The sequence below is a fragment of the Glycine soja genome, chromosome 17 (assembly GCF_004193775.1).
Source record: "Glycine soja cultivar W05 chromosome 17, ASM419377v2, whole genome shotgun sequence".
In the NCBI taxonomy this organism is placed as follows: domain Eukaryota; kingdom Viridiplantae; phylum Streptophyta; class Magnoliopsida; order Fabales; family Fabaceae; genus Glycine; species Glycine soja.
This window is the reverse complement of record NC_041018.1, coordinates 2,950,718-3,059,160: the sequence shown is the minus strand read 5'-3', so window position 1 is coordinate 3,059,160 and position 108,443 is coordinate 2,950,718. Positions and strand designations below refer to the sequence as shown.

The following is a 108,443-nucleotide window of genomic DNA, read 5'->3' as shown; positions in this document are numbered from 1 at the left end:
TAGCCGCATTAGTTGCTTTGATTTGTATAGTGTTGAAATTAAGATTATTATTTTATTAAAAAAAAGTAAATGATTCATCATCAGTCGAATACCTCTGACCATAAAGTTTTTTCATCATTTTCTTTTGTTGTGAATCACTGTCAAGATTATTATTTTTCATCAATTTTCTTTTGTTGTGAATCACAGTCGAATACTTTCACTGATTCCAAAGTCATTTTAACTTCTTTTTTAATAAGTTGAAAAATTAGTTTGACTATTTGGTAAATAATTTTTTTTAATATTTCATAGTATTTTTTTTAAAACACTACTTGAATTAATTTTTTTTATAATGCTTCTTTCTAGTTTTTAACTTTTTATATTTTCTTCTAATTTCAACCTCAATATATTTATTTGTTTTTTTATTACTCTCCTTTTAAATAAATCATGATTTTTTTATCATTTTATACTTTTAAAATACTTTAATAATTAATTTTACCAAACACATATAATTTTTCAGTTTTCAGTTAATTTTATCATTTTTTTTTCTTTTCGCATATATTCTTTTTCATTCTATCTCTTTCTTTCCTAAATTAAAATTAAAATTACAAAAATAAAGAAAATATCAAATGTGTTTCTAACTTTTTCCACTTTGTTCTATTTTCTCAACTAAAATATTTTTTTCCCTCTAATTCAAACATATTAAAAATTGGTTTATTTTTTAATTAATTTGGTCAATTGAGATAGAGAATATTCTCTTAATTCTTCCGTTATATTAGGTTTTATTTATGTTATTTGGAAAGTGTAATTGTCCAGAAACATACACATTACTTCCTCAATTCATTATAATTATTGTAGAAAAAATTTGGCAGAAAATAATTATTATTTTAACCTTTTAATATAATATTAATTATCTTTTTTAGTTGATAGACAATAAAATTTATAAATAAATTAAGATCTTGCTTTCATTTTAATACATTAAATTTAAAATATCTTATTTTCATTCTTTATCTTTTCAAAATGTTTCAACTTAGTCTTCTTTTCCAATTTTATATTAAAAACATTAATATATTATTAACTTTAAAATAATTAATTTAAAATAATAGTGATTAAAAACTGTTATTATCTTTATTAATTAAAAAATTATAAACCACTTAAATTCAACACAGCTGGTCACTTTGCTTCCGATGATAAATAAAAAATAAAAAAATACCATTTCTTTCCATTCAGGAGCCAGGGGAAGGAACACAACAACGTCTCCTTCACCATCAAATCAATTACAACATTAGAAAATTTATGAGATTGATAGTAACAGAGCAACACCAGAAGAAGAAATAGAGAAAGCAACATGAACACAGGGGTACAAACAGCAAAACCAAAAAGGAGGATTACCAGGCCCGCGTATCTCAGAGATTATGCTTGAGGAAGGAATTACAAATGACGAGGAGCTGAGCTGGCAGCACAGGATTTGCTAGATCACAATGTCTTTTGTTAGGAAGCATCGAGAATCAAATTCCGTTATGCAGATATTCCTGCAAATCTGATAATTACATGTAGCAATTGGCATTATAAATATATGTAAATAACTAGCAAATGAATAAGAACAATTACGCTCCTTCTTCCTCATTCTCGTGATTCTTTCTCTGTCCTTTTCTTCTTTTCTGGGAGGCCCCTGGCCCTCGAAGCCAGCACTTGAGCACGAGTCACGTACCAATTTGGTGCTCTCGTTGCTCTTCACTATGGTTGACCCTGAATCCACGTCACTCTCGCCGGACAAGTTGGAAGATGTCCTCAGTCGCCTCACTAAACAGCAGCTATATCTTGGAGAGTCCGTTAACGCCATGACTCTCAAGATTGATGAACTCATTCAACGAATCTCCCCGGTGTTCTCCACCACCCCACCTACTCCACCACCATTACCACCACCTGTACCTACACCCATCCACAGGTTGAAATTAGATGTGCCACGGTTTGATGGGTCAGACCCACTTGGCTGGATTTACAAAATAACTCAATTTTTTGAGTACCATGGTACCCCAGATTCAGACAAACTCACCATTGCTTCCTTTTATATGGAAGGTCGCGCGCTCGCCTGGTTTCAGTGGATGAACACCTCTGAGCAATTTCCGTCATGGCCTGCCTTCTTACATGCCCTGCGCACCCGCTTTGCTTCTTCCCAATTCGAGGACCCTTCAGGAGCTCTGAGTAAGCTTACCCAAACTGGGACAGTGACGCAGTACCTTTCGGATTTTGAGGACCTCGCCAACCGCACGACAGGGTTGCCTTCCACCTTCCACCTTCCTCCTCAGTTGCTTTATCTCCGGCCTCATCCCGGAGATACGGCGGGAGGTTCAAGCCCACCAGCCGGCCACCTTGGTTCAAGCCGCGGGCCTCGCGCGCTTGCAGGAGGAGAAGTTCTCCGACATACGTTCACAGCCTCGTCCTCGCCCTTCCCCTTTGCCCCCATTCCAGTGCCCACCTTCAGGGTTTCCTTCCTTCCCTCAAATCAACCCTAATTCCCCAGTATCCTTCCCACCTCTTTCCCCTATCCTCAAGACACCCTCTCCGCCGCCCCCTTCGGCCTTACCCCCTCTATTACCACCCCCGCCCCCGCGACCACCGCCCCAAACCTGGAAACGGTTGTCCCCGGAGGAGATTGCCTCTCGAAGGGAACGTGGCCTCTGTTTCAACTGTGAGGAGAAATTCCATCGAGGGCACCGCTGCTCCTCTAGGTTTTTTCTCCTCATATCAGATGAGGACGACCCGCCCCTTTCTCATATACCTAATTTTGACCCGCCCATCACATTAACTAATGACCCGATACCTACCCAACCCACCGATCCACCCGAAAGCCCACCTTCATACTCAGCCCAAATATCACTTAATTCCCTTGCTGGCCACGTTGCTCCGGAGACCATACGCTTCATCGGTGCCATCTCCGACCACCCTTTGCTACTACTGGTTGATGGGGGCAGTACCCACAACTTTGTTCAGCAACAATTAGTGACCCAATTAGGCTTATCCTGCCGAACCACTTCTCCTCTGCGTGTAATGGTGGGTAATGGCCAATATTTGGAGTGCCATTCCATATGTGAAGCCATTTCCGTCCAAATTCAGAATCACAACTTCACGGTCGACCTCCATGTCCTCCCAATCTCGGGTGCCAACGTGGTCCTCGGGGTTCAATGGCTTAAAACACTAGGCCCTGTGTTGACTGATTACTCCACCTTAAGTATGCAATTCATTCACAATGATCAATTAATCACCTTGCAGGGGGATCCCGAGGCTAGCCTGAGTTCCATGTCTTCGTCCCAATTCCGCCGTCTCTGTCGGACCCAGCCCCAGGGACTTTATTTTCAGATCACGATTCTAGCTAATGACACTCCACCTTCTTCCCCAGACACCTTACCCCCTTCCCTTCAAGCTCTGCTCACCAAGTATGCCGTCCTCTTCCAACCATCTCCGACACTTCCCCCACCACGTCCCACTGACCACCACATTCATTTATTACCCTCATCAACTCCGGTCAACGTCAGACCGTATCGTTACCCCCATTTTCAAAAGCAGGAAATAGAATTGCAAGTTGAATCAATGCTTCAGAAGGGTTTAATCCAACCCAGTACTAGCCCCTTTTCATCCCCGGTCTTATTAGTGAAGAAGCATGATGGGTCCTGGAGATTTTGCGTCGATTACCGGGCACTGAATTCCCTCACCGTCAAGGACAGATTTCCGATACCCACTATAGACGAATTACTGGATGAATTGGGGGGTGCTCAATGCTTTTCGAAGCTCGATCTTCTCCAAGGTTATCATCAAATCCGCATGCATTCAGAGGATATCCCTAAAACAACATTTCGAACTCATCACGGACATTATGAGTTCAGAGTGATGCCCTTTGGCCTCTGCAATGCTCCATCTTCTTTTCAGGCCACAATGAACTTCATTTTCAGGCCTTTTCTTCGTCGCTTCGTCATCGTTTTCTTTGATGACATACTTATCTACAGCAGCTCTTTTGAAGATCACCTGCGTCATCTGGACTTAACCTTCCAGGTTCTCCTTGACAACCATTTTGTTCTTAAGAAATCTAAATGTTCTTTTGGTCAATCGCAGGTTGAATATTTGGGACATTTAGTTTCCCAGCGTGGTGTCGAACCCATGTCCGATAAGGTTGCTGCCATTGTTAATTGGCCTCAACCTCATTCCACCAGAGCTGTTCGAAGCTTCTTAGGGCTCGCCGGTTTTTACCGGAGATTCATTCGAGGCTATGCTATGATTGCTGAACCGCTGGTCAAGGCCACGTCAGACCCTTTCCGATGGACCCCACAAGCTCAACAAGCCTTTGAAGCTCTTAAATCGGCCTTGTCCACCGCTCCTGTTCTTTCACTTCCAGACTTTCAGGAGCCTTTCACAGTTGAGACGGACGCCTCCGGCAATGGCATGGGTGCCATACTATCACAGAGAGGACACCCTATTGCCTATTTCAGCAAGCCATTCCCTAAGAAACTCCTCCGGGCCTCGACTTATGTTCGTGAATTATTCGCGATTACTTCGGCCTTGAAGAAGTGGCGCCAATATCTTTTGGGCCACTCATTCACCATTGTCACAGATCATCGGAGCTTGAAAGAGTTGCTCACTCAGGTTATTCAGACACCCGAACAGCATATGTACTTAGCAAGACTAATGGGATTTGATTATCAAATCCAGTATCGCTCCGGGAAGCATAATCAAGCAGCTGATGCCCTGTCACGGTCGCCGGACTTCCATCCTTCACTCTCGCTGCTCTTATCCATTCCTTGTTTGACCTTTCTTGAGGAATTACGCCAGCAGTTAGCCAACAATCCTCAATATTGTCAGCGCCAACAAGACTTCATCAATTCTCCGGCCTCCTACCCTGATTTCACTCTTAGTCAAAATTTCCTCCTCTACAAAGGAAAAATTTGGTTACCCCGCGAGCTTCCTCTTATTCAGACACTCATGCAGGAATATCACGCGACTCCGATGGGTGGCCACATGGGCGTCGCCAAGACGACGGCTAGGTTATCGGAAAATTTCATGTGGCCGGGACTCCGTTCCGATGTTGCTACCTTTGTGGCTAATTGCACAGAATGTCAATTTACCAAATATGAGACGAAACGCACGGCCGGTCTGCTATGTCCCTTACCTGTTCCCTTTCGGCCATGGGAGGATCTCTCCCTGGATTTCATCACGGGGCTCCCCTCATATCAAGGCAAAACGGTGCTACTTGTTGTTGTGGACCGCTTTTCTAAGGGCATTCATTTGGGTATCTTACCCACTGCGCACACGGCACACATGGTCGCCTCTCTCTTCATTGACATCGTGGTCAAACTTCATGGTCAACCCCGGAGCTTAGTTTCCGATCGCGACCCTCTTTTCATGAGTACCTTTTGGCAAGAGCTTTTTAAATTAAGTGGTACACGACTTCGAATGAGTTCAGCCTACCATCCACAGAGTGATGGTCAGACTGAAGTCATGAACAGAGTCATCGAGCAATATTTGCGGGCTTTCGTGCATCGCCGGCCGGGAACCTGGGGCCGCTTCCTTCCTTGGATTGAATTATCTCATAATACCTCCTGGAACGTCGGCACGGGCTCTACACCATATGAAATAACGTTTGGGCGCAAACCTTTCTCTTTTCCAGACTATATTACGGGGTCTTCTAAATTAGATGCGGTGGACGACATTCTGAAGCACCGCGAGGAAGTCTTTCTTTGCATCCGTCAGAAGCTTTTAAAGGCCCAGGCTGCCATGAAGCAAACTGCTGATGCCAAGCGGCGTGAAGTTGAGTATGAGGTGGGTGCTTGGGTGCTCTTAAAACTCCGCCCATATCGGCAGCGTTCCGCCAAGGAAGCTCCGGCCAACTCCGGCAAGTTAGCTAAACGCTTCTACGGTCCCTTTCTGATTCTCGAAAAGATTGGTAAGGTTGCTTATCGATTGAAACTACCCGAGGGCGCGCGAATTCACCCCGTCTTCCACTGTTCACTTTTAAAACCTTTTCATGGTGCCTCCGTCACCAGTGATACACCTTCCCTGCCGGACCAATTCCTCAATAACCAGCCCATTATCTCTCCTTTAGCTATTTTAGATACACGCCGTGCTGCGACACCCGAGGGGTCATGGGAAGTCTTAGTTCAATGGAAGGGATTACTACCTGACGACACTTCTTGGGAAGATTGGGAACAGCTGAAGCAGACCCATCACCTTGAGGACAAGGTGATTCTCCAAGGGCCACGGGAAGATGATAGTAACAGAGCAACACCAGAAGAAGAAATAGAGAAAGCAGCAGACATGAACACAGGGGTACAAACAGCAAAACCAAAAAGGAGGATTACCAGGCCCGCGTATCTCAGAGATTATGCTTGAGGAAGGAATTACAAATGACGAGGAGCTGAGCTGGCAGCACAGGATTTGCTAGATCACAATGTCTTTTGTTAGGAAGCATCGAGAATCAAATTCCGTTATGCAGATATTCCTGCAAATCTGATAATTACATGTAGCAATTGGCATTATAAATATATGTAAATAACTAGCAAATGAATAAGAACAATTACGCTCCTTCTTCCTCATTCTCGTGATTCTTTCTCTGTCCTTTTCTTCTTTTCTGGGAGGCCCCTGGCCCTCGAAGCCAGCACTTGAGCACGAGTCACGTACCAGAGATTCTAGGAACTTTGTTTTTTCATAGGCCAAATAGGATATATTAATAAAGTTGGTGGTTTCGTAAGCTATGTTAAGGCCCCAAAAATCCTACGATTAGTTGTTTAAATCGTAAAAAATAATGATAGGCTGATTCTGCACCCAAACCACGGTTATATCATATGCAGCTTCTACTACATTAATATTGTCTTTGTTGTCTTCATCTATTGGCGCTTACCAGTCAGTTAAGGATTTCAATATTTGTCTGAATGTTTCAATCTTCAACAACTACATTCACGAAACCCATTGATTGAGGAATAATCAGTTCTCGACAGAGGGGAATTTGGTACGATATAAAGAGGGTTTGATATTTGCACATCAATTTTTTTAACATCAAGCTCATAGCTTCGTGACTTCTACATAGTAAATTAGTAACCAATTCTTTAGACAGATCTTTATGTAAAAGTGATAAATGAGAATGACATACAAGAATCCATTTCCTGAATCAATAAGAGAAGAAACAAAATAAACACTTTCTTACAATACTTTCAAGGAACAAAAAAAACATTATATAGTACACTTAAATAAAGCTATCTGAGTGACATTTAAATTTGATTCATCATTGAGAAGGACAAGAATCCTGAGAAAGTAAATTTTGCTCAGATACAATCAGCAGGAGACTAAGATGTAGAAGCACTTGTATGCAATGCTACTAAGGAAGCATAATCACCTCCCTTGTCAAGTAATGCTTCATGCTTTCCCTTCTCTGCTATGACCCCATTTTTAACTACTGCAATTAAATCTGCACCCTTAATAGTGGATAACCTATGAGCCACTACTATTGTGGTTCGGTCCACCATGACACGGTCTAGTGCATCCTGAACCACTTTTTCAGACTCAGCATCCAGTGCACTTGTGGCTTCATCTAGCAGTAATATTTTTGGGTTCTTCACTATAGCTCGTGCAATTGCCACACGCTGCTTCTGTCCCCCAGATAATTGAACTCCTCGTTCCCCTACTAACGTGTCATAACCCTGCATATTGTTTTCAACTTTTCAGACCTATATTCATATAATGTCTAAATAACATGTACTAATTCAGAATTTGAGAATACTATAGATGGAGTAGAGATTGAGTTAATAGAATACTGCAATTTACCTTCTGCAAACTACTAATGAACCTATGAGCGTTTGCCAATTCTGCCGCAGCTATAATTTCTGCCTCGGTTGCATCTCCTTTTCCATATGCAATATTGGCTCGGATGGTGTCATTAAACAACACAGGCTCTTGACTTACCAGACCCATCTGTTGTCTTAGCCATCTAACTTGCAAACTTTGGATTTCTTTTCCATCCAGTATAATGTGACCTGAGTCTGGGTCATAAAATCTTTGTAACAATGAGATCACTGTCGATTTTCCACATCCACTTTCTCCAACCAGTGCTACTGTCTGTTCATTATATCAGTATACTCAGTCTATAAGTTTAGGATGAACAATTTAGAGTAGTGAAGAAGAGACAAGATGTGCAAACTAAAAGGTTACCTTGCCGGTATGAATGGTCAAGCTAAGATCTCTGAATATTTGAACATCAGGTCTGGTAGGATACTTGAAACTGACATGCCTAAGTTCAATCTCTCCTTTGACTTCTTCCAGTGTCATTCCAGAGTCATCACTTGGGTCTATTTCTGACTTTCGGTCAAGAATTGCAAATATGGAAGCAGCAGCACCTTTTGCTTTAGTTGAATCAGGGACCAAAGAGCCAGACTGAGAGATTCCCAAAGCTGCCATACTGAGAGCAAAAAAGACCTGCAAATTGGCAGATGAAATCATCGATGCTAAAAACATGGTGGAAGCCTAGTGCACATCACCATCCTATCTTGGTGATTAATGGTGACTTGGCAATAATTGTGCCAACGAGAAGAGAAAAGTGATAAGATATTTTACATGGTGAACAAGTTAGGAGAGTAACTTACCCGGAAAACATCTGAGAATGAAGATTTGCCATCCTCCACCAGTCGAGCTCCAGCATAAAAACTGGTTGCATAAACTGCATACAGCATAAAGAATGATACTCCAAAACTAATTCCACTGATTATCCCTTGCCTTTTGCCTGTCTTAATTGGTCCTTCACATTTTTCCTGGTACAATTCCATCACCTTCTCTTCAGCACAGAAAGAAGCAACTGTTCTTATACTCCCCACAGCATCATTTGCCACTTGACTCGCTTCCTCATACAATTTCTGTGGGCATACAGAATATCAGTATTCATATCATATAGCTAAGTCAAAAATGCATTCTGAGCATATGCTAGTAACATTTTTCATCCATGCTCATTAACATAAGTAAATTTTCCTCTCCTATTAGTATGATGCCAAAAATGTTAAGAAATGGATTAATTACTTATATTCAAAATTATCACTTCACCTCCCCTCAAGTTGAGAACACATTTTCGTATTATTCATTCACAATGTTATTTGATGACTTAGTAGAAGTCAGGAACAGACCTTTGTATCTGCACTGAATCCTTTCAAGAACTTTAATTGCACATATCCATTTAGTCCTAGTAGCGGCACCAAAGCAAGGATTATAAGAGCAAGCTGCCAGCTCGATTCGAAGGCAATTATCAATGCAGCTATTGCTGTGGCAATATTTTGAACCAGCAAACCAAGTGCATCCCCAACCAAAGCTCGGATAGAAGCTGCATCAGTAGAAAGCCTTGATCCAATTGCTCCACTTGAATGCTCAGCTTCGTCAAACCAACTTACTTCCATGTGAACTACTTTCTCAAAACACATTTTCCGAATTCTTTGGATCAATTTACTCCCAGCAACACCAAAAAAGTAGAATCTACCTGGATAAACAAGTAATGATACCGCACCAAGTCCAACAAACACTATTGCCCAAACTTTTGAATCTTTACGGAGTTCATGATGTGGCTCATAGAAAATACTTATCATTTTGGTAAGCAAGATACTAAAAACTGGTAATATCACTCCAGTTAGCACAGCAGCTACAGTCCCCATCAGTAAAACTGGAATCTCTGGCTTGTTTAGGGAAGCCAGGCGATAAAGAGGCACTTCTGGTGGTGAAGGAGCTGTTGGTGGAGGATCTTGAGGCCCTTCGCCTGTAGCAGCTTCTATGAAGCCAACAGATGTGGGCACCCTAAATGATGCTGAGAATGAATGGCGACCACTGTTTCCTACTCCCAGTGACTCTTGGCTTATAGATCGTAAGAAAGAAGACCTTTTACTTGAATGTCTTCCAGAATGCCCAATACTTCCAGATTTGTCCCTGTTGTCTACATTCTTTTCAGATCTTTTAATTTCTTGTAGTCTGATAAGCTGGCTATAGGCTCCATCAGGATCCTTGGTGAGCTCCGCATGTGAACCTGATGCAATGAGGTATATAGACATTTAGTTTTCGCGAACCTTCTAAAAATGGAGTCATAGAAAAGATAGATTTCTATTACTATATAATATGTTTACCGCTTTCAACTATTTTTCCCTGATGGATAACAGCAATGGTATCAGCATTTCGTATAGTACTTAAGCGGTGGGCTACAATGACAGTTGTTCTGTTTATCATTATTCTGTCCAATGCCTCTTGCACAATTCTCTCAGATTCAGCATCAAGGGCACTTGTAGCTTCATCCAGAAGTAGGATTCTTGGATCTTTCAAAATTGCTCTTGCTATTGCCACTCTTTGCTTTTGACCCCCAGAGAGCTGAGTACCATGCTCGCCAACCATTGTGTCTAGTCCCTAAGTATATAATTCATAAAAAATTATTGAGGTGAAAGGACCCCTTTAATGACAAAGATAGAAGTAAGAAAAAAAATTCTTGTCTTATACACTATGAGGAATTGGAATCAGTTTCTACATTTAAATGGGGTTTAAGAGCTCACCTGAGGAAGTTTATCTATAAATTTGGCAGCGTTAGCTAGTTCTGCTGCAGCTCTGATTTCTTCATCAGTTGCACCATCCTTGCCGTAGGCAATATTCTCTTTTATGCTACAAGTAAAGAGAACTGGTTCCTGGCTGACTAGGCCTATTTTCTGTCTGATCCATTTCAGTTGAAATTCTCTGAGGTTGATACCATCAATAAGTACTGCACCAGACTGTGGATCGTAAAATCTCTCTATCAAACTAACAACTGTGGATTTCCCACTCCCACTTTGTCCCACCAAAGCTGCGGTAGTGCCACTTGGTATTGAAAGCGAAAATCCATTGAATACCAGTTCATCAGGTCTTGTAGGATAACTAAAGCAAACTTCCTTGAGCTCTATATCGCCACGAATGTCATTAATCTTCAGACCAGTTGTGCCGTAAGCATCAATTTCTGGCTTCCTTTTAATTGTTTCAAACATCTTAAAGGCTGCAGCTTGGCCAGCAGCAAAAGCACTCAAGCTTGGAGATGCCTGCCCAATAGAGCTGGGATTGGAATTGTAGTTAGTTAGGATAATATAATATCTAATTATCTATTCATATGTTCTGAGTTTGCAAGTGGGAGGAGGGAGTTAGCTAAGTCAAGTTTAGAAAATGTAGGTTGATTTTAAGAAAGAAAAAGAAACAAACAACTTACAAGGAGCCAGTCAATACAGCAAATATTATGGTCACGACCTCGCCTCCTGTATATCCTTTCTCTATTACCATTTTTGCACCAAACCATACAGCCAGACCATAACTGCACATTAAAACAAAGTAGAGCACGCCAAATCCCAAACCAGAAGCTAGTGCCTCTTGCACTCCAGTCTTGTATGCCTTGGTTAAGGACTGATTGTATTTAGCTATAGCTGGCCTCTCCCCAGTGAATGATGCAACCTGCATTGGAGGGATAAAGTCATTTATATACTGATTATACTCTGCAATAAAATAAAATAAAAAAGAGTTTGTTGTTTCTGGTGTGCGTACAGTTCGGATAGAACCAATTGTCTGCTCTACTACAATTGCTGCTGTAGAATAAGCAGCTTGTCCTTCAGATGATGCTTTTGAAATAATCACAGTTATCATAGCCCCGGACAAGGCAAGAAGTGGAATACAAGATAACATGACAACAGTTAGAAGCCATCCCTTGATGAATGCTACAACAAAACCTCCAAAGAAAGTTGCCACTAACTGTATGAACTGTCCCACCTGGTACGAAAAAGGAGATAAACAATATAAAAAAAAGAATATGCAAATGTTTGCCTTGAACTCTTGCTTTTATGGTGGTTCACTTATACCTTTTCACCCATGGCATCTTGAATAAGAACAGTATCACCTGACATCCTTCCAACAACCTCTCCAGTACTAGTCTCTTTATCAAAGAAACTGACATCCTGCCTCAAAATTGTTTTAAGGTATAATCCTCTAATTCTTGCAGCTTGTCTATTCCCAGTGATCATCCAGCATGTCAACTCTGGTACATAGCAAAGCAAACAAGGTTTCCTTTTTAGTCAGAATGAGCCAAACTAAATAGTTAGCTAGATTGTAAGAACGAACAGATAATCTGATGTACTTACGCAAAAATGCCGCAAAAAAGGTACCCACAGCCAAGTATACAAATTTCAGGGACACCTGAACACAGTAATTCATTGCAAAATGTTAAGTTCTAACTTCTAATGATACTGTTTCACAAATATAAACTAGTTACAGCAAAAGGGGTTGTTGAGGAAATACCTTGGAAACTTCATCCACGACCTCGTCAGTGTTACTGGATTCTCCAAATGCATTGATCAGACTTCCAAATATCAGAGTCATTAAGGGCATGGAGATTCCATTCCCAATGGCACCAACAGTCCCCACAAACATCAACAAGAGATCCAAAGGATCAGCAAATGAGAAAAGCTTGTATAAGGGTACTGTTTTGGCGGGTTCATCTTTGTCATCCCTCTTCTTTGAGTCATGATTGTTGTTAATGTTAGGATCTCCATTCACACTGATATCCCCTTCCATTTCAATGGAGGAAGAGTCCTTTTGCTCACAAGCCCCTCTACCAATGACTTTAAACCTAAAAAAACTACATGAAATGCATCAATTAAGATAGTAACACAGAACAACAAAGTCCTCTTCAAACAGTAACTTCATCATGAAATCTCATTATTTCTTTTTCTTTATCTTTTTTTCGTTTCCTGGTTAATTGTGTGTGCACTGAGTTTGTCAAGTTTGAAAAGATTTCAGCATATATATAAAGATAATGGTAACAAGTTAACTCTATCAAAAACTACAGCAAACAGTGGAGAGATTGGAGTGCATGCAAAACAGAAGAAGAAATGAACCTTTTACAACAAGAAGCTGAAGCAATATTTGCCTTCAGAGAAGTTGGAAAACTAGCCGTAGAAAGCAACAAGAGAGGAATGAATTAAAAAATAAATTGTCGCTTGGGAAGTTGAACCCGGATGCCAACTTCTATATAGTACAATGGGTTGAATACCATATAGCATTAGTCAAATTAATTACAAGTATGGACTTTTACCTTTCTTAGCCAGCAAGCTAATTCAGTAATTCTACTCCATTTTTTCTTCTGACTATCGAAGTCCCATATTAATTCATTTGTGTGCTTTTTGAAATTATGAGTATTTAATTTAAAAAGTTTGTGACTATAATCATCCCAACGTGATTTATTTTCTTTTATCAACTTCTTAACGTGAATACATTACATATCAGTGTTACGTTCAAATTAGGACATTTTTCATAAATGTTTTAAAAGTTAAATAGGATTTTTTTACCCCTGAAAATCGAAAACAGCATCAAAAAATTTATAATAATTTATTCATCATATTCAATCAATTAACCTAAAATTTCTTAAAGTCAAATAGGATATATGGGATAAAAAAAAGACCATTTCTCAAAATGCATCATTACTTAATGAATCTTAATTGATAATAGATTATAAGACAAATATATTTAAGCCTTATTTATTTTACAAGGTCACAAAGTAAGCAGGTTGGTTGCTTCCTTAGCACAGGGTCGTGATGAAATTGCCACCCAACACGAGTGAAGAGAGATTAGTCGTCCGTACTTTTCAAAAAATAAAATAAGATCCAAAGATGCGTTACGTGATGCCCAAATAAGTTAACACTTTTCCGTATTCCCTACTTTTCCACCTTTGAAGATGAGCATTGAGGACATCAGAAAAAGGAATAAAAGTATTCGGGTAAATAATGATTTTTTGTCTCTGTAATTTTCTGTTAAATGAGTTCTTAAAAGATACAAAAATATAAAATTTAATTTTTAAAAATATAAAAAATGCGATAAATATATAAAATAATCTATGTTTCACGGAAGAATAAATTTCTCAATGATTACCAATGTGGGTTGTCAACATAAGGGCATAATTATAATTATGACAAATTCGTTCATATAATTCATCTTTGAGGGGCGCATTAGTAGAGTGAAAAAATGAAAAGTCGAACAAATATTATAACAAATATGTTTGACAATTCACTTAAGTGACAAATTTGTCTCTATGTTACGTATAACGTTGACGAACAGAAGTTAATAATTTACAAGGACTAAATTTTATATTTTCATCTGAGAGATACATTTATCAACGGATTACACATTCAGGAACAAAAGTGTTATTTACTCAAAGTAATTAAAACAATTTACCATGTCAAAAAAATAGAAATTATTTAATCTTCATCTAAATAGTTAAAAAGGTCAATAAAAAATATTAACTACCATTTTAGTCATATCTTTAATTTAATATACAAATGTTGAATTTTTTGTATTTTATTAGGCAACAAAATAGAAAATCTTATATTTCTAGAAAACGAGGAAGCGCGCAACATTGACCACCTGGTCTTCCTGTTTGAGCTTTCAACGTTGCCCAATTTCTTGGCAATTATTTGGAAGCATCGTTGAGACACTGTGACACATACAGATACAGTGAAACAATGGGGAGCAAAAAAAGAAGTTCATATTTATTGCTAATCTCTTTCGTAAAATGTTCTTCCATGATCACAATTTGTTACCTGAAAAGTCAACACTGTTTCCACGATTCTTTGGTATAATTTTCATCCACCCGTGTCGTCCATTTTATTTTACTTTTCTTCTTCGTTATGTGACGAAATAACCTACCCACGACCCAGATGCTAATTTAATTTACATTACCTACAATTAAATGGAGAAAATAAATGTAGATGTACTGAAAATAAAGCAGCGGAACATCCTCTCTCTCTCTCTCTCTCTCAAGTCTCAGTGTAGAAATTAAAAAAGTTATCGTATTTTAAATGAAAGCGTATGTAAGGGATATTTTTAACGAAAGTGTTTTTTTGATATAAAAAAATCTTTAACAGAGTGTTTTAAGGAATTTTTTTATCAGATTTAAGAATGTTTTTAATCTCTAATATCTTTAAATTTATTTTTTATCTTCATTTCTAAATTAAATTTAATATTTTTCAGAAAAATGGTCAATAATTAAATATTTTCGAATCACAATATAAATTATTATAAATTTCAATGATTATATATTTTATATATTTAAAAGTATTTATTTTTTAGGTTAAAATATATTTTTTATTCTCATAAATATAAAAATATTTAAAATTCGTTCATATAATTAAAATGTGTCATTTTTATGTCTAGAGTAATATTTCGGATATCCAAACTCATGTGTATTATTTTTTTGCATCGATACATGCATAATTGATGTAAAAAAATTACATTTGCATTGATTATATGCATAATTATAATATATATATATATATATATATATATATATAATTTATCTAAACTTACTTAAAATTATTTTACACGTCATTCAATTATAAATTATTATTCAAATTAGTTTAAAATAATTATTTTAAAAACTAATAAATTTGTCATATATAATAAATTATAATTGAAGAATATTTTTCAGTATATATTCATTTTTTCTCTTTTTAAAAAAGTGTTTTTCAATAAGCAAATATAATTTACTTCTGAAAATAAGTATTTTTTTAAGTAAAAATTAGTTTAAAAAAACACATTAAAAAAACATAAAACTGCTTATTTTATTTAAAAAATAGTTCAAACATTTTTTTAACAAAACTGTTTTTTTTTTAACAAACATACCCAACAAACCATAGATATACACATTAAAAGTGCTTATACAAATTTAAAGTTTTTAGATACATCATTACATAAACAAGACATTGTCATACTCTAAAAATAAAAATGAAAAATGAGAAATAAACCATGATTAAAAAAATTAAAATATGAACAAGTAATATGAAAAATGGTCACCCTTCATTTTTTTTAGTTTTTTAAATAACAAAAAAAAGAATCAAGTCACCATTTAAAAATTAAAAGAAAAAACAATGTGCACACACATTATAAAACCGTGATTACAAATGAAAATTAAAAAAAAAAAAAACACCATTCGCTTTATTATAATTTCAAAATAAAAAAATAAAAATAATCAAGTCATGATTTTTTTTTAGAGGATAATCAAGTCATAATTAAAAATTAAGATTCATATGTGCCCCGAAGTTTAATTTTATCAACTTTCGTCTTGTCTTTTTTAAACTAGCTCAAGGTGTTTTCTGATTACCAATAAAAACACGAGTTTTGTCAAAATAAACAATCCCAGAAAAACCAATGGTTCATAAATCGCACAAAAACAAACCTAAGGAGCATGAACAATTCCAAAATAGAGAGAGAGATGATTGAAGCAGAGAGGGTCCAACATTTTAGTGTGTATTTGTATTATTAGGGTGTTAGCACTTTTTCAAAGCAAGTTCAACAAAAATTATGACCATACAAACACAATGTTTTGGGGAGGGTGTGCTTCCACATGATATCCGAATAACCCGTTTAATGACCTCCCCACAACTATTTCTTTAAGCTAGCTTACTCTCAATAACTTATTTAAATAAAATAAAAATATTAAAAATACATTTTTAACATATAATAATTATTATTGATTATAAATTATTAAAAATCACAAATTTTTGTGTGTTTTAATGAATCCTATCTTTAGTTTCATAAATTTTAATCAGTTTTAACTAATAAAATATATATTAAAAAAGTGTATTAGACAATCCTTTAACCTGAGTTTAACACATTTTTAATAACACAATGCTTATTTATAAATTAATGCTCTATTAAATATAATTGTAAAAAAAAAAATCAATAACTGTCATAAAGTTGAAAATTTGAGCAACAGTCAAAGTTTATTCAGGTGAAGTTTACTATATAATTTTTAATAATCAAAATTATATATGAAATAACATTAATGTGAATAATTTAATGCTTTACTAAATATAATTGTTAAAAAAATATTACTAAAAAAATATCAATAATCATTATAAACTTAAAAATTCAATACGCAGTCAAGATTTGTTCAAGTTTACTATATAAAAAATAGATAATCAAAATTGTATATTGAATAGCATTAATGTGAACAATTAATGTTTTATTAAATACAATTAATGGGAACAGTTTAATTTTATTTAATATACATTAATGTTAAAAATTTTGATTTATCTATTTAAAATTATATATTTGAAGATAAAATGTCTCAATTAAAAAATTAAAAAAATAAAATTACAAATTTAAAAAAATACGAAGATAGAAATTATATTTTAACAAAAAATAATCGGTGACTATTATAAAATAAAAAATTAGGCCAACAGTCAGTGTTCAAATAAAATTTACTATATTCTTTCAATTTTATTTTACTATATAACGTAGATATATTTAATCATTATCTTACCTTTTTCTATCCGCATGTAATCAACATCTTACCACACACAATTGTCAATCTAAAATAGATTCGAGGCACGAAATATAATTAAATACAAACAATTAAGTAATTCACTATAAATATAATCTTGATTGTAACAAAAAAAAATGATCAGCTATATTCAATAAAAAATAATTAACAAAAATGATAACAAAAGGAGAAAATCTTAGGGTGTTTGATTTGTCTATCTTATGTTTTCATTTTCACCGAAAACAAAAAAATAGTGATAAAAATGTGTTTAATTGAATTTTTGAAAATATTTTCAGCGAAAATGAAAACAATAAAATTTCGTTTTAAGCAAATTTAAAAATAAAAAAAGACAAAAAGTGAATACATCTTAAATTTTTAGTGTTTTTATTTCCTAAAAACAGAAAACAAAAAGTCAAACAAAATATATTTTCAGAATTCTAATCTTTTGAAAATAAAAACAGTTTTCAAAGAATAAAAATAGAAAATAAAAATACAAATCAAACACACCCTTAGATAGACACAAATCCAACACATCATTCTTAGACACCATCAATAAAAATTTTATAACTAATAAAATAAATAAAAAAATCAAAATGTCAAGTAAAATTATATTTGATAATCTTTCTTTTTTATTTTATAATCTTCTTCCTAATTTTGTTTGCTAAATTGCATTAAAATTGAAATATATATAAAGTATTTTAATTCGAATTTAGAAAATATAATTTAAATTTAAAAATAATATATTTTGGTGGTGTAAAATTGTAGAGTCTTTTATTTTAAATAATAACTTATTAATGCAAATAAAAAAAAAAAGTTGATTTTGGTGGCCCGGGTTGGATGGCAGTGAGGAGAAGAATTTTTTAAATAATTTAAATAATAAAAAATAATATACCATTAATTATACTTAATTATCACATCACCACTTAACAAATGATACCAATAACAAATATTACTATAAAACATAACAAAAATTTTAAATAATTAATTAATAAAAAATGAATTTTAAGTAAAAATATAAAAATAATCTATTTTTTAGTATCAAAATATATTTAAACCAATAGAATAAAGTCTCACTCCACTTTTTTGAACTTGTTTTAATACATATTTTTCACTTTTTTAAACCTGTTTTAATACATATTTTTTTATCCGTTTTTGCATCTCATACACTTCATAAATCAAATTTCTATGAAAAGTTTTCGATTTACCTTCAACATTAATAGAAAACATGAATATTATACATTAACAAAATTATTTTAAAGAAATTTTTATTTCAATTTATTGTCATTATAATTAATTTATTTAAATTAGGTGTTTAATTGTTTCTATAATTTAAATTATGTATTTTTTTATAATTTATCTGTACTTGATTAAACTTTTTCTGATCATAAAAAATATTACTAATATAGTTTTTAAGATATTTTTGGCATATTTTTATATTGGTAAAAATTTATTATACAGAACAAAATTTTGTTATTTAAAAAATTTGGTCCATAATCTGTATTTTTAATTTAACAAAAAATCAGGAAGAAAATTTGAAAAAAAAGAGAATGAGTATCAAATTTAATTTTTAGTTGATATTCTGATTTTATTTTATTTTATTAGTTATAAAATTATTAGTTATACCTAAGAAAGATGTGCTAGGTTTGTATTAACAGATTTTCTTAAAGCTACCATGAATATCACTAACGCAATTTAAATAAAGAAAAAAAATCTAATATTTTATTTCCTTGGAGCTTAACCTAACAATCCCAATCTGAATATCTGACCAAATCCAAATTCCAAATTCCAAAAAAAGAAAAAAGATTCTCTCTGTTCAGTGTGTTGTGTCACTTTGCAATAAGTTGTATCCACAACACAACACAAGTGTTCACTCTTCACTTCCAGTGTTTCCCAACAACACATTCTTCTTCTTCTTCTTCTTTTCACTCTTCTCTGACTTCGATCACCATCCATTCATGTACGCGGCAGAGGTTTTCCGCGTCTTCGCCGTGCGCGGCGGCAACGCTTCTCCGGCGGTGGCTCCCACCACCAACTGCTTAAAAATCGCAGCTTTCAGCACACCCACTTTCCGTAACAGCGTGAATGCGAGGTGGGCGAAGGCTTTGACGCTCTGTCGCTGCAGTGTTGACTCAAAGTCCTCCGTCGGCGACGAAGTTTTCTCGGTGACTCAGTCGAACAAGTCCGACGTGGACTACCTCGGAGAGAGCACCAAAGGTGATTTGAACGTCAAGTTGGAGCATCTTGAGGCTTTTGGTAAAACTTGAAACTTCTTTTTTCTTCAAAATTCCCGTTTTTTCACATCCAAGGTTTCAATTTCGAGTTTTTATTGTATTTTGGGGTGCGTTTTTTTTATCGATCAAGTGGTGTTTCTGAATGTGAATGTTTCTTTGTATCATAGAATAGGACATTGGACCATATATATATAGTCGTTTGTTCCTTAATGTACTGGGGAAAAAAAATCAGCTTTTACCGATTTTATTAGCTTCTAGTGCATGTCTTTTATTACCGCCAACTAGTTTTCAATGTTTACTATTTATACTCTCAATCAACCAGAATTTATATTAGGTATCTGACTTTTAAGGTAGCTAACTAGTTATTATAAATGTCAACAAATTTATTACAATTGTGATTGGATGATACTATAGAAGCATCGACTATTTGTTTACTCTTACTAGATTGAATATGGTTTTGTAATTTTATGCTAAACAAGGCAAATGTTGGTCCCCTCTCTTGTAGGAATTGATGGTCATGCTTCATTAGATGGTCCAATTGAGGAAGTGGCTAGATCAGAGGCAAGAAAAGCTGAGGATTTGCTACAAGACTTGGGCATTCCGGTGCAGTAGACCTGCTCCTTTTTGTGTTCTTGTGTAGAGCCATTCTTGGCTGGGAAGTTGATTCATGTTCTATAAGTAAATATCACTTTGTTTGTGTTTTTGTGTAGAGCCCTTCTTCATCGAGAAATTCGCCTCGTGGAATATTCTGCAGCCGTACATTGAATTTGCGGTCCATTAGTGCCATTGGATATGACATGGACTATACCTTGATCCATTATAATGTGATGGTACACTTCTGTTCCATGTACCATATAGTCTGTATGAACTATAATAACTCTAATCACTTAGCACACAACTATAACTTCCTTTGTTCAATTTTCAATTGTGTTGTATGTGACATTTATAAACAAAAATTTCTGCAGTACACCACCTTTGTAATTTTAGCGTAAGGTAATACTGACTCTACTGAATCATTAAACGAGTCAATGCTCAAAACTATTTTATAATACTACTTCATTCTATTAGTTGTTGTGTTTTACCACATTGGTAAAAATACAAAGTATTTTCCCCTTACTCTGTGCTTGATGTTTTTATCCTTGTATGTTAAAATCATTAGCATGGTGCTTCAAATTATAGAAGTGCGAATTAGGTTATTTATTGTGTGGTTTTTACTTTTTCTTGGAACTGTAGGTTTATTTCTATTCTGGTAAATGGACTTTTATGATGTTGACTTGTGCTCTTTCAGGCTTGGGAAGGGAGGGCTTATGACTACTGTATGGAAAACCTTAAGAATATGGGTTTCCCTGTTGATGGACTTGCCTTTGATCCTGACCTGGTAGTTCTTTCTTGCAAGCTGAAGGCATTTGGCAATCCATATTATCTCTTTTTGGTTGAACTGATCTTTGCATTCCTTTATAAATTGTTCAGGTAATTAGAGGCCTTGTCATAGACAAAGAGAAAGGCAATTTGGTTAAAGCTGATCGATTTGGTTACATAAAAAGAGCTATGCATGGTACCAAAATGTTATCTACTCGAGCTGTTAGGTAAGTGTCAGTCTTCTTGCTCACCTGTTATATCAACATAAGTTGCAGTAACTTATCAAAACATACATCACTTTAGGCTGACACAAATCCATCTTCTAAAATAACTCTCATTTATGCATTAAAAGTTTGTGCATGAATCATCTACTATTCATTGATTGACTGTTGCAGCACAGCCTTCAAATTGATATATGATATGTATACACTATTAACACTCATGCATGCATGCTCACACACATTAATAGCTTAGTAGATGTCATTTGTCAAAAACTGGAGTAATAGTTTCTGTAGTGCCTTTTAATTTTGTATGCAATGGAAGTGAGATGTATGGGAGAGAACTGGTGGACCTGCGAAAGGAGAGTCGATGGGAGTTTCTCAATACACTGTTTTCTGTGTCTGAAGCTGTGGCCTACATGCAGGTATGTTGCAGTTGCTGTTGAAAACCACTAAACTTTCAGTAGCAGAGATATATTCTGATGTAATTTTATCTTGGTTTATGTAGCTTCTTTTTATCTCTCCAATGAGTCATGGGTTTTGTTGCTATGTTGAACATTGTTAGCTATGTCATATGAACCCTGATGGGGCAAGAGGAAAGTCATGAAAATGTCTATTCCTCTTGTTGACTCTTTAGAGGCCAACTAGGTATTCTAAATTTCAAGTAGGTATTGGGTTAAGATGTGTAGTTTGAATATAAGGCAGCTCCTGTAAGCTGCCTTGCTCTCTCTAATTCTTGATAATAACATGACTAATCATAGTACCTACCTAATAAAAAAGGAGGATACCTTTTTATTTAATGTAACAACGTCTTATTATGATGAGACTTCATTAATAATGTATTATTTCTCTCAGATGGTTGACAGATTGGATGATGGAACTATACCGGCAGATCTTGCTCTTGATTATAAAGGGCTATATAAGGTAATATGATGCAAATGTTTTAGAAACATTAAATAATGTATTTGGTTAGTGACGTTCTTTTTCTTTACCATTGCCACAACTTTCAGGCTGTTGGAAAAGCTCTCTTCTGGGCACATGTTGAAGGTCGCCTTAAGGTAAACACATTCACGTTGTTGTATTTGGCCACTGTGAAGTTATAGAATTGTGCTTCATTCGCAATGAATGACATATGAAATTTATGCAGAGTGAGATCATGTCTAAGCCTGAACTGTTTGTGGAGCCTGATCCAGAATTACCTTTGGCACTTTTGGATCAGAAGGAGGTATTACTTCTAATGCTTTATATTTTGCATAACATATAATTCCCTTCTATTTCTTATTTAGTTGTCTTCATTAAACAGGCTGGCAAAAAACTTCTACTAATTACCAACTCAGATTATCTTTACACAGACAAAATGATGCGGCATTCTTTTAATAGATTCCTTCCCAACGATATGGGTTGGCGAGATCTATTTGACATTGTAAGTTCATGTAAATTATTTCTTCCATATTTTTATTCTTGAGGAAAATTACTGAAACATTCTCGACATTGGAGGAATGAAATACACTATCTACACGTCATTATTTTGCCCTAAATTGACAACCTTATCTTATTATGAAATAAATTTTGCATAAATGGATATGGTTTTTTCATGGATAGGTAATAGTCTCAGCAAGAAAACCAGAGTTCTTCCAAACATCACATCCCATGTATGAAGTGGTCACAGGCGAGGGCCTTCTGCGTCCATGCTTCAAAGCTCAAACTGGTAATTAGTAGTTTGTCTGTTCCTTATTTTTTTGAATCATTTGCTTTTTCACTGTATAAGAAGATAAAGATTCATATTTTCTAATTAATTTTTTTAATTTTATAGGTTAATATATAAATCAAGACCATGGTTTTGAATACTGTCCTCTTTTTTTTTAACTAAAAAGATAATACAAGAACAATAGGGTTTGAAAATGAGAAATACATTATTTCAAAATACATTTTGAGACTTCCAAAAATGGAATACGAACCATACAAATTGAGACAAATGGGTTTTTTATTCCTTTAGCAAAACCAAAAAGGTTATATATTTTATCTAAAAAAAAGAAGGTTATATATTTGTATTTCGACATTCCTTTCTTGAATGCATCTGTTGCTGATAGCTTTTGGATCTGCTGCTGCCTACTTTACAGAAATGGGAATGGAGGGTAAGTCACAGATTGTAGACAAGTTAACTACTAATCTGACATCCACCAATACAAAGAAAAACACTAATGATATTTTTATGATGCATTAAAATTTTTCAACCACTCAGTTCTGGATATTTTATGTTTGATCAGATTCAGAAATAATGATTGTATTGCATCTTATTATTTCTGTGACGATAATATATAGCTGAAATGCAAAACGACTGTTGGCTGACGTTTTTTCTAAAATTTCTTTCAATACTATTCAACCATTCACCGTGTTAGTTTTCACTGTGGATAACTGGGCCGCTAATTTTAATACTTATCAATTATGATCATGGCACTTTATCTTACCCTCTTCTGTAGGTGGTTTGTACTCAGGGGGAAGTGCACAAATGGTTGAAAATTCCCTAGATATTCATGGAGATGAAATATTGTATGTTGGCGACCATATTTACACTGATGTCAGTCAATCAAAAGTCCATCTGCGATGGCGAACAGCATTGATTTGTCGAGAACTGGAAGAAGAGGTTAGTACAATCAGTTTATGTTTGACTCATGTTTCTGAGTAAAGAAAAATTCCAGAACTTAATTTTTCTCCTTGTGCTTTGTAAATGTTCAAACTGCAGTACAGTGCCTTGATTGGTAGCCGTGGTTATAGAGAATCATTGGTGGAGCTTATTAGTCAAAAGGAGGTTGTAGGGGATCTCTTTAATCAACTTCGGCTGGCTCTGCAGAGGCGAAGTAAAGACCGTCCTGCTCAAGTAAGTTTCAGTCATATAATCCCATTGTGTATTCCATTTTTATGCTTTATTGCGGTAATGGCAATACCTTTTACCATTGTTGGAAAATTAAAAGCATTAGGCACTTGAGAATTTTTTTTTGCATTCTAGTGATAGATTTGCTGCTGCTGCTATTAGTTTGTTTCCTTATACCTTCCTAATCTAAATATAATCATTCAATGCATTCATTGATCTTCCCAACATATCTCAGTAATTAATCATAGTTTATTTTGTTGTAAACTTATGACATTATTAGCCTAGTTAATAATTTTCTTTGATTTTGGAAAGCTTTTTCCTTCCATATGTTGAAGCCTTTTTTTACTCTTCAACTAAGCTTCGTGTGCCCAAACTACTCAGAATATTTACAAATTATCCCTAGATTAACCTTATCTGATTACTTGGTTTTCTCACTTTGTTTAGAGGTATTGGACATACCTTTTTATTATAATTTTTTGAAGTTATCCAGATAAGACTATTATATATTATTGGCGTATTGCTTTAGTACTGATTGAAAGATTTTCTGTGTTCTTAAAAAGACCCTAGCAGCAACTAATCTGGATGATGAAGACCTCACTGATAGCATGCAAAAGCTACTTATTGTTATGCAAAGACTGGATGAGAAAATTGCTCCAATGCTGGAGGCAGATGGGGAGCTCTTCAATTCAAGGTAAGTTCAATGGATAGGACTTTTGATTCAGAAGCTCCCTAATCGTACTTGATCTGTACTTAGTTTATTGACTTCTGCCACATGGCTAAATATGTGAACCTACTTCATGCTAATAACTTATTTCTCATGGAAAAAAATTACTATTTGCTGGTTTTTGAGTCCAGACTTCAGTCAATGTTTCCCGTGTTAAAATATTCCCTAAGATTATTAGAAAGATCAAAGATCGTCTGTCATGATATTTCTGAACCAGCAAACCTTCAATCCCCTCCCCACTGGTTACTTCTCTTTCGTGGCCACACAGTGAATGAAAAACTGTTCTTGGTACAGTGAAGATGAATATAAAAAATCAAAATCATTGTCATAAAAAACGAAATAGCAGACAAACGACAGGCCATATCAATAATCATAGTTTTTGTGCTTTTAATAAGATGCAGAGAAGTTGGGATATCTTATTTTTTTGCCCTTTACTATTTGGGTCAGGACTATTCCTACTAACAAAAATTTGGATGCTGCTTGTCTTGCTTTTTGGTTATTTTATGACTTGTTTTGCTATTAACTTGGTTTACACGTCTGCATTAGGTGGGGTTTTCTATCTCGTGCTGGGCTGTGGGATAAAAGCCACTTGATGAGACAAATTGAGAAGTATGTGGTTTAGTGGTTACTTATTGATGACCCTGATCTCTATTTTATCACATTACTCTTTTGATACTGAACTGTTTAAATTTATTATTGCAGATATGCTGATATTTATACATCTAGGGTGTCAAATTTTTTGTATTATACACCCTTCATGTATTTCCGCTCTCAGGAACAGGTATTCAGATGACTGTTTTTTAATCATATAAAGCATAAGGTTATTGTTTTGACTTTAAACTGACTTAGATATGCTTCTTTGTGCTCTGCAGAACCTTGCGCATGACTCATACACATACTATTGTTCACAACTTTATAATGAGAATTCTTCCTAGAGCAAAATGGAAGATAAAGGAGGATAAGTAGGAGAAATAAGAGTCTGCTGTTGACATTATGATCAGATGTTCATTGTAACAGTATTTAATGCAGTGATGATGATAACGATACCTTGTATTATTTAAACTGATATCAACCCTGTGTAGACCCCGGTAGCATTTTTCCCTTGGTCAAGTGGTGTTTTAGTTGGCCACTGGTTATAGAAACCCAAGCAAAGGGAGGAAAATGCCAGAATTTTGTTTCCAACTGGAAGGGAAATTGGCATGAATTGAATTATAATTCAGCAACATTCTTCATGTAACCAGATTGACAATTTGGCAAAACGTGGGAAGTCACTATTCACTAGTGTATCCTATATTTCGTTTTTATGAACTGTCTTCCCACCATCATGATAGATGTTATGCAATTCCCTTTATGATTTGATCTAGTTTTTTTTCTATATTTTATCTCTTTTACCATTAAAATATTTATTAAATTTTCTTATTATCCTTTTAAATAAAATATGATTTTATTATTTATTTATTTTTTTACTCATTCTTCCTACACTTTTTTATTTTATTTTAATCATTGTATTATTTAAGATATTTAATTTATTATTTGAACTTATACTTCACAAAATTGATATGATAAATGTTAGATTTATTTTATATGTTACTATTTTTTTTTAATAATTTTATAATAGATGATTTATTTTAATTGCTACTTTAATTAACAAAGTAAAAATATAATAATTACTTAATTCCATACTTTTTTTACTTCATTTTAAACTTGATTAAAAATATTTTTAGATATAATATAAGATTAATAGTAGAAAAATAAAAATAATTCATCTATAAATAAAAAAACTAAAAGGATTTAAAATTAATTAAAAAATTATAGCAGCTCAAAAAAAAATTTTATCCATAAAATTAAATTATAATTTATATAAAAATATCATATAAATATATTCATTTGTTATTTTATATTTTTCAACTATTTTAATAGATAATTTTATGAAATACTTATAATTTAATAAGCTAACTTAAAAACTTTCGAGTACAAATTAAATTAATTGATTTAAGGTTTTCAAAGCTATGTACTAAATTTGTGTTTTGGGTAGTATTGTGGATCAAATTGATTGGTGGTGTTAATTTAGAGGACTGAATTAATGATTTAATGTTTTACTTAACATAAAAATGTAGTAAAATACCGGTAACTTCACTTAACTGCATATTTGAATCAAACAAATAGAGTACTTCAATCTAATTACATCTTTGAAGTTGAAACAACCTTAAAATCTAAATGTAAAAAGAATCAGTCCTAAGATACCTAGATTGTTTGTTTTGCTGCCTATATTACAAAAAGAATGGAACCTTGCATTTCCTTATGGTATGATGCCTACCAAAACTGTTTGCAGGGGGACACCCCGGTGGAGGCAACAGGTGACTTTCATTATAGTTGATAGAAACAAGACAAAGGCCATGAGGAGGGGCAGACAAGGAGTATTTTGCAAGCTCCTTTCGATCTCGACTCGCCAGAATATGTGGAACAATGTCAGGAGGTATAGCTTCCCTACCAATTTGAAGCAACAAAGCCACCTAGAAAAGCAAACATAGATGTTCATTGCAAAAGTGGAACAACTATACAGTAATTTTGCAACTGCATAATAATATTTTAGATTATTTAGGAACAAGACTATTTACCATGTTTCGGACTTGTCTATATAAGAAACCTGAGCCTTCAACTTCTATTTGCAAAAGAGCTCCCTAAGCAAGAAAATTGAAGTAATCAGCCTTTTAAGCTTTGAAGTCTTCACAGAGAATAAAGAAAGAAGATACAAATAGGGCAAATACAGTGCACAATACTTATGATGATGGTAGTGGAAGAAACTTGACTTAGAACTAGTTACATACCATTTCTTTCAAATCAAATCGGAATACATGCTTCACTGGATCCGGTACCCCATCATTGTTGGATGCATTGGCAAAGGCAGAGAAATCATGCTTCCCAACAAAATATTTTGCAGCTTCTCTCATAACAGCGCTATTGAGTTTATACACACTATGGTAAGCAAAGTGCCGTTGGAATGGATCCATGATGGCATCATTGTATATCTTGTAATGGTAAATCTTACTTATGGCAGAAAATCGAGCGTGGAATTCAGCTGATGCAGGGCTGATCTCTCTAACTCGAATATCAGTAGGAAGAAGACCGTTCAAAGCTGCATGAAGTTCTTCCAAGTTGTCATAGTTAAAAGGTGTAAAAAAATGAGCAACCTGCAGACACAGTAAGTTATAAATTTCTGATGGTTGTCACTTGAAAGTTGAAGCCACATAAAAGGAACAAAGTCAGACCTGACCCCAAGCATGAACTCCTGCATCGGTCCTGCTCGCACCAACCAAACAGAAATCCTTCCTTTGAAGCTTTGTTGCTCGAGTTAAAGCTTTCTCCAAAGTACATTGTACAGTAGGGGGAGACTGCTGATATTGCCAACCTGAAATATGATCATCATTCAAGATATAGGCAAAACAGAAGAAATTCCATTATTAAACTATACTTTTACTATTAATACTGGAAAAATGCACCTTTCTAAAAAGCCTTAAGAGTTAAGACAAAAAGTGCAATTTTACTGTTAGAAAATGAAGTGAATAGGGACTGAAAGACTTTTTGCAACAGTCAGGGACTAAATTGAGGATTTTGTAAAGTCAGTCATGACTCAAGTGATTCATGTTTTACAATCTTGGGAAGAAAATGGAGGTTTATTCCTTAAAGTACACTAACTATCATTACATTAAGCACAAAAAATCATTTCATAATTTGGGACTCTGAACCATTTCCAACGTGGATTTTGATAAGGTTTAGCCAAATCAGCCTAACAGATAGAAAATAGAACTATAAAATTTATAAATTTCTGATCTCATGATTATAATCACAATATGCTCAGTTTATTAAGTTGATCACCCTAAACGATAGGCACAATGTTTAAGACTCATCAAAGCAACTGAAAATTGAATATATGCAACAATGCAAAAGAGCTACAGCATTCAGAGCCTAAATTTACCATATCTTAATAAACAAAGCAGTTTCATCAATTCATTGAAATTGCGGTGTTAGTACAACAGCTATAGAACCAAAAAGAGAAAAATTAAAGAAACACTCAAAGCATGTTTGAGAAAGATATAGATAACGACAGACCCAGGTGAGAATGTTTGAGAAAGTAAAGAGCTTTATAGATGAAAAGGAAAGGGCAGAGTGTGAAAATTAAAAAAGAGAAGAAAACCTGCGTATTTGGTTCCATCATAAGCCAAAACGAGGCGCCACTTATACCAATCTTGAATGGGCTTCACACCATGACCATGTTCCACTTCCACTGGAGCAGTGGAATTCAACTAAAATCGACGAAAGAAAAGTGTCATGATGATGAGACAAAAGGGAAGAATACATAGAAAGAGTAAGAAGAGAAGAGAGAGATAATGTAATACAAAAGGTAGGGGAGTTGGAGACGGAACAACAAGTGCTCCTATTGCATAACTCATCATCTCTCACAAAATCAACACTCTTTTTCTTCATTATCCATTTTACTTTTGTCAATACTAACCACAATCTGCGTATGAAACAATCGGATCCATTTTAGCCTGCAAATAAACCAGTCCTGTCTTGTTGGTTGGTTGCTCCAACGGGTCTATAAGATAAATGAAAAAAAAAATTATAATTAGACACAGGAGTATTTAATTTTGTAAAAAAAATGACTTTTTAGAAATTTATGATGACTTAAATTTTTACGATTATAAAAATTCTAAAGCATCAAACTCAATTGAAAAAAAAAATTACAAGATCAAGTATTTAATTATATATATTTTTAATTTAAAAACTTAATTAAAAAATTTCAAATAATTTATGTTTTTATTGACTAATTTAACTAATAACGGTTCACGTTGTCTATTGAATAATTACAAGACCAACTAGTTTTTTCTTTACTATATGTTTTATGTGTGAAATATTCCTAAACTTTGAAATGTATTTAGATTAATGTGTGTAGAACATAGGTTTGTATTCGCTTAAAAACTGATAGTTAAACATGGGTATTGTATAAAGAGATATTTATTTTATATAACTGAAATTTTATAGTTTATAAATTATAATAGACAAATACTTCTAAATATATAAAATATGTTATAATTAAAATCTATAATAAACAAATACTTGTTAACATACAGATTATATTTTAAATGTATAATAAATAATTTATATTGTGATATATTATTATTTTCATTATTGATTTTTTAAAAAAATATATTTAAATTTAAGTTAGAACTAAAGATATTAAAAATGATAAATTAAAACTGATAAGAACTTAAAACTAAACCCTTTTTAATAATAAAAAAATGGTTCAGGCGATTAATAGCAGCTTTGTTTTAATATCTTATATGTGTGACATATTCATTAGCAGATTAAAATTTGTAAAACATAAGATTGGATTAAAAACTAACATTTAAGCATGTGCATTTTGTAGAATATAGTTTTTTATACAACTAAAATTTTAATATAATAAAAAAATACTTTTAAATATATAAATTATATTATAATTAAAATTTACAATAAATACATATATATATATATATATATTTGAACATATAATTTATATTTTAGATATATGATTAAAAATTTATATTATCATATATTGTTATTTTCAATTATTTATAAAATAGTAAAATATTAAAATTCAAGTTATAGCTAAGGATAATGAAAATGATAAACTAAAAGAGATAAGAACTTAAAATTAAACCGTTTAGTTAAAAATAGTAAATTTTAAGTTAGAAGGGTTGAAAATGATAGATTTTAAAAAGGTAAGAGGACAAATTAAAAGAAGATGACATGTTGAAAAAAAATCTAAATATAGTCTTGTTAAAAAATATCTTAATTCTCCAATTCATCGTCAGATAAGTAAAATCTGATAAAAAATCATTTTTGTAATTATCTTGAAAAAAATATTTTTTTAGAAAAGTTTAACAAAAAATATTTAAAACGCTTATGTTGAAAAATGAGAGATAAACTTTTATATATATATATATATATATATATATAAAGAATAAGAGATAAAAAGTTAAAACAGTTTCATTCAATATAGCTATTCTAATATATATGGGACAGCTTAAATGACTCAATAAATTAAAATAAGAATATTTAATTATTTTAATAAAAAATAATTTGAGTTAATTGAATACTATTTCACTGAAGATTTATAGTTAATTCAATAAAATTATTAAGTTGGTATCATGTTTGTAAACCTATGGTACTATGTTTAATTCTTATATATTAAAAAAATTCAATAAAATTATTTAGTAATTAAAATGATCAAATATTAATTTAATTTAAAAATTAAGGGTAGAATGGTAGCGATAAAAAAAAAAAAGAAAAAAGAAGAAGAAGTGGAGTGGTGGTTTTGTGCAAATCAGAAAGGTGAAAGTGAAGTGACATTGTCAATACGTCGTCGTAGAGGCAGGTTTCACAGAATTTGGGGCGTAAACACAAAAGGACAGAGCTTTCTCCCTCCGATTGGTTCCCTCTCATCATCTCTGCATTCCAACAATTGCACCTTCCATTCTGCATTTTAGGTTCCTATCTTTTTCTTCTTCTGGTTTAGGGTTTTCTTCCATATTTCCCTTCAATTACATTTCTGCCACCACTCTTCTGCCTTCCCCCTATCAAAATAATTTTTTTCTTCCATCAATCAACGTTTTTTCTTTTCTCCAAATCATAGGTTTCTCATGTGGGCACCGTTAAATTTTTATTTATTTTTTGGTTATAAAGATTTAATTTTTATCTAAAATTTCTATGGTAGACTTTGTTGTGTTTGTTTAATGTGTATTTCGCTTCTGAAATTTAACTTTGAATTATCACAGTTGCAATTTCACACTTGTATAAAATAAAAAATTATATGTTGCTACTTGGTAGGTAATGGCTACGAGGAAAGTTATAGCTATATGTCAATCAGGGGGTGAGTTTGTGACTGATAAGGAAGGATCGTTGTCATACAGTGGGGGAGATGCCTATGCAATAGACATTGATCAGCAGACAAGTTTGAGTGATTTTAAGTCAGAGATAGCAGAAATGTTCAATTGCAATGTAAGTACGATAATTATCAAGTACTTCCTTCCTGGCAACAAGAAAACACTTATTACAGTGTCAAAAGACAAGGATTTGCAGCGCATGGTCAATTTCCTCGGAGATGCTAACACGGTTGATGTGTTTGTTATGTCAGAGGAAGGAGCTGCTCGAAATAACAATTCCAACATGCCTGGTAGTAGGTAGTTATTACAAGTTCTGTTTGCTTATTGTTCATTTTGTTTCATAGGCTTCCCTTGATAATAACAGACATTTATTATTTATGTAGTTTAATTTGCCCGTAATTTGGCCAAAATGTAGAAACTGCTGCTTGGATATGATGATTAAGAGTCATACATCTTCGGAATATCATATTTTCCTGTTGTCTAAAGTTGAAGATGTGACCTACATAATTGAGATGCCATGTCTTTGACCAAATATGAATGGCCATAGGATATTTTAGATCCATATGCATTTACTTGGGCATTATTTTGAAAATCTTATAGAAAACTTGTTATTGCAGGTCAAGCAGGACAACTGTGTCGGAAGCCACTGTACCTGTTGTTGCTCCTATTGATGTCATTGTTGATGCTGTCCAATGCATGGATCAGGTAGAGGTGGTAGATGTAGCTAATGAAGTCCATGTACGTTCTATTTGTTCTGGGGGCAATGATGACAATCATCGTAAAGCTGCACAGCAGTGGGAAAATACCATCACTGGTGTGGACCAAAGGTTCAATAGTTTTAGTGAATTTCGAGAAGCTTTGCATAAATACTCTATTGCTCATGGGTTTGCTTACAAATATAAGAAAAATGATAGTCATCGTGTCACAGTCAAATGTAAATCTCAAGGCTGTCCTTGGAGAGTATATGCATCAAGGTTGTCAACCACTCAGTTGATTTGCATTAAGAAAATGCACTGCGATCATACTTGTGAAGGATCTGCCGTTAAAGCTGGGTATCGAGCAACTAGGGGTTGGGTGGGAAGTATTATAAAAGAGAAATTGAAAGATTCACCTAATTACAAGCCAAAGGATATAGCTGATGACATAAAACGGGAGTATGGGATTCAGTTAAATTATTCTCAAGCATGGCGTGCAAAAGAAATTGCTAGAGAGCAGCTTCAAGGCTCCTACATAGAGGCATATACTCAGTTACCATTGTTCTGTGAGAAGATAAAAGAGACCAATCCAGGGAGTTTTGCAACATTCACAACTAAAGAGGACTCAAGTTTCCATCGTCTCTTTGTAGCATTTCATGCCTCAACATCTGGTTTCCAGCTTGGCTGTCGCCCTCTCATTTTCCTTGACACAACTCCTTTAAACTCAAAGTACCAAGGGGAGTTATTGGCTGCAACTGCTGTGGATGGAAATGATGGCATTTTTCCTGTAGCTTTTGCAGTTGTAGACACTGAGACTGAAGACAACTGGCGCTGGTTTCTACAGGAACTGAAGTTAGCAACATCAACATCCGAGAAGATCACATTTGTTGCAGATTTTCAGAATGGCTTAAAAAAATCATTGTCTGATGTATTTGAAAAATGCTACCACAGCTATTGTTTACGCCACCTTGCTGAGAAATTGAACAAGGACTTGAAGGGACAATTTTCTCATGAGGCCAGACGTTTCATGGTTAATGATTTTTATGCTGCTGCTTATGCGCCCAAATTGGAGACTTTTGAACGTAGTGTTGAGAATATTAAAGGTATTTCTCCTGAAGCCTATGATTGGGTCATACAAAGCGAGCCAGAGCACTGGGCAAATGCATTCTTTAATGGGGCAAGGTACAATCTTCTTTCATCAAATTTTGGACAGCAATTCTACAGTTGGGTGTCAGAGGCACATGAATTGCCAATTACTCAAATGATTGATGCATTACGAGGTAAGATGATGGAAACAATTTATACACGACGAGTAGAATCTAATCAATGGATGACAAAGTTGACACCATCCAAGGAGGAATTACTCCAAAAGGAAACATTAGTTGCTCCTTCACTTCAAGTATTGTTCTCACAAGGTAGCACATTTGAGGTCCGTGGAGAATCTGTGGATATTGTTGACATTGATAATTGGGATTGTAGCTGCAAGGGATGGCAACTTACTGGTGTGCCCTGCTGTCATGCCATTGCTGTGTTTGAATGTGTTGGTAGGAGCCCATATGATTATTGTTCGAGATACTTCACAGTTGAGAATTATCGATTAACATATGCAGAATCTATTCACCCTGTGCCAAATGTTGACAAACCACCAGTCCAGGGTGAATCTACTTCTTTAGTTATGGTAACCCCTCCACCAACAAAGCGCCCTCCAGGTCGGCCAAAAATGAAGCAAGTTGAATCAATAGACATAATTAAACGTCAGCTTCAGTGCAGTAAGTGCAAGGGACTTGGCCACAATAGGAAGACATGCAAACTATCATAGTATCACAATTAACAACATAGTAAGAAGTTATCTCTCTCTCTTTCTTTGTGCACGCACTTGGTTCTCTAAACAATGTATGACTTTTGGGCGTGTATTTTGTTGCCTAGCTAGATTTTCGCATAAAATTATTGGATTGGATTCATGTGGTTTTTTAGGCCTTTCTAACTTGTTATAGCCTATTTGGTTTGGACTTCTACTGCGATGCCACTTCCACATTCTTTCTAAAGCACTTAGACACTTCCAACCCTTAGCCTTTATGAGTAGGAGAAAATTTCTCTTTCCCATGAATGCTTGTCAGCATTCAAGAAAATCTAATACAAACATAGCCTTACATAAGCAATCGCATCTATCCAGCCTCAAGTGAGAATATGTCTGACTCTTCCAGCAGTCTTCCCTGTGATTGTTACCACACCCTAGAAAACAGTAGGGATACCCTCCCTTTTGCATAAGAGAAAAAAAAGAAGAAGCGGAGATTCACTCTATATAGTGATGATAAAAACAAATTGAAGCACAACTATGATTCTAACCCAACAAGAAAAGGCTCAAAGAGTATATAACCAATTCTTAATTTCTTCGTCCTAATTGGTTGAATTTTGAAGTTTAGAAAACATTATTTTTATTTGCATTTTAATAATGGTAAATTTGCAATTTGAGAATTCTGAAATCCTTAATTTTGTATGTTTTGTTTAAGACACTCATGAATTTTTATTGTTAATTATGAATGTCTTTAATGAGCCAATCACAGTTGAACTTAGAATCCTTACACTTGTTCTTAATCAAGGATAGGGGATTCTATCTGTTGGATTGTTTTCATGAAAGCCTTTATACACCTCAACAGCAAGAGTTTGTGTTTCATCAGTGATGTCATATGTCAGCATGTCATGCATTCTAATCTTTTACATAATAGTATGTCTGATGCCTTCTTAAAACATTGAATCTGTGTGAACTGTTTAATCATCCATAGCTGCTTATTTGGAATTATATGGTTATTTTTACCAGTAACTGATACAAGAAATCTGAAACATTTGTTTGCACAGGGAATCGTTTTTTAATCAAAATGCACATCTCTGAGCTATTTCCAACAACAGTACAGAATTGAGATATATTTTAGTGGCTGCATAGGATTTGATTCAGATCTCCAAAATTCTTGTGCTGATGATCTAGAGATTATCAAATTGCGATATTAGTTAGTTAGTTAGTCAGTTTTTCTCCTTTTGCCCTATCCAATGTTATTTGCCAGGGAACAAATTACTTGGTCTTGAGAAGTGTATATATTTTGTTAAGATAGAACAGAAACCAAGAGTTCTCAGAGTAGGCTTTCCTTGTTACGATTTTCTATTTATTTAATGGAATCTAGTTCTTGGCTAAAGAACTAGATGCCTCCTTAACTTGGATGTTACCTTGGCTTGTGATTTTCTTATGGAGCCATTATAGGAGATGCCTCCTTAACTTCATCATGACCGGTGGAAGACATCTAGATACATGTTGCATACAATACAAGCTGTAAGAGTGCTTATGTGAAGTGTCTTTTGCATACCTCACTGAATGCAAAATTTATAATCATTATAGCTCTTTCTTAATGATATTTAAAGGTATTTTCATATGATTTCCTTTCTCTGTTTCGCGAGGCAAATTTATCAAACAGGTGTAGATTTGATTTCAGCCCAAATAGAGCAAACGATCAATTTAGTCTCTAATTTCATATCTTACTGTTTAAAAGTAAGGAAATTCAAGTAATTTCCTGAATTTTTTTAGGATTCCATTTAAGTTCTGGCATTAATCTCTTTTTTTTTTTTTCATTCTGGTTCCTAGTTTGGGAACTCAAGTTAAGGGACCAAAGAGAAAAAAAGATTTAACTTCAGGGACTTAAATGAAATCCTACAAAATTTTGGGACTCATTTGTGTTTTCTTTAGTTCTTGAGACTAAAATGGTAGCAAGATAAAATTCATGGATTAAATTTATCATTTTTGTAAATTAAATTATTTATCATTTTTTTCTCATTATTTTATAATTTAAGAAACTAAAAATAAAAAGGAGAGATCTCTTGACATGTCAATTTGGGAATTTCTCTTTTTCAAACAATGAAAAATTGAATTTTTTTTAATATTTATTTGCTTTTGACTTTCTTTTCCAGTGAAAAATAGTGTTCCACCTTGGCGATATTCTGATTATTATTTATGTCGTAGTTTCAGTTTGATTCGTGATGTAAGCTGACTGGGTCGTGCCATGATTCAATAAGCAACTTGTAAACAATTGACATATTTTTAATCCATTTTTCATTTACAAAAGAAATTAGGAAACATTAAGTAGTATATTACTAGTTTGAAGAACACATTTTATAACACACTCAATCTAGTACATACTCATTATTAAAAATCATTAATAAAGTTTATTAAATGTGGAGTAAAGTTTACATAAAAATTATTTATAATTTCTAATACACTTGAATAGTAATAAAAGTGTATTAAAAAAAAGGTGTTTTTAATACAAATTTGAAACGGAAAATAAGCTGGTTGTCATGCATTTCTATAATTTATCATTAATGGGAGAAGCAAGAAAGCAATGTTAACTCGATAAGACAGAACATTGGAGGCTTTTTGCATTCTCAAATGGAATTCTAGTTCTAGTTCTTTGGCGGTGGCAAGGAAAAAAATAAAAAGAAGCAAAAGCAATATAGAGATTAGAGAGTACAAGAAGCAGCCAGAAAAGAACTAGTTATCCATCCAATTCCAATCTACAATCCTTTTACTCGGTGCATCCCTGTTCCATCCGGGAATTGACACGTGCAAACTCGGAAAACTCAGCATAAGAACCAAATGATGACATGCAGTTTGATACCTTTCTTTCTTCAACTGACACGTAAAATTTGACATATTTTGTAACTAAGCCACGTTGCATGCATCACACCCCCCATGTTCATCAACTCACTCCACTCCCTTATAAAAACCACCCCAATCAAAATCAACCTCCACCACCACACTTGCATTGTATTTCGTTTGTTGTTCAATCTAACAAACTTCTCTATATCGTTTACTTTTTCAACACACCTTACACACTTCTTTATTTGAGCCTTTCATATAAATATCATGGCTTCGAGGGTGGTTTCGGTTTTGGTGATAGCGATGATGTTGTTTGCCATGAACTGTAACTGCACTAGTGTTGGCCACATGCCTTCAACCAAAGAGGAAGGTCACGATTTTCAGGAGGCTAAAGCCAAGACAACACAAACTGCGAACAAGGCCATGGAAACTGGTAAAGATGGGAAAGAAGCCGCAGAGTCATGGACAGAATGGGCTAAAGAGAAACTCACTGAAGGTCTTGGCTTCAAACATGATCAAGAATCCACCACTAAGAAAGTCTCTGACTATGCCGGTGATGCTGCTCAGAAATCAAAGGACTATGCCGGTGACACTGCTCAGAAAACCAAGGACTATGCCGGTGACACTGCTCAGAAAACCAAGGACTATGCCGGTGACACTGCACAGACATCAAAGGACTATGCCGGTGATGCTGCTCAGAAATCAAAGGGCTATGTCGGTGATGCTGCACAAAAGACCAAAGAATATGTTGGTGATGCTGCTCAGAAGACCATGGATTATGCCACTGATGCAGCACAGAAGACCAAAGATTATGCTACTCAGAAGACTAAGGACTATGCAAGTGATGCAACTGATGCTGCAAAAAAGACTAAAGATTATGCTGCTCAGAAGACCAAGGATTATGCAAGTGATGCAACTGATGCTGCAAAAAAGACTAAGGATTATGCTGCGCAGAAGACCAAGGACTATGCCAGTGGTGGTGCGCAGAAGACCAAGGACTATGCCAGTGGTGCTGCGCAGAAGACCAAGGACTATGCAAGTGATGCTGCGCAGAGGACCAAGGACCATGCAAGTGATGGTGCTCAAAAGAGCAAAGAATATGCGGGTGATGTAGCACAGAATGCCAAAGATTATGCTCAAAAGAGCAAAGATTATGCGGGTGATGCTGTACAGAATATCAAAGATTATGCAAATGATGCAGCGCACAAGAGCAAAGATTATGCTGGTGATGCTTCTCACAAGAGCAAAGAAGCTTCTGATTATGCCAGTGAGACGGCTCAGAAGACCAAAGACTATGTTGGTGATGCTGCTCAGAAAAGCAAAGAGGCTTCTGAATATGCTAGTGATGCGGCTCAGAGGACCAAAGAGTATGCTGGTGATGCCACCAAGAGAAGCAAAGAGGCTTCTGATCATGCCAATGACATGGCTCGGAAGACCAAAGACTACGCCAGTGACACTGCTCAGAGAACCAAGGAAAAACTCCAAGACATTGCATCTGGTTTGTACACTAACTTTAGAAACATTTCTGCATTGCACAAGCAATACATACTATAGACAAAAACCATTTTTGACTCACTTAAGGGCTTGATTTCTTTTTCAATTTTTCGCATTAAATTTTTGTTGCTAAAATACTTTAATGCTAGTTACTAGTCAGCAATCGATATAACGTTTGCCCTTTTAAGATGCTGCTCATCTAGAATGTAAATGGTGCTACATGTGATGAGGCATGAGCTTTTTATATTATTTTAAAATAAAAACAGTTTTTGATTAAATCAAACACACCCTTAATGTTTGGTCCTATGTTTCAAAAGGTTTCACATAGCAAATAACTTATAACATGTACGGCATATACAGATATTCGGATGACACCCTTTATCTCAGTATGATATAAAGATGCCTTAAGTTTTAAGTGAGGTATTAAATCAAAAGGGTAAAGTATTTTAAGAATAAAATCAAGTTATGGTAATGCTAGTTTAATTTATTGATGTATGATGTGCAGAGGCTGGTCAATACAGTACAGAGAAGGCCAGAGAAATGAAGGATGCAGCAGCAGAGAAGGCTAGTGACATTGCAAAGGCTGCAAAGCAAAAATCACAAGAGCTGAAAGACAAATTAGGTGGACAACACCGGGATGCTGAGCTTTGAGAATTGAGACGGTTTTTAATCACTTTGTACCTTTTAATTATGCCACAATAGTTGTCCAATTCTGCCAGAAATAATATTGTGTGCGTATATATATAAGGGAGTGTCCGTCTTTGTGTTATGTACGGGGTGTGGTCTGATATATTAGCAACTACATAGTCGAGGTTGGAATATTTTGTATTGAATATGATGTTTTCTTTATGTATAGTTAAAATATAATAGATACTCAGCATGTCATTTCTCTGAATAAAGTGCCCAATTTGTAGGATCCATCTAGCTGAATTGGAGACATATCATATGAATGTATGATGTGTATTTAGCGCTTTAAAGTTTAATCTTCACTTCCTGCGAATGGCAGAGGAGGCATTGTGTGAATGTGATATGAAAGTTCAGGAGTTATAGAGAATGTTATAAATAACGTCACACATGAATTTGTGTTGGAAAGAAAAACAATAATAAGTTTCTATAATATTAGGATGCATATTTAAAAATTAGTTTCTATAATATTTCTTATTCTAAAAAATATTTTTTGTAAAGAAAAAGAAACTATTTGAGATCCATCTTAATGAATCTTGAGCCTAATGTCAGTGGGATAGGCATGAAAGCACAAGCACATTTGAAAACTATTTGAATTGGTAACATATTCTGGGCTAAAGCTACTTGCACCCGGAAAGTGTAATCCAAAATGTATTGGACTTGGGTTCCAAAAAAAAATATGTATTGGACTTCCGAAATATGAAATGTGTGTTTTGTGTGATTTTTGTGGTCTATTTTTTTCTAGAACTTACATATTTTTCTCTAATATATTGAATAATTAATCATAGGTCTTTAATTATTCAATAATTAATACGAAAAGATTCAAACTTCTAAATTTAGAAACTTAAACGATAAATTGCTTTATATCAAGGAAATCTACATCCAAGCCATAAAAGTGTTTTTATATTTTGTTAGGGTCAACCACTCACAATTCATTGAGATATCTGCAGCAAAGTAATGCTATTTCTTCATAAATGTCTCACAATAATTTTGTATTCTCAGAACAAAGTTAGGAATTAAAGATATATATATATATATATATATATATATATATATATATATATATATATATATATATATATATAAGATAAAAGGAGGTATGTGTTGAGAAAATATGTAGAGAAATAAAATATAAAAAAGCACAAACAAAAATTACAGTAAGAATATTGTTATTCGTTACAGCATGGTATTCGTGTATGAAAGTAAAGGGAGCCTGAAGAGTCATATATGATTTGTCCCTTCTACGGCCAGTTGCATCATGCCTTGTAAGAAATTATTAAGTGATGTTGAATAATTATAGTCTCTTTTGATTTCTCGAGATACAAAATTAAATATTTTTTTTATATAATTTATAAAATATAAGCATCTTATATCATTATTATTTATTAATAGGAACCATAAATAAATAGTGATAAAAAAACCCACCTAATATAATAATTTCTTCTCCCTTCCAGAAAGGCAAGTAAACATAATATATGAGTTCCGAGATATCGTGTAGATTTTTAACACATGGATCACTCAACAAGAGTCAAGACCTTGAGAAACAAGTGGTGTTCAGGCAATAGTGCAATACTCGCCACGCCATCATGAGAGGCAAGATTTTTTTGCTTTTCACAGCTAGAGGTCTCTAGTGGCTATTAGGGGTGAGGTAGAGACGTGATGCTACTACCATGGATCACGTGTATAACTTTATAACATGGTTGGTTCAACTATAAAACAGGACAACAACTAGGTTAATAGAATAATAAAGTTGGTGGTAGGGGAAGAAAATGGTAAGAAGATACATGTGCAAACACCAAGTAAAACATGACCAATTCATACTCAAAAGTATTAAGAAGATACACAAATAACCATCCTCTATGCATAACATACCTTGATTCTCATATTTTTCATGCAAGCATGATAGCTTCCAATAATTTGATGATGTCAAACCACTATCATATGAAGGAAATTAGTTCAATGGTATCATAACTGACAAGAAACTAAGAAAATTTGACTCTAAATTTTAAGCTACAGCTTATTTGATTTTCATTTTTTACATTAAAAATTGGGAAATTTAAAGAAAATAAGGCTCCATAACACATATTGAGCTACATATCTTCCTTGAAAAGTGCATAATTCGTACCATTGTGAAGCATGATTGACAATCAATAAAATATTCCCTTTAAACTTGCTAAGAGAAACATCCTTTCTATCAATATCTTGCATCATATAATATAATACATACCATTAGTACATATCAAATAAAAATAATAAAATTATAAACTTTTCTTATCTAAAATTCTAAAAGGCTTGAGCTTTACAAATTAGTAAAATCATAAATGGTTTTTCTATGGTAGTCTTTGCGTAAATTGAGAAAGACTTAAACTAATAAAGAAGGGACCTTGAATAAAAAATTCCCTTAAATGGACTCTCACCATATATCATACCCACGTTGAGAAAATTAACATCTAGTGAAAAAAAAAGATCCATGCTCATTATCTTGAGAAAATAAACATCATAAAAAGAATGACACCAATATAAGATGGGGTCTTCCCTATTTCACAAACTTGAAGATCCATACCAAGAGCTTTGTGCACACACCACTACTCCCCTGATTTGGTTGTCTTAATGTCAAATTTGTTGTTTTGACCTCGAATCTAGTGCTTCCAACACTAAATCTAGTTTTTTTAACCCTAAATCTACCATGAAAAGAAAAATCAGAAATGCTTTACAGAATAACAAACATAGAAGAAGAAAAATGAGAAGAAGAAGGGAGATTCGGGGGAGAAGGGATTCAAAATGAGAGTTTAGACAAGAGCTTATGTTCCTTGGTGGCCATGTTGCTGACAATGGTTCAAATTGAAGGGAGATTCGACGGCGACGACGGATGGGAGTGAAAGTGAGAGAGTGAAAACAAAAGGAGAAGGAAAGATACAACTCTGACGACGACCATATAAAGTGAAAGAGTGCACAGAAAGAAGAAGTCAAGCACAAGAGGGCTACGTGAGCGTCACGATGTGGTAGAGGCGACAACAATACAACGATGAGGGCTTTGCACTTTTACAAAATGTGAGAGGGTGCGAGTGAGAGAGAGACACTAAGAGGATTCAAGAAGAGAGATTGCGTGAAAATGAAAAGAGAAAACACATTCCATTAGAAGACGATTTTTTAAAACACAAGTTTTGTGATGTCATAGTGCGTTTTCAAAACGATTTTGAGGAAATTATAATTATAAAAAATACCACTATATTTTGAACCGACATCAATTTTTGTAAAATCGTTGTTGAACCAACATCATAAAAGACCATTTTGTACTAATGTTCACTTATCATTTGTTATGATTATATAATGAAAATATATATACAAGGTTCTGAAAAGTCAATTCTGTTTTTTTATCACTAAAAAAGAAATTAAAGAAAAAGTATAAGTGGCAAATACAAGAGCAACATGTATGACTAAGTTAAATAATTATAAAATTGACCTAGTAGGAGAACTAAAGAGAAAGAAATTGTATCTTTAAATTCCTCTCACTAATAAAATAATAATCAATATTAGTGTTTTTTTTTATAAAAAAAAATGACTAAGTTACATAATATAGTGATCCCTTTCTCTTACCCATCATTGCCCATCATACATAAGGAATCCCTGTATCTGTATAACTGTATTGCTACCACATATCACCCCTGAAACGATTTGTTAAAAAAAAAAAGAAATGCAAAGGATTCAGTGCCCATGCATAGCCAAATGGAAAAGACAAAAAACCCGATGGCTGATATTATTAAATTAAAGTAGTGTATTATATATAATTATTTAACGACTAAAACTAAAACGTTTATCTACAGTTACAAAAAATAAATAAATTTCACAGTAATGTGGCGCATGTGCATTGTGCGCTGCTTCCTAGCTGGTCACATATAATTGAGGATTATATAATAAAGTTATTAAGGGTAAAATATCTTTTTACCTTTTAAAATATTATGAAATAGTATTTATATATATATATATATATATATATATATATATATATATATATATATATATATATATATATATATATATATATATTAAAAAATATAAGAACTCAAATATATAAAACTTTATGAGGATTAAAAATTTAAAACCAATATTTAGAAGTAATCTTTTTGGATTTTTTAATTTATTGAAGTTATATTTCATTTTTTTATTCTTGAGATTACATTTTCATATTTTTTTATTTTGTATTTTCAACCTTACAGTTTTAAAGTTTAGGTATTTAATTTACAGTTTCTTAAAAATTTCTTAAATATATAGAAATCAAAGTACATTCATTTCCAATTAATCAACATATAATATACTTTACTATATCTGTACATATATATTTAGAATGAAAAAAAATTCAAAAAATATCCTTAAAGTGCTATTATTGATAAAAAAAAATATAAGTTAATTATTAATTAAATTTCAAAACATAAAAAATACATACGAGTGTTTAATTTTTTTCTCTAGAAATTTATGGAGCAAATTACATGATCGGAAGAAAATGCCTCTGCTTTATGGAGCAAATGACCATGCAGTGGTCAACCATAGAGAATGTACTTTGTTTACTAATTATTATTATAGTCAATATTTACTTGTTCCGATAATTAAGAAATTGTTTTTTCTTAAACGTAAAGTGTTAAATTTAAGTATCATACTAAAAAAGAATAGTTAAAATGTAGCATGTCGTGATTGTCTATTATTAATTGCTTGTACATTAAGATATTTTATATAATATTTCTCTTAATATCCTTGTTAATTAAAACTTTTCATCCGTCAATTTTTTTTATAAGATCTTTATTACTTTAAGATTAATGATTATTTCTTAAAAAATAACATAAGACTTTTCAATATGATTAATATTCACTCTTATGTTTTTTTGAAACTTCTCCACAAATTCATCCATTTTATAACTAATTTTATAACTAATTTAAGTCAAACACATTTAATTACAAAATTCTTAAATAATGGTCTACTAAAAAATAAATATATTTTGTTAATAAAAATAATATTAATTAATTCTTTTAAAGCATGATCCAGTGCACAATCTCATATATGTATAATTTTTGAATTTTTCTCTTTTATGTGTAATTCACTAGGATGTTATATAAAAAAAACTTTACTCCTGTTAGTATAATGTATCCATTTATTTTACTGATTACTGACTGATTAATTTTATTAAAATATTTTTTCTCAATTATGCTTTTTCATTTAGTATACTTGAATTCAAGATTTTGATTAAGGATATCAAATTTAATAACTTATCGGTTAACCGAGTGTTTTAATAACACATCAATTGGCTTTAAAAAATAATTACCCAGAAAAATCTAATTATTCGACGTTAGGAAAGGTGAGTCTCCGACAAAATATTATTTATTTGATTTTTGGAAATGTCTACTTTCCGAAAAAATGAAGAAATTTCACTCGGACACAAGGAAATGTCCGAGGGTCCCATTTAATGATTATAAGAATGCATCTAAACAAAATCTCGGAAACCACCAAGACAAGCAAACAAAGATTTATAAGCTTTTTTGCTTAAAGGAAAGGTCGAAACGAAAAGAAAAACGTTTGGTTTAGCTGCTTTGTTTGTTTTTTTTTTCCACAGAATACAAAAGCCAGAACAGTAACACAAATTGAAAGGATAGACAGAGAAAACAAAAAAGGAAAAAGACAACTAAGGAATATAATACATTATATTTTCTTAACATTATATTATTAACATAAAGTTTGTTCTTGAATGAACTAATTTCACAGGAAGAATAACAAATACATCACAGTTATATCACATTATTGGAGAAAAAATGCCTCTCTAACTCGTTTGTTGTATTTTTGATAAAAAAAATTATTAATAAAGAATTTTGGGATTTTAATAATAAAGTATAAGTTATTAAAGTATAAATAAAAATTAATTATAATTATTAATTTAAATTTAAAAATTTATATATTTATTAACATTGAATAGTGAATCATATTTTACAATTATTATTATATATTTATTAACTTATGTGTACTAATATTTAATACTATTATTATATTTCTATTAATGTATTAGTATTTTTCAATTATCATTTATTATTATTTAATTATTTGTAATAATAATAAAAAATTATTATTGATAAATATAAATTCAATTATATACTGTACAAATAGTTTATTTTATGATGATAAATTTTTTTATTTATTAATATCAATTTATTAACATATGGCAGTAATAGTGAATATTAATAAATTTAAGAATGTAAGATAATAAATTATACATTAAATCTTATTAAATACTAGTAAATTGATACATCTATAATATTAAACATTAGTACATATAAATTAATAAATATACAATAAAAATATTAATTAACTTGTTAGGGATTTCTTCTTAAATTTATTAATATTTAATATTGTTGGTATGTATTAATAAATAATTTATTTTGTGGTAGTAAATATGTGTGAAATTTGGAAGTCCCATTTAAGTTATTTATAATATAATTTTTATTTATATTTCAAACTAATACTTTGACTTAGTGGTAATTGTTGCGCCTTGTGTTGTTGGGGTGAAGGAAGAGACCAAAATCACATTGTAATACTTGAGGAATTAAAAGCGCAATGAAGTTCTATTTAAGTCAAAATTAATATTGATATTGTTTTAGGTTTAAATCATCTTATTTATGTTAAAACTGTATCTTTGAGTAGTCGAAAAGAGTCAGACATGGCCTCACATTTAATAGATTGTAGGTATAAGACTTAACTCATTTATTTGATGTAAGGTAATTAAATAAAATGTAAGTTTCTCTTAAAATTCTCTTGGAGTTCAAAAGCTTTTTTCCCCTCTAAAATTAGGACATTGTCTCCTTTTCTAATTTTTTTATGTATAAAAAAAAGTTCAAACAAGAAGACGAGGCTATTAAAGCCAACAAAATTCCTAGTTAGTGTTTCAGTATATGAAAATAGTATCATATTGTTTAGAAATTAAGATTAAGGATATACTCCCTTAGCCTATCAATGTCTTAAAAATTATGAGATTTATTGATTTTATTAATAATTAATTTCTGTTGAATCGATGAATGATATATTGATAAAAAATATTATCATATATCACCATAATATATATATATATATATATATATATATATATATATAAAATTAAATGACAACATAAATTATTATATATTTAAATTAAAATGATGAAATTAATATTTGTTGTTAAAGTTTATAGATCGTCACAATTATTTGAGAGTGAATTGACAAGCTAACAAGAAATGATTGTATTTTCAAAAACAAAAAATAAACCAAAACAAGCTTTGTATCATAAAAAAGAAAAAAACTGGTGGAGGATGGGAATTGCAATAAATGTGGGGAACCGAAATACCAATCGTGGCCTCGTGGGGTAGGTTGGAATAATTGAATGAATCTTTTACTTACGTGTGGGGCATCTCTTACTGTGTAACAATAGTAAAATCAATAAGTTAATAATATCCTAATGAGTTATTATACCAAAAACGGTACTAATGTAGTAGTAACTTTGTCAGCATTAATACGCATTTTGCGTGTGTTCCCTCATCTTTATCCCTTCCTAATCCTTGTTTGGCCATTTTTCGCATTTCAATTCTTCTTTCGTTTATTTTTTCTGTTTTTGTGGAATCGCATAGTATTCTCCTTCTGTTGTTTCTTCTACTGTTCCATGCGTTATACATAAACAAAATACAGGGGAAGAAGAAAAATGGTGATTATAAACCTTGTGAAGAAGAAGAAGAAGAGCGAGAGAGAAGGAATGCGACTTGGGAAATACGACTTGGGTAGGACTCTTGGTGAGGGCAATTTTGGCAAAGTCAAGTTCGCTAGGAACACTGATTCTGGCCAAGCTTTTGCTGTTAAGATCATTGACAAGAACACCATCGTCGATATCAACATCACCAATCAGGTTCTTCTTACTTCTTGGTTTGGTTCCCTCATGATGATTTCAGTGACATATAAAAACAACAACAACTACTATGTAGTCATTATTTTGTTTTGATCAGAAAACTCAAGTCCTCCACTCAGCATCTATCTGTTTTTCTTTGTTCTTTTTGTTTTTTTTTTTTTAATTTAAATGCACATGCAGTCTCTTACTTATATTTATGTTTACAAGGTCTAAACCTCATAGATGTAATAATTCTGGTGAAAATTGCAGATAATTAGGGAAATAGCGACCTTAAAGCTCCTACGGCATCCCAACGTTGTTAGATTATATGAGGTACTGTCACTCATGCTCTGTTCATATAGTTAATTACATTTCATCTCTCACTTATCATTTTTATTTTTATTATATTAAAAAACTACTATCCTAAATCTCAAGTTTTTGCACACTCGCACCTAATCTCAGTGAAATTCATTTATGGACTGGATTTTTTTTACTCGGTTACTGTTAGATCTGGCATGTATGATGTACTATTATAATTTGCTCGTTAAGAAGAAAAAATTAGCCTAATCCTTAAATTATAGGTTTTTGAATTTTTGTTCCATATACTATTGATTTTAAAAAATTGATTTTTAAAAAAATCATCGTTATTAAAAGAAATAGTTATTGCGGTTAATATTCTCTTTTAAATTTTGAATTGTAATAAATTTTATTATATTTAGGTAAATAATTAAAATATTATATTATTAAAATATAAAAAAAGAAAAGAGTCCTAGAATCTTAATGCTTCAAACACCGATGAATGTATAACAATTATTGATGAGGAGGAGATTTGCAATGAAAAACAATAATTCATCAATAATTTAGGATGATATTTGTGATCACTTAATTACACAGCTTAATATTTAACCGAGGATATTAATGGCATATATTATCTTTAATAACGACAAATTTTTTTAAGGACCAAATTTTTAAAAAATAATTTAGGGACCAAAATTTTTAAACCCCCTATCATTTAAGGAATAAAAACTTAATTAACCAAAAAATTATCACAGTTTTTTTTATTCTATTTTTATACTTTAGGTCAAAGATGTGAAACATCTATTCTAACGAAAAACCAAGCACATTAAAACTGCAGTTTTATGTTAGTAGTATTTAAATAGCAACATAATCTCCAAAATTAATGGACTTTGTGAAGTAGGTGACATGGCACTATCATGTTTTGGGGGAGAGAAAATAACTATAATAGACTAATAACGTAATACGTGCTATTATTGTTTAAATTCTATTACTATTAAAAATAAAACATTAAGCGCTTCAAAAAAATTAAAATTAAAATCATACAAAATTTAAATTAAAAACTAAAAATGTAATTAAATAAAAAAGTATTATATTAATCCTTAAAAAAAGTATTATATCAAAAATATAATTATTTATCATTTACTTTTTTAATTTTGAAATATTGAACAATATGATTGTTACTAAAAAAAATTACAAAAACATTTTTACCTCTCTTTTACAACAAGCACTTTATCAACATTTCTTTCTCCTCTCTTGTGGTCTCTGTAATATTTAATGCTCTGCACATACAATACAGCAAACGCTGCGTTATTAGTATATCTTTTATGTCTCTATATCCGACGTTATATGTGGGCAAACGTCCACTTCGAATCAATTACTGAGTTTAGCTGAGTTCATGGAAGTGGTGTTGAACCGAGTCAGAAATGAGAACACCAACTCATCCTCGGATTCTGGTATCACATTGATTAATTAAATGAAACAGAAGGAGGTGGTTGGACCTCAAACACTTTTATTTTATTTGACTATTATTGATGATGTGTGACATTGAGCTCATGAGGGAGATTGATTCATAGTGAGAGGATATGCAGGTGGTCAATTTTTCATATTAAATTCTGTTGCAACTTGTCAGCACCAATAAAATCATACCACGTTAGGAATATAGATATCTGTTTTGCATATCAAAATTTGGATTGCTACTATGGACTTATGGTTACCTGTATTAGCATTTTGTTCAGCATCTAGCAGTTACTTGTTTAGCTCAAAGTAACAATTTACGGGTTCAATTATATTCACATTTTTTTAGATTTATTTGATATCTTTTAATATTTTTATAATCAATATAACTACAAAAAAAAAAGATACTATTTTAAAAAATATTGGATGAGATGAGATCCTGGTTAAGTGCCGTCATGAGTCATGAGCACACATTATATTCAAATCCAATGGTCCGACCATACATACATAGTGTATGAATGGAATTGGTCTGGCACACAGTTGACTGTAATTTTTTCCCCTATGTTTTATTGCTTCAGTTGCTCTGGATAGAAATATGTTATGGGTTGGTTCCTTTACACATTAAAGTAATCTATTGCGTTTTATTTATCTATTAATTTATTTGGTAGAGCATTTGTATCATTGATGCTTCTGATTATCATTAATAACTATCATTACGCAGGTCTTGGCTAGCAAAACAAAAATTTATATGGTACTTGAGTACGTGAATGGAGGGGAGTTATTTGACATAATTGTAAGAATCAATTAGTTTTTTTTAGTGATTTTTATGATTTTTTTTTTGAATGGGTGATTTTTATGATTTTAGTTTAATTTCTATGCACTATTAATGTTAAAAAATTACACTATCAATCAATCAAACATTGTTGCTAAATGTTAATATGACTTATAAATTAATTATGATAAAAACTAACAAATTTATTATATTCAACACTGTTATTATTGAATAACAGTGTAAAAATTACTCTTGTGATTTATGACCAATGGTGTTTGATGAGTTAGTTGTATTCATAGGCATCCAAAGGTAAACACATCGAAGGTGAAGGTAGAAAGCTGTTCCAACAGTTAATTGATGGGGTGAGCTACTGCCACACTAAAGGTGTCTTCCACAGGGATCTCAAGGTACTTTCAAGTTGAAATTCCACAACATGGTTATCTGTTTTTTTGGGGTTTATGTCTTGCATTTTATTACACACAAGTGATGCTGTCTATGTCCTTGCAGCTTGAGAATGTACTAGTGGATAACAAAGGGAACATCAAAATAACTGATTTTGGTCTTAGTGCTTTACCCCAGCATCTTAGGGTAAGATATTATTCTTTGAACCACACCTTAGTGTAAAGCATACCATTTTGGTTGGGTATTGGCTTATTTAATAACTGTGTGAAAATTTTCAGGAAGATGGATTGCTGCATACAACTTGTGGAAGTCCCAATTATGTTGCACCAGAGGTACTTGCTAATAAGGGCTATGACGGTGCAACATCAGATACATGGTCATGTGGTGTTATATTGTATGTGATCCTAACAGGACACTTACCTTTTGACGATAGAAATCTTGTAGTTCTCTATCAGAAGGTAGATTCGTATGTTGCCTCTATGTTCTCCTTTCGCATAATGTAGTAGTTAAATAAATTAATTCTCAATTATTTTTTTTCCTGAGGGATCACAGATTTTTAAAGGAGATGTTCAGATACCAAAATGGCTAACACCGGGTGCACGGAATATGATAAGGAGAATTCTTGATCCTAACCCCGAAACACGGATAACAATGGCTGGGATCAAAGAAGATCCATGGTTCAAGAAGGGTTACATTCCAGTAAATCCTGAGGATGAGGATGTATATGTTGACCAAGAAGCCTTTTCCATCCATGAACAGGTATTATACTCGTGTTCTTCCACCCTTCCTCCCTTTTTTTCCTTGTAATCTAAAACTCTTCTCATGGTAATAGCCAAATGAAGCAGAACAGAGGAATTCAGGATCACCATCCCTAATCAATGCATTTCAGTTGATAGGGATGTCTTCATGCTTAGACCTCTCTGGCTTTTTTGAGAAAGAGGTGAGCATGGAAGTCAATTTGCAGTATTTGTACTATTATAAATTTTGGGCATAACTTTCTGTGTCTTTGGACATTCACCACCTCCTAATGAAATTTAACTCATTTTAATGCACAATGTGGTTTGAGTTACAGGATGTTTCTGAGAGAAAGATAAGATTTGCGTCAAATCTTTCGGTTAAAGATCTGATCGAGAGGATTGAAGATACTGCGACAGAAATGGAATTTAGAGTCGAGAAGAAAAATGGCAAAGTTAGTACTATAACTTACGTTTTTATTGAAGTTGCTTCTGTTTCCAATAAACTCGCAAATAAACTAAATTTTAGTTTAGCTAAGCTAAAAGTAAATATAATATCAATATTTCAGTTGAAAGTGATCCGAGAGAACAAAGTGCACAAAACTCTTGGCTGCCTCTCAGTGGTAGTAGAGGTAAAGTACGTTTAGAATGAGCTAATCCATCGTAAACTAATCTTTACATCTCAATATCTGCATAATTTTCTGCTGCTAAGAAACTAACTTCATTTCAAATATAACAGGTGTTTGGAATAAGCTCATCATTGTATGTAGTAGAATTAAGGAAGTCTTATGGAGATGGTTCTGTATATAAACAGGTATTTGTTTATACTCTTTCTATATTCCCCTTCTAAAATCAGAGGTTGATAATGTGATTGATGTCTATATATGTTTTTTCATATGGTGCAGTTATGCAATAAATTATTAAATGATTTGGGAATTCCCCCCAAGCAACCGCTAGTGAGATCAGCAGCAAATTAGAAGCCAGATTATGTGTAGGATGTTTTTTTGGCTCAGGTGGATAGCTACACAGATGATATAAAAACCAATTGTAAATGCATTATAGTTAAAGAGTAGAGAAATGCACTCATGTTAGACAATGATTGCACCAATTTTGAATTGCATCAAATGGTTTAATCCCGTAGATGGCTTCTCCATGTCTCATTAACTGTGAACCTGAAAAGCATGGCTTCATTTTTTTCCAGGGCCTTACAACATTTCATGGAAGTTTATCTCTGAACCGAACCATCAAATGAGAGTAGATAAAAACTTTTTTAAGTATTGGGGATTTAAGGATTGACAAAGGAAAAGGATAGAATAGAAACTAGATTTAATAATAAAAAAGAATATAATCTTTTTATGTAATGTAATACGTTTAAAAAATTATTACTGTATAATGAAATTTTATTTAATTATCTAAATCAACACATTACAATAATATTTAAAACTTTAATGCATTAAATTGTTTTTAGGCCTTCCAAAATATGGCGCGTTTAGCAAGTACCTTTATGGTTTAAGGTCAACCACGGCACTGCATGTCGATGCATGTACATACACACACCCTTGTACCAATAACACTCATCACACCCCTCTTGTTTGGGGAAATACACCTCTCTTTCCTGTTTTGTCATGTATGTGGTCTAGGAAACATACATATGTCAAAGGAAAAAGGGGGTTAGATGTAATAACAGCTCAAATGTAAGGAAAGCGGTTAAATCTTTCCAATCGAGAAGTGTCACTGTCAACTATTATAAGTGTTTAACATTGGGAGAGGTTGATAATTACTTCTTGAAAATATCAATAACAATAGAACATGTTTAAAGCCACTTGTATAGTATAGTGACCCTGACCCATCACTACAGCTAGTGAATCCAATCCTAAACATTGGACTAGAGTTGCTTGCAAACTTCCGAAATTGAACTCTGACAAAAAGGGAAGGTGCATAACACATCCTCTAGCTTAATGATCTTACGATAAATCATAAAAGGAGTAAGATGAGTGTTTTGTTTGCTATTCGTTCCAATTAGATGCAGCACTAGCTCGCAAGCCTGTCATCTGTCATCTGTCATCTGTCATGATATGAAGCTTCTCATCCAATATTTTCTTTTATTAATATTCATCTCGGACTTCTAAGTTACGCACCAATTCAACCTACAACAAAATCAAATACCATTTTATAAATTATAGATTACAAATTGATGAGACTACAGGAGATTTAGCAGGCATTTATCATGATTCCATAGTAGGCCATCAAATCAGTAGTAGCATATATCATAGATAATAAAAATGCCTGCAAACGTGAACAAGTAGTGAAAGTAAAGTAAGCTTTTGGTAATGATATGAAATCTGCAACCATTCAGGTCAAATTAAAATTAGTTTGAACCAAATTATGAAATCTGGGAGACAAACCGGGTACCAATTTATGTTCTCCAATCGTTCTAACTTAACCACGAACATGTAGTGAAAGTAAGCTTTGGTAATCAGATTAGTGGGATCATTATGAAACTTGCAGTCGCTTATGTTCTCCAAACTTGGTAAAGATTGTCACTTAGCAAGTAAGCTGATCTCCAAGGCTTATGATGATTGTGAAATAAAAATAAGAGATAATAATAACTGTTTCCACCATTCCAGCTATATGGAAATGTTTTTGTAATGACAAGTCTCTGGTGGTAACTACTAGGGAAACGATGAATCAGGTATATGGGGTTTAGCTTGAACGATGATGAGTTTGTGAAATGTGGGTGTGTGTAATCTCTGATGTCCCTCATTCTTCAATTACGTAAGCTTTTCAACCATTTAGTTTTAGCACATCATTAAGTGACAAAGTGTTGTATATGAAAGGAACTCTCTTCATAGTGATTTGAGACGGAGGCTAAAAAGGGTGAGTAAATTTTGATTCAGGAGTGTCCATGGATTTCTCTGTGGAAAGATTGAAGATTCAATACAAACCAGACCCTGTCTTGTTTTGTTTTGGAATTATCAGTTCTCTATTGCAGCCAGACCCAGAGCAAGCGTGGATGTTGCGGAAGTACTAGTTATGAAGTCCCACATTGCTGAGAAGAGAAAACAATGACCTGATGTTTTATTATAAAATGCAACTCTGGAACATGAACAACTCATACCTTTCTCGGCCTTTTGGCTAAGATCAAGTGTAGTATCTGTTCTTATCAGTTTAATATCTGATATGTGGGCCATTGGTCCACACGATATTAAATTACTTTTTTAATGGGGAGAGACCAACACAGTAGCTTGCTATTGGGTCTCTCGCGTGTCGTCCATGCGTTGCACTATAGCTTGGGCCTGGCACACCCTACGTTTAGTCAAACTTTTTCAGTTAGTTTGGGTTTTCTAATCTCGTATGTGGTGGGAGTGCCACGGTATGGGTTGCTATAGGCAGAAACTGATTATGGTCAGGTTTAGATCTCTACTTTAGCTAATAATAGTGAGATTATTTGCTTCTCTTCGTGACGTATTTTCATATGACAATCTCCTTCAGCTTGTTTTATGTATTATTCATTGAGATTATCAGCATTATTATTGCAGTCAGTTATACCGTTATTGATTTACTTGGTTAGTAACCAGTTTTACAGCTGCATTTATGTAAAAACCGAAGTTGCATTAAATTATATTTTTACGTAGTTGATCTGAAAAGAAATTGTAAAATGCATTATACTTAGATATTTTATTAGTGGTGACACTGATTTTGAACTGAGCAATTCATTAAATAGTTGTCCCTCCAAAGATGGTATCTCCATGTATAATGAACATGAAATTGGGTATGTGTTGCATTAGCTTCACTTCCCCACCCTCGGGGCTTTTCTAATGACTTATCGTGGAAGTTTTTCGCTAAGCCGAACCATCAATGCGGACAAACTAAAATTTTGGATAATCAATTTGCTTGCGGGGAATAAGTTACAACAGGCCAGAAATAAGATTTTGCGACAATTTATTAACCATTGGAATTTCCCTATGTCATTAATTAATTTACATGGAAAATACATCACTTACACGTGGCTCTAGCTTAATGCTCATATCACAAGTGGAGTAAATTGAGTGTGTTTTGTTCTGTCATTCGTTTCAAATGGATCAAGCACCAGCTCGCAAGCCTGGTGACGAACTCATTATAAACTTGAATTAAACCACTCTCATCTGCCATATGAAGCTTCTCATCCAATAATTTATTGTTTTGATCATCTCGGGCCTCTAAATTACGCACCAACTCAACCTACAATACAAGTTACGACAAATGAAACAGGAGATTTAGCAAGCATTAATCTTGATCTCCATCATAGGTCTACAACCAGCATCATATCACGAAAATGACAGCAATCGAGAATTCAGGCCTAAGTAATAGTAGTTTTGACCAATTGTGAAATCTGGAAGACAATCATGCATCAATTTACACAATCTGCAAAGTTCTAACTTAACCATGAACATGTAGTGAAAGTAAGCTTTGGTAATCTGATAATGGGATCATTTAGAAACTCTACATAACTAAAAAAATTATGCACGAAGATGCACTTTACAACAAAGAACAAATCAAATTTTATTCTATCTGTCACAAGATATCAAATCACCTGTTCTTGGAACATATGGAATTCGTCAGAGCTGAGGGGGCCATTACTGTTTGAGTCAAGGAGCTGCATCATTTCTCGGGCATCTTCTCCTGGAGCACCAAGCTCCTCCATCACTTGTGTAAGTTCCTCAATGCTAATTTTACCGTCTCCGTTCTTGTCAAGAAGGCGAAACACTCTATCTCTCTGGTCAATTTCAATTCCTTAATGATTTGTACTTGTCAGAAAATCTTTAAGGCGCAGTGCAGCCAATTCAGCTGCAGCCAAGATGATGGTCTTCAGACACTTTGCCTGAGCATCAACAACTAAAACATAAATGTCAATTCCCTTCTTTGTGTTCTCTCAAGAAGATAAAAGAATAAAAATAAGTTCAATGTCTTCATATGTAGTTAGTTTTTAGATATATGTATAGAGATGGAATTAATTTCAATTTTCCTTGTATAGTCCTAATGTTCTATGATAGAAATTTATATTCTCATTTTTGAAAGAAGACACCAACTTCCTCAGGATCAGTAAGGCCAGCCTTGTATAATGAATAAGCAGCTGTTCCACCAACTGCTAGCCTGTCCATTTCAGTTGTTCTTATCTGTATTTCCATCAATGCTCTTGTCTTACCATTTTCAATCACTTCAACTGCCAAATGCAAACTTTTATATCCATTTGCTTTTGGCCTGGCAATATAATCCTTTGTCCGATAAGGGACTTCCTTCCACATAGATTGGATGATCTGATGAGTCCTATAACATGCTCTCTCAAAAGTACATCATTCACATCTTCTGGCTTCCGACCATCCTTCAGCAGCTTCTTCATTGTGCTATAACGACTCTTATAGCGACCTTTGATCAAGACATCATCCACAAGTTCAGCAAGCAAGGGATCAGCCTTTAGATTCTGGAGCAATTCCTCCTTGTAGATGTCAATTAGAGATACACCCCCAGTCTCGTGACTTTGCAACCACAAAAAATCCACATAAAGATATGAATAAGGAAACAAGTACTGAAACGAGAGATCTTCCAATTCCAGTGACAAGTAGGTAGTTCCCACAGCATGAGCAAGAGGAGCATGTATCTTCATAACCTCCATAGAAATTATCTGGCTGATATCGGGGCAGATAATCAAGGTGTCTCATCATGTCAAGCTTCAAAGCCAGGTCCAGAATCAAGGCCCTGATGTCATACTAAGTGAGGCAGAACTTTCTCAACGCAGCAGCATTATCATCATCTACAACATCTATTCTGGATGGAAAATTGTTCACACGCAAACTCTCGTGCAGCAAATGAGCAGTGGCCAGACCCATCTGATTCCGAATTTCGTGTATGCTCAGCTCACCTGCCTCCAATACCGCTCTCAATATCCAAGCAGAGATAACTTCTGCATCCATCTCCATTCAGATTTACTATAAACAAACAATAAACGGCAACGAAAATAATAAAATGTCCCATACAAGACAACCAAAAAGGAACAACAGAACTATAAGAGCAACTCAGATGTAATTGCTTATATTGGGTCTTAAAATTAAACAATTTTAGAGTATCTTCGGAACAAATAAAGAGTTCTTAAGGAAGTTGTTTATATGAGCAGCAAGGTTGCTTAAGCATTAAAAACAATTTTTAAAGTAAAAATGAGAATTCTTGTGTAAGTGGAGACGTAAAATAAAAGCTAAAGTGGAATTCTATCATTGAAGTAAAAATTAGTGAGTATTATTAAATTCTATACACGACAACAAGGGACAGACTGAAAGAGGGTTTTTTTTTTTTTTTGAGAGGACACTAAAAGACAGTTAAGAACCCAAATTGAGTTTTTGTATTAGAGATGCTCAAAATTAGGGAAATACTATATGATTTAAAATTAATTAAATTAAATATAATCCCATGTTATAAATTAGAATAAATAATTTAAAAATAAGTTTCCACACTTACTCTCAATCACACATTACCAATGTTCTTTCTTTTTCTTTTATTTAGAAATGTATTATACACACTAACCCATAACTAGCCAAAAAATTTCATTTTTTTTTTTATCTTTATAAGTACATTTGATCCATTGATTATTTTATCTCTCTCAATCTACCCTACGTTTATCACTATATCTAAATTGAATTTCAGTATATTTTTAAAAGAAAGTGTCAACAATTACACATTAACCATTAATAATTTTAATTATATAAAAAACAAACATCAATGATCTATCCTTTAAGCTAATGTACTAGTAACATTTAGAATGAAGATGAAAAGAGTTTTGTTGAAAAGAGTGGTTAGTAAGTAGTAGCAGGAGATATAAGCATATAAGGTGGATTGAGCGGTTAAAAAAAGAAGAAAAGAGGTTGGATCCTTCCTACTAATAAACTAACCATTAACCTCTGCAGATAAAAAAAAAAGTGGTAGTAGTAGTATGAACTAAGTTGGAGATCAGCGAGGAGCATAGCGACGGATATGGCTTTGGAGAGAAGGGAACGACCATCGGGAGCGAGAGGAGAACTCTGCAAGATGGGAATGGAAAGTTTGAGGCACTTGAACAGAAGACGCGGAGAGCTCGTCGACAGCACGTTCATTCTCTCCGTCAACTCGTTGAACGCTCCCACCACCGAGCGCCGCCGGAGAGTGAATGAGTGGGAGGAAGGGAGACGGTGGGCTTGGAAAGGGAATGGCGAAGGGTAAAATCGGAACCCAGCAACTGCAACACCTCCATTCATTCAATTCAGCTTGCTTGGTTTCTCTCTTCTTCTCCACCACGACCACAACTATGTTTGTGGTTGTTGGGTCGTTACTCGTTAGCTTTCATTTCATTTTTTTTTTATAAATATCCTATCAACATTCTTCTTCATTTCTTACACGGATGGTGTGTTGCATGATCTTGTTGAGGAGGAAAGGGAGAATCCCCTGTTCTACCATAGTGAAAAACTTGCAGTTGCTTATGGTTTGTTGAAGACCAAACGAGGAGAGACCCTTCGCGTCACCAAGAATCTGAGGGTCTGTAAAGATTGTCACCAAGCAAGTAAAATGATCTCCAAGGTTTATGATTATGATATAATAATAAGAGATAGGAGCCGTTTCCACTATTTTAGTAATGGAGAGTGTTCTTGTAAAGACTATTGGTAACTACAATTGTGATCAGTTACCATTTTTTATTCTTTTTTTGTTAAAATGTATAAATCCTATATATCTAATGTGAATCCAAAAGCAGCATGCTTAACATATATCTATGTATCTAATCATCAAATTAAGCTAAAATGTTTGGATTTCTAACAAATAAAACTGTTATGCTGGATCGTATGTTCCCCATATCAGTAGTAGCAACCAGGTTCCTTGGTTGGTTCTTGTTTCTTCAAAGTCAACTCCTAGGTTGAGTAGGTTCGGTCTAAAGCGTGTCTCTTTAATGTTCAGCTATATAGAGAACTAAAGGAGGATGAAGAGTGCGCAGTGTGCTCCCAAGCAGTAATCTCACAATTAATCAGATATATGTTGGATTTAGCTTGAATCCATAGTAGTTTTTGGAACGTGGGAGTGTGAATAACTCATGATCGTCTCTTATAACCCGCATTCTTCAATTACGCAGGCTATTGTACCAAATTTTTAGTGCACCATTAGGTTGCGGAATATTGATTAAGAAAGAACTCTTGAACGGATTTTAGAGGTGGCCAGAAATGGTGAGTAGATTTCAATTGAAGAGGGTCCATGAACTATTGTCCCTCTTCTACACAGCAATAACATTCAGCCTCAATTGCTCAGAATTGTTGTCCTTTTCGTCAATATTAAAAGTGTTACGCAACAAGAAACCTGAATGGAGAGATAGATTCTGTGGTTAATATTATTACTCGTGTGTTAACTGGGTCATGAATCCGCGATCCAACGTTAGCACAAGAACAAAATCTGAATAGAAGAGAAAAGGCGATTTGGTGGATATAGCAGAAGAACTAGTGAGAAAGTCCCACATTGCTGAGAAGAGAAAACAATAACATGATGTTTTATTATAAAACGCAACTCTGGAGTGTGAACAACTCATACCTTTCTCGGCCTTTTGGCTAAGATCAAGTGTAGTATCTGTTCTTATCAGTTTAATATCTGATATGTGGACCATTGGTCCACACGATATTAAATTACTTTTTTAAAGGGGAGAGACCAACACAGTAGCTTGCTATTGGGTCTCTCGCGTGTCGTCCATGCGTTGCACTATAGCTTGGGCTTGGCACACCCTATTGGGAGTTAAAAAATTTAGTTAGTCCTGGGTATCCGACACTAATGTGAACCTGTTATTTTTATACCTTGTCCAGACAAAAGACAGCGGAACAACCTAATTTTCTCAGTTTAATTTTTGACTTCCAGAAGAGAAATTAAACAGAGTTAAGGTAGGTAATATATATTTATATACATATATATATGTAAGTTTATTCTCGCGTGTGGGTTCATGGAAAATGGAAGAATTGCTATTAGTATGTGGAGCACTCCTGAGTAGCGATGAAGAGTTCATGAATACGGTTAGAATAACATGATATAGAATTAGCAGCTATTGATCAGTCGAGAAAGTAATGTATTATCAGTGGCGTTAACTTCATAATGAAGGTGAGTTTTGCCTGATGTTTTGATTCTTTTCTTTTTAAAGTTAAGGAAAAGTAGATAGTTTGTTACTTTTGAGACCGATATACGTGTCTATGCATGTAACAACAAAATTGGAACTACTCAAGCAAGGGATTAAACGTGTGCAGCTACTCATTAAATAGAATAAGGGAGCATATAAAGAAACATCCCCCAGCATTTTGTAGAGGTGGGATTCAGACTGACTTTGGTTGTATTTTAATCTGGGGATGTGTATAATTGTTAGTCACAGTTTCTCTCGTTGGTATATGCACATCCATTGATGCTGTTTATCCTATTTTCTTTGGTTTGTCTTGAGTTTATTTGCAGTATATAGTAACGGAGCACTGATTCTGGGAGGCAAATCCTTCCTCCGTTAGATGTAGTTCCACTTAATTAGACCAATTTCACTGTAGCCTTTTTGAAGTACTCTGCTGAAATAAATCCCACATCGAAAACAATTGTCAGAGTAGCAGTAAGGATAACCTATAAAAACGAGATGTGTAACACGTTATAACATACTTACCTGGACGGGGTCAATGGATGATCAAGAAGGTCCATGGCCTAGGGAAGTGACCTCCATTGCACTTAGGAGGGGTGCTTTCCTAAGGTCTGCCCAAGTGGCAGAGCCTACGTCATAATTTGTGGTAGTGGGGGCCTGCGTTCGCGCGGCCCCTTTAATGTATAGTTTAAATTAGTATTTACGTTCACGTGATTCTGTTTTGTTTTCTTGTACTCTTCTAATTGCTCTAGAAGACGCCCATTACTCCTTAAACAAAAAAATACGGTGGTTAAGCTAGTATGAAAGTGTTTACACAAGATAAAATAAAAATATTATTATGGAATTTTTTTTTCTCTTTTCTCTGAGTTGTCCTTAATCTTCGATTACCCCTTTCTCTCCTCTAAGCTTTTCTCTCCTGACCATCTCTCTTCTCTAAGCTTCTCTCTCCTTTGGTCTCGAACGGACATGATGCATTCTCTGTTGGAGGATGACGGCGACGACGATGGTGGTGGGAGAATTCCTCACGGATCTCGACCTCAGAAATGGGGTGCATGTCGTGCGGGTGTTTGAGTTTCTTGACGGTGCTGTTTCGGTGGGTGGTGTTGTCGTTTTCCATTGGTGGTGACCTTCCAGATAAAGTTTCCGCCAGAGTTTGTGATGAAGGCGTTGCCGTGGTGGTCGACGATGACATCATTGGCAGCATCGATCTCTTCGGAGGGGAGGGAGGAGAGGAAGAGGCGGCGGCGGGAGCGGAGGTCGTAGGTGACGAGGGCGTTGAACGGAGGGATCCGAGGAGGAAGTGCTGCGGTGGTGGTGTGGGTGGTGTTCTGGTGTAAACAATTCCATCATAGCTTAACCGATCTCTACCGCTTGATTTTCTTATTTTAAACACGGACGAGAGCGATTACTTTTTTTTTTTCCAGCAACTTTCGTTGGGTGCGAAAGTAGTTTCACTTTGGGTGCGAAAGTAGTTTCACTTTCACACCCTAGAATTCGTCGTTTTAAAATTAAAACTCCATGTGTTTGTGTTTAGTTTTCTGGTAACCTTTTATTATGTTTTCTTCGAGTCAAAGATTACAATCAAGGTTTGCTTAATCAGTAAAAATAAAGTTTTGAGAAAAAATAATGTTTTTATGGGCAAAAAGAATAAAGATTGAAAATCTATTGTTTTTTGAAATTCCACGTGAATTTGGAATTCAAATTTTAAATTGTTTTTTGAAATAATTCCTGACTGAAACTCTATTTAATTTCTCTCGTTTTAAAAAAATATTATTAAATAGTAATTACACCCAAAATAGTTAACATGAAAATATCCTTAAAAGTTACACTCTAAGATAAATTCTTTTTACTTTTCTTAATTAGGTTCTCCATGCCTAGCAGGAAATATATTGGTCTATAACAAGTCCCAAATTGTTACAATTAGAAAAAACATTGACAGAAATAGTTCTTATTGCTGGCGTCAGCATAATTTGGTGCTTCTCCGTGATTCAGGGCAAAGGTTCTTGCGAATCCCCCAAACGAGACAAATGGAGATATGCGTCAGTCCCTGCAAATAATGTATCAAAGCTTCAGAATTCTCACAACAAAATAAAGACAAACCAGTTAAGTGCAAATGTAAGGTATAAGATTTCAAACAATTATAAATCCTCTTGTAATATCCACATATTATATTTTCAAATATTGAACACATTTTTTTTATTTAATAAATTGCATAAGGTGCATATTACAAAAGGATATAACGTTACTGGTAGACTTAACAATGTAACAGTTCTAGAAGTAGGACTTTTAGTGGGATATAAACTTTGGGAAAGGTTGACAGCAGTATCACATTCAAATTTTCAAAACCCTATCCATCCATATGTGAAACAAAGAAGAATAATAAAAAGTTGTCATACTCCAATGGCTACAGAAGAATGTTAGAATTTGGAAGAGAAGTCTAAATAACAAATATTATGAACTAATGAAGTAATAGTTTACTCACCATATCCTTCCATAGAGATTACTTGAAGATCACCACCAAAATACCTAGCATACAAGCGGCAAATAGGAAGTCCATAACCATATCCAGCCATAGTTACATTTTCCATTGTTCCAATATCAGAAGGTTCATGTTCAACTGACGATGAGTTTTTGGCTGTACTGTAGAGATATGTAAAAATTCTTGGAAGACCACTCCTTGGTATTCCACCTCCCTCATCTGAGACCTAACATGTCATTTATATAAACAAAAGGCTAAAATTCTCAACAATAAAAAGATAGTTATATAATGTTTATAAAAGTAAATGAAAATTTAAGACATTAAATCTATGCTAATCTGTCATTTTATTGTTTTCATTTAAAAGAGATTGTGAAATTAGATAATTTATTAGAAATGCAAAGTGCAAAATTGTCCTCCCTTTTCCTTCAAAATCTAACTCACAAACCCACCTTAAAAGCTGTGTTCTGAGGCAATTTGCAGAATCAAATAACACTGAGAACAGGGTGGAGATATCCCCAAAAAAGGTTCTGCTTAAAAGTTATAGAAACTTACCTTTATGGTAACATCCTCTATTCCATCTGCTATTATTATTCTAATGGGAGGAGCAACTTCGTCAGAGTCCATAAAACGCTCTTGGACAGCACGCAGCGAGTTCTTAACCAACTCAAATACCATAAGATGCAAGTGAGCTGGAACATACCTTTAGAGAAAACATAGAATAAAAGGAAAAAACAGATAACAGACCATTCCACGCACTAGAAATAAGAAAGGGTTCTATGAAAAACAAAAAGGCAAATGAATTCACAGATTTTACTCACGGAAAAGTAAAATCAGGATCCCCGTAAATGCGAACTTCTGCGGCACTGCCATATTCGCGATAACACATAGAACGTGCATCCTCACTAGCATTCCTTGCCACATTCACAGGAGACATATTTGTATGTATATAACCTACACAATTGGGAGGAGGATTCGGATTGTGCAACTCAACATGCTGCCCTGAATCACATTAAAATGAGAAACACAAACAATAGCTTTAGAATTTCATCCTCCACTATAAATATATGAATACACAAATCTTGGAGCAAGTACATTGATTAGTCTCACAAAAAGCTAGGGAGTGTGTTCTCGGAACTAACCGATGAGCATACGAATTCCAATTCTTGACATGTAAAAGCGATCAAGAAACTCATCAATCTCATCAGGATCCTCAAAAACATTCTTCAATTGCTGAACACCCAAGGCCATTGTAGGTACCACATTGTTGTGTCTCACCTTGATGGCCTTAATCAGTTCGGTGAATTCTTTCTCGTCATTCATATTCTTGATCTCAGGGAAAGATATAATTTCACGGAAAGAATCCAAGTACCAATGTCTAACCTAAAAACATAAAACTTTAGCCCAAAGTTTAATGACCAATAATCATCTGCAAAACCAGAAGTTCATTTTAAAGTTCTTCTTTCTTTACTTTTGCCAAATTTGCCATAAAATGCACAACTGAAACCCACATAAAATTCAATGAAAGCCAAGTCACATAATTTTAGTTTATGAGATATCATTTATAAAGACTTCAAAATATCTCAAACCACGCAATGTTGGACTTTAACCTTTTGAAATACTTAACACAAATATAACAAGAACCTGACATTCTTATATGCCAAGTGTCAACTGCAAAATAGGTTTAACTTGACTGTCCACAAATACAAGACAGATGACAACAATCTGCAGTACACATTATATAAACACTAAACACAAACTCTCTTTAATTTAACCCTTTGGGGTACATAAACACAAACTCTTCATAGCAACTCCAAAAAGTTTGCAAAGTTCTTAAAAATGCTAACAAAACCCAATAAAACAGTAGAATAACTGCAAAACATTAGAAATATCCAAAAAATGCTTTCCTAAAACCAACAGATGACACCAAACATCCTCAATAATCAAGAAAAGGGTAAGAGTGGTACCTTCAAGACAGGAGGCATGTGAGACAAGCCATGAGGGAGAGAGTGAAGCTCAATGGCTCTCCTTGCAATTCTAATGGGAAGCTCTTTGTGAAGGAACTGTGCAGAAATGAGCAAATTCTTCTGAGTGGGGTTGGAACCAAACTCCATCATGTATCTCAGGCTGACCCCTGTCTGCTTCAAACAACCCCATATCTTTACCTCTTTCATGAAACTCTTACACATTAGCAACGTTTTCTCAATGTTAACCTCCATGCCTTGTTTCTGAATTCAGCAACACACAAATCAACAACATATAATAAATGAAACCGGGAGCTAGGAAGTGACATAGATGAAAACGACAACGACAGTGTCCCAAGAAGTGTGGAGAGAGATAGGGACAGAAGTGGACAAGTGGGGTGGGGAAAGAAAGATGGGTTTGAGAAAAACAAGGCTTTGATTTGATGACTAAGTTTCAGTTTTTGTCTGGCGTTTTGCCGTACTCTGCGCTTTCGGATCAATTGCAGAGGAGAGGTTAATAAAGGATTCAGAGGTTCTGCTGTTGACACGTGGAGAGACTGTGTCAGCTCCTCACACGTGTATGTTAAGTTAATTACGTGTGCTTACATCTCACTCTTTTATTAGTCTAAATAAATAAATTAGTATGAGTTCCATTAGCTTGAAAATAAGATTCATTCAACAGAAAATAAGGCACTTATTTAGTATACTATCACATGAATTTCTCTCAAAGAAAATTTATTATCAGTATTTTCTTTTTGTTTTTGTTGAGGAATAAAAGTAACACATTTTTTTTTTGAATAAACTTTCTCTTATTAGTTTTAATAGTTTGAAAATAGAACTCACTAAATAGATAGTGGAACACATATTTAATAAGTTTTTAATCCTATAAATATGTTTTAGTAATATATTTTTTAACTCACTTTTAATATTTTTTTTTGTACTGCAAAAGGTTTATATCATTTCACTAATAATCAAAAGATTGATGCAATCTGGTAAAAAATTAAGAGAATGTGGATTAGTTTAAAATCTAGATGGTCTTATTAAGTTATCAGTGACTAGATTAGCTTGACTATGCACCAAACTCAATAATATAAGTTGTTTATCAAAGTAAGTTTATCCTTATAAGCCCGAACGAAGACTGCAATAGAGATGTTTGTAATCTGTATATATTCAAATATAACATTATGAAGCCCCAGCCCCAGGTGATTCCATAAATATTATAATAGCCTGATTTCCGTCCTTGCTGAAATTTCAGAGGAGCTTATCATCATATGAATTGGCATCAAATTTATCTGTTTTTAGTTTCTATGAATTCGACTAAATTTTTAATTTGTTTTCCAAAAAAAAATTACGTTGTTTTTGGCTATTTTAAGTTTTATTTTATTTTTAAAATAATTTCTATAATTACTTATCAACGTATCCATTTATATAAATATTACAAAAAATGAACTATACGCAATGACTTTTCCTTTAATCATCGAACTATTCCATCTTCATTTTTTCTTAATATTCTTTTAACTAAGTAGTGTGTAGAATTGACAAGTGAAAGAACGTCAAAAACCAGTATCATTTTTTTTTTTTTTTGTAAATAAGAAAAGAACTAAGTTCTCACTTACAAATATTCCTAACCAAGGATCCATTTAATTTATTATCAAAATTAGTACCACACACCATTTAATTAATATGTTTTAATATAAAAATCATTATTAAACTTGATTAAGACTTACCATCTAATTACATTAATAGTCTAAAAGGGGAAATCTCCTGAAAGAGTTGTAGGCTTGTAGGTAAAGAAAATAATTGGATTCTTTCTCGTTAATTTTGCCCAATCCCACGTTGAACACCACTAAGAATATCCTTTCTCCTTTTTCAGTTAATTGCTTGGAGGCGAACTCTATAAGCAATTAACTGAAATGAAGTATTTGAAGAAGCTTTAAGATGGGTGATGATTATGGTCTTAGAAGTTTGAGTTAAAAGTGAAAGTGAAACCTTAGCTAAAAATACTTGCTTTTGCTTGATGATGGGCAGAGCAGAAGACAAAGATTAAGGTGGTGAGACCCACAAACAGCGCATTCCACTTCATTTCTCTGCCTTTTAGTTTCTCAATTATTTGTTGCAACTGCCTCACGACTTCAGTTCATAACAAGCAAATTACATTTCATTTCCTTTGAATAACACACCAACCTCAACCATCACCATCTCCTTCTTTATTATCCTTTAAAATTGGACTCAACCCACTTTTATAACTTCATGTTGTTCGTTTGATTTTAATAACTTGTAAATTTTTAAATCTACGTACCCGTTTATTTTAATTTAAACCAATGTATGTAAAATAAAATAATCTACACTATATACTTTTATTGGAATTTATATTTATATTAGAAGGTGGTATAATAATCAATTTTCTATTTTTAAGAAAACAGATCCAATATCTAACATGCATTCATTATGAACCATGATCCTAGGGATTAATGCAAAGTAAATTGATAAGAATAAATTAATGAAACTTTGAGGGACTTTTATTGGAAAGTTGGGCTGAACTTTTGCATAAACATTTTCAAAAGAAAAATAAAATAAAGTGAGTTTGTTCGTAATCTAAAATTAATTTAGGTATAAATTATTTTGTAGAAATTTATATTAATTTCTCTAAAAGATTATTTTTAACTTATGTATAAGTTAATTTTAGCTTATAAAAAATATTTTACTTTTATTCTTATTTTATTTTTCCTAAAGTGATTTTTTTTAGAGTTTATTTTTTTATATAGTTTGATCCCTAGTATGGAAATTTTAGATACTATCATACTAAGGGTATGCTTGGTGCCTAGGATAGAATTAGATAAAATAGGATAATTATCATATTATGTTTGTTATAATTATGATTAATTGTTAGTATGAAATAAATTATGTTAAAAAAATATTTATTATATATATTTACACAAAGATTAATCATAACTTTTAATAAGGATTATTTTGTATAATTACCAGTAAGATATAAATTTAGGACTAAATTAATCATTTACTTGTAAATATTGTATTAACATTCTTTCAAAGTTGAGAATTAGTCTCTTTTTTTTTTCTTCTTTTTAACTAAAATGCGACTGCTTTTTTGTTCTACAATTTTGTTAAAAAAAAAAAACAAACGAATGGCGACAAAACTCTCGCGCGTTGTGCCAAGCTGTCATCCATGCTATTTTATTTGAATTTAATTTATAATTTATCGCTCAAAAAACAAAAACAATGAAATTAAAAGAAAAGAGAAAACGGAATGGATTAATCTCATAATAAAACATTGTCTGACAACGGTTCTCTTTCCTAATTCCTTTGTTTGTTCCATCATTGTATTGTACAGCACAGCCCCAACTTCTTCCTTGTGTTCTGTTCTGTTCTGTTCTCTCTTTCTCTTTCTCTTCTTTTTTTCCACGCGATTCTTTCAATTTTCAATTTTGATTCAATCACATTCTTCTTTTACATTCTCGATTCCTTCCTTCCTTACTTAAAAATTCTTATATTATGCATCATTTCTCACCAACCACCTAGGGTTTCTCTCCGACGTTAGGTTTTTTTTTCTCGCCGGGATTTTGGGGGCAGACTTAATCTCCGGCAGCTATGGCCTCCAACTTGCAGATGAGTCCTCAGGTGGAGCAGATCCACGGTGAAATCCGCGACAACTTTCGAGCCCTCGCGTAAGCCCCCTCTCTTAATTCCATCTTATTATGATTATGATGCTGTCTTTCATCCTACTCCTTTTGATTTTGATTTGTAAAAATATTGTTAGTGCTAGAGATTGTGATTTGTGATTTTATGATTGTTGACATTGGGTGATTAGCCTCTCTAATGTAATTTAGCTTGGTGTTGTTTGGCCTTTAGGTTTTGTGATATTTGAACTTTTCTATACAAGGGACTTGTTTTTATTGTGCAGAAGAGGTTTTCATCTGGACTTTAAGGGGTAGTGAGACTCTAGGAAAATTGCTTTTTTTATTTACCACTACACATATTTTGGATGGTCAGAGTGATTTATTTCTCATCTCTTGAAACTGTGAACTTTACTGTCTCGGACGAGCTAGGTTGTCCTCGTTCACTCAATGATGGTTGTTACGTTATCCTTCCTTTGTTTATCTTTATACAAGTGAATTTTGGTTTACTTGTATTTTTCTTCTGCTTTAGTCTTGTAATAATGTATCTTTAACTGGTGCTACATTCACAGTTAACACGTATCAGTTCATGGAGGAGGGAATGAAAGAAGCGGGGATTACTAGTTTTTTTTTTTTTTTTTTTTGTAAATAGATCCCATTGTTTAAGCAGTTGGAGATATGTGTTATAACGTGGTTGTTTTCTGTAATGTTTTGCTTAGCTTATTTATTGTTGACAAGGTTCACCTTTTGTATCCAGAAATGGCTTCCAGAAGCTGGATAAGATTAAAGATGCCAATAGACAAAGTAATCAGCTGGAAGAACTCACGGACAAGATGAGGGAGTGCAAAAGGTAAGTTATGCGCATTTCGGTAATTTTAATCTTGGTATGACTTAGTGGAAACTGTAGCTCTCTAAATGAGATTAAAAAAAAAATTGTGAACGAGAAGGAAAGTGAAGATTCTATTCAAAATATCACCTTTTATTTTCCTTATTAAATATCATAAACAAGAGTTCTGTAATGGATTTTACATCTCCTGCCAATTTTCCTGGATTTTAAAATGATGATATCATGATAACATGGGAAACATGGAACCCTGTTCTATTTTTTGAGTATTTTATGAAAAAGAAATGGATAGTTATATTGTTGTTTATCATACTGCCTATGTGCTTTCCAATCCTCTTATTTGACAGGTAGAATTAATTAGCCCCATTTCAATACACCATATTGCTGAAAGAAGTGAAATTTCTTGTGATTTTGGCATATTTTGTAATTTACTTTTGGAATATGTTACTTGCATTCTTAGAATATGAAATGTTAATGGTTTCAGGTTGATAAAGGAGTATGATCGTGAGATTAAAGATGAAGAGGGAAGAAATCCCCCAGAAGTGAATAAGCAGCTCAATGATGAAAAGCAATCAATGGTCAGTACCCAGAATGCTTCTTTTATATTTTTTCCTTGCTCATGTTGAAAATCTTGTATCTAACTTTTCAAAGTTTGAAAGGGGCACAAGATCATATATGTTATGAATTGACATTCTGGCTTATTCTGTTTGACATATAAGACTTTATAGATAGTTTGCAAGCAATGCCAATTACTTTGTGGGTATTGTCAAGACATCAACTGAAGTGATTTCCAGATGGTCAGAAAATAGTTTGAGCCTCTGAGGATTGTCCACTTGTTTGTTATACATTGCATGCCCATGTAAACACAGCCAACTCTTTATGTTTGCTAACTTACATTCTTCTTGCAGATCAAGGAGCTAAACTCATATGTGGCATTGAGAAAAACGTAGGTTCATATTTCTTCCATTTCTGCCTTTGACACAATTGCTTCTTTTGAAGGTTATGGAACAAATCAGATTGCCAATACCGGTTTTCTTTACAGTCATATTCTATTTTCTAAATCATTAATTCATGATAAATGTTACTGCAAGTGTTAGTGGATCCAATAAAGTAAAATTTAGTTTCCTTTTTTGTAGATTTCCACTGCTAAATAATTTTTTCCCCTTTGGGTCTTGGTCTATTTGAAAGGAGGATTTATACAATCACTTCAATGATTAACAGGTACATGAATACCATTGGAAATAAAAAACTTGAACTTTTTGACAATGGAGCAGGAGCAAGTGTATCTACAGCTGAAGAAAATGTTCAACTGGCATCAGGTAAGATGTTCATTGGAATTTGTAACTGGTGCAATGAGGTGATGTCAGAACTGACATATTAATTGAAATTGATTTCACTGTATATTTGTGCTTCTGTTGTAACCAGTCCTCCATATAGAATTTGTGCATTGTGTTTGAGTGCTATTTTTTTTTTGCAATGGAAAACTTCAGACTTTCATCTTTGTTTGTGCATCCTTCTTGGGGTTGGGGTGCATTTGGTTTAACAGCTTTTCATTTAATAAACAGCTTAATTAAATTTTTTGACAAATTAACTAATCTAACCATTTTTATTGGTCTTGAGGAATTAGGTAATTGTTTCTTATATATAGGAACAAAGGTAGTACTAGTAAATGGCATATTTATCTTAGCAATAATGTCATTTTGCTTCTATTATAGAAATGTCAAATCAAGAACTTATCAATGCTGGGACGAAGACAATGGATGAAACTGATCAGGCTATTGAGAGATCTAAGCAGGTGAGTCACTTCATACTTACACCTCCATTGCCCCTGGACCTTTGTTCTTACTCCTGCCAAAATGTAGGTTGTACATCAAACAATTGAAGTTGGCACCCAAACTGCTGCTACCTTGAAAGGCCAAGTAAGTCTGATTTGCATTGAGTATGCTATATGAAGGGAAGAGTGAATGATAACAAATTTGACCTCTATTTCTGTTTATAAATTATGCAGACTGAACAAATGGGTCGTATTGTTAATGAGCTTGATTCAATTCAGTTCTCAATTAAGAAGGCCTCCCAACTTGTTAAGGAGATTGGTAGACAGGTTGCTTCATTTTCATTGCTTCCATGCATTATTTACTTTCCTCAAACCTGTCATGGAACTGAATTGTCTTTCCATGTTATCAGGTAGCTACTGACAAGTGCATCATGCTTTTTCTGTTCCTTATTGTCTGTGGTGTAATTGCCATTATTGTCGTGAAGGTATGGTGTTCATTTCATCCATTACTTTGATGAATTTGTTGTGGATATTTTTCCTCTCAAATAGACAATTACTGTTACAATTTTTGAAAATTAAACTAAGATGCTCCAATAATTTATTTGAAAGAATCTTTTTTACTGGAAATATTTAAAATAACTTAATTTGGTAAATCATTATACTTATACAACACTGAAGTGGTGAGAACTTATATTGTATGATGATCCACTCTAGTGAATGCCTATTGAAATGCTTATGTTCAATATCTTGTCTACAGATTTTCCGTTGTGCATTATTATATATTTCATATGTGTACAATGCCGACACTATGCTTCTGATTTAACTCGCAATATCTTTTGTAGATTGTGCATCCCAACAACAAAGATATTAGGGATATACCAGGATTGGCACCTCCAGTTCCCACCAGGAGGCTTTTGTATGCAAGGAGTGGAGATCATTTTGATTAATTCTTATATTTGAACAAGAGTGAACTTCATCCTAGTCCTACCAACTTGATTATTGTTCTCATTAATGGGAAAGTTAGAGGATTGCTGTCTGGAGGCATTATTTTGGTCTCATCGGTTAATGAAATATATATATACACACACACTTGCATACCCTGTTTGTGATTTTATGTAAATCACACGAAAGCCTTCTGCTTTTTCTTGAGTGCCATGTTTCTTTATGTAACATTCCAAAAGTGTAGGACTAGAGAGAAAGCAATACTGTGAAATTCGTTCTGTATATGTCTAATTCAAAGGAGATTTATCCCTCCCCCCTCTTCATTGTTATTAAATTTTTTTTATTTATTTCTGTACACATTCCAAACTGTCTGCTGGATTGGTTTTGTAAAATTACATTCAGAGTTGGCTTGCAGCTGTTCATATTTAGCTTCTTTACTTAGACCTTCAAGCCTTATAATGTGTTTCATTTAACTTATTTTTAGAGAAAAAAATGTTTTTTCAGTTTATTTAGAGAATTTGTAAAAAAAAACTTTCCTGAAATAAGTATTGTGATGGGTTGTTTGTCGTTGCTATTTGCTAGTCCTACTCTTTCATGGATTGTCACTTGTCAGGAATAAATCATGCAGACCCCAGAGTATAACTAACTACTAAGCCCAATGGCTGTAAATTAACATTTAACTCAATTAAAAAAAAACATTTTAATTGGAGTTATAAAATATAACAAATGTGATTACATGATTGATGTGCAAATGCATGTAGGCAAGTATGCGACAGAATGGGTGCTACAATTTTTTTTTGGCAAATAATTTGCCAGGCAAAAAGCCAAACCATTAGTAAGAACCTATCCATGACTTATGTTTCTTATTAACCATTAGATTCAAAATTGGCATCTCTAGTTTGACTTTTTTAAGAGCTCTAGTTTGACTTAGGTTATGTTCATGAAAATTGATAACTGAAATTACAAATTTAGTTTATTAAATTATAAGTATTTAATAAAATTAACTATTGAAATAACTGAAAATAATAAAATTATGATTTATTTTAAAAAAGATAAGTAAGAAATTTGACAAGTATATTAAGGATAAAAATGAAAGAAAATATAAAAACTAAAAGTTAAATATTAGTGTTTTAAAAAATGATACTTCAACTAACGTTTAAAAAACGTTAAAAACTAATAAAAAATTACTAAAAATACTTATTTAGCAAATAGTTGAATAAGCTTTTAAGCTAATAAAAAAAATTAAAAACTAAGTTAAATGTCTTAATAAATATAGTCTTATAAATGAGTGGGTTTAAAATTTACATATGATGCAAACTGCGATTAATCAAATTAAAAAAAAGTGGCTTTATTTTTTTTCTAATTGGGGCTCTTAGTATCTGAAAACTGCTTTGATTATTGACTTTGGTTATGAGATATGTTAGCTAAATCCGCTTAAGGGAGTAAAGCTATAAAGATTTTCAAAGAAAACCAACCGCTGCATTTCAATTTTGTGCCCCCAATGCTGGCTATAAATTTAAATTGATTATTATAGGAATTAAGAGGAGAATTGGTTCCGCACTCTGGTCTTAATTAAACCACGGTTCAACATGAATGTGATTACAAAGAGCAAGCATGCATGATTCCTATAAAGCACACTATTTAAAAAGAATAAAGAGTGGTTCTTTTGACCCAACTTCCTCTTGTTCTTTTCACCAAAAGGGGAAGATCTAAAATGAATCTTGTATTGGGGTATTCATTTTCCTGTTGCATGGTTGGCTAGCTGCATACGTCCAATATGAGACACCCTTGATGAAGAAATTAGCGGTGCTTCTTCATCAATTTTCATATCAGAAAGAGAACCATTGCCTCCACCACTTCCCCTATTGCTACTAACATTATCTGGCACATAAAAATCAGATGACCTCTTCTCGAATTTCCAGTCCTGTATGTCAATCGAATTTGACGAGACCAGATCAATAAACTAGAAATTAAAATGACCATGCTAAAATATGCGTGAAAACATTTTCATGATCTTTACCTGTTACTTCATTCTTAAAACTCTTGCTACGATGTATAACAAGTTTACATAGACTCAAATACAAATACTAATAAGTGTGTCAAGAAGATACCTTGGTGATTCGATCTGGAATAATTTCATCTGGTGATTGAGAAGCTCGAAAATCCTTAACCTTTATGTAATTGTACATCACAACTCCACATAGTGCTGCAGGTAGAACATGTAAGGATGAAGAGGGAGGGATATTAAATCATATATTTCAAACAAAACTTACCAATAGCATAGCCAATTATATTCAGCCAAGTTATTGTAGACTCTGGAAATATAACAGTTGAAAGGGCTATCAATATCCAGTCCTTAAGCACCCCAGCAACCCGTATGGTTACAGCGCCAGTTCTACCGACTACTAAGAAAATGGAAAAATTCAAGGCTAGAGCACATAGAGCATTGGAAAAGAAGATCCAAAAATTGAACTGAATCTGTGAAACTTCCATAACAGGCTTTTCCAGCAGGTACCAGGGCACAGAGAGAAACACAAAACTACATATACCAAAGTACAAAAGAATGAACAGATCACATATGGTATGATGGTTTGGTTGATAAGCAAACATTGATAATCCCAATATCATCACATTTTTTTACTTAATGGAGGAAATGAAATAGATCTGACATAAATCGAAGAAACTAAAATACAAGAAAGACTGCATATTGCATATTACTCACATGTATGCATGTTGTACATTGCCCCAAAATCAGTATTACTAACATAATTATCTACTAAATCACATGTATATGGAGAAAAGTATATCAACATTGATAGAAGTTATTCCCCAAGTCCATTAGAGCTTGAATTGTCTGGTTAGTGGGAAAAGAGAAATCTGTCCATGTGGGTTAATATGACCACTACACTGACTCAATTGACTATTTATTTACTCGTTGAAAACATCAACATAATATACCTGCATGGAGCTATGTAATATAAGCTTGTAATAGGATTTAAACTCAAGCCCTTCTTCTGTAAAAGGACTTGTGTTAAGACCAGTCTCAAAGCTTCAGCAAAGATGCCGGTGACCTGATAAACTGTACCAACTACATTAAAATGAATTTCTCCGTAGGAGGAAATGACAACTCCAACACTGACCAGCAACATGTTGAAGAACATATCACACCTTGCTTTGTCGGTGCCACACATAACAGCCATGAGGAATGTTGCCACAGGCACTGAAACATCAAGTTTTAGAATTAAGAAAGTATCATTCAGACAGTAAGCAAGCAAGTGAAGACCGCTAAATACGTACTCAGAGCTTTGAGCATCTGGATAAAAGCCACAGAAATATGCAAATAAGCTGTGTTACCAAACCTGTAAAAACCAAAAACATAATTATTTCTTCATAAGTACTGACATTACATGAGGTGTAAACATGTAAATAAGAAAACATAGAAGATCTGCCAAAGTAAACATTGAATTATTCAAGTGAACTATCATAATTTCTTTTCTTAGAAGCATCATACTTTGAACAGATTAAAATGACAGAGAATGAACAAATTCCAAATGTGTAGGTGAGACAAAAAGTAAAATCTACTCTACGGCAATCATATTATAAAAATTTAAGGCCACTGGTAATCCATTCTGAGGAGTCTGATAATGACCCTTTCATCAGATGGAGAATCATAGTAATTCCAAGTACCAGATGGTCTTCACTCTTTATTATGCCAGATTCTCTGACAAAGGGTTTTTCTATTGAGAAATTAGAACTTAGAACTTCATGCCTACAGCGCCATCTTAATAGTTTTGGTCATTGCAAGAGTGGCATCTCCAGACTAATGCAGGCTAATAAAACTTCTATACCACACTGGAAGCATAAGAATTTTCTTAAACAGAATTACAGTAGAACAAAATTTTGCAATCTAAGCTTGGCTGGTTCCTGCTCCCTAGTTCGGACAATCCAGAAAGCTGATGGAACAAAAAAACTAGTCAAGAACTGGCCAAAAGCAGTCAAAACCATCTATTTTTGCTTTTTCAAAATTTCATCAATAAATAAAGGCTCAATTTGTTTCTTTCACATGCACTTATCAAATCAAACATGATTAGAAACATAAACGTGAGGGATATCTCCCGTTATCAAAGGCTTATGTTTATCCCAACTCAGAGCAAGTTCAGTTTGCCCATGTTGTAGTGCTTACCAAAGACTTGATGCAAAGAAGGCACTTATTGGTATCACGCAAGTAGCATATCTGCAATAGAAGGAAGTGTTTAAGAAATAATTTGGTCAAAGGAGAACAAGCTCAAAAAGGCTTCAACTCAAAGACACTCACATTTCAAATGTCATTTTAACAGGAGTGACAACCTGCAATACAGAGAAAATGAATATAAATTAAGATAAGTAGGTAATACCATTCAAATAGCCAGATTATAAAAGTGATCAAATCACTGAAAACAACGGTTAAAGGCAGTAAAAGCTCAATCGAGTACAGAGGAAGGTTTGTGCAGATGAAGCGAAGGACCACATCCTAATGAAAGTGAACACTGACATCAACGTGAATAGATGCATGTAAAAAAATGTTTAAAAAATCACATCATTGAGATTCACCCGACAAGAAAGAAAGAAAAAAAACTATAATTAAAGGTAACATAACACTGTAACAAACTGAACATGACAGAGGTCCCTAGATGCAATCAAGATCAAAGCCTAAATTCCAATAAAGAGCACAGTAACATCCACTGTATTCAACAACTTTGTGGTCAAGCCACATTGAATATTAAAGGCAATCAAATCAAAATTGATCATAAATCAGGAAAAAGGAGCATATTCCCAAAGTACAACACAACACAAAAAATGGCATAACATACCTTAAAGACCCGGACAAGAAAAAACGTCACTGCCCCAGAAAAGCCCATGTGAATCATGGTGAGTGTTATTGGAAGCGGAAAGTTAAAGTACTTTGGAGACAAAACCCACTACAAAAAAAAAATAAAAATATATATATATATATATATATATATATATATATATATATATATATATATATATATATATATATATAAATGATACCACATTGGTAATGCTTTAACTAAAAGTAAAAACTAGTCTAACCCAAGAATTGAAGTGGCTACATTATTACATTATATACATACCTTGTTGTACAAAATGACTCCAGAAGAAAGCAAAATGTAGATGAACAAGTAGAAATAAGTGAGAAGAGTTTTGTTCATCATTGGAGTTTAGTTACACGAGAATCCTTGTGGCCCCCAAAGAAAGAAGCTTCCGCAGCAGAAGCAGTTTCAGTTACACGAGAATTCAAAATTGGCAAGGGTTGACCGCAGTTGTTTAAGACCCATTTCCTAAAATGAAGTAAAGTTCGTATCTTTGGAGTTGCAGCATCGATTCAAACGCTGGAACATGAAGAAGAGAAAAAAGGGGCACGTGCAGAAAAAAAGTGGGAGAAGATAAATTGTGGCGATCTATGGCGCGAGCGCGAGTGACGTTGAAATCGAAAAGAAAGCGCGTGAGGGAGCATGTGCGTGAAATGGTGTGAATGTGATGCAGCAGAGCAGAGGATGACTTGATGAGTAACGCACCTGCAACATTGGTGGTACTACACAGTACAGTGCCCACTACTTTATAAATTATTTTTTGGTTTCAGAGTAATTACTTTTTTTATTTAGATTAGATTATTAATTATAAATAATAAAATATTAAATTTGGCTAACGTACAAATTTTTTTAATATAAATACATTTATCAAATTATAGCTAAAAAATATTTTAAAATACAATAATGTAATGTAGCTTAATAACATAATTATATCATAAAAAATGCATTCGTTAAAATTCTTAAAATATTTTATTCAAATATTTAATACAATCATATATTTTAATTTTAATTTGAAATTATTAATTAAACTACAAAATTCTTGCGTCAGCTTATGCACACTGGTCTATCGATTATATTATGAGCTTTAGTTCTCTAGCAGAAAATAATTCGGTGGGTTTGAAGGGGAAAAAAGAAAAAAACAACCTTTGACGGTCTTTGTAAGTTGTAATAATACTCAAGGTTTTTAAAATTTGACAAACCTTATTAAATTCGTGAACCCGTTATTAAATTCAAGGTTTTTAAATTCCTTGTAAGTTTATACTTTTTGGTTTATTTTCACCTGTTATATGTTGAACCCATTTTTAGCAGTCTATTCCCATTCATTTAATGAGGTGATTTGTTTGTGTTCAGCATAATTAACTGGCATAGAGTAGGACAAAGGCAAGCACAGGAGTTCCTGTTCCTCGGATCAAGGTTATAGGATTTTTCATGTGCTGCAAAAAAAGAAGATTGTTAATAGGAGTTGTTGTCCTAAAAACTCATACCATACAACTATCGTCAATATTCACTCATCTGTTTAAAAATAAGAAAAAAAAAATTAAAACGAATTTGTGATAAACAAATAACGACGAAATTACACGCTAGTAATTCAAATTAGATAACAATATTCTGTCATATGTTGCAATTTTGCATTGATGATGTTGTGGCCTGTGGGTGGTGATATTGCCAAAGGTGCATGGGTCATGGATGCTCTCATGATATTGCCAAAGAGGATATGGAAGCACGCAATTTTACTGGGTGACTTTTGTTAGTAATTATTGATTATTGATGAACTGTCAGTTAGTGGTTACGTTAATCTCTCTAATTATGTAATAGTTGTACTAATTATGAGTACTACTAATTCAATCCACACATGTATATTATAAAAAAATCAATCATTTCAAATTTTAAGATTTTAAGTATATAATTATATTAAATATTAAAAAGTAAATTTTGGATGAATTTATTTAATTTAAAAAATATTTTTAAAATAAATGTTTTTTATATAAATGTTTTTAAGAAATAAATAAGATTTATTTTTAAAAATAGAAATAATTTAAACAAACACACTTAAAAAAATAAAATATTGTTTATTTTTATTAAAATAAATATTTATTTTAATAAATAAATTTAAACAAACTCGTTCTTTATCATTCATAATAATTCTATTAATTTGAGTAGCACAAAATTATCTCCCTCAAAAATACATATAATTTGTATCAAAATATGATACTCATTAATTAGACTCAACTATAAATATGACCAATTTAACTATTATATCTAATTTAATATATATATATATATATATATATATATATATATATATATATATATATATTCGCTCATTGTACCGAAGCAAATTAGTAGTAGTTATATTATTCTTTTAAGAAGGTCTAATTCACATGTTTAAATAAATCGTATGAATTATTATAAATTCTTAAATATCTCTATTTGATTGCTATAGTATATGAAAAAAAAAAGTAATTTATTATTCTTTGTCAATATTCTTATATGCGTTATCATCGCCAATGAGGGCAACAATCATGATATTGTCATTAAACTTCAAACTGCGGTAGAACCCAGACACAATAATCAATAATTTGTTATCAAGGTTCAATACATACATATAATCAATAATTCAATGCGATGCATTTGGAAATTGAATGTCCCTTTAATTTATTAATATCGTTTGTTATCAATGTTGATAATTAATCAGCTCAACAATCTTATCATTTTTTTACTCAGATATTGGGTATTGGACTTGCGACAGCACTTTTTTTATTTGAATTGTTTGATCCGGCCCATTTTTCTTACGTATATGGACTAATGAAACTTCTGATGATAAATACAAAAACAATAGATTGTGATATATATTTTAGAGCAAGCATGTATTTAATTTATTTCCTGAAAGAGTTGATATGATCACTTTAGTCTTAAAATTTAATCCTTCAATCATTGAAAAGTGACATCAAAATCATTGTCTATGATGAGTTAAATTGATGTCATTTCTCATCATTGAGGAACTAAATTAATATTTACAACCGATAGGTTAAATTAATATTATTTTCATATTACTAAGCAACTAAATCAAGCTTGATTTATTTAAAAGACAATTGATGTCTCTTTCCATTTTTCATCAAACTAATGCCATTTATTTTTAAGAGAACAAATTGGCCATCTTATATTTGACAGTTTGAAAACTTGTCATTTTTTAAACGGAGTTTGAAGCTTCAAGCATGAAAGAAGCCAAGAAACACGTAGGCATTAGCAAATTCAATTCGAAGATTAGCATTTTTTTTTTACTGAACTTCCAAGATACTTCCAATCCGCAAATGCCCAATTTTAGGTAGGAGAAGATTTTAGTCACCGTCATGATTCATGACAAATGCTTACCATCCTTAGCACAAACTATTTATATATCTAAAAAGAGACACATTAAGTTGTACAAATTAATATTGGATTCATGTATAAACCTGAACCAGACACAACCTCTGGATAATTATTAAAAAATATCTGTGAACTGTTGAAGGTCTCATAATTCTACGGTATCACTCATATATATATATATATATATATATATATATATATATATATATATATATATATTATAACTACGATTACATATAAAATGGATGGATGAATGGAACTGTCGTGACAATACCAGCTAAGCTAACTATATTATAAGTATAACATCAAGGGACAAAGCAGTTTCAACTACTAGCTAGCACCACAATCCATAAGCAACAGCAGCACCAAACCAGAATGTTGCGTATGTGCTCACATTTTAGTTAAAAATCATGTGTGGACATGTCTCAAACGGCACAGCCACATCCTAATTTTGATATCCCACCAGCCAGAAATTCCAGCCTAATGGTTCACATGATCAATTTCAAATCTCATGAGAATAGAAACAGAGATCAGGGCACACCAACTGACCTGTTCTTGGGAAAACTTCCCTTGGCCTCACCAAGGATTATTGTTCATGGACTGATTAGAACAAATTATTTGCAAGAGTCCCATGATGGCAACTTTTTAACCGAAATGAAATCTGTGCTAGTAATCACTGAATGTATAAATGAGCTGATATAAAATTATTTTCACTTAATTAGTCGTCTCAAATTTAAGTTTTGGAATGTGATTGATATGCATTAAACATTTCAAAAAAGAATTTTACGTGCATAATGATCTTATTACGCCCATACAAAATTACATTCCATAAGATACATATAATGTGGTTTGTTTCAAAAAAACCTACGCTGATAGACCATGTAATCCAATTATGGTTGTTCTTCTTGTAATATTTTGGTCTATGTCTTGAGTATTGTTGGGCTAGATTTGATTAATGAAATGTCTATGACAAGGTATAATCTAATGTGCTAGACTTCCAATTTTGTTTTATTTTTGTTAAACATGTGTAGTGTTGGTTTTGGAACTTTGTTAGCTATAAATGTATACGAAGCATAATTAACTTTACGGTTTTGGGTCCCAATAGGAGATTATGCAATATAGATTTAGGACATGGAGGACCCTCTTTCAAGAGGGTCAAGACAAGCCAAGAATAAATTTTAAAGGGAATATGCTTAATGACCGAAAAGGGTTATTTCGCTTTTGTGTGTGTGTGTGTGTGGGTGTGTCCTTTCGTGAAAATGAATGTGAGTTGTGTGTGTCGATTGAATGAATCGCGCACATAATTTTCACGTTATTTATTTATGTGTATCAAAGTTCAAAGTTCAGTTGTTCCTAATGTATCTAAGTCTCTGACAAAATCTAACTATAGAAGGCAAATGTCCTTGAGAGAGGTTGACTCTGAATTTACTTTATTGTAAAAATCTAGTGGCCAAATTGGCCATTGTCGGCAGAAGAAGAGCCTTTGCATTTGTTTAGGTTATCTGTGAGAATATATGCTGCCACCAATGTCTCCCTGCTTCGTTTACCCAATATGTATTGAGACAGAGAAAAGGGAAGAAAAGCTATTTTTCTTCTTGATAATATCTAGTAAAGCTTTTAACTTTTTCCAAAACGAGATTTAGTAGACATAGTTATTGGAATTAGTAGTACTGTAGTAATGTAGTTTGGCTACTATAATGCGTGTAATTATTTTTGAATGGTCAAACAATGGAGCAAAATACTAAAATAGACATAAAACGTGTTTGTATAGCTGTAGAAGCACTATATACCAAGTTAAAATATGCTAAATTATGTTTTTTTTCTTATAGAATTAGAAATATTTAATTTTTATGTCAGTAGAATTTTTAATATATTTTTTATTCTTGTAAAAGTAAAATATATCAAATTTTAATCCGGAGTTTTTAGAAGAAAATTTTATGACTTTTTTCAAGTGTGGAAACCAGGTAAGTAGAACTCTCGAAATGATTTTACTGCATAGTAACAGTTTTACTACCCTTTCGAAGAAAGATAACTAACTTTGTATATAAGAAAAAGAAATGAATGAAAATGATGATCACGTACATATACACTCACATAATTTTCAAGAGTTTGGGTTTACAAAAGAAACTCCTGTGTGCTGCCAATGATTTGATTTTGGGTTGTATAATTGCAATTTGCAATGATCCATAAGCTGAGTACACGCTGTCAATAATATTGCGTGCATCAAAGTAACACAAAACAATTAAGTAATGTTCCATCATTATTAGGAATGCAATTATGCAACTATATGCTAGGCGGTTCTTAATTAATAAATCAGCTTTTGTCTGAGCTGCTTTTGAAATATGTTTGGTCAAAGAAAACTTTTGCTTTATTTTTTATCAACTGCTAAAGATGTTACACACAAAAAAAAATGTCGAAGAATAAATGTTTTCCATGTGAATAAATAACTTGAAAATGTTTCACATCTAGCTTTTGCTTTCTAACCTTTGCTATATAGAAAGGAAAGAAAAAAAAAAGGAACGGAAACCCTGCAAAATGAAATAAAAGACTTAAATAACTAAAAAAAGACTTGCTTCTAGCTTGTTTTTATTGTGAGTTTAAAGTATATAACACTGTCCTCTCTCTCTCTCTCTCTCTCTCTCTCTCTCTATATATATATATATATATATATATATATATATATATATATATATAATACCGTAACATAAGATTCTCGTTTTATGCGATAATTAAACAGAATATTAATTTATTAAAGGAAAATATTATAGCAAGAAGCATAGAAATTACTTGTGCTATCATAGAAACATTTTCAACCTTTTCTTAATCATGACTGAATTCTTCCTAGTTACGCTTACACCATAACAATACTTAAGTATACCTAATCTCTCACTTTAATTATCTTTATAGAATAAAATTAAAGTTATGCTTTAACCCGGCATTTACCTTATCCCCCAGTACTTTGTTTCTGCTATTTTTTTTTCTCTTTTGACTGGGGCCATTTAAATTGACGACAAAAGAAGCACCGCATGATTAATCAAGTATAAATCAAACTTAAAATAAAATTATTGGAGAAAAAACACATTAATTAGTGTTCAAAAGAGGCATTGTTGACTGCAATGCAAGATCTGTTCTGGAAGGAACACATAATTATGCTGTGCAAGTCATATCTCTTGCTAAACAACAATGTCAAAACTCAGAAGCACACGCGTTTTTTGGATAAACAATTTAATTGAAATTTGCAAATTTTAACTCGTTCACATGTAAGTAGAATATGATATTGTGATTCACAAAGTGAAAAAAATAAAGAAAAATCAAGTAGTATAAACTCGCATGCATCACATGCAGACTAAAACAAATATTATTATTATTTTTGCTGAGACTAAAACAAATATTATATGAAGTAGTTAAATGAAACGAGTACCTTAATATTTTACATCACTACTTCCTTAGACGTGATATTTTGAGTCACGTAATTCTTATAAGTAAATAATAATACACAGAAGTTATTTGGATTTTTTTTTGTATTATAAATCTGACTTCTTATTTTTAAATAAGAGTATATATATTTATTTATATCCTTACTAAGTTATGTAATTTTTCTTCCATTGAATATTACCATATAGTAGAGAATGACAACAAGTCATTCTCTATAAATAGAATGATATGTAGTAGTAACTTTATAATCACTAATCCAAAAAAGAATTACATTTAACTGAAATGTGAAGCAATTCACCCCTAAGCATTTGAAACAATTCATCTAGCTGTGTCACACTACTTCCAAATCAGAATAATTTTCCTAAAGGAAATAACATGGGACCACAAAAGCAAATCACTGCAACTGGCTTGTGTGTGTCATCTGTATGGAATGTATGCAAGCTTAGGCCTTCCAAACCAATCATTGCTTCATACAGTGTGGAGTGTATAGCCTTAACAAGTTAAAAAATATATTGTCATATATTTCTCATCACATTACAACATTTTGTTTTCTACTATATCTCTTTCACATCATACTGTACAATACCTTCATCCCTAATTGGGTATTTGATTAAGTACTTCCTTCATCAAACCTCGCTTGTGAGATGAGTTTTTACATTGATTTATTATAGAAATACTCTTAAAAAATTGAAAGTATGTTTGATTTTCAGTTCAACTTGTTGTATATAAATTTTGAGACCAAATTCGATGGTCTACCATAAATTAAATGCAAAAGAAAGAATATAATTACATATTTTTGCAATCTTTATTTTATTATTAATATCAATTTGCAACGGATACCCAAACATACATTTAGTCGTGTATATAATTTCATCTATTATTTTTTTTTCTTTTTTCCCCTACTCTTTGGAAGAAGAGCAAGGTTGAATATAGAAACTAGAATCCACTCATATGAGATGTGGTTGAAGATGAGAATACAGTGTCAAAGTTTTAATGTGCTTATGGTAAGAGGGGAAGATTACATCTTTCCCACCTGGGATACATAGGAAAAGGACTTCTAGAATAGGGGTATTATAGGCTATAACAAAAAAATTGGTATGGTGTCCAGTCTGTTTCCCTGACTATCCAGCCTACTGAATGAGAAAACAAAGTCTCATTAAATATAGAGATTCAAATGAAATTTAGTAATTTACGCAATTCAAGGAAATGGAAATTTGCAATAACAAATGACTTTAGGCTTATTGGGTGTGTAGTCTGTTCATTTGACCTTCTCATTAAATACACAAGTCTGGCATTTACTAATTCAAGATCACACTGATTACTTGTGTAATGTAATAGTACTTCCAGTAATAATAATAATAATGCTAATGACATTAAAAAATTGATGTTTGACTTACAAAATGAAAAGAAGCAAAGAAAAGAAAATGAGAGAGATACATGTATATATTAAAATAAAGTTAACTACTATTTATTTATTGAAAAATGGGGTATTTCACTATTTGTTTTTCATTTTTCCACACTTGTGTATTTAATGCCAAATAGTACCATTGAAGCATCTGTTTATCTGTCACCGTCTGAAGAAACCTTAGGAATAATAAAAACAATAAAAAAATAAAATAAAATGGAGTAGAAAATAGAAATAGAAAGGGAAAGGCACACACAGAGGGAATGTGAGAGAGAAGAAGGTGTGGGGGAGGGAAGAAATTTGAAGAAACAGCAAAGCAAGTTTCCATTTTGATGCTTATTTTTTACCATATGGCAATGTGAGTCATGTCACTTGCCTAGGCTATCACCTACCACTGATAATTCCATGCCTTGTTATTAACCCAACCACACCAATTCCCTCTTCTCACAATTTCATGTGCCTCTTGTGTTCTCCAATTCCCTCAAACAACTGCACAACTACACACAAGGGTCGGTGAAAGCCTTGCCTTTACCTTCTCCTTTTCTTTTTGTGAAGTTTGTGTGAGGAGGAGGAGGGGGAATGGTGCTGCTCTGAAAAAGGTCCATTTTTGAGATTGGAAACACAGACCCATTGGCACAGTTGAGGAATCCCTGAAACCAGAATCATATTTGGACAATGGGGTTTAGATGGGCATGTGCCAATGTGTTCTTATCCAAGAGGATTTTGAGTGCATAAGAGATCTAGTGTTTAAGTTGATTCAGGGTCTGAAAATAGGCTGCAGAAAAATCTGTCAAGGATTTTGGTTGTGAACAGTGTTTTTCTCTTTAAATCTCTGCGAAGTTGCTGGAAGGTCACAGGTGATGTTACAATTTAGTTGTTTTTTGTGGTCATTGATTTTTTTGCTTGGTTGCTTTTTGTAGCTACTTTGATATTTATTGGCCTCATTTTTCCTGTGTACACATTCAATGAGGTTTTACTCTCTCTCTCTCTCTCTGTCTCTAATTTGGTTATTAAGTACAACATGAAACCGATTTTATTCACTTTTTATGTTCTTTTGGTTTCTAAAGATTTGTGTTTTCCAAAAACTTTTGTGTCAACTAGTTGCAATTTTCTTTCACAGCTGTGGTTCATGGTTGGTTGATTTATCTGGGATTTGAATGCTGAGTTTGTCATATGCAATTTAGTTTTTTTTTTCTCCTTTTCCTTTTGCACGTTTACTGGGGAACTGAGTTTCTTTCAGCAAATGAATGCACTTTTCTTTTTGTTTTTATATATGAGAAGGATGTCAAACAATCTAGTTTCTTGCTGGAATTTTGTATGACTGGATTTGAGATTCTCTTTCTCAAAAATAGTTGTATGTGGTGCGAGGAATCCGATGCACGAGTTTGGTGTCATCCCAGTAATTTGCCAATAATGTGCTTTATTTTGCAACATGATTTGCTGTGTGCTTTGAAGTGATTTCTTATAGCTAACATTGAAAACTTCTGCAGATATATATTGGCAGTGGCAAATGGCATCCGATCTAAATTCGGGGTTGTCCCAGGAAACGTCTGTTTTTGGGTTGAAAGCATGGGAATTGATGGGGATAATAGTTGGGTTGTTCATTATAATTATTCTCGTGGTGATATCAATATGTCTTACTTCAAGAAAGAAATCTAGAAGAGTCAATGGCATGCTTCCCCTTAGCCATATGTTATCGGTTTCAGATGAGATCAAGGAAATTAGAGTTGATCAAGTTTCAGCCAATAATCATCCTCAGAATGGAGCTTTTGTGAGTCTGTATGACAGGTTTAGTGACAGGGATTCTGAAAAAGTTTTGATCCAAACAAATAACGGGGAAAATAGCAGTCAATCAGGCTCATTTGTTCATCTTAAGAAAGATGATGGCTCTCAATCAGGCGAAGAAAGTGGTGCTAAGTCTGTTTCTACTTACAGGTCTTCTTCACATCCTATAACTGCACCGTCCCCCTTGTGTGGTCTGCCTGAATTTTCTCACCTTGGCTGGGGACACTGGTTTACGTTAAGGGACCTAGAACTTGCAACAAACAGGTTTTCAAAAGACAATGTTATTGGTGAAGGTGGATATGGTGTTGTTTATCAGGGCCAGTTAATCAATGGGAGTCCTGTGGCTGTTAAGAAGCTACTCAATAATCTGTAAGTTTTGACATTAAATTATTTTGTTAGTTACATAATTTATTGTTAATTTCAGCTTCAAACTAGGTCTTTTAATCTCTTGTTTCATGTTTTATTAGCATGTCTGCATGCAGTTGCCAGTTAGTATATCTAATGCTGTTGATGCACATCATGCAGAGGACAAGCTGAAAAGGAATTTAGAGTGGAAGTTGAGGCTATTGGCCATGTGCGGCACAAGAATTTGGTTAGACTTTTAGGCTATTGCATTGAAGGCACTCACAGGTAGCATGTTGTTTTGCCATTTTATTTGGGTTAAACATCATGATGTCCACTTGCCTTTTTATTCTATCTATTTTGGAATCAGCAGAGAGGCAAAGATGAATTGTCATTTGTCACCAATTGTGCACGCATGCGTGTTTAACTGTTTGTGTCTGCTGTCATCATCAATTGGTCATTTGATGGAAATAGTTTACAAAGTTTACAAAATACCTTTTGTAGTACATTGTCAATCTATTAACTGCAATAAACGGTGTTGAGAATTATTTTTAGCACAGAATTTATTAGTTAGTGGTGTCCATGGTTTTATTTTAGGGATTTGCTAACCCACACTTTGTTTTTTAAAAGTAGTATTTTAGAAAGTTATAATTTCGATTTTTTAAAAATACTCCCAAAGTATAGATGGTTAAAATACTCCTTCTAGAAAAGAAGTGTACATTAGCAAAACCCCATAAGAATTTGCTAACAACTTTCTTCTTGATTTCATCGTTTGATTGGAATAATTTACAATCTTACAAAGTAGTATCTTGTAAATCTATTAACCGCAACAAATGATGTTGAGAATTTTTTTCCGCATAGAATCCATTAGTAAATAGTGTTCATGGTTTTATTTTATATTTGCATTTACATACTACTTTTTGGGTACTGTTTGTATAAATTGGATTCTTGATCCCTGGTGAATTCCCTGTTTATTTCAGGTTGCTGGTTTATGAGTATGTTAACAATGGCAATTTAGAGCAATGGCTTCATGGAGCCATGCGGCAGTATGGTTTTCTTACTTGGGATGCTCGGATTAAAATTCTTCTTGGAACAGCTAAAGCGTATGCTTGTTTAGTACCTTTTTTTTTTAAATTTCCTTCTTAGTTTTTGGTGAGTTTCCTTTTACTGATTTATTATTATTCTATTGCAGGCTAGCTTACTTGCACGAGGCAATTGAGCCAAAAGTTGTACATCGAGATATTAAATCAAGCAATATTCTAATTGATGATGACTTCAATGCCAAAATATCTGACTTTGGGCTGGCAAAGTTATTGGGTGCTGGAAAAAGTCATATCACAACTCGAGTAATGGGTACTTTTGGGTAAGCTGTTTGTCTAATGCCTACAGATTAGGGACTTCTTTATGATTCAAAGTACTTTTTCTTGTTATTTCTCACTTTGTAAGACACTATGACTAATGCTGTTTTGCATTTTTTATATATTTTGTAATGCAAAGTGAGTGATTGTATAGTAATCTCGTAGGTTTACCTCTTTCGGTAATCTAATCATGAATTGCACCCTGAGCATACCAGATCAAACTGAATATCAAGCATTTCATTTTGCATTAATATTTATGATTAATTGTCAATTCTGAATATCAACTCTACTGCAACATTGCTGACAATTGTCTGAACCTATAAAATTGACTGAATTGACCTTTTTAACTGCTCTAGTTTTCTAACTATGTTCTTTTTTGTGTCTCAATTGCATTTGTCAGATATGTGGCTCCAGAATATGCCAATTCTGGATTACTAAATGAGAAGAGTGATGTTTATAGCTTTGGGGTATTGCTCCTCGAAGCAATTACTGGAAGAGACCCAGTGGATTATAGCCGACCAGCAACTGAGGTGTGTCACTGGTAACCTGTAAAGAATAAAAGAAATCAATACTCTAATGTGCATGTACTTGTGTAAATTTATTTGTGGATAAAATGATAAGAGTTAAGGAACTTTTCTCTAATGCGTATCTTCACTTGATTTTAAAATGTGAAGAATGATATACATTAGAAATTTCCATGGAGTAGTTGGTAACTTTATTTGTTCTCATAACACTATCTTATCAAACTTCCTTTAATATCATTGGATGGTTGTTGTAGGTAAATTTGGTTGACTGGCTCAAGATGATGGTTGGGAATAGGCGCGCAGAAGAGGTGGTAGACCCTAACATTGAGACCAGGCCATCAACAAGTTCCCTTAAACGTGCCCTTTTGACTGCTTTGAGGTGTGTTGATCCAGATTCTGAGAAAAGACCAAAGATGAGTCAAGTTGTCCGCATGCTTGAATCAGAAGAATATCCCATACCACGCGAGGTTTGAATTCCCATCTATTAAATCACAAGAACCTTCCAACTCTGTGGCAGTTATTTTTTGTTTTAACAATAAAACTTCATCCTGCTCCTTGCAACAAAACCATTAAACTCTTTTTCTGAAGAAACATGATATGTTTCTCAAATGAAGTGGGTGACATTTCAGGATCGAAGACGCCGAAAGAGCCAGGCAGGAAATATGGAGCTGGAGGCCCAGAAGGAGACCTCCGACACAGAGATGACTGAGAATCCAGATTCCAAGTCCAATGGCAGAAGGAACCAAAGGAAGTAGAGCCATGAATCTCAAAGCTAAAGGTACCAATTCCTGGATAAGATACACTATTGGAGGGGCCATTTTTGCATTCTTTTGAGCTTCTGAGTTTGGATAACTGCCACGTTTGACATCAAAGACATGGGAACAGGAACGAGTTACTTTGGGATGGTTTGTATACCTATATTTTGTTGTTATAGCATAGATGTAGATGTTAGAATGTAGATGATTGTGTATTAGTATGGGACTAAAAAGATCCTTACACTACACTAGTGTGTACAGCTCATTGCTATTCATACATGCCCTTTGCTTTTTATTTGTTTCACCACTCATTAGGATCATGAAGGAATTAATGTTTTCTTGTGGAAGATGACATGAAAATTTTACCAAAGCATGAAAGACAGAAAAGATGTGCTTATTGTCTATAAATTGCAGTGAGGAATTTCTTGATTATTATGGTAGGCTCTCTCCACTATTTATTTGTTATGACAGCCACTTTTAATTACTACCACCAAAACCCTGGGAATATAATGCTTATTTTTCGTTTCCTTGACACTACTATAATTTTTTTTTGTTGGTGAATCAAGAATATAATCATAATGTTTGATAATATAAAACCTAAAGGATTGACGTAGTGGTGCAAGGTTCTGTTGTATTCATATGAGTGAGAATAATCTATTTAGCGGGAGAACTTGTGTTTGATTTTCATCATGTATAAAATTCTCTTAAGTCTACGTTATGCATGACACCCGTGGTTTTTAACTTTTAGGATAAAAAAAATAATATAAAAGACAAGGGAAATGAAAGTTTAGGACCCAAATTTTTTTGCATTTGGGATTGAACTTGAGAATTGTTGGTTTTGGTAATAGCAATTCAAGCTTTCATGCGTATTTTCAGCTTTGATTCTGAGGTTCAATAATTGCAGCAACCTCGTGTTAGTGTGTACAACTTAGAACTAAAAGTTATATTTTTCAATTAATTATAAATTTGACTGGATTAGTTTTTTAGACCCAATAAAGTTTTTAAATCTAAAAAAATTAATGATATACGAGTCATGCTAAAATGAATCTCAAAATGGGATGGAACCGGAGACTTGTTGGAGACCTTGTCCTTCAGCACATGTGACGATGACACTTGAACCTAAATCATTTTAATATGGGTGAATTAGGTAAAACTAGTTTTTAATGAGGTGAAACTTATTAAAATTAATTATGACTCCTAAACATTCAGTAGGTGAGATGATGATGACCGGAGACTTAAACCTAAATCATTTCACATAAAGTTCAAAACATGGGTGAATAAGGCTAAATTAATTTTGAATTTTAAAATTTCAGTATCAGACTTTAGCTGAATGCCCGCTGCTATCATCTCAGTGAAAAGCTTTCACCATCTAGTCCTCTCAACAAGCAAACAAGATGGCCTAATTAATAACTTTTCAAATTTCTATAATTAAATAAGCATCATTGCCAAATTTTGATTTACATAAACAACTAAACTTGGCAAGGTGCAGTCTCTCTGTTTTGAGTTAATTAATAGGATTTTTCCCTCGTGTATATATGCAGACGTAGCAGCTAGATACCTTGTCATGGATAGAAAATAATTTTGTTGCGAATATCGTCTTAAATATGCAAGTCAACCGTAAAAGACCCAACAACAACCTTCTCAATTGTTCCCATTCTGCATGCAACACTAGTATTTAATAACATGTTCATTTCGTAACGTATCATTCGATTCTTCTGAAACAAATATAACAATCATGAAAATAGTAAACATGCATTCTACCAATCAACCAAAAGAACAAAAGTGTTCAATTGCACGCCGCATGAATCATAACCATGAAATTAACTATTTTATGTATAGTAAGAGTAAATAGTACCAAAGGATTTTTACACTTCTCATTTGATAACAATTTGTCATGTACAGCATGTTGATTTTTACAATAAATATCTTAAAATTTATACTAATAATAACTTCTGATTAATTTATAGCATAAAATTGTCAATTGTGAGAGTACATAAAAATTAAACTAGTATAATAAAACTTTCTTAAATACTCTAGTTGGTCATTATTCATGATGAGGACCTCAACAGTATCATAATATGAATTCATGGTATACGTGGAAAGCTAACTGTTTTCTTGAATCTCCTTATACTGCAACAGCAGGTGCTTTTCCTTTTCCTCTGGGGTCATGAAAGCCAGGATAGGGAAGGACTTTCCAATCCCCATAGGGGTCTTAAAGAGTATCTTCTGCCCCTTAGGATCTTCAATGCTCATCTCAGTTATTGGCACCCACAGCATCATCTGCTTGCTCTTAATGCCACTCATTTTCTTCATCCTAAACTTCTCCACATAGCCAGTGACCTCAACAGCATAGCTCACCCTCGTGTTGGTTCCCTCAAAGAAATGCTCATAAGGTGCCTTCTGCTTCATCCACACAAACCCAGTTTCTCTAACCCTACCACACTCCACCAGGTCTTGCAAGGGAAGAACACCCTTTGGGAAACCCAACTCTTCTAAGAGCTCTATGGAGTGGCGATAACACTCTTCAGAACCATACACTATCTCTGCCCCTGAACGCTCCTTTACCACACTAGCCATCTCAACAATTAATTAAGAGTCTTCAACTTCAACCAATGTGATGTTAATCAAAGGCATAACTTACCATTTATATAATAATAAGGCTCTACAAAAAAGTTAAGCAGATTGGCCTGTTTTAAATGCAGTGGTTCACCCATTTGCTTCTACCATTTATGGTTTAGTGGTTTTTTGTTTGTTTACCTACATATGAATTAATATATCATATATGATGGTTAGATTAAGCTAAGGTTCAATTATAGCTCTGCCTAAATTAAAGAACTTAGCACAATCAATTTAAAGTCAAAAGTAAATGTATTAAAATAATAATAAATAATACATGTACTAACAATATAAAAGAAAATGTTTGATAAACACGTGTAAGGTTATCTAACATCTAGATAGAAAGAGAAAGAAAAAAAATAAAACAATATAAACGTAATAGTCTTTATGATGTGAGAAAAAATAGAGATAGATAAAAATAAAAAGTATTAATGAAATATTTAAAATAAAGAATAATTCACATATCATTATTCCTATATAATTTTCTTTTATATTTTCATTCAATTGTCATGTATGATAAATATATTATTACTTATAATACATATTTATTAAATTCTTAAAATAATAATAAAACGTCAACAAAGTTTTTTTTACGGTGGTCAATGAGTTTAAGTTGAATTTATTTTAATGTTATTTTAAACTTTTAATTAGTTAGATGTGTCTTTAAGTATTGTACTCACCTAAGAATTATTCGTTTTATTTGCCATAAAAAAAGATCAAACTTAAGTGTTGATGTTAGGAATCTACTGAAATAAGTAGGTGGATTTTGTTAGAAATAGGTGAAACTATGTACTAACTTTCATGACTGACTTATTGTGGTGGGGTTAGGAATGGACTTTACAGTATGAACAAAATTAGAGTCTTCTTATATACATTTTAAAGAATAAAACGGAAATGTGTCGATGTTGTTGAGGCTGGCAGCAACGTAGGCAACCTGTCGTTGTTAACTGCAGGAAAACGTGTGAAGTTTCAATTTGAATTATCTACCAGAACATAGATTCATGAATCATGATTACATGTTCGTGTGTCTTTTTTTTATTATTATTCAGTTGATCGAAACATGGATTCAAAACTAATCTGCCGAGACATTTTAAATTAAAGGATGTGAATCTCTTTCGTTCAGACCAAATTAGTTGGTGTGATATACATATATTAATATGAAAAAAATATAATTATCCTGTTATTCAATAATAATTTATCATGTTATTAAATAATTTTAGCATATCTTTAATTTATTATCAAAATTAAAACATACTATACACTTCATTACATAAAAATATTAGTATTTTTTTTGTCACATTCACATTTATTAAAATTTAACTATTTTTAACCATTTTTGGTTGAAAGGGTAAATGATCGGGTTGTAACTATAGAGTATCAATAATTTTTAAGCAAATAAACTTTTCAAGCTAGGCTTACCAACACACTATCTCTCCCATTCTTCCACAATGGTATCAAAATCAATAGGAAACTGCTAGGGGTACTTAGTATTTTTGTTGGTATATCCAGCATAACATGTAAAATTCTGATTTTATCTTTTTGTAAGTTTAATATGGGTTGACAAATCGTAACTGGCTTATAGGATTTTTTATTTTTTTTTAAAAAATATAATTTACGAATTAACTTAAAATTAATGATCTAAGTAGAAATCAAATTTGTGACTTTTAGGTTATTAGTACAATACTCTAATCAATTGAGCTAATAAACTAATTATATTATAAAATAATTAATGTCGTTATATATAACACTAAAATTTCTAATTATATTTAATGCACATGTAAATTTATATAATAAATTTTGTGATAATTAATTTTTATCTAATAATTAATTTGTTTACACATATAAATTGTAAACAAAAATCATAGGTTTAATAAAAATTTACATATGTAAAAAAAATACCAAATTTATTTAATTATCAATTTATGTAATAAACATCTAAATACATCATTCAATTAAATATCATATTTGTTTAATTTTCAATTACTGTAATAAACATCAAAATACATTATTTAATTAAATATCAAATGTGTTTAACTATTAATTATTGTAATAAACATCTAAATACATTCAATTAAATATCAAATTTTATAAATAAATTAAATGTATAAAAAAAATCAAAACATATGGATGGAAAATATGTATATTTTGAATTTTTTTAATATACTTCTCTTCTTCTCCGGCGACGAAAAACCACTAAACTTCATTGTATATTCGTAAACAACGTATGTACATCACCAGCGACAACAAACACCCACAAAAGGACGCTAAAGGAAGCAAGTTCCACTAAGGGAGTGCGATTTTATGAAGAAAAAAAAAAGGTGCTCAAAAATGAAAAAACTAATATGCTATTTATAATCGAAAATATCCATAAAGGCATTTTCGATATTTTAGAAAATTATTGGATGTATCGACAAAAATGTTAGGTGCTTCAAGCAGTTCCCAAATCCATATCGAAGGGAAGATCTATAAGCCCAAAACAGGAGATTATAAGATTCGAAATAATAAAAGTAAGAAAAAGGAGTCAAACAAAAGAATGCCAATAAATGAATGAAAGCAAGATTTGTGTCATCTGAAACTCACTTAAAATACTTTGGAGATTGAAAGACAAGTTACAACAAGAGCGCCATAGCATCAAGGTATTTTTAGACAAACAGGTCGGTTAAGGTCACTAACACTCTCTCTTTCACTCATGGACAAGAATTCATACACAAATTCTAACAATGGTTTATTTGAGCAGAAAGTGATAACTTAAAACAATGCTCCCCTTATAGTTTTCTTTTTCATTTAAATCAACTTGAGTGATAATAAAATAACGTTGTCAAAATTTTAAAATTAGCGAGATCCCTAATTCTTGATTTGATTGGTTAAACCAGTCAGTTTTAATCAAAGACCAACTCAACTTTTCAATTGTTTATTTAAACATTTTTATTACGTAAAATTTGAATAACCTTGTGATATACTCCCTTTTTTCTTATTTGTGATATACTCTTCGATTAACCTTGAGAAAGCTTCCGCCATGAAAACTATAAGACCAACAAAAAAAAACGCCAAACAAAATAACCCAATAAACGCATGGTTCAAGTTAAATGTATTGTTATTAAGGGAATTGTTTTGTGCACCCAATATTTTTTTTATTTTTTTCAAAATTAATAATAACACTCTAATCAATTGAATAAATAAGTCAATTATGTTATAAAATAATTAATACTACTATATATAACACTAAAATTTCTAATATATATTTAATGTACATATAAATTTACATAATAAATTTTGTGATAATTAATTTTGGTACATTAGAAATTTTAGTGTTATATATAATAACATTAATTATTTTATAATATAATTAATTTATTAGCTTAGTTAATTAGGACATCATATTAACTTGAATGTTATAGGTTATAAATTTTATTAATTTTAAATTAATTCGTAAAACATATACTAAATTGATAATCTGTATGGACCCATACACATCATGAATATATAAATTTGTTAAGAATAATTTTGAAAATAACAAAAATTGTTGAGAGTACAAGAAAAAATGCTGGGTGCACAAAATAATTATATGTTACTAAACTATATTCAACCAGATCTGTTTTCTGTTGCATCGTGCATGGCACCATCCGTAAATAACAAAACCTTTTGATATACCATTGTAGAGGTTAAAAAACTTAGAAAGTGACAACAACTTGGTAAGAAATAAGTGATCAGTGTCTTCTCGAATTAGATTCTAAGAAAATAATTGAGCTAAAAGACAAACTAATAAGTATCTTAAATTCGCATTGTGATGCTGTCGAACAAATTTAGAAAAAGTTTCAAGTTTCAACGGTAAAACTTAACGACATCAAAAAGGAAAAAAAAGAAGCATGCTTCTAGATTCCCTACGCGTTGAGAAGAAACCTCTCTTTGAAATAGTAAAGCAACTAGACATGTGATGTACATGACAAGTAATATTATAAATTCACTTGTACACGGCTTATAGGAAAAACAAACAAACAAATACAAATTAATAAGTATTCAAACCATAAACTTAACCATCTATGATAGGCTCTTGCCACCTACCATCACTATTTTTTTTATATCAGCTATAACATGCTTAGTTGAGATACAAATATAATAACGCAAAATATACTTTAATACTATATGCTTCAGATTATGTAATACTGACACGTGTCACAAGGACAATTGGTCAACGCACTCCAGTCTGAAAGAAGAAATGAATGATTTTGGAATTTACATGTTTTTATTACATCTTGGGTGCTTCCTTTGAGTGAACAGAACGAGTATTCAGTAGAGGCTGTAGAGCTTTCACTATAATGCTCATATTTGGTCGAAACTCAGCTTCATATTGCACACACAATGCAGCAACAGCAGCCATCTATTACAAAATACAAAAATAATTCGATGAAATGAAAACTATTAACATGTTTCTCTTAAATAATCGTGTGGTTTGCAAGAAAAAAAAATGTCAAAATAGCATATAGCATATATTTCTTTAAAGCCTATTAAGAATAGAATAAAATGTTTGCAAGCAAAATGTACAAAAGCAAGCGTTTTGGAGTTGAACTAAAAGCCTAAATTACCTTTGCAACTGATTTTGAAGGGTACTCTCCCTTTAGTCTAACATCAACACACTGCTTCACCTTATCTTCACTAAGCTTTGGTGTTGCCTGATAAAATCCAATGAACACAAATCACAATGTGCAAAATGCAAAAATTGTAAGGGAAAGAATAAACAAAAATAAATATTAACGGAACAGAAACAAGTAAATATTGGTACCCAAGTCACAAGGCTTTGCTGTCCTCGTGGCAGTGTATGATCCACTGGTTTACGCCCCGTTAAGAGTTCCAGCAGTATAACTCCAAAGCTATAAACATCACTTTTTGAAGTGAGTTGTCCAGTCATTGCATATCTGTCATAAAAAAATCAAGCCCAATAAATTATAAAAAAACCACAACTTGTGTAAAGAGAGTTAATAATTGGCCCTAAAGTGGATTGAAGTTCAGTACATCACTGTCCAAAGATATTTCTAATTTACAATTAATCAGTTTCATGTTTACTCAATTGTGATTTTCATATTCTCTTATTCCAGTTTTTTCATCTTTCAACTTAAGCAGAAATTCTTTATCATATCCGGTCTTCTGTATGTGAAAAAGCAAGCATTCACTGCAAAAGAAGGTCAAATTAGGCTTCCAGGAATAACTTACTCTGGAGCATGATAACCAAAGGTCCCAAGAACACGAGTAGAATGAAGACGTGCTGCTGCATCAGGGGCTTGATTTGACAAATCAAAATCAGCAACCTTTGCAACATCATCATCAAAAAGAAGTATGTTACTAGACTTAATGTAACGATGGATGATATGAATCTCTGCCTTTTCATGAAGATATTCAAGTCCCCTGGCTGCTCCAACAGCAATTTTAACTCTCTGAGCCCATGAGAGAACTGGACCAGGTTGTGCACCCTTGACACCTTTGCGTCCTATATCCACAATTATAATAAAGTTGCATATATAATGAAGAAATTAGTGGGGTGTGTAATGAAGAAATTAGTGGGGTGTGTAATGAAGAAATTAGTGGGGTGTGTAAGATCTTTTCATGCTGTTTTCATCCAATCAGTAAAAATTAAAAGATTAGTGGGTGATCATGTGGATAAAAAATTAAAAACATCTGATTGATGGTATAATTTAAAAGCTGTTAAGTTTCATTTCCAAGGATGACGTTGTTTTCAAAATCACAGGCTAAACCAGTTACAAGTTTCTATAGAAAATCAGCCAGCATTGATCTCAAAATTATAATAATAAAGTTTGAACATATCTGTATAACATGCAGAAAAAGAGAGATAGATAATGCAGTACAATTTATGACTAACCATGTAGAATATCGTGAAGGGATCCTTTAGGAGCATACTCGTAGGCAAGGGCACGGAAAGGACCATCAACACAATAGTTAACAAGCTCGACAACGTTTTCATGCTTTAGCCTTGATACGATGGAGACCTACAAAAGATGGGAATCAGAAGTACTGAATAAAAACATATTCCCTTTTACAGTCTTATCACTAAAAGTTTACAACTGCAATTGAACCAAACCTGAGAAAGAAATTCCTGCTCTGGCTGATTACTGGAATCTAACTTTTTTATTACTACTGCATGCCCATTTTTCAATGTGGCTTGATATACTTTCCCATATGCACCCTCACCAATGAAATATTTTGAGCCAAAATTATCTGTCAAAGACTTCAATTCATCTACTGTGATGGAAGGGACAGCAATAGGTTGAAAATTTATAGTCCGAGGAGCAGTTACTGCTGTGTGTCTTCCATGATAACTGGGGTTCCCTGCATTGTATTAACAGATTAAGACCAAACGAAAGTGGAGCCAAAATGAAAACAAGAGTTATGAACTGCTAACAGAAGTATAAATATACAATTAATACTACTACAATCACTTGAACTAGAAGACTTAGGACAGGCCATTTTCCGAACATCTCAATTTAGAAGGTGATCACTTGAGAATGGCACAAAAAAAGATATAAGAATCGCATGAAATGCCAATGACTTCAAGATCAAATTGTTGTATAAGAATTTGTACAGATTGTAGACACAAAGCATGAACCTTGCGATTCAAATCATGTCATTGACTTGTATGAAATTAAATGTAAGAATTAAGAATCATAAAATAGAAAATTTTAAAGGTGGAAAAAAGAATGGAAATGGTGGATTACCAGTAGGAGTGCTTTGCATGAAAGGTCCTCTGTCAGCAACTGTAACACTATCATCTCCTTTGCAGAAGCCAAAGCAACCCATGAACCTCTATCTGGAGGTAAGTTTCAATATAACCGGTTAAGTCACTGAAAGAAGTATCAATAAGACTAGGCACACTTTCTCTGAGGATAAACAACACCAAACATAAACAAAAGAAAAGAACCAATCAACCACCACCTATGCAAATGTGGTTAGGCTGTTATCTCATGCTAGTGTATATACAATGTCTTAACATACTTCTAGAAGAATTTTGAAGTTCTCACACTGTGGAATCACCTTTTCGGCATTTATGATCAACTCAAAACTTTTGATCAATGATCATTTGCTTTTCCGGACAGAAACTTAATTACAACATTGATCGTTATAACATTGTTCAGAATTTCACATGATGAGAATATGGAAAGCAAATTATAAATTGACATAGTATTTTTTTTCATCTTTTTCCCCTTCGATCGTATAAACTAAATAGTCATTTTAATTTTTCAAAAGAAATAAAGCACTAGGAACACAAACATAAATTGCACCATTAAAAAAACTATAGACAAGACAAGGAAACAAAATTTAGAGATGAACTAACAAGCCCTTTGTCAGTAACTTTGCAGCAACATGATAAAATAAAATGAAAGAGAAGAAAAATACTTAGGCTCTTCCAAAACCACTAAAGGGAATTATAAGAAAAGTAGCCTCTCTCGGCTTTAAGGTTTTTCCCCTTCACATGGACAATAAAGGGGACACACATTCCCATTAATCTGTTGTTGCATGACAGAACACCAAATTACATGCAATTAGTCAAAGTGCAAACAGGAACACCGACAAATGAATTAAAATTCAGAAGAAGAAAAAAATCACTAACCATCCCCACAAATAAAAACCGGCAGCGGCACATTATATTACTCCCAATAAACAAATGTCGTGAAAGCAAATTTCACTTTCAAAAAACGATTAAAAAAAAAACACCAGAAAGGTTTACGGTTACATTCTATTACTCTTAAACTTTGGAAAGGCAGAAAGTATAAAATTTCTTATTTCTATTATTTATATATAAACCCCGAAAGGGTAACACTGCCCAAACAAACAAACAAACATGCAGAACCACCTTAATCATGTCCCAGAAAATAAATAAATAAACAACTTCAAAGACAATTAGCCCCAAAAAGTAATAAGCAAGCATGAAACCAAAGTGATTAAAGAGAATTCTGGGTTTTAAATAAAAAAATATTACAGATGGACTTTGTAAAAAAATTCATTCTTTTATGTAGAGACAGAGTTGAACCCAAAAATTATTTTTTTTCAAAAAAGAAAAAATTCCAAGTCTCGATATTCGTGCGTGTTGATGAGATGAGAAGAAAAGGGTAACAGACCAAACGGTTAAAGGAACAAAACAAAAACAGAGAAACGAAAACCCAGAGAGAAGAATCGGTGTTATGAAAGGGAAAAAAAAAAAACCACCTTTTAGATGAGTAGAAAGCGAAGACGGTGTGATTGCAGTGTTTGTGCTGTTTGGAGCACAAAATGGATGAAGAAGTTGAAATTTGAAGGGAAAGAAGAAGAAGAAGAGGTGCGTTGTGTTATGTTATGTGTCTGCGTAGAAGAACAGAACAGACCAGAAGAGACCAACCTTGACTTCACCGAGACACCTCTTATGAACATCACCAAACCAAACGCTATTTATTCACATTTATTACAACCGCTGCCTTTGCCTTTGCCTTTGCCAAGTCAACAAACTCAAAAGCCCGTTTCCGAAACGGCGGGCACTTTCTTCTCTTTTTTTATCCTTTTTTTTTTCTTTTCTTTATTCACGATTCTCCATTGCAAATGGTCCAGTCAATGAAAGAATGAAGAGCTTTTTAAAACTTTAACAAAAATTTAATTTCTTCATTCAAATAAATAAATAATATAATAAGAGTTTAAAATACATTTATATAATTATATTATTATTTAATTATAAACTGTTATTTATAATAAGTTTGTTTATTTTTATATATATGATTATTTTATGTATGCTATTAATTAAAATCATAAAAAAGTACATTATCGTTCATTTTTTCTTAATCATTTTCTTTCCTCAAAAACAATTATAAGAAACACGTAATTTACGTATCTAATTAATGTTCCAATTTGTAAATCTAGTTGTTGCCTGTCTGTGTCTGCCACTGTCAATCGATACTACCCACAACCAAGACATTCAATAAATAATAATATAACTTTTGTAACTTGTATTCCGTTTTGATACAATTTAAAGAAAAATTAAACTCAAAGTTAGTCTCAAACACAAAGCTTTTTGAACTTTTGCTTTACCATTTTCATATTTATTTATAGTGTTATAATAAAGTAAATGCACTCTGAACATTAATTTCAAGTTATGTATTGTTTAATTTTAACTTCTAAATTTGTTTATATATACGGGAGGGATCAGACCTCATCAAAAGAGATTTTGGATCTTATAATTTGATGGTTTGGGAGAAGACAACTCTCACCATCTACTACAAAGGATAATTAGATTGTGACTTAATATCATTAGAGTACCCTGAAAATTAATCAAATCAAATCAAACAAACAAAATAAATAGGAAAATACATGAGCCACTGTCGGTAATGTTTCTACTTTCTTTCAACTTTATTCTATAATCGTTTCACATTAAAGCATGGTTATCGGTTGATTAATTATTCGTTCTAGATCATAAAAGTGTAAAAACAAGAGACAAATGTGCACATGAGAGACCCAAAAGCTGTAAGAACACACTGACCAAATCGGATCAAGGTAATACACATGCGAAACAACAAATCATACTTAAAATTATCCAATAACAAAACAACCTCCGAAAATCACGTGAGGCGAGAAAGACGTATCCTCTCTATATGCACGTACAAAATCAAGGGATGAATGAGAAATCCTCAATATAAAAGGGCCAGAGACGATAACACAAATTAATGTCTTTACTCTCCAATTTCATCACTTCACTCATTCTCAAAATGACTTAAGTACCAAAGTTTACATTAAAAGAAGATTAAAAAAATGATTTTTTTTTGTTGACATCAAGATTATCATCCAACCAAGAGTCGAGCGAGACTCATTACACTAATTATTATTTATTTATTTATTATGATTTTATTATACATTTTTAAAAAATAAAATTACAATTCTTTACTTTAGTGACAAATCCGAGCACTATGCTACCTTTATCCTTTATTTTTTTCTGTATAGCATTTTAAATTAATTATTATAAAACTTAACAAATTTATTATATATATATATATCAGTTTGTAATTAAATTAAATATTGAGTGTATGGACTATTTCATCATTTTATTACTAAACCTGGAATTATTTATGTTTTTCATTTATCAATTAAAAGTTTTAAATAATTAGTTCACGAAAAAGTTGTTCAAAACAGTTTTGCGTTAACTAAATGCTATACAGCAAAAATGGATAAAGATAGCATAGTGCTCGTATTGTTGTCATGCAACTTTTAGAAGCCTTTGGTTGGAATTGCATTTGTGATGCTGGATTTGGCTGGCTTATGATGGCATTTTTGTTAAAGATTCCATCTATATTTTCTAATTTTTTATTTGGGTTATTCACATATAAAAAATAGTACTGTTTTAATTGCGAAATGTGTATATCACCTTTTGTAAAGTTAAAGGTCAATTTGGTTGAAATATCATTTTGATTTCGTCTTTTTATTTATTTGGATACATGCGAATTGGAATCGCAAAATGCACATGTTAAAGAGCTACCCACGAAACAACCAGGAGATGCAACTACAATAAAAGTTCTGTCAAAAATCAAATGTATCGGTCAAGTCAACCAATTTGTGCGTGTTTCTGTTGGGAAGGTTCCAAATCATGGTTTTGGTAAAAAAAAAATGTTTATCATAACTATTATCCAAATCATGTTTTTGTGTGATTTACAGTTTCTTAAGTGAAATCTAAACATACTAATTCTTACTTAATGGACTTTCTGGTTAAGTATAAATTTTTTACTGTTTGTAGCGAAGTTATGTTAATGTTTATTTTTTAAAATGATGGTCAAAAAAATTAATTATGTTTATGTACTTCATGATGAAAAAAAATGTATTGAAAACTTAACTCTAATTTATCAGTATAACTTCTGTTGATAATTGAGAATAAAAGTTAGAAGACAGAAAACTACAGCCTAACAAAGAAATTTAATTATGATTGAGTTTAGGAGGATAGTGTCATGTATAATATTCATATTGGTCGTGCATTAGATCATCGTAAGTTTTATTTTCGTCTCAATGGTGAGACATGAAAAGCCTGCACCTTTTCTACCACGAGGAGCTAGTATATTCAATTGAACTAGAGCATAATTAGGCAAAAGATTTTGCCAACACAGTTTTATGCTGTGTGTGAACCTAAAAAATAGTTGGTAATTGAATTCTACACATCTCCCATTTTTTTAAAAATTCCAACTTACCCCTTCTATCTTCTTCCTCTGCAGCCACAGCCTATTCATGTTGTTCTCTTATTCCTGCAGTGCAAGTCCAGATCCCCTTTTCAATTTTTCTTTTCTTCTCCAACTCTTCTTCTCACAATCATCAAAGCTACAAAGTAAATTCAACTTGATGCTGCAAAAGTCCCTCTTCACTCTATAAGTAGGTTTTAACGCATCCACATTCACATTGTGGATTTGTTTCTGGAACAAGTATTCTGTAAGGGTATAAATATTTTTACAAAATGACTCTTTTTAAAGGATAATTATTATAGAACATCTTTTTCATACAAAAAAATGTTATTTGAAACGATCATTTCAAAAGGTACAAATTGTACTTCCAGAAAGACTATTCCGAATTGTTATTTTTGCTTCTAGAATGATCCATTCATAAGTCAAAATAGTACTTTTTGAAATGGCGTTTTTGAAAGTTGCAAAATACACTTTTGAAAAAACTACTTCGAATTGTAGTTTTTGCTTCCGAAATGGGTTTTTCGTAAGCCTAATACTGATTTATAGAAATCTCCTTTTCAGAATATATAAAATACATTTCTAAAAAGGTTGTTCTAAATTTTAAAAGACGTCTTTTGAAATGGTCTTTCTATAAGCAAAAATACTTTCAGAACAGCCCTTCCAGAAGCTTTTTTGCTTAAGTAAAGGTCCTTCCAAAAGGATTTTTTGTTTACGGAATTGTCATTCTGGAAGCTATTTTACTGTTAATTAAATAGGATTAGAGAAGCTACTTACCTTCTTTGGAGGAGGAACGAGAATGAGGGAGTGAGAGGGAGATGTTGTCACGGGTGGTGGCCGTCGAAGGATATGCCATTGCAGGAGGTGTTAGAATTGAGGGAAGGGAGAAGGGAGGTGTTAGGGTTGAGAGATGAGAAGTGAAAATTTCATCAAGAGTATAATGGTCTTTTGATTGAATAATCGGATGTGTGAAATTTAAGTCCCAAAATAGTTTTATCCTCTATTCCTTTGTCATGAGGCTTATGCAAATTGGGCCCTCGTTATGACTTGCGAGAACTTGTGGACTTTATTTGTGCACCCAACATTTTTCTTGTACATCTAACAATTTTTTGTTTTTTCCAAAATTATCCCTGCTAATAAAAGGATTCGTAATCCATAAGAGACTTACGACCTGTGACTTTTAGGTTATTAACAGAACACTCTAACCAATTGAGTTAGTAGGTCAATTATGTTATAAAATAATCAATATCGCTATATATAACACTATAATTTTTAATGTATATTTAATGCATATATAAATTTACATAAAAAATACATTATTAGATCAAAATTAATTGTCACAAAATTTATTGATTTTATTACATAATAATTTTATGTTTTGGCCTTATTACAATTTTTTTACTTTCGGGGTCCAATTTAAAAGATAAAAAAAATATTAAAAAAAAAGATACAGAAATCAACTTGGAGGTGTAGGAAATAATAGTCCTAATTTTGGGTGGACCAGTTAGATTGATTATGTGTGTGCCTAAGAAAAGAAATGACTATTACTTTATTTTTTTACAGAGCCATTTTTAGGTTAATATGTGTATTTTCAATCAAGACTCAAAGAATAGTATCTCAATCTAGTGATATCTATTTAATGAATTTATTTTTTTCAACAGATATTTTTTCGTATACATCTGGGATCAAATCTTACTTTTGACCACACTTAAAGGAATAAAGTTATTATGTCTTCCTAAGGGCCGTTTGTTTCAAATGGAAATTAATAAACACTGAAGTTCCTTTACACAGTACCCAAGATCCAATGTAGTAAAGAAAACATCTCCTCGAACGTACCTTTAGGGCTAAGAAACTCTAAAACAAACAAAAAAAGAGACCTATGGTTGTTTCTTCAAAATATCAAAGATATACATACCACTTCCCTTATTGATTCACGCGCAAAGAGAGTGCAGGTTTTTCATGTTTGCATTGTTGGCAAGGTCACTTTTGTTTTGGAGGTTGAGATTGAAAGAGATCGATGTAATACTACGGTACATTGTAAAGATTTGAAAAATGGCAGTCGCATGCACAAATATGCAAAGATATTTTATGAAGTTTAAATAACGATTATTAATAGTTTGCATAATTCATAAAAAGAAAAAAGAAAAACAAAAGGTTTAGGATCATTGTGCAAAGAATCTGTTATCTGTCCATGCATGAACCCTTGTTAGTGAGATTTACCTTTTCTCCTGTAAATAAGCAAATTGAGATGGAACATGTACTGATTCTGATGGGAGAAAATATCCAATGAATATGGAAAAACGAGAATACTCTTTTAATTAGAAAGGTTTGACCACATATCTACATTATGTTCAGCAGCCACGTTTTTTTTTCTTTTTTTTAATGAGGAGTGAAATGGTGAAGAAAGAAAAAATAGGAAAAAATGATAAGAAAATAAAATAAAAACGTTTTTTTTATTTAAATAAATAGAAATAAGAAAATAAAATAAAAGCATTTTTTTAATCTAAAAATATATTTATTTTTAATTACTCTACTATTTTTCTTAATATAAAATATATTTTTTGTATGTTTTATTTTTAAATAACATAAAGAAAAAAAAAACACTCAATTGTATCTCTTCTCAATTCATGAAGGATAATTGGGTGTGACTCAGTTGTTGTCTTTTTTTTCCCCTCTACCTCTACCCCAGTATTGGTGTACCATCTAAATGAGGGAAATTATGAAATTATAACTCACTTATTTTCTGATCTCCTTTAGTAATTAAATTTGTCTCCCTAATAAAGAGAAAGAGGGAATGGAGGACAAATAAATCTTGGTCCACATGCAGAGGAAAGAGGCAATGTCGTCCACAGCAAGCACATGATCGAGTTGCCAGTGATTTGGTCTCTCTCAGTCTCTGGGACCGCATTACGTACAATTAATGTAATGTAATTATTATATGCACACTTACTCTTCTTTCTACTTTCCAATTCTCAATTGCTTTCCTTTCTTCTGTTTTCTTCTCTTCTCTTGCTTTAGTTAATCCTGTCTGCAATGCAACATGACTTCTTCGTTATGTTGGAGGGTTATTTTTTGTTATTATGTTATTGATAAGAAATATTTATTAATTTTATTGATGATTAATTTGCGAGTTGAAAAATTTGATTCATTATTTCTTTTATCAAATTATTTTTTTCCAAATTTTAATCATATCTTTTTATCCACAAAATTAGTGATAAATATTATTTTTAACAAAAAAATATTTTTAAAACTTGTTGTTAATTATGTTGAGAATTTCCGTGAGAAAAAAAAATGAAAACTAATTTTAATTTAAAATAAACTCAAATATAACTCGTATCCATCACTCAATAAGGATAACTATATTTTAAAATAAGCAGGGCAAGAAAGTATCATTTAAGGGTCTCTTAAATTAGAGGAACACAATTTACTTTTTTTAATATAACTTATAACTTATATTTTTCTTAAAAAATATATAAGTTATATTTATATTGATTTGACATTATCATCGTATGATTCTTGATATATAATCTCTTACAAAATTTATAGAGATAATATAAACGTAGTTAAATTTGAATTTTTTTTGTCATATTCAATGTTGTGTTCATGATTTATTTAATATCTAGAGAAAAGAAAAAAAATTACATAAAAGATTGATGATAAGACAATAATTCTTTTAAATGAAAACAATTATATTATACATGTGTCGGTATTCAATTCAGGTTCAACATGAACATATATTGTTAACCGATAAATTTTATTTACACAATATTTTCGTATATTCAATATAAAAAAAAGAGAGAAAACGTACGAATAAAATAGATATATATCAAACAGACAAAATATAAAGTGTTAGTAAAAATTATTATATAACATAAATCTAACATCTCTTCTTGAATATGACAACATTTACGTTATGTTAAATAAGATATTTTAACTAATTTTATTAGTTGATTTGACTGTTCAGTAAATAAATTTTTTTATAATAATTTTTAATGTTTTCAGAAACATTACTTAAAGCAACACTTTTTAAAATATTAGTTTTTAACTTTTAATTTTTTATATTTCTTTTCACTCTTATCTTTAATATATTTATTATCTCTTTTAAATAAATCATAATATTATTATTTTTTACTTTTCAGATATTTTAATAATTAATTTTACTTAATACTTCTAATTTAATAAATTAACTTTTAAACTTCAAATCACTAGTTAATTTTACCAAATATAACCTTTAACTTGTTTAACATTTGAGGGTGCTGGTGGATAAGGAACCTGCATGCTAAAGTTCTTTCCTCATCCAGTTATAAATGTTTGATTCAAATACATTTAATTAATGCATGTAATGGACCTATTACTGGCTTGCAATTAAATGGAAGGGGCCAAGAACCAAGAGCATCTTATACTAGCTTTTTGTTATAGTGCTAGTCCTAGAGGATCAATTTAAATCCTATTTTTGGGTAAAAAGCTACGTCAAATCCAATATGCAGTAGAATTTGGAAGGACAGATTCAGTTTGTCTTTGTCTTTGGACAGACATCTAATATGCACTGTAAAATATAACAAAACGGTGAAAAGAACAATCACACTGTCATTCAATTATAAGAAAATATGATATGCACTGCTGCAAAACAATTTATATTATAATTTAATCACAAATTATTATATATCATAAATTTTTATGATAATTATTTAATTTTCAATGTTTTTGAATGGGTCGAGAGTATTTATATATATGCTAAAAATTGTTAATGAAAGGATCAAATTGAATTTTATTAAATAAATCATAGATGGATTAAATTTTTAATGGATCAAAATGAATGTATTGTTTTGATCCGATCCACCATGATCTAGATTAAAAAAATTTAGATCCACTATTTTGTCACTTTTATATACATTACTTTTTTTTATTCCAATATGAATCTTCTTTAATGTTTGAAAATGCTATACTAACATTCTTTAGTCAGAGAGGTTGTTGTAAATATTAAATAAAGAGGGATATTATGTGTAATTTGATTTTTTTTTCAAAGAATGTTAATTTAATTTCTTCTATTTATTTATGCACAATCAACTCCAAAACTCAAAATCTTATTGTTAATTAATTTCAATTTCAATTTTAAAATGATATAAAAATTTATCTTAGTATTATTCTTAGACCATTCGTTATCGTGTTATCATTGGATCATTTGCAATCTAATTACAAAATTACGATAGTGATTTGTTCATATTACTAGATTTTGTAGTGGAGTTGAATCCAAACCTTAATTCTAAGAAATGTTTGGATTGCAATTCCAATAAATATCTAGAGAATTTCCCTTTGAGTCACTTTGAACAC

General features: G+C 32.6%; 12 protein-coding genes, 3 non-coding genes and 1 pseudogene across 27 annotated transcripts; 9 read left to right on the top strand and 7 right to left on the bottom strand.

Annotated features, from left to right (window-relative positions):
• Positions 1–7,100: 7,100 nt before the first annotated feature.
• On the bottom strand, positions 7,101–12,991 carry LOC114394095 (ABC transporter B family member 11-like). The gene is made up of 13 exons (XM_028355668.1): positions 12,882–12,991; positions 12,283–12,622; positions 12,126–12,180; positions 11,847–12,022; positions 11,536–11,757; positions 11,207–11,445; positions 10,530–11,055; positions 10,113–10,386; positions 9,132–10,015; positions 8,601–8,867; positions 8,170–8,433; positions 7,786–8,076; positions 7,101–7,661 (listed from the first exon to the last, which is right to left on the bottom strand). The coding sequence occupies exons 2-13, from the start codon at positions 12,556–12,558 to the stop codon at positions 7,308–7,310; spliced, it is 3,828 nt and encodes a 1,275-aa protein (XP_028211469.1). The 5' UTR covers positions 12,559–12,622; positions 12,882–12,991; the 3' UTR covers positions 7,101–7,307.
• Positions 12,992–19,104: 6,113 nt separating this feature from the next.
• Positions 19,105–26,036, top strand: LOC114394096 (5'-nucleotidase domain-containing protein 4-like). The gene is made up of 17 exons (XM_028355669.1): positions 19,105–19,555; positions 20,039–20,136; positions 20,244–20,363; positions 20,822–20,911; positions 21,004–21,119; positions 21,436–21,535; positions 21,966–22,034; positions 22,121–22,168; positions 22,258–22,335; positions 22,414–22,533; positions 22,713–22,818; positions 23,591–23,754; positions 23,854–23,988; positions 24,543–24,673; positions 25,253–25,315; positions 25,409–25,487; positions 25,579–26,036. The coding sequence occupies exons 1-17, from the start codon at positions 19,258–19,260 to the stop codon at positions 25,639–25,641; spliced, it is 1,878 nt and encodes a 625-aa protein (XP_028211470.1). The 5' UTR covers positions 19,105–19,257; the 3' UTR covers positions 25,642–26,036.
• A 782-nt stretch (positions 26,037–26,818) lies between these two features.
• Positions 26,819–31,231, bottom strand: LOC114393490 (tRNA pseudouridine synthase A 1-like). The gene is made up of 7 exons (XM_028354848.1): positions 31,109–31,231; positions 29,220–29,303; positions 28,902–29,010; positions 27,976–28,115; positions 27,535–27,897; positions 27,325–27,387; positions 26,819–27,219 (listed from the first exon to the last, which is right to left on the bottom strand). Exons 1-7 carry the CDS (start codon positions 31,229–31,231, stop codon positions 26,977–26,979), a joined length of 1,125 nt encoding a protein of 374 aa, XP_028210649.1. The 3' UTR covers positions 26,819–26,976.
• LOC114393763 lies at positions 31,066–35,752 on the top strand. Of its 5 annotated transcripts, none has more exons than XM_028355195.1 (4): positions 31,066–31,236; positions 31,577–31,929; positions 32,250–34,165; positions 35,184–35,752. In XM_028355195.1, exons 2-3 carry the CDS (start codon positions 31,580–31,582, stop codon positions 34,144–34,146), a joined length of 2,247 nt encoding a protein of 748 aa, XP_028210996.1. In that variant the 5' UTR covers positions 31,066–31,236; positions 31,577–31,579; the 3' UTR covers positions 34,147–34,165; positions 35,184–35,752. The 5 variants fall into 5 exon arrangements, with proteins under 5 accessions (XP_028210996.1, XP_028210997.1, XP_028210999.1 ...); XM_028355196.1 differs by lacking the exon at positions 31,066–31,236 and adding an exon at positions 31,254–31,391; XM_028355198.1 differs by lacking the exon at positions 31,066–31,236 and having other exon boundaries at positions 31,618–31,747; positions 31,884–31,922.
• Positions 35,753–37,110: 1,358 nt separating this feature from the next.
• LOC114393765 (late embryogenesis abundant protein D-29-like) lies at positions 37,111–39,378 on the top strand. Its single transcript, XM_028355201.1, has 2 exons — positions 37,111–38,464; positions 38,966–39,378. The coding sequence occupies exons 1-2, from the start codon at positions 37,234–37,236 to the stop codon at positions 39,109–39,111; spliced, it is 1,377 nt and encodes a 458-aa protein (XP_028211002.1). The 5' UTR covers positions 37,111–37,233; the 3' UTR covers positions 39,112–39,378.
• A 7,277-nt stretch (positions 39,379–46,655) lies between these two features.
• On the top strand, positions 46,656–51,905 carry LOC114392017 (CBL-interacting serine/threonine-protein kinase 1-like). Of its 2 annotated transcripts, none has more exons than XR_003662226.1 (12): positions 46,656–47,053; positions 47,303–47,365; positions 49,506–49,577; positions 49,856–49,963; positions 50,064–50,144; positions 50,237–50,416; positions 50,511–50,717; positions 50,791–50,898; positions 51,031–51,147; positions 51,262–51,329; positions 51,432–51,506; positions 51,598–51,905. XR_003662226.1 is itself a non-coding variant. In XM_028353057.1 (12 exons), exons 1-12 carry the CDS (start codon positions 46,853–46,855, stop codon positions 51,667–51,669), a joined length of 1,347 nt encoding a protein of 448 aa, XP_028208858.1. In that variant the 5' UTR covers positions 46,656–46,852; the 3' UTR covers positions 51,670–51,892. The 2 variants fall into 2 exon arrangements, 1 of the variants encoding a protein (XP_028208858.1); XM_028353057.1 differs by having other exon boundaries at positions 51,262–51,324; positions 51,598–51,892.
• A 1,901-nt stretch (positions 51,906–53,806) lies between these two features.
• LOC114394365 lies at positions 53,807–54,002 on the top strand. Its single transcript, XR_003662764.1, has one exon. It is a non-coding gene; the product is annotated as a U2 spliceosomal RNA (small nuclear RNA).
• Positions 54,003–54,958: 956 nt separating this feature from the next.
• Positions 54,959–56,817, bottom strand: LOC114393489 (annotated as a pseudogene).
• A 2,445-nt stretch (positions 56,818–59,262) lies between these two features.
• On the top strand, positions 59,263–59,458 carry LOC114394353. Its single transcript, XR_003662753.1, has one exon. It is a non-coding gene; the product is annotated as a U2 spliceosomal RNA (small nuclear RNA).
• Positions 59,459–60,351: 893 nt separating this feature from the next.
• On the top strand, positions 60,352–60,512 carry LOC114394330. The gene has a single exon (XR_003662731.1). It is a non-coding gene; the product is annotated as a U1 spliceosomal RNA (small nuclear RNA).
• A 1,133-nt stretch (positions 60,513–61,645) lies between these two features.
• On the bottom strand, positions 61,646–64,757 carry LOC114392134 (pyruvate dehydrogenase (acetyl-transferring) kinase, mitochondrial-like). The gene is made up of 6 exons (XM_028353174.1): positions 64,278–64,757; positions 63,453–63,693; positions 63,132–63,312; positions 62,866–63,013; positions 62,317–62,539; positions 61,646–61,881 (listed from the first exon to the last, which is right to left on the bottom strand). The coding sequence occupies exons 1-6, from the start codon at positions 64,527–64,529 to the stop codon at positions 61,823–61,825; spliced, it is 1,104 nt and encodes a 367-aa protein (XP_028208975.1). The 5' UTR covers positions 64,530–64,757; the 3' UTR covers positions 61,646–61,822.
• A 2,811-nt stretch (positions 64,758–67,568) lies between these two features.
• On the top strand, positions 67,569–71,907 carry LOC114394217 (novel plant SNARE 13-like). The gene is made up of 10 exons (XM_028355877.1): positions 67,569–67,957; positions 68,664–68,756; positions 69,235–69,328; positions 69,659–69,696; positions 69,972–70,069; positions 70,466–70,545; positions 70,613–70,669; positions 70,759–70,851; positions 70,935–71,009; positions 71,367–71,907. Exons 1-10 carry the CDS (start codon positions 67,881–67,883, stop codon positions 71,469–71,471), a joined length of 810 nt encoding a protein of 269 aa, XP_028211678.1. The 5' UTR covers positions 67,569–67,880; the 3' UTR covers positions 71,472–71,907.
• A 1,096-nt stretch (positions 71,908–73,003) lies between these two features.
• On the bottom strand, positions 73,004–77,063 carry LOC114392653 (probable sugar phosphate/phosphate translocator At3g17430). 3 transcript variants are annotated; one of them, XM_028353861.1, is made up of 9 exons: positions 76,602–77,063; positions 76,317–76,424; positions 75,782–75,813; positions 75,650–75,700; positions 74,764–74,825; positions 74,425–74,686; positions 73,740–74,005; positions 73,578–73,672; positions 73,004–73,390 (listed from the first exon to the last, which is right to left on the bottom strand). In XM_028353861.1, the coding sequence occupies exons 1-9, from the start codon at positions 76,680–76,682 to the stop codon at positions 73,202–73,204; spliced, it is 1,146 nt and encodes a 381-aa protein (XP_028209662.1). In that variant the 5' UTR covers positions 76,683–77,063; the 3' UTR covers positions 73,004–73,201. The 3 variants fall into 3 exon arrangements, with proteins under 3 accessions (XP_028209662.1, XP_028209663.1, XP_028209664.1); XM_028353862.1 differs by lacking the exon at positions 76,317–76,424; XM_028353863.1 differs by lacking the exons at positions 76,317–76,424; positions 76,602–77,063 and adding an exon at positions 75,939–76,286.
• Positions 77,064–84,790: 7,727 nt separating this feature from the next.
• On the top strand, positions 84,791–89,743 carry LOC114393403 (probable receptor-like protein kinase At5g18500). 2 transcript variants are annotated; one of them, XM_028354743.1, is made up of 8 exons: positions 84,791–85,403; positions 86,037–86,700; positions 86,857–86,961; positions 87,654–87,776; positions 87,866–88,036; positions 88,432–88,561; positions 88,810–89,022; positions 89,185–89,743. In XM_028354743.1, the coding sequence occupies exons 2-8, from the start codon at positions 86,057–86,059 to the stop codon at positions 89,308–89,310; spliced, it is 1,512 nt and encodes a 503-aa protein (XP_028210544.1). In that variant the 5' UTR covers positions 84,791–85,403; positions 86,037–86,056; the 3' UTR covers positions 89,311–89,743. The 2 variants fall into 2 exon arrangements, with proteins under 2 accessions (XP_028210544.1, XP_028210543.1); XM_028354742.1 differs by lacking the exon at positions 84,791–85,403 and adding an exon at positions 85,632–85,945.
• A 1,422-nt stretch (positions 89,744–91,165) lies between these two features.
• LOC114393022 lies at positions 91,166–92,022 on the bottom strand. Its single transcript, XM_028354281.1, has one exon. It carries the CDS (start codon positions 91,885–91,887, stop codon positions 91,414–91,416), a length of 474 nt encoding a protein of 157 aa, XP_028210082.1. The 5' UTR covers positions 91,888–92,022; the 3' UTR covers positions 91,166–91,413.
• A 3,792-nt stretch (positions 92,023–95,814) lies between these two features.
• LOC114393726 (pto-interacting protein 1-like) lies at positions 95,815–100,450 on the bottom strand. Of its 5 annotated transcripts, none has more exons than XM_028355149.1 (8): positions 100,310–100,450; positions 98,652–98,743; positions 98,018–98,265; positions 97,799–97,925; positions 97,135–97,408; positions 96,707–96,839; positions 96,510–96,596; positions 95,815–96,304 (listed from the first exon to the last, which is right to left on the bottom strand). In XM_028355149.1, the coding sequence occupies exons 2-8, from the start codon at positions 98,731–98,733 to the stop codon at positions 96,173–96,175; spliced, it is 1,083 nt and encodes a 360-aa protein (XP_028210950.1). In that variant the 5' UTR covers positions 98,734–98,743; positions 100,310–100,450; the 3' UTR covers positions 95,815–96,172. The 5 variants fall into 5 exon arrangements, with proteins under 5 accessions (XP_028210950.1, XP_028210948.1, XP_028210949.1 ...); XM_028355147.1 differs by having other exon boundaries at positions 98,652–98,777; positions 100,141–100,427; XM_028355148.1 differs by having other exon boundaries at positions 98,652–98,739; positions 100,141–100,427.
• Between the last annotated feature and the right edge of the window lie 7,993 nt (positions 100,451–108,443).

Bases quoted from the DNA above. Each gene is read 5' to 3' on its own strand.
- LOC114393022 (XM_028354281.1), bottom strand. From the start codon at position 91,887: ATGGCTAGTGTGGTAAAGGAGCGTTCAGGGGCAGAGATAGTGTATGGT.
- LOC114393726 (XM_028355149.1), bottom strand. From the start codon at position 98,733: ATGGGTTGCTTTGGCTTCTGCAAAGGAGATGATAGTGTTACAGTTGCT. The intron at 98,266-98,651 runs GTAATCCACCAT...AATACAATGCAG, and splicing joins CATGCAAAGCACTCCTACTG to GGAACCCCAGTTATCATGGA. The intron at 96,305-96,509 runs GTAATTTAGGCT...ATTTTGTAATAG, and splicing joins CTTCAAAATCAGTTGCAAAG to ATGGCTGCTGTTGCTGCATT.
- LOC114392653 (XM_028353861.1), bottom strand. From the start codon at position 76,682: ATGATGAACAAAACTCTTCTCACTTATTTCTACTTGTTCATCTACATT. The intron at 74,687-74,763 runs GTACGTATTTAG...TTGATGTTTCAG, and splicing joins CCAGATGCTCAAAGCTCTGA to TGCCTGTGGCAACATTCCTC. The intron at 73,673-73,739 runs GTAAGTTTTGTT...TTCTACCTGCAG, and splicing joins TATAATTGGCTATGCTATTG to CACTATGTGGAGTTGTGATG.
- LOC114392017 (XM_028353057.1), top strand. From the start codon at position 46,853: ATGGTGATTATAAACCTTGTGAAGAAGAAGAAGAAGAGCGAGAGAGAA. The intron at 47,366-49,505 runs GTACTGTCACTC...ATCATTACGCAG, and splicing joins ACGTTGTTAGATTATATGAG to GTCTTGGCTAGCAAAACAAA. The intron at 51,148-51,261 runs GTTAGTACTATA...TCAATATTTCAG, and splicing joins TCGAGAAGAAAAATGGCAAA to TTGAAAGTGATCCGAGAGAA.
- LOC114393765 (XM_028355201.1), top strand. From the start codon at position 37,234: ATGGCTTCGAGGGTGGTTTCGGTTTTGGTGATAGCGATGATGTTGTTT. The intron at 38,465-38,965 runs GTTTGTACACTA...TATGATGTGCAG, and splicing joins ACTCCAAGACATTGCATCTG to AGGCTGGTCAATACAGTACA.
- LOC114393763 (XM_028355195.1), top strand. From the start codon at position 31,580: ATGGCTACGAGGAAAGTTATAGCTATATGTCAATCAGGGGGTGAGTTT. The intron at 31,930-32,249 runs GTAGTTATTACA...TTGTTATTGCAG, and splicing joins TCCAACATGCCTGGTAGTAG to GTCAAGCAGGACAACTGTGT.
- LOC114394095 (XM_028355668.1), bottom strand. From the start codon at position 12,558: ATGGAAGGGGATATCAGTGTGAATGGAGATCCTAACATTAACAACAAT. The intron at 8,868-9,131 runs GTCTGTTCCTGA...GTATGCCCACAG, and splicing joins GATTCAGTGCAGATACAAAG to AAATTGTATGAGGAAGCGAG. The intron at 8,434-8,600 runs GTAAGTTACTCT...GCCAATTTGCAG, and splicing joins CATTCTCAGATGTTTTCCGG to GTCTTTTTTGCTCTCAGTAT.
- LOC114392134 (XM_028353174.1), bottom strand. From the start codon at position 64,529: ATGGAGGTTAACATTGAGAAAACGTTGCTAATGTGTAAGAGTTTCATG. The intron at 63,313-63,452 runs GTTAGTTCCGAG...AATGTGATTCAG, and splicing joins TGGAATTCGTATGCTCATCG to GGCAGCATGTTGAGTTGCAC. The intron at 62,540-62,865 runs GTAAGTTTCTAT...ATGACATGTTAG, and splicing joins TAGAGGATGTTACCATAAAG to GTCTCAGATGAGGGAGGTGG.
- LOC114393490 (XM_028354848.1), bottom strand. From the start codon at position 31,231: ATGCAGAATGGAAGGTGCAATTGTTGGAATGCAGAGATGATGAGAGGG. The intron at 27,898-27,975 runs GTCTGACTTTGT...CTGTGTCTGCAG, and splicing joins GAGTTCATGCTTGGGGTCAG to GTTGCTCATTTTTTTACACC. The intron at 27,220-27,324 runs GTAAATAGTCTT...TTGCTTTTCTAG, and splicing joins ATAGACAAGTCCGAAACATG to GTGGCTTTGTTGCTTCAAAT.
- LOC114394096 (XM_028355669.1), top strand. From the start codon at position 19,258: ATGTACGCGGCAGAGGTTTTCCGCGTCTTCGCCGTGCGCGGCGGCAAC. The intron at 22,035-22,120 runs GTAATATGATGC...CACAACTTTCAG, and splicing joins ATTATAAAGGGCTATATAAG to GCTGTTGGAAAAGCTCTCTT. The intron at 25,316-25,408 runs GTATGTGGTTTA...TTATTATTGCAG, and splicing joins TTGATGAGACAAATTGAGAA to ATATGCTGATATTTATACAT.
- LOC114394217 (XM_028355877.1), top strand. From the start codon at position 67,881: ATGGCCTCCAACTTGCAGATGAGTCCTCAGGTGGAGCAGATCCACGGT. The intron at 69,697-69,971 runs GTAGGTTCATAT...AATGATTAACAG, and splicing joins TATGTGGCATTGAGAAAAAC to GTACATGAATACCATTGGAA. The intron at 70,670-70,758 runs GTAAGTCTGATT...TAAATTATGCAG, and splicing joins CTGCTACCTTGAAAGGCCAA to ACTGAACAAATGGGTCGTAT.
- LOC114393403 (XM_028354742.1), top strand. From the start codon at position 85,720: ATGCAATTTAGTTTTTTTTTTCTCCTTTTCCTTTTGCACGTTTACTGG. The intron at 86,701-86,856 runs GTAAGTTTTGAC...CACATCATGCAG, and splicing joins AAGAAGCTACTCAATAATCT to AGGACAAGCTGAAAAGGAAT. The intron at 89,023-89,184 runs GTTTGAATTCCC...GTGACATTTCAG, and splicing joins AATATCCCATACCACGCGAG to GATCGAAGACGCCGAAAGAG.